This window comes from Anoplopoma fimbria, chromosome 7, assembly GCF_027596085.1.
Source record: "Anoplopoma fimbria isolate UVic2021 breed Golden Eagle Sablefish chromosome 7, Afim_UVic_2022, whole genome shotgun sequence".
Lineage (NCBI taxonomy): Eukaryota > Metazoa > Chordata > Actinopteri > Perciformes > Anoplopomatidae > Anoplopoma > Anoplopoma fimbria.
Genome location: NC_072455.1, coordinates 1,236,911 through 1,376,828, shown reverse-complemented (window position 1 = coordinate 1,376,828; position 139,918 = coordinate 1,236,911). Strand labels below are relative to the sequence as shown.

The following is a 139,918-nucleotide window of genomic DNA, read 5'->3' as shown; positions in this document are numbered from 1 at the left end:
AACTTTAATGCAAAGACACCTCACTTAGGGATACCAAGACCGGACGCTAATGGCCGTAGCGCATTCTTTAACCATTGCAAACATTGGGACTATTTCAAAGCCTGCGAGAGCAGAAATGTATTACACCTGTTCTTGATCTAAAAAGTTTAGCTCCAGTATTAATGATTTGTTTTCACTTATTTCACTCAACCTTAATCATGACCTTTTACCTTTAAACCAGTTTTGAGTTTGTTTGCACGTGACTTACCTCCACAAAAGTGTATCAGGAGAAGGGAGACAGCAGTGTGACGAAAAACCAAAGTATTGACAGCACCGAGCTGAGATTTAAAGACTCGACCATCCAAGTGGTGAAACATCCCGAAACCTGAAATAAACAATTGTATAATGTAAAAGATTTTTGTGCAAATCACTTGACAGTATAGACAGTCTTATTCAGCTAAAGGCAGTTTGCACAGCTAAAGATCCAGATCTGGATAGCTTTAATTGTTAAAGCTAATCTACAATAAATAAAAGTGATTTTTCATCACTGCAGTGCGAATCATTACCAGAACTAGTCTTTCGTTTGAATACATTTTACTACGTTATGAGAAGAATGCATTGTCACTATGGTGTCATGCGCTAACCTAAGTACTGACATTTAAAATTCATACACTGGGGCAACACATCTTGATATACAAGCTAGATTGTCAAAAACAGGATTTAAATGAATTCCATGAACTAAAGATCATTCATTTAGTCTTAATTTGAAAGTACTGACCGTACAAATTGACTCCAATTATTGCTCACAAAGAAAGGAATTTGTCGATTGATTGTAGTTTTGCTTTTATTCTGTTATTCTGAAAGTATAACAGAAATTGAAATTAGGGTAAATGTTAATAAAATCCGCTGTTAATATTTATTCTTCTGTTTAAAATCGACATACCTGTGTCTCGAAGACTCGCCTACGTTGCAGGACCAAATGTATACTTAGACTTTGACCAACTGTAAGTCTGTGGAGTGTGTGTGTGTGTGTGTGTGTGTGTGTGTGTGTGTGTGTGTGTGTTACTTTATTACTACATTAACTGTTCAAACTGAACTTTGACATGGTAAATCATAAAAGGTATCCGATGACAGGATATAAAACAGCTGAGCATAACTCAACATGTTGCAGGTGAAACAAGGAAGTTGAATCAAACAGCATTCTGTGTGAATACGTGATGTGTGTTTGATTTACTGCAGAGGGAAGAAGAGGCTCTTTATCAAGTGAGAGGAAAAGAGAGGAAGAGTCACTGTGAGGCTGTCCAATACCAATTCTACTACAATATTTAGCATACCATGGGTACATGCCAAGTCTCTTAAATCGCCTCCTCCATTCCCTCACTTGCGTCCTTTCCTTGCGTCTTAGTCCCGCCCACCAGGGATGCATGGAGAGACGCAAGGAAACCAGGCGAGGAGAGAGGAGACGAGGAAGTGTGTTTAAAGAGACACGAGACGTCCTTTCCTCTGAAGCGTCACGTGAAGCCACGTCTGTTTCTGATGACGGCGGATCAGCTGATCACATCTGGATCAGCTGTCAGTCTGCTCTAACAGCTGGAGAGACTTTTGATTTTATGTCTGCACACATGATCACTGTACTAATATTAATAAAGACACAAAGTCATCATCACTGTACTCGGCTAACCTGCTCCAAAAAAGATTGTTGCTAGATCTAGTATTTTTTACAGATTATTTAAATGTGTTTGTTGTTGTTCATTTATGTGAATTAATACTTTAAACCTGTGAGTCCCTGATGCTACGTGAAGCTTAAAAGACCGTTCTCAGATCAGCTCGCTGTCGCACACACAGTCTAACCTTCTCACCTTTCAGTCACCACAAATAAGCCGTGAAGAGGAAGTTGTCACCCAAATGATATTCATCAGTCATTCAGTCTGCAGCCAGACATGATGGAGGTCACGGCTCTCTGCATCGGACTGAGTGAGCACTGAGTCTATCTGTTTCCAAATCTGCTACTTTGAACTACTTTAAGCTGAATCTATACGCCACTAAAATCATTTCCTCTTGTCCTTTGTGTCTCCAGTAGTAAACGTACTGGTGCTTCTGTCTGCGGAGGAATCTGGTAAGTAGACGTTACTAAAATGATGTCCATATCTGCTTAGTTTAACGCAGTCACTTGATTTGCTAACTATAAGTCTGTGAATCATCATAAGAAAAATGACATGTAAAATGAACAATCCTATTCTCTGTGTCTTATTCTCAGATGCAGCTTTTCTTCATGTTGTTCCAAACAGGCTCCAGCTCTTTGAATATGAATCCATCTCCTTTGATTGTGAGGGATTCGATGACTTCACCGACTGGAGGGTGATGAGGAGGATCATGGGAGTCGACACAATATGTGGTGTCGACTTTGAGAAATCACGGGAGCCCTGTGTTATTTCAAATGCCTTGTCCTTGGACAGCGGGGAATACTGGTGTGAAGCTAAAGGAGGAGGCAGAGGAAACTCCGTCAGCATCCATGTCAGTGGTATGTAAAACATCGTCCTGCTCAAAACATTTCAGCGTTTGTTAATATAGTCTGCCACTGAAAAGGTGCTGTAAGAATATTGATATTTGTGGTACATTACATTGGGGTATTAAAAGGGGACTTAATGGAGAAAACAAATGCTAAATTCGAACCTTATATCCTTGTTCTCTTCTGCATGTCAGAAACATCCTATCTGAATTAACAGTGGCTTTAAATAGTTGTTAAAACCCTTGTTGTCAGCTGGTCCTCTGATCCTGGAGAGTCCTGGTCGTCCTGTGACGGAGGGAGACGATGTGACGCTGACCTGCAGAAACAAGATGGCGTCCTCTGGCCTTATAGCTGATTTCTATAAAAATGGCACCCTAAAAGAGACCGGCTATGAGGGAAACATCACCATCCTCAGTGTCTCCAAGTCTGATGAAGGACTCTACAAGTGCGTCATCAGCGGTGTTGGAGAGTCAGCAGAGAGCTGGCTGGCTGTCCGAGGTGAGACACAACAAACACCCTGAACCATGAACCCTTGTTAAGCACAGAAGCACACATTTATAACGCAAAGCTCTTATTTTATCCTCCATCACTTCATGAAGAGACACAACCTTCCCCCCATCACCCCCCGAACCCCTCCCTCCTGTGGATCCTCGTGGTCGTGTTTTCAGTTACTCTGCCGCTGCTGCTGGCCGGATCCTGTCTTTGTGGAAAACGCAGAGGTAATGTATACAGAAACAGAAGAAACTTGTTTTCCATTTTTCCTGATGATGACATTGTGATGGAAGTCTTCTTTTCTGTTCTCCAGCATTTGTCTGCAAGAAGTCAACACCAAGATCAGCCTCAGGGCTCACAATAGAAGGTGAAGAACACAAAGCATGTTTATATTCTTATCATCGAAGAGGAATACAAATACAAATATAATCATTTTCCAAACATTTCACCTCTTCATCAATTGTTAATATCTTGCTGTTCTCAAAGGTAGAGAATGTGATAAATGACAGTAACCTGATGACCTCTACCAAACCCCCTACAAGAGTATACTGCAAGATAATAAGATAATAATCCTTTATTAGTCCCAGAGCTCTTTAAATTCCACCTGGTGTTTCTGTGAGTGTCTGGACTGTTCAACCACAGAGGGTCATGTATTCTCCCACCACTGCAAACACCAGTTACACATGTACTTTACTTTACCCAGACACACCCAGAATGCTGCATATAGCCGCATGTCAAAATAATCTGCTTGTATACGACTTCACCACTCTGCACGTTGCTGCTTCCAGCAGTATTATTTCAATCTATGTTGCTCTGGTTTCACAAGCAGCAAAGGTTGAAAGCCTGGACTAGATAAGATATGTCAAAAGGTCGGTCTTGGGTGTTTCCTTTATATAGCTGCAGGCTTCTCGTACACAGACCATGTGAGAAAAAAAACCACAAACAGAAAAAGGCTGCACCCTCAGTGCGTCAGTGCAGACTGGATCCTTTTAGCCAACACGCATGTTCAAAACAATGCACCGTTTTAGTTCATTTCAAGATGAGACTATAAAGAACAGCTTGAGGTTCATCAGCCTTTACCTCAATCAACCCCCCCTAGCTTTCTGTCTCCTGGATGTTCAGTTTGCATCCACTGAATTATAACGAGATGCTGTATTATGAGTTAAACGTATAAAATAATGAATCTGCCAACAAGCTTTTCCTTTATCTAAACAGCAGAAGGAGGAGCATACAGCTTAAGAAGTACCCGGCAAAGCACAACAGATTACTACTCCTTCTATGAAGTCGTTGATTAGGTGTGTATCAGAGCGAACTGGTCTCAGCGCTCAGCTCGTCTTTTTAAAGCACTTGTGTTCGATAGTAAAACCGTTAATAACAATGTAAGCATATAAACACAATGCATTGATGTGCACTGATATAGCTGATTGACAACAGTACAGTTTGAAACCGGAGGAAGACTTCTTGTACTAGAAATTACAATAATAACAATGTTAATTCTTGAAACAAGTAATCTACATAAAGCTCACAATAATTACTTTGTATAATTCAAGAAAAGAAAAAGCTGCAAAGCGTGGACATGTTTTGCAGTAGATCCTTTTCTGTTATGGATCATCATTCATGTTGATCCTGTGTGTCTTCCAGGTCGCTGCGAGCAGAGACGTCTGACTGAAGGAGAGACGCTGTTTATGGCAGCTTGTTTTAGATTCCGTGTGTATTATTTTGATATTGATGTTTTATGTGTTTCATATGAGGACTTCTGTTTCAATGTGATACTGGTGATGACCTCAGTTGGACTGTGGCGAACACGCATTATAACAAATATAACTTGCCACAAGGTCATTAGTGGATTCATTGAGCTGTGTATGTCTCAGAACGGACTGACGTGGTTCTAAGCTGCCTCGCTGCATCAGAGTCTGTTTTTAGGAGTGAGCGGTTTGTTAGAGCGAGACAGTTTAACCACATTGTTCTATCTGCTCACGTCTGAAGACTCCGTTTACACCAACAGAGCTGCTGCAGCTTTTAAATACACTCAACTGTGGTCAGCTGCTGACACCTGAAGCAGCTTGAGTTAACCTCAATGACCTTAATGCAGGTCATTAAACAAGCTACTGACCTGTATTATTGATGGCTTTTTTTGGACCAGCCTCTAGATATGCTGCTATAGGCCGAGACTGCCGGAGGTCTTCCTAGGATACACTGAGCTCCTCTCTCCTCCTCTTTGAGTCTTTGTGCTTGCTCAGAGGTTTTAGTCATGCCTCCTTACCAAAAAGACAATATTTCTGTAAAAATAAAAAAAGACTGCATTATTATCTGACATTATTAATATTTTTGTTATTTTTACAGTATTAAATTATTATTTTGTATTTTTTGTTATCTTTTATGTTTTCTGCCCTTTTATTTATTTACTTTCATATTGTCATTTCTATCATTTCACAATGTTCACATACACACACACACACACACACACACACACACACACACACACACACACACACACACACACACACACACACACACACACACACACACACACACACACACACACACACTGAGATCACTCCATTCTCCCATACACTGACTACATGATTTGAGCTGGCCTGTATTTGCTGTTCTTGTTGTCCTTTTGTTGTTTTGTTTATCTATTTTTATATCTTTCTTGTCTTGCAAAAAAATAAAAAATAATAATAATTATTATTATAGTTATTATTATGAGTCACATTTTACTGTTACAGCTACTATTACTGCTTTTATTACCGTCATTATATAATACCCATGCTGCCGTTATTATTAGTAGAACTCTTAGTAAGTTATGTTTCTGATGTGAGGGTCCGAGGAAAGAGGACGTTGCATGCTGTACAGATGATAAAGTGTGATTTGTGATATTGAGCTATACAAATTAAATTTAAATTAATTATGGCAGAAAAAAATGAGGAAATAAATCACCTCTAAGGCCGGTTAACCTCCTACATACAGAAAACTGTGACTGTTAACTATAAGTATTGCACTTCCATAAATAAACAGATTGTCAAGATTAAAGCAACAGAGGCCAAGGTATCGGAGGCACGCACTGCTGCGTGCTTGGCTGACATCTCGAGGTGGATGGCGACACACCACCTGAAGCTCAACCTGGACAAAACCGAGCTACTGTTCCTCCCGGGGAAGGGCTGCCCGCACCGAGACCTGTCCATCACCATTGATGATGCCGTGGTGACGCCAACTCGGACTGTGAGGAATCTGGGTGTGACCCTGGACGACCAACTGTCGTTCTCAGCAAACATTGCATCGGTCACACGCTCCTGCAGATTCCTCCTCTACAACATCAGGAGGATTCGCCCCTTCCTCCCTGAGGAGACGGTGCAGGTGCTCTACAGGCTCTGGTCATCTCCCGCCTGGACTACTGCAACTCACTACTGGAGCCCCGGCGTCGGCCATCAGACCTCTGGAGCTCGTCCAGAAAGCTGCAGCACGTCTGGTGTTCAATCGCCCCAAGTTCTCCCACACAACTTCCCTTCTCCGTTCTCTACACTGGCTCCCTGTAGGAGCATCCAGTTACAGACTCTGGGCTGCCTACAGGGCAGTGAGAGGAACAGCTCCTTCCTATCTCCAGGCCATGAAGCCCTACACCCCCCCACCACTCCTCTCTGCTGCCTCGGGGTGATTGGTTGCCCCGTCGCTCAGAGGTCCCTGCAGCCGATCCACCCGGTCACAGCTTCTTTCTGTCCTGACCCCTCAGTGGAGGAATGAACTCCCCACTGACCTCAGGACAGCAGAGTCACTGCCCATCTTTAACCTCACCTCTTCATGAAGTACTACCCTGAGCCTTCCTCGTAGCACTTATTGTATTCGTATCAGTTTGTTGCACTTATTGTATTCGTAGTAATTTGCCTCTGCACTATACTTTTGCTCTGGTTTATGCTTTAAGATGCTTGTTTAAGAAAGGAGATGCACTTATGACTTCTGGTGACTAGTAGTTCTCTTGAATACCTATGTTGAATACACTTCCTGTAAGTCGCTTTGGATAAAAGCGTCTGCTAAATGACTGTAATGTAATGTAATGTAATGTAAATGTAATGTATCCTGACTTTTAGTCCCTTGCATATGTCACGATTCATTAATGATTTCATAAAACAGGGATTTAAGAGCAGATATTAACACAGAGCCCATCATGAAGGGGAGGTTCCTGCCTTCATTACATCTCACTGTACTTCAGTCTGATATCAGAAAGTCTGCAGCAACACGACATGGAGGTCACAGCTCTCTGCATCACACTGAGTGAGTACTGAGTCTGTCTTTATGGGACATTTAGCAACAACAAAAAATGAGTAAAAAGGATTTAGTTTACTAACAGGGTATAGAATTATTATTTTTTTTATTTCCTTGTAGACATGTGACTAAACACAAACATCTGTGTCTGGAACTCAGTTCTCTTCCTTCATCTCTGCAGTGATGAACGTTCTGATGCTGCCGGTTGCAAGAGTTCACCTTACTAATGCTCAGGAAAGTTGTATGTAACAGTCAGTCAACTGTCTATAATGAAACAAAAAATATTTACATTTTAATGTCATATATTAATATCATACAATGTCCTTCATTTAATAAAAAGTTAAATCAATCATGTCATTGTAAGTTATATGTTTGTATTGCTAAATGTCAGAAGATCTGTATTGTCCTCCAAAATATAAATATATAAATTAAAGAAGTTAATATTTCCCAATCTGTATTTTTGCCTTAGATGCTCTGATTGTTCCAAGCAAACTGCAGCTCTTTGAATACAGCTCCATCTCTATTAACTGTGAGGGTTTGAACACCAAAGCGGGATGGACTGTTATGAGGAAGACGAAGAAGATAGGAAGAGAGGAGTGCGTGAGTAGCTGGGTGACGACACCAGCCTCCGTCTGCGCCATCAAACACGTTTATTTAACCGACAGTGGAGAATACTGGTGTGAGACCCGAGAGGAGAGAAGCAACGCCATCAACATCACAATCACTGGTAATGGACTCATTGATTAAACATATCTGCAGAGAACTCATCTCAAAAATATGTACCTTTTAATTTTGTAAAATATATGAACAGTAAAGATAAATGCCCTTGTATGTTACAGAAAATGAACAGCAAAACATCATTTCTAGTAAAAGGGCTGAAAGAAGCAACAACAAAATTGCTAATTAAATAGTAAAATATGAAGTAGAAATGCTCACTTTTTATCAGCTAAAGCCAGGTCTGTATGTTCTCTGTGAGGCATTGTCTGATGGTGTGTTAAAAAAAGGCTATAATTCACTTTTTCACAGTGTATTCCTAAACTTTCACAACTCCCCTGCACATTAACTTTCTTGCTGTTCAATGACTTATCACCGAGTTCTATAAAAACCCATATCAAACATATTTTTTCATAAATTTCTTTAGCTGGGGATGTGATCCTGGAGAGTCCTGTGGTCCCGGTGATGGAGGGAGACACTGTGACTCTGATCTGCAGAAGCAAAACGACCTCTTCTGCCCTCAGAGCTGATTTCTACAGAGATGATTTCCCCATCGGCACCGGCTCCACAGGAGAGATGACCATGCTCGCTGTTTCTAAAGCTAACCAAGGACTTTACAGATGCAGCATCTCTGAGTTTGGAGAATCAGTGCAGAGCTGGCTGGCTGTCAGAGGTGAGACATAACAGAGGTTTGAATTATTGTTTGGTTGTTATGCACGATATTAGATTAATAAAAAAATATTAAAAGTCACAGCAAAATGATTAATAACCAAAACAGCTTATCCTGCAGCTATTCTATAAGAGAAAATCTAAATTAGGTTTTAAAGGTCTTTTTAAACAACTGATGTTGTAGTTTTGAATGTACAAAGTGTTTTTTAGATTACAATGTAAAATCTTAACAAACAATTGTAAGAAATACAAATATGTTCAAAGCTGTTTTTTTTCTAGTTGTGTATAGTGTGTACACAACCCTGTTGTACTCCGGCTATTTAAAAAGGATTTAATTACTGAGTAAACAAAAAAGTGTTCTGTAATTCAACATATATCTTGAAAAAAAGCCATATTAATATGTTCACTACTTACATGATTGCTTCTTCTGAAATGGTTTGATCCAAAAGCACATTATTTATGTGAACATGTATTATTAATTACTAACCCTAACAAAGTAATTCATTTCAACAATGAGCAAAACTTTAAACAATCAAACCCAGTATGATATATGATTTTATTTATTGTTCTATATGGTGTTGAAGTTAATGACCTTTCCTTTCTGTTGGAAGAAAATATATGAGTATCATCTGCAAACAAAAGAACAAAACAAAACAGCTGGCAGATAATTTATCTAAACGAACAATGACTGAATCCTTTATTATCATTCTTGCTTTAACAATTGAAGATGCTACTTTCATAACGTTAAAGGAAACATGTTTTAGAAAAAATGGCTTCTTTTGCAGAAGTATTTGCATTACAAGTGACTTTATCAAAGAATTCGTTCTACATTAGAGAAAAACTCAGTTAATTGTAACACCTACTTCTGTGTCTTTGCAGAAGCTCACAGAGAGACTCGTCCCTCCTCAGACCACTCCTGCCATGTGTACCTCGTCTTAAGGACTGTGTTCACCATAGTGATGGTGGCTCTGCTGCTGCTGCTGCTGGGACTCCTTCACTGTGGGAAACTCAGAGTCACACAGAAATAACTGATAGCCACTCATATGTGCAAAACTGAATACAAAAAAAAAAGTACAGAGTTGCAGTCAATGGCTTGAGTACTTGTTATTTGAACGTTTCTTTTGTACATTTCAGTCCAACTTTGAGGAACTAATGTGTCAGCCTTCTTTAGGTTTCACATTTCTGTGTCAGTCTATTTTAGCACACTTTGTCACAAGCAGAAAACAATCTAAACCACAGATAGATGCTTGACCTATTTTGAAAAAGGCGTGCTGTGTATCTTGTTCTGTTTTGTTTTAGAGACTGCAGATGCTGGTGATAATTTAAGCTGCATAGACGCAAACTAAACAAAAAAATGATTAAAGGACCACACGCTCTCTAGCGACAACAACAAATGGTGTGAGTATAGAATCTGAACCTGTTTTTGGGGAGTCATTATTTACATAAATAAAATAAAATGTAGGTGGTTTAACCAGATGAGTTATTCTTCAAGCATTAGCTGGGATGTCCCTCCACAGTCTGTTATATGGAAGACGTTATATCAACACTGCTGGAAAGGTCCATTTTTGTGTCCTCTTCTTTACTGTTTTTGTATCGAATAAAGAAATAAAGATTCAGAAATAAAATTAGGACATTGGTAGAGTAATTTGATATTTGTTTCATAATCATGAAGTTGTACTCATTCAATTCATTACAAACATTGTAAAAAGGCAAGTTGTGACAGCAGAGACACCAAAAGTTAACCTTTTTCACCTACAAAACATAAGCAGCTGCAACTGCAAAAAAGTTTTTTATATGCACTTTTCAGTTATGATCCAATTCTCATTGACCTTTGAAACAACTCATGATGTATAACTGCTCATAATGTAATAAATGCACATAAATAAATGATTTAAATTTAATAAAGGCTCATATTGTAAGAATCAGCAAGTAATAAAACCATGAGAGTGTAAGGTTATAACAATCTTGTGCATACATCTATTACTTCCTTTGAAAATGATTACATAATAAATTAAGTAATTGAGTGTTTTTGTTTGAATTCACATTGTTCAGCACTTGTTCTTTGCTGGTATTGAAGCGTTTTAGTTTTGGTAAGTGACGCCCAGGAGTCTGACCAAGTATCAATATGTTGGACCAACTTATTTTATTTATTTATTATGCTGCAGTATTCATTAATTAAAAAAATATTAAAATAGTTGTATATTTATAACTTTGATGAACATTATATAAAAGCATCCGAACATACAACGACCTGTGGGGAGCTACTGCTTCAATAAATTTGTATGGATTATTTCATCACACAACAAAAATTTTTCAAATATTTCCCCCAAAAAATGTATTTAGAGCTAACACATTCAAGCAGTGGGTTATCGGAGCATTGTTGTATGTATTGCCAAAATAGACTGACAAAGACCAAAATTCACTGTGATCCCATCTTTTTTGGAATAGTCAGGTAGATTTATTAAACCGATGACATGAGACACACTTGGAGTATTAAACTGAATTTCAAGTTCATTCAGCAACCAGGTAAATTACTGAATGATTAGAGATCAAAAATGAACATATACAATATTATAAATGTTCATGCCGTCATCATTGGATGATTTAGGAAATAAATCATTTCCTCTTCTCTCTCAGACTGCTCGGACTGAAGTTTCTTCTCAATCTCCTCTCTCTCTTTCAGTCTCTTTCAGGAGTTTATTTAGTTTTTCCTTATCTCTCTCTAGTTTCCCTTTCCTTTCTGTCATTTTATTAATCATCTCCTCTGTTGACTCCAGTAGTTTCTCTGTGTTCTGTAACAGTTCCTTGTGTTCGTTCTCCCTCTTCTCCAGATTATGTAGGGTTATTTCACGCTTCCTCATTGTGTTGTCTTTGTCTGTTTTTGGGGTTTTCTTCTTCTTGTACTCTTCTATCTTTGTCTTGTTCTCCTGCTGTTGTGAGGTGAGTTTCTCTCTCTGGTTCTTCAGATCTTTCTTCTGGTCCATCAGCGTTGTTATCACCTGTTGTACATGTTGCAGTTCTCCCTCATTGTTCTGTAAGTCCTCTTCAAGTTTTACTTTGGTCTTGTCCAGAAACACAATTTTCTCTCTTTCGGTCCTGGGCTTCTGTCTGTCTTCATCTCCCTCCATCAGAAGCTGAAGTTCTGTGCTGGGGTCCGTGGTTTCTATGTAAATACAAGAGACGCTTGTTAAGTTTGAAGTTAGAGCCTGTTTTGATGAGAAAAAGATTTTTTAAGCAAAGAAAAAGTGCTGTGATGTGAAGTATAGCAGTAAAACTAACTAACTCAACTAAAATACTTCTGCTTCAGATGGCAGGATAATGGAGTCATAAACTATTTAGGGGAGAATTAATCCAGTCAATTTACTTTAATCTGTGTTAACGACTACCATTACAAATAATAATCATCACTAAACCATGAATGTAAAGGAACTGTTTTCTTCTAGCTTTGTGCTATGATTATGTGTGTGGTCACCAACAAAAACCATAAAAAAAGATAAAAAAACCCCTCTAATTTAGGAACAAGCAAGTTTTATTTTTGCATGAAACTTGACGTCCAAATCAACTAATAGTTATAGATGTTAGCTTAGCCTGTGAGTCTGAGGAACTATGGGGGGCCGCCTGGGACAGAATTCATACTTGGTCTTACACACACTATTATAATCTCGCATATACACCACTATACTCATACACACACACTATTAAACTCCTTTTACATGTAAGTATGAGAGTATAGTAGTGTATGTAAGAGAGTATAGTAGTGTATGTAAGAGAGTATAGTAGTGTATGTAAAGAGTATAGTAGTGTAGTAGTAGTGTATGTAAGAGAGTATAGTAGTGTATGTAAGAGAGTATAGTATAGTAGTGTATGTAAGAGAGTATAGTAGTATGTGTAAGAGAGTATAGTAGTGTATGCAAGAGAGTATAGTAGTGTATGTAAGAGAGTATAGTAGTATAGTAGTGTATGTAAGAGAGTATAGTAGTGTATGTAAGAGAGTATAGTAGTGTATGTAAGAGAGTATAGTAGTGTATGTAAGAGAGTTTGAATGAAACGGAAGTAAGTTTGAATGAAACGGACGTGAGTTTGAATGAAACGGAAGTAAGTTTGAATGAAACGGAAGGGAGTTTGATTCCTCAGTTCCTGATTGGCTGACAGAAGAAGCGGCAGCTTCTGTTCTGGCGGTCAAAATACTGCGCCACTTTTGCACTCGCGATGGATAGAGAGAGACTCACAGAAGCTAACTAACAAACGGGTTTATGCGTTCACTGAACAAAGATTATGGAAATAAAAGACCACTTTTCCATCAGAAAAATCATCAGAACCGTTATTACCAACCCATAGACACTAAAGCCAAAACCTTTCTCACATGCACACCCATCGCGAGTGACGGCTATGCGCACACATGCACACCCATCGCGAGTGACGGCTATGCGCACACATGCACACCCATAGCGAGTGACGTAGGACGTAAAGTCCCGCCCAGGTCGAAGTGGCGTCGATTTAGAGAGTCCCGGGAGCGGAGCCGCATATGGACCAATGTGGGCCAGTGCCACTATGATTGACAGGCGGCCCACCCCATCAGGAACCGAGGAATCAAACTCACTTCCGTTTCATTCAAACTCACTTCCGTTTCATTCAAACTCACGTCCGTTTCATTCAAACTCACTTCCGTTTCATTCAAACTCACTTCCGTTTCATTCAAACTCACTTCCGTTTCATTCAAACTATTAAAGTCCTTTTACATGTAAGTATGAGAGTGTATAGTCGTGTATGTGAGAGAGTTTAGTAGTGTATGTGAGAGAGAATAGTAGTGTATGTGAGAGAGTATAGTGGTGTATGTGAGAGAGTATAGTGGTGTATGTGAGAGAGTATATTAGTGTATGTGAGAGAGTATATAAGTGTATGTGAGAGAGTATAATAGTGTATGTGAGAGAGTATATTAGTGTATGTGAGAGAGTATATAAGTGTATGTGAGAGAGTATAATAGTGTATGTGAGAGAGTATAATAGTGTGTGTAAGACCAAGTATGAATTCTGTCCCAGGCGGCCCCTCATAAGGAACAACTGTGCTCCGGACTGATACTTTTAATTTGAAGACGACGAGGGGCCTTGGTATCAGCGGTATAATACCAACAGTTTGTATGTTCAACATTTGCACTGGATGACACAGAGGATCAGATCGCATCAAGTGGTTCTCATCCCTCTTTAGCCCGACACTCTTAACTTAATAAATGTAAAATAACCATGCAAGAGATGTAAAAAAAAAAGGCTTTAAAAGAAGAACAATGAATTCCAAACTTACTTTTGTTTCGTCCCCATTTCCACAGAGCAACTACAACTGCAACAACAGCCACGATGCACACAGCCAAGCAGATGGAAATGCGAATAGCAGAACTAGACTGGGCCTTAAAGAGATCAGCTGAAAATAGAAAACACAAAACATACTGTTAACAGTGTTAAGATAACTAGACTGACTCTTAGTTACAGCCTACAACTGTCTGTAACTAAAAAACTGATGACACCAATGACTCAAAAATATGTATTCTACCTGATAGACTGATGTGTGTCTCTCTGGTCTGGTTGGTGTTCTTCTGTTGGACTCTACAGGTGAAGCTGTTGCTGTGTCTCTTCTCCACAGTCACTCTGCTGCTGACAGTATAGAGGTCATCAGGACCTCTGACTGTCTCTGTAGGTCCAGCAGAGAGGAGGTTTCCCTCAGCGTCCAGCCACAACACCTCCGGCTCTATATACCAGCCATTACATTTACACTCTAACAGAAATCCATTGCTGGCTTTGTAAATATCTATTTCAGGTGAGGAGACAGAACCTAATGGAGAATAGAAATTTCAAAAATTGTTGGAATGTAAAGTTGGCATAAGAATGTTGGCCGGTTTGAGCTAAGCAGTAAAAAGAAATGTTGATGAAAACTTTTTTTAATCATTATATCTACATACTTATACAACATTTCAATAATTATTGTTTTACCCTGAAGTAATGGCCAACAGGCTCAACAATGACAGCCTGACCCAGAAGTTTGCGCAAATGCCCCTTGTGTTGGTCCAATTTCCCCTTTGGTTGGACTAAATATCCTTCTGGTGGGCCAAGATGACCCTTTCGTCACCCCAAGTACTCGTCTGGTCACTCCAAATGTCATTATGGTCACCTCAGTTTGTCTCTTTTACCAAAGTGCCATTCTGCTCAGCTCAAATTCCCCGTAGTTGGCCCAAATGCAAAAATGGCTATGTCCTATGTTCATTCCGGGTGCCCCTATGGTTGTCCCAAGTATCGCTGTTGTTAATCCAGGTGTCAACCTTGTCAGTCTAATCACCCCAGTTTGCCCAATTGCTCCTCTGGTCAGCTGGATTGAAATGCCCCTGTGAGTGATACAGGTACCTCTGTGGTTTCCCAAAGTACCCCTCTAGTCGGCCCCAATGCCTTCTGCTTGGCCCGAGTACAGTACCCTTTTGTCAGGACAAGAATCCTTCTGGTTCGCCCAAATGCTGCTGAGGTTGGCCTAATTTCCCCTGTGGTCAATCCAAACAACCTTCTGGTTTGTCCAAGTACCCCTTTTGTCAGTCCAATGGCCCAACTGGTTAGTTCAAATGCCCTTTTGGTTGACTAAGTACCACTATGGTTGGCAAACGTGCCATTCTGTTGGGCAAAATTGCCACTGTGGGCATCTATTACCCTTTTTGTCAGTCAAGTGCCCATTAGACAGGTGAGGACCAATCTCGGAGTATACATAATTGTTGTTGAAAAATATGTAACAGATATTTTTGAATGCTCATCCTTATAGATAAAGGATCGATGATGATACAGTTGCCTACATGCTTTTAATTCCATGGAAATAGCTCTGCAGTGTTCTAAGGAGACCGGCTGGTTTGCAGCCGATGACAGAACGCTCGTTACAACCATAAGACACTTAAGTTGGACTTGCAAGAGATGACATGTGAGCATCTCTGCCTTGACCACAACATTTGTCATTTAATCTAGTGAAAGTGACAGTCAGCATCGCCTAAAACTAAGAAGACGGTCGCTCAATGTTTCCCTACTCACTACTGGCCCCTCTCAGGAGATACAGTGTGGGGTTAACCTCTCTGTGGATGAATAGATGTACAAATTAAATGCCCACTTACCAAAGACAAGCTCAACAGTAGAGTCTTTATTCAACATGGGAACAAAGCACCTGTATGTTCCCTTATCAGACTGTTTCACTTTGGAGAGTTGTAGTGAAATGTCTCCTGACTTCAGTTTGTTGGTGAACAGTGAAGTTCTTCCCTTGTACAATGGATGCTGATCATCTAGAAGTTCTTGACCAGAACGCCACACATGGACAAATCTGGGTTTCAGGTCAGGTCTCGTCCACTCCACAGTCGTGAAAGCAACATCCATGGCAGGTTTGATGTGACATGGCAAAATGATGTCATCACCAGCTACTGCTACTATTGGCAGACGTGGGCTGATTACCTGAGACTGACCTGAGGAAGAAATGATGGTATTTTATAACTAAACTTAGTCTCATCTGCTTTATAATGTAATTCATACAAGTTTGTGTGTGTGATTTGTGTTTCCCCAAAACAAGCTGCGACAACACTAACCCTTACCATGATTGACAGGCAGCCTTTAAACTTTAATCACAAAATGAATGAAGATGTAAGTTACCTTTACAGCAGTTTATCAGCAGAAGCAGGACAGCAGCGTGATGGAAAACCAAAACACTGAAGGTCAAGGGTCGACGTTTTGGGGATTGTTCATCCTTCAGATTAAACATCATGGAGCTCTGAAATTGGTACAATTTGTCAATCTACCTTTTCAAATTGTCTTTTTTACAGGCCTGCCTGTAATACTTCATTAATTTAAACACGATAAACGCTGATGACGTTACTCTTTGAGGTCTCTATCGGGAACAATCATTTTGTACAAGCGGGTTTGGTGCTTTCTTCACTCCCTTGCTGATCATCCTTCACTTTCGTGTTCGTACAGATTAAAATTTGTGAAGTTGTCTGTGCTTACACTTTAAATCATCAAAGTCAGACCAATTGGCAAATTTACAGTGAATAAAATATGTCAGCTTCTTTTCACTGATTTGTAGATTGCCGTCTTTCTTCTCCAGAAAAAAAAAACATGGCATCAGCACTTTGTTAAAAAGGCTTTAAAGAAACTATGTTCACATTATTTAAAGTTCCCGAGCTTTTAAAAGTTGTTTCCATTCTATTCCTTTGTTTTAGTTGAAATGTAGGTAAACTTTAATTTTAAAGCATAGAAGATATTAACCGTATTCATAAAATATCTCATACCTGCAGGAGTCAGTATGTTATCTCAGCACAGAAGACGGACGGCTGAATGATAGTTTATTATAAAATCATGGACTTTAATCCCAGATGGTAGGAAGGGCTCATTGACGCCAATCTTAGAAAGCTGTCATTGGAAACCGTTGGGAAAAGGGCAGGCCCTTTCACAAAGATACACCCAGGTGATTGGATGAACCATCTGTCAGTCAAACTCTTACTGAAGAGAGTCAGGAGAAGAGAGAACATGTTTTATTGGGAGAAAAAACTTTCAGTGTCATTCTTTGCTTTTCTTTCAATGAACATATACTCTCAAGTTCTGATGGAACTGATGCTACTGTAGCATCTATGCTAACCTCTTTAGGAGCCCTCGATGTCGTCTCGCACACACCTAAGCCCCGCCCCTAGCTGCCTGTAGCTCCTCACAGGAAGCTGATTGGTCAGTGCTCTGGCTTACCGGACAAAAAACGCATTATTTGAAGCCTGACAAAATTGATTAATTATGTGATATTTAATCCCACATATTGCAAGAATCCATCTGCGGTGCAAGGCAAAGGAAGGTCATGATGACTGTTCTGTTTCATGGTCAGTCTGCTGCAGCACTTTGTGAAAATCTCAATTCCCATTTTAAATCAGATTAATTGATGTGATATTTCCACCAAATGATGACATGATCTATTAGTGTTTTGCTGGACTGATTCCCTGTATTTCTAGATCGAATCGCTTGTTTGAAAACAGTGATATGACCTCATGCAGCTGGACAATTTTAGTTCCGTAATCAGAGTGCCAATCTGAATACTTTAAGTGTAATTGCAACACACTAAATACACAAAAGATGCACGTTAGCACAGACTATTATGCAATCAAACAACCAATTAGATTTCTAAAAGCACATATAACACATTGACACATTGTCTCATGCCGACACTTTGTGACTGAACAAAAGACAAGAGTAAATGAGGATACTCAGTACAGAGTTAATGAATGACTTTGTTCACTTAGATAATAAAGTAGTAAATGTGTCTTCATGCCTTGCAGCATTTGGCATCCCTCCAGTAGTTTATATGATACGGTAGCAAAGATCATAAGCTCATGTAAATGTCCTTTATGTTAGGACCGGATTCATATTTATTCTGATACTTCTATCTCTCCATCCTGTATGAGCACATTAGCAAAGTACAATTAAGAATCAGTCATTGCTGTGGTGTTATTACTCATAGCCTTTTTTGGAGTTTAACTATGTATTGCTTCAGCTGAAAGGATAAGTCTAATATTCAACTTGTTCCATTGTTGCAGAGTGTTAATCGTATCGAAATCAGTCCAACTCTGAGCAACACAGACAAACATGGCAGCCTTCATTAGATTAAAGAGCTAGAGAAGATTTCACAGTTATGAGATCGTCTTGTCAAAGAAAATATAAGTTTTACACAGTAGTCATAATAAAGGTTTATTCAATAGTTTCTTTAAAAATAGAACAGTTATTATATAAACACACAAAAAAAAAAAAAAAATCAGTATTTCTCAACTATAAAACATCAGTAACTAAGACTAAAAAAATGTTTTTTTGGAAAGCAGATCATCAGATGTCTGTGAGCTGATCTCATGGCCAGAGAGCAGAGTTAACTCTGATCTCAGTAAGTGCTGACATAATGAACCTTAAATGATACTTGATTATTTAATCACACATAATATACAAAGTATTGTTTATGTCAGGGAAGTACAGCTTCATAGAATTGACAACGAATAAAGAAAAGGATAATTATAATATAATTATAATTATAGCACAATGTATTTAAAACAAGCAAACACCATGCAACACAATGGTGAGATAAAAGTTCTATAGAATGAACACACTTGGAGCTTTAAACTGAATTTCAAGTTCATTCAGCAACCAGGTAAATTACTGAATGACTAGAGATCAAAAATGAACATATACAATATTATAAATGTTCATGCCGTCATCATTGGATGATTTATTTCCTCTTCTCTCTCAGACTGCTCGGACTGAAGTTTCTTCTCAATCTCCTCTCTCTCTCTTTCAGTCTCTTTCAGGAGTTTATTTAGTTTTTCCTTATCTCTCTCTAGTTTCCCTTTCCTTTCTGTCATTTTATTAATCATCTCCTCTGTTGACTCCAGTAGTTTCTCTGTGTTCTGTAACAGTTCCTTGTGTTCGTTCTCCCTCTTCTCCAGATTATGTAGGGTTATTTCACGCTTCCTCATTTTGTTGTCTTTGTCTGTTTTTGGGGTTTTCTTCTTCTTGTACTCTTCTATCTTTGTCTTGTTCTCCTGCTGTTGTGAGGTGAGTTTCTCTCTCTGGTTCTTCAGATCTTTCTTCTGGTCCATCAGCGTTGTTATCACCTGTTGTACATGTTGCAGTTCTCCCTCATTGTTCTGTAAGTCCTCTTCAAGTTTTACTTTGGTCTTGTCCAGAAACACAATTTTCTCTCTTTCGGTCCTGGGCTTCTGTCTGTCTTCATCTCCCTCCATCAGAAGCTGAAGTTCTGTGCTGGGGTCCGTGGTTTCTATGTAAATACAAGAGACGCTTGTTAAGTTTGAAGTTAGAGCCTGTTTTACGTTTTAAGCAGAAAAAGTGCTGTGATGTGAAGTATAGCAGTAAAACTAACTAACTCAACTAAAATACTTCTGCTTCAGATGGCAGGATAATGGAGTCATAAACTATTTAGGGGAGAATTAATCCAGTCAATTTACTTTAATCTGTGTTAACGACTACCATTACAAATAATAATCATCACTAAACCATGAATGTAAAGGAACTGTTTTCTTCTAGCTTTGTGCTATGATTATGTGTGTGGCCTTGGTATCAGCGGTATAATACCAACAGTTTGTATGTTCAACATTTGCACTGGATGACACAGAGGATCAGATCGCATCAAGTGGTTCTCATCCCTCTTTAGCCCGACACTCTTAACATAATAAATGTAAAATAACCATGCAAGAGATGTAAAAAAAAGGCTTTAAAAGAAGAACAATGAATTCCAAACTTACTTTTGTTTCGTCCCCATTTCCACAGAGCAACTACAACTGCAACAACAGCCACGATGCACACAGCCAAGCAGATGGAAATGCGAATAGCAGAACTAGACTGGGCCTTAAAGAGATCAGCTGAAAATAGAAAACACAAAACATACTGTTAACAGTGTTAAGATAACTAGACTGACTCTTAGTTACAGCCTACAACTGTCTGTAACTAAAAAACTGATGACACCAATGACTCAAAAATATGTATTCTACCTGATAGACTGATGTGTGTCTCTCTGGTCTGGTTGGTGTTCTTCTGTTGGACTCTACAGGTGAAGCTGTTGCTGTGTCTCTTCTCCACAGTCACTCTGCTGCTGACAGTATAGAGGTCATCAGGACCTCTGACTGTCTCTGTAGGTCCAGCAGAGAGGAGGTTTCCCTCAGCGTCCAGCCACAACACCTCAGGCTCTGGATACCAGCCATTACATTTACACTCTAACAGAAATCCATTGCTGGCTTTGTAAATGTCTATTTCAGGTGAGGAGACAGAACCTAATGGAGAATAGAAATTTCAAAAAATTGTTGGAATGTAAAGTTGGCACAAGAATGTTGGCCGGTTTGAGCTAAGCAGTAAAAAAAAATGTTGATGAAAACTTTTTTTAATCATTATATCTACATACTTATACAACATTTCAATAATTATTGTTTTACCCTGAAGTAATGGCCAACAGGCTCAACAATGACAGCCTGACCCAGAAGTTTGCGCAAATGCCCCTTGTGTTGGTCCAATTTCCCCTTTGGTTGGACTAAATATCCTTCTGGTGGGCCAAGATGACCCTTTCGTCACCCCAAGTACTCGTCTGGTCACTCCAAATGTCATTATGGTCACCTCAGTTTGTCTCTTTTACCAAAGTGCCATTCTGCTCAGCTCAAATTCCCCGTAGTTGGCCCAAATGCAAAAATGGCTATGTCCTATGTTCATTCCGGGTGCCCCTATGGTTGTCCCAAGTATCGCTGTTGTTAATCCAAGTGTCAACCTTGTCAGTCTAATCACCCCAGTTTGCCCAATTGCTCCTCTGGTCAGCTGGATTGAAATGCCCCTGTGAGTGATACAGGTACCTCTGTGGTTTCCCAAAGTACCCCTCTAGTCGGCCCCAATGCCTTCTGCTTGGCCCGAGTACAGTACCCTTTTTGTCAGGACAAGAATCCTTCTGGTTCGCCCAAATGCTGCTGAGGTTGGCCTAATTTCCCCTGTGGTCAATCCAAACAACCTTCTGGTTTGTCCAAGTACCCCTTTTGTCAGTCCAATGGCCCAACTGGTTAGTTCAAATACCCTTTTGGTTGACTAAGTACCACTATGGTTGGCAAACGTGCCATTCTGTTGGGCAAAATTGCCACTGTGGGCATCTATTACCCTTTTTGTCAGTCAAGTGCCCATTAGACAGGTGAGGACCAATCTCGGAGTATACATAATTGTTGTTGAAAAATATGTAACAGATATTTTTGAATGCTCATCCTTATAGATAAAGGATCGATGATGATACAGTTGCCTACATGCTTTTAATTCCATGGAAATAGCTCTGCAGTGTTCTAAGGAGACCGGCTGGTTTGCAGCCGATGACAGAACGCTCGTTACAACCATAAGACACTTAAGTTGGACTTGCAAGAGATGACATGTGAGCATCTCTGCCTTGACCACAACATTTGTCATTTAATCTAGTGAAAGTGACAGTCAGCATCGCCTAAAACTAAGAAGACGGTCGCTCAATGTTTCCCTACTCACTACTGGCCCCTCTCAGGAGATACAGTGTGGGGTTAACCTCTCTGTGGATGAATAGATGTACAAATTAAATGCCCACTTACCAAAGACAAGCTCAACAGTAGAGTCTTTATTCAACATGGGAACAAAGCACCTGTATGTTCCCTTATCAGACTGTTTCACTTTGGAGAGTTGTAGTGAAATGTCTCCTGACTTCAGTTTGTTGGTGAACAGTGAAGTTCTTCCCTTGTACAATGGATGCTGATCATCTAGAAGTTCTTGACCAGAACGCCACACATGGACAAATCTGGGTTTCAGGTCAGGTCTCGTCCACTCCACAGTCGTGAAAGCAACATCCATGGCAGGTTTGATGTGACATGGCAAAATGATGTCATCACCAGCTACTGCTACTATTGGCAGACGTGGGCTGATTACCTGAGACTGACCTGAGGAAGAAATGATGGTATTTTATAACTAAACTTAGTCTCATCTGCTTTATAATGTAATTCAACAACAAGCTGCGACAACACTAACCCTTACCATGATTGACAGGCAGCCTTTAAACTTTAATCACAAAATGAATGAAGATGTAAGTTACCTTTACAGCAGTTTATCAGCAGAAGCAGGACAGCAGCGTGATGGAAAACCAAAACACTGAAGGTCAAGGGTCGACGTTTTGGGGATTGTTCATCCTTCAGATTAAACATCATGGAGCTCTGAAATTGGTACAATTTGTCAATCTACCTTTTCAAATTGTCTTTTTTACAGGCCTGCCTGTAATACTTCATTAATTTAAACACGATAAACGCTGATGACGTTACTCTTTGAGGTCTCTATCGGGAACAATCATTTTGTACAAGCGGGTTTGGTGCTTTCTTCACTCCCTTGCTGATCATCCTTCACTTTCGTGTTCGTACAGATTAAAATTTGTGAAGTTGTCTGTGCTTACACTTTAAATCATCAAAGTCAGACCAATTGGCAAATTTACAGTGAATAAAATATGTCAGCTTCTTTTCACTGATTTGTAGATTGCCGTCTTTCTTCTCCAGAAAAAAAAAACATGGCATCAGCACTTTGTTAAAAAGGCTTTAAAGAAACTATGTTCACATTATTTAAAGTTCCCGAGCTTTTAAAAGTTGTTTCCATTCTATTCCTTTGTTTTAGTTGAAATGTAGGTAAACTTTAATTTTAAAGCATAGAAGATATTAACCGTATTCATAAAATATCTCATACCTGCAGGAGTCAGTATGTTATCTCAGCACAGAAGACGGACGGCTGAATGATAGTTTATTATAAAATCATGGACTTTAATCCCAGATGGTAGGAAGGGCTCATTGACGCCAATCTTAGAAAGCTGTCATTGGAAACCGTTGGGAAAAGGGCAGGCCCTTTCACAAAGATACACCCAGGTGATTGGATGAACCATCTGTCAGTCAAACTCTTACTGAAGAGAGTCAGGAGAAGAGAGAACATGTTTTATTGGGAGAAAAAACTTTCAGTGTCATTCTTTGCTTTTCTTTCAATGAACATATACTCTCAAGTTCTGATGGAACTGATGCTACTGTAGCATCTATGCTAACCTCTTTAGGAGCCCTCGATGTCGTCTCACACACACCTAAGCCCCGCCCCTAGCTGCCTGTAGCTCCTCACAGGAAGCTGATTGGTCAGTGCTCTGGCTTACCGGACAAAAAACGCATTATTTGAAGCCTGACAAAATTGATTAATTATGTGATATTTAATCCCACATATTGCAAGAATCCATCTGCGGTGCAAGGCAAAGGAAGGTCATGATGACTGTTCTGTTTCATGGTCAGTCTGCTGCAGCACTTTGTGAAAATCTCAATTCCCATTTTAAATCAGATTAATTGATGTGATATTTCCACCAAATGATGACATGATCTATTAGTGTTTTGCTGGACTGATTCCCTGTATTTCTAGATCGAATCGCTTGTTTGAAAACAGTGATATGACCTCATGCAGCTGGACAATTTTAGTTCCGTAATCAGAGTGCCAATCTGAATACTTTAAGTGTAATTGCAACACACTAAATACACAAAAGATGCACGTTAGCACAGACTATTATGCAATCAAACAACCAATTAGATTTCTAAAAGCACATATAACACATTGACACATTGTCTCATGCCGACACTTTGTGACTGAACAAAAGACAAGAGTAAATGAGGATACTCAGTACAGAGTTAATGAATGACTTTGTTCACTTAGATAATAAAGTAGTAAATGTGTCTTCATGCCTTGCAGCATTTGGCATCCCTCCAGTAGTTTATATGATACGGTAGCAAAGATCATAAGCTCATGTAAATGTCCTTTATGTTAGGACCGGATTCATATTTATTCTGATACTTCTATCTCTCCATCCTGTATGAGCACATTAGCAAAGTACAATTAAGAATCAGTCATTGCTGTGGTGTTATTACTCATAGCCTTTTTTGGAGTTTAACTATGTATTGCTTCAGCTGAAAGGATAAGTCTAATATTCAACTTGTTCCATTGTTGCAGAGTGTTAATCGTATCGAAATCAGTCCAACTCTGAGCAACACAGACAAACATGGCAGCCTTCATTAGATTAAAGAGCTAGAGAAGATTTCACAGTTATGAGATCGTCTTGTCAAAGAAAATATAAGTTTTACACAGTAGTCATAATAAAGGTTTATTCAATAGTTTCTTTAAAAATAGAACAGTTATTATATAAACACACAAAAAAAAAAATCAGTATTTCTCAACTATAAAACATCAGTAACTAAGACTAAAAAAATGTTTTTTTGGAAAGCAGATCATCAGATGTCTGTGAGCTGATCTCATGGCCAGAGAGCAGAGTTAACTCTGATCTCAGTAAGTGCTGACATAATGAACCTTAAATGATACTTGATTATTTAATCACACATAATATACAAAGTATTGTTTATGTCAGGGAAGTACAGCTTCATAGAATTGACAACGAATAAAGAAAAGGATAATTATAGCACAATGTATTTAAAACAAGCAAACACCATGCAACACAATGGTGAGATAAAAGTTCTATAGAATGAACACACTTGGAGCTTTAAACTGAATTTCAAGTTCATTCAGCAACCAGGTAAATTACTGAATGACTAGAGATCAAAAATGAACATATACAATATTATAAATGTTCATGCCGTCATCATTGGATGATTTATTTCCTCTTCTCTCTCAGACTGCTCGGACTGAAGTTTCTTCTCAATCTCCTCTCTCTCTCTTTCAGTCTCTTTCAGGAGTTTATTTAGTTTTTCCTTATCTCTCTCTAGTTTCCCTTTCCTTTCTGTCATTTTATTAATCATCTCCTCTGTTGACTCCAGTAGTTTCTCTGTGTTCTGTAACAGTTCCTTGTGTTCGTTCTCCCTCTTCTCCAGATTATGTAGGGTTATTTCACGCTTCCTCATTTTGTTGTCTTTGTCTGTTTTTGGGGTTTTCTTCTTCTTGTACTCTTCTATCTTTGTCTTGTTCTCCTGCTGTTGTGAGGTGAGTTTCTCTCTCTGGTTCTTCAGATCTTTCTTCTGGTCCATCAGCGTTGTTATCACCTGTTGTACATGTTGCAGTTCTCCCTCATTGTTCTGTAAGTCCTCTTCAAGTTTTACTTTGGTCTTGTCCAGAAACACAATTTTCTCTCTTTCGGTCCTGGGCTTCTGTCTGTCTTCATCTCCCTCCATCAGAAGCTGAAGTTCTGTGCTGGGGTCCGTGGTTTCTATGTAAATACAAGAGACGCTTGTTAAGTTTGAAGTTAGAGCCTGTTTTACGTTTTAAGCAGAAAAAGTGCTGTGATGTGAAGTATAGCAGTAAAACTAACTAACTCAACTAAAATACTTCTGCTTCAGATGGCAGGATAATGGAGTCATAAACTATTTAGGGGGGAATTAATCCAGTCAACTGACTTTAATCTGTGTTAACGACTACCATAAGAAATAATAATCATCACTAAACCATGAATGTAACGGAACTGTTTTCTTCTAGCTTTGTGCTATGATTATGTGTGTGGTCACCAACAAAAACCATAAAAAAAGATAAAAAAACCCTCTAATTTAGGAACAAGCAAGTTTTATTTTTGCATGAAACTTGACGTCCAAATCAACTAATAGTTATAGATGTTAGCTTAGCCTGTGAGTCTGAGGAACAACTGTGCTCCGGACTGATACTTTTAATTTGAAGACGACGAGGGGCCTTGGTATCAGCGGTATAATACCAACAGTTTGTATGTTCAACATTTGCACTGGATGACACAGAGGATCAGATCGCATCAAGTGGTTCTCATCCCTCTTTAGCCCGACACTCTTAACATAATAAATGTAAAATAACCATGCAAGAGATGAAAAAAAAGGCTTTAAAAGAAGAACAATGAATTCCAAACTTACTTTTGTTTTGTCCCCATTTCCACAGAGCAACTACAACTGCAACAACAGCCACGATGCACACAGCCAAGCAGATGGAAATGCGAATAGCAGAACTAGACTGGGCCTTAAAGAGATCAGCTGAAAATAGAAAACACATAACATACTGTTAACAGTGTTAAGATAACTAGACTGACTCTTAGTTACAGCCTACAACTGTCTGTAACTAAAAAACTGATGACACCAATGACTCAAAAATATGTATTCTACCTGATAGACTGATGTGTGTCTCTCTGGTCTGGTTGGTGTTCTTCTGTTGGACTCTACAGGTGAAGCTGTTGCTGTGTCTCTTCTCCACAGTCACTCTGCTGCTGACAGTATAGAGGTCATCAGGACCTCTGACTGTCTCTGTAGGTCCAGCAGAGAGGAGGTTTCCCTCAGCGTCCAGCCACAACACCTCCGGCTCTGGATACCAGCCATTACATTTACACTCTAACAGAAATCCATTGCTGGCTTTGTAAATATCTATTTCAGGTGAGGAGACAGAACCTAACAAAGAGAAGAATTTCAAAAACAGTTTGAATGTAAAGTTACCACAAGAATGGAAATACAGCACTGTCAATGTGGGTGGAAAAATACGTCTTAGTGAGGATACATATTTGCCCTTTTGAGTTTTTTCTTAAAATTCCCTTTTTGAAAATGTTTGAACCACGTTTATACCCTATTGAGACACTTATTTATATATATGTAAATATATTTATTTCCAAAAGAAGAAGTCAGAGTGCTTCCCCATGGCACTCTGACATAAAGTAGACCCAAAAGTGCCTTTGGTCAATGCCCTCCTGGTGGGCCAAAATGGGTCTATCATCATCCCAAGAACTTCTCTTTTGTTAGTCAAAATGTCCGTCTAGTCACCTCTGTTGTCGACAAGTGCCATTCTGCTCAGATCAAGTGTCCACTGGTTTGCCTAAATGCCCTCAAGTGGGCCAAAAGCCCCTCTGGGCATTATTATTAGGGTCCTTGTGGTTTGTCCATCCAAGTGTCCAACTGGTAATTCCAGTCATGCCTTTCTAATCACCCCAGATGGCAAAAGTGCTCTTCTGGTCAGCCATTCTGTTTTGCCGAAACCCCTCTTGTTGGTCCAAGAGCTGGACTGGTTGGGTCAAATGCCCCTCCAGTCAACCTAGTTGGCCCAAGTGCCACACTGGATGGATAAATGCAGTCATGTGGGAAACTCTGCCCCTGTGGTCAACAAAGGAACTCTTCTTGGCAATCAAGGCCCATTAGGTCTGTTCAAAAGTTCCTTTAGTCACCTCCTGGCCCAAATACTCTGGACAGCTTAAGTGTCATTCTGGTTGGCCAACAGTTTTTTTGTTCACATTTCAGTAGTACATTATAATCCCTGACTGTCATAACTGTCACTTATGTCAACGTAATGCATTTTATACATTTCCTGGACGATTATTGTTTTTTAAATGCTCAATGGATTCAACTTACCTACAATTAGCTCAACGAAAGATTCTGTACCAGATTCAGGAACAAAGCATCTGTAAGTTCCCGCGTCAGAGAGTTTTACTTCAGAGAGTGTCATTGAAATGTCTCCACGCTTCAGTTTGTTGGTGGACAGTGATTTTCTCCCCACGTACAATGGATTATCCTCGTGCTGAATCAGCACACCGTCTCTTCTCAAAAGGACAAATCTGGGTTCCAGGTCAGGTCTCGCCCACTCCACGGTCAGGACAGTGGCATCCACAGCAGTTTCCAGGTAACATGGCAGAATGATGTCATCACCAACCATTGCCACTATTGGCTGACCAATCACCTGAGGCTGACCTGAAGGTGAAAAAACCACATTGATATATTATCAAAGCAACCATAGCATATTTTCTGCTTTAACACCACTATGTTCAAGTTAGACTTCAAGTATATATCAGAATTTTGGTGAACAGTGGCCACTGTAGCAACATTTAGAAATTACAGCACCATTGAATTTTCCGTTATTTAAAACCACTAAATGTATTGAACTGAGCTAAAGCATGTTCTTTTGGCTTGTAAAAAGTATTGTATAGGGTATGTTTGTAGTTCTCTGGACTCACATGAGCATTATGTTACAATATGTTTTGTTTTTTTAATGAAACTATATCTAAACTCTAAGCTGCGTGTGTAATGTACCTCCACAACAGTGTACTAGAAGAAGGAGTACAACACAGCGATGCATGGCCAGAGCACGGAAGTGACTGAGCTGAGGTTCCAAGAGTAGTCTGTCCTGGATGTGAATCATCCTCAAGTTCTGAAAATGAAAAAAAGTTCCACTGTTAAACTTGAGACCAATTAAGTCTAAAATATCTGAGATAGTGAGAGGTCTTATGAGGCAAATAATGTAGACTTTAAGGGACCACACTGGGGTTTTGCTGTTTTAACGATCCTATTAAAGGAGGGCTGGTAATTCTCATTACATCCCGGCAGCGATCAATGAATAAAATGCTCTGACAAAAAAACAAAAATCAAATATATATCTGTGGATGTAATACTGTAATATGCTATTTGTAGTATACTGTAATAAATCAATGTGAATTCATATTCTATTTGTTCCTCAAATATTACAGGCGGTTTAACATGACACTTATCAGAGGTTAGCTTGGACCAAATGGATTTTGAAGCGGTTAAATAAGTGGAAACACCAACCACTCACTAAAAAACAGATTTTACATTAAAATCCTTCTTTAGTCTTTGTTTTTTAAATACATTTTTTCCTTTATTCTTATCTACACTTTGGCTCAGTGTATTAAGCCATGCATTTTTTTTTTTTTTTTTTTTATGCAGTCATTCGTTCATTTTCTTTTTTTGTAAATCACTTTTGCTTTTCAAAATGCAGTTTCATATTAACATACATATTAACAACAACAGACGCCAACCTCATTTTAAGTTATGAGCAACGTAGACATGTATTAGAAAAGATTGCAGAAGATGTTTGCTCTTTGACTTACAATCTAGAAACAGGCTGTAAATTAATACAATAATGGCATGGTGAAAAATGTCACGAGAATAATTTATTAAAACACAAGTGTTTAATATAAAATCCTGCTTACCCGTTGCGTGTGTGTTAGAGAGTCGCCTCACCTAAGTAAAAGTAAACTGTACGGTCATAGTTCAGCATAAAATCGATTAAACCAATCGACTTTCACCCCACCCCCTCTGTAAATAGATAACATGAGTTATGACTTTATTACTCCTTTCCATTAAACTCAAATGAACGTTTTTAGAGTTTTAGACTGCATGCACAATGTTCTACATCTGCAGCTATGTGCATTTAAGCCTAAAACTGTTATATATGACATATATTAAATTAGTTTTTGTATTGATAAATAATATCAGGGTCACTGTAGGGTAAACAAAATGTACTTGGGAGAGAAACATGCACACAGATGTCAGCATTATGTTTGTAAAAGAACAGAGAAAGAACATGCTCTGTTCTTTATTTGTATCTTTATTTTTCAGAGGCCACTTAATCCTAAACACTGCTCCATTAAGTAAAATCAAGCCAATCAAAGCAGCTTCTCCAATACTTTGAGAATAAACTTCTGTGTCCTTTTATTGCACTTTTGCTTTCACTCTGACTGTTTATTTATGACCTGTTGCAACAGTTCAAACTGAACTCTGGACCTGCTACCTGCTGTAAAAATAATACATCACCCATTAGTAGGTGAACCAAGGAAACTGTGTCTGTAGACAATGTGTATAATGACAATAGGAGTCTTTGTCAAAGTGGCTGCTTGTCTCAAATAGACATGTGCATATGGTGTGATATACCTAGCTGCTGTTTTAAAATGTGTCAGTGGTATCAACTGTTGGATGGCACAACTTTTTCTTCAACTCAATAACTCAAAATCAGGAAACAACATAATTTAGTCCTCCAAACCTTCTCAGTCCCATTGAAAGTGCCCTGGTCCCCTGTCTGTTAACATAAAGTCCACAGCCATACATTTAGGAATACTTTGTTTCAGATTAAACCCTCAAACCTTATATCACAAAAGCTGTCCAGTCCTGCTTCCTTCATATCAAAACCGTTTCCAAAATCAAACCAATCCTCTCTCACACTGACCTGGAAAGAAATCCTTTGTGTTTTTGCCATCAGCGCCCCTCAGCTTTGGAAAAACCTGCCTGAGGAAATAATACTCGCAGAATCAGTTATCTCTTTTAAATCACTTCTTAAAACCCATTATTATAGACTGGCTTCATCTGATGCTATTGCTTTACTTCTCTAATTTATTATTTATATATTATTTATTTTACAAAATTGTTTTATTATATGAATTGTATTCATTTATTGTATGTATTTTATTTCTTAGTTTATTTTTGATCGTATTAATTGTTTTTATGTTTCATCTATTGAGCTGTTTCATGACGGTTTAGCGCTTACCTTAGTTTTCCTTTGTTTGGCCTCGTTGCTTAGCTTACGGTTATTTTATTGCTTTGCTTTTGCTGCTTTGTCTGCAAAGTACTTTGTAAACTCTGTTTTTAAAGGTGCTATAGAAATACAGTTATTATTATTATGATTATGACATGAGACTGATTCTCTGCAGAGGACAGAGTGAGTCAATAGTGTGTGGTGATGAGAAAATGAGAGGAGAAGAAATATGTTATCCTGAGGATATCTTATAATGAAGGTTATTGCTATGGCTTATTATTAGTGTTATTTATTTTTATGATTTTTGCTTTTCACTACAGTGCTAAGAAAATCCCAAAGTCCAATGAAAACATCCTGATAGTGTTTGTAGGAGGTGAAGTTTAACATTACAATAAATGTAACAGTTTGTTTCCTGTTGTCTTTAAACATCAGGTCCTCTGTCGCCACCTGATGGGGTTGTACTTCATCTCTTCTTGTTTTAAACTCCCAGCAGCTCCGTCTGCCAGAAACCTGAACCTGCTGTTTCCTCACCAGCAGAGAAACAGGAAGAGGAGGAGGTTCTTACTTACATGATATTTAAATGCAGTCTGATGCTCAGACAGTCAGCAGCAAGACAACATGGAGGTCACAGCTCTCTGCATCAGACTGAGTGAGTACATGTCTAATGTTCACATGAATCTATTGAGGCAGTCATGGTGAAATAAACACAAGAACTGTTGTAATCTCACTGATGATGGAGAAACCTGACAGACATTTACATGTTACAGTTATGTAATATATGTATTTAACATCAGTTCTCTCGTCTCTCCAGTGAGGACTGGGATGTTGCTGCTGGTCGCACAAGCTGCCTTCAGTTATTCCCAAAAAGCTGGTAAGTAGCAGACAAACTTCACAAAGTCATCTGTATTTCCTTTCATTTCTATATTTTGTATCCCAAGTGGTAATACCTAAATACTAGTATGTATGAAGATAGCATACCGGTAATAAAGCAAAGGACAAAGCCAAAAAAACCCATTTAAGGATGTGTTACAAAACATTTGAAGAGTGTAATGATCGTCCAAATTAAACCCTGTTAGAAAAACGAGAAGATCTTTAGTTTTGATGTAATTTATGTCAATTTTAAATAAAGTTGTTGTAATAGCAGACATGTCATTCTTTGTGTCTCTGTGTTAGATGCAGCTTTTCCTCAGGTTGTTCCAAACAGACAGCAGCACTTTGAATATGATCCTCTTGTTATCAGCTGTGAGGGACTGGAGGGATGGAAGCTGATCAGGAGAATCAAAGGAGTAGTTAAATCATGTTCTACTTCCTGGTCAACATCTGGACCCTGTGAAATTAAATCTACCATTTCAGCAGTTGACAGTGGAGAGTACTGGTGTGAAATGGGAGTAAAGACCAGTTACACTGTCAACATCACTGTCACTGGTATGTAAATACGTGTTTTTGTTTTAGAGCATCTTAGTTTGAAGATCAGTTGATTCAATTGTTATGTGTCGATGCATTCATGTGTTCAATAAAACATAACCTAGTACACTATTAAAACACAGGAATCATCTGCCAGCTTTGTTCCATGACGGTTTCAAACTGTGTAATTAAGATATGCTTTTAAAAACGTGATGTTCAGGTGGTCCAGTGATCCTGGAGAGTCCTGTCCTTCCTGTGATGGAGGGAGAAGCTGCCACTCTGAGCTGCAGAGATAAGCAGGAATCCCCCAACCTCACAGCTGAATTCTTTAAGGATGGCCACTTGATGGAGAGAAGCTCTACGGTAAACATGACCATCCACAGAGTGACCAAGTCTTATGAAGGAGTCTACAAGTGCAGGATCTCTAATGGAGGAGAATCACCAGAGAGCTGGCTGACGGTCAGAGGTGAGACAAACCAGTGTTTTAAAATAAATCCATTAATGCTCTGAATCATAACTATGTCATGTTTCATGTTTAAAGCTTGGTAGAAGTATTACAAGTTGAAGTTGAACAAGTGTTTGACGGGTGTTTGAGAACTGATGGTCTCAGGATGTCCTAAACTTTACATTATGGAATTAATTGAGCAAAATCAGATATTTCATGTCGATATAAAAAGCATTTATTTCACAGCATTAAGATCAGGTCTCATCTGCTGCACATCCCATTGTCTCTCCAGCAGCCGGTGAAGAGCCTCATCACGGCCTTGATCTCCTTCGGCTGCTCTGCATTGGTGTCGGTGTTTTCTTGGTGGCTCTGCTGCTGTTGCTGGGATTACTGAAATGTTGTAAACGTCCAACAGTCACCAGAGGTACAGAGAATGGACACCACTTCATTACTGATGTACAGTTTGCTTTAAGTGGGATCTTCGTTGTGAGAAAACACAACTTAGCTCTACGTTTGTCAGGAATTGTAGCGTGGATTCTAAACCACGCTACAATTCCTGATGGTTCCTGATGGCCAATCACAATGTTCTCACTCTTTTTGTTTTGGTGTTTTTATTTCCTTCAAACAGATACCCCGACCTCTCCTTCCTCCTTCCAGTCTTCCTCTTCTCCTCAAACAGGTGAGGAAGACCGACCTCCATTCATATCAACACAGCTATATACTGTATATGCGTGTTTTGTCACTATGCAAATGACCCAAGGTAGAAAGGTGGGTGGGGCTAATTACCCCAGCTTTCCATGTATCTTACAATCTTTGCAGTCCTAACATATTTTATAGATATAGAAATTAAACTTTCTGTTAGAAAAAGCCTAAGAGGACTTCCACTCATCCACACCCAGTAAGAGGGACATGTAAAGTAAGGCCCTATTGAAACATTGCCAAGTTTGACCCTTTTTGACCTGTAAAAACAATTAATTCATGCCTTTTAAACAGATTAGATTACTTTATTGCATTATCCACAGGCCGTCCAAAACACCATGTTGATGGACTTATCAAGGAAAAAAGAGAGGTGTATCAGTCTAGCTCCAGCCAGCCAGCGAGAATTTTTGGCATAATTCTACTTATATGTAAGGCTCTTAATAACTAGGGAACACAGTATTCTGTGAATTCTTTATCATTCTAGACCCCACTGTCATTCTGACATAGTTGTATATTATTCTGGGGCATATTCTGTCATAGCCCAGTGATGTAGGCAGAGACACAAGTCATTTTGTCATAAACATTATGTAATGTCATGTGTGTGTTTCATGCATGCACATTACACATATGCACATGTGTCTACACTTCCAGATTTATAGAATGTATGTAAATAAGCTTATTTGCTTTGGCATAACTCTCTGTTACTCATGAGGTGTTGTATTTTTACTAAATTGCAGTGAATGAAGAGGCCAGTGTAGCTGCTCCGATAGAGACAACATATGCTGTCGTCACAAGGGTTGACAAAGGTAATTAACTCGACACTGAGAAACAAAGACTTTAACCTGTAAAACGTTAAGTTGACCTTTCTTAAGACTTAAGTTTGCATCAGTGACATCACTTTCGTGTCACATTAAAAAATGGTGTCTATATCTAATCTGACATTTTTAGAATACTTTTGAAGGTTGGTTCATTTTTAAAGTGTATTAGACTGTGTCTGCTACAGGAGTTTCAGACCCTAGTGATACTCAGAGCTTCCTTTCTAGTCACCGAGACATAAACCACACGAGAAACCCACTGACAAAAAAAGGTAGACGGGCCCCTCAGTTCACTGTGTAGCCGTTCTTGAGTTGGCTGATCTTAGAGTCATAAGGGAGGCTGTTTTAGTGAAGAAGCCACCCTGAAAATAATACACCACAATGCATGCATCAGATTTATTTTTACCTGGACTACAAGTGCTTTAAGCCATCCGGCAGCCTCATGTGTTGTGTGAGAAAGTGAATGGGGGGGTCAGTATTTTATACATTGGGGCCAGTAATCAGAAGACTCATACATCGCAGTAAATTTGGACCCTTATTTTCTCACAAATACACTGTTTATCTGTATACAGTAAATAACACAGAAGGACACTAAATGTATCAATCCAAACTGTGAACAGAGGGCATAGGGCAAAAATGTGTAAAATATTATTACTTTAAAATAGAAATAATAATAAAATTGGACTAAATAAAGTCTAATGAAGTATTTAACATAGATAATAAGTTGGGTATCATCTGCATAATAATGATTTAAAGACATGATCAAAGCTTTAGAAAAAAGTAATGTGCCAGTAACTGAGCCTTGTGGTAACCCACATTGAAGCATTAGCCTGGTTCTGACGTCTGTGTGTGCGGTTGGGTGTATTTAGATAATCATTCAATCTTGTATTTTTGTATGTCTCAGGCTCTCTTAAAAAAATCCTCTCTCTGTCAGATAATGATGAGTCCTTTTCGTTTAATCCTGTTTACCATACCTTAAGCCTGGGGAAGGCTTGACAAACAATTAAGTCCACAATGAAAAGGTAATACTGAGTTGGACCCGTGAAGAAAACACTTTTACTCACTGCCACTTGATCATTTTAAGACTTTAAGATGTATAACTGTTTTGTCTTATTGTGTATGTAGTGTTGTGAATAGTGTGTTTTGTCATAAATGCAAGTGCCTAAGTCAAATTTCAATATTTAAAATCTTCCCCTGTGGTCCACAATTTCTGACTAGTGTTACATTTCTATCAAGAGACTTCAACGTCATTCATGGTTGTATAGATTTCAGCTTTCAGGTAAATGAAAAATTCATAATTTGAAACTGCAATTTGTCCTTAAAACAGAACCAGGAGGATCCAGCCACTGCACCAGAATTGCAGGTACCAACCCACTTTTAACAGAAGAGGATCCCTTCTATTGTACGATTGATTAGGCAAGACTGACGTCGCTCTATTTTATGTCTAGAAATAGGGTGTAAAAAGGGTAACTTGTCCGATTGATGAGGGGGCTGAATGCATCTTAATTGGTCCGAATTTCTAAAATGAAGATTTTCAAAGTTTTATTACATCAGCATAAACATGAGTTTTAATGTTCTAACTATACTGACTGCTATATTCTTTGCCCCTTGTGTGTCTTGCAGGTTACTGACAGCAGAGACTCCTGACTGAAGAAGGAAGAGATTTAAAACTGTGTTATATGTGCCGGTCCTACAACCACACAGAGCTATTGAATTAATGTATTTTGTAATATGTCAACCAAACTATTTTGATCTGTTACATTTCCAATCATCCACATTGCAGAATAAAAGTTTTATCATTTTTTTCTCTAAACACAACTGTTCTCAAATTGTTCTACGTGTTTAAGAGGGTCAGTTGTGAGATTTGTGTTTGTTCATTATAAAAGACAATATGTCTGTGCTTAAAACATTATAGATATTGCAGGGCATGTACATTTGCACTGGTAGAAAATAGGAAAGAAACAGTGATCCCTGAAGTCAAAAGTTCCCTGACTTCCTCCCTGTGAAGCTTTGTGGCAATCACGTGACACTACTTTCACATGTTCTCCAGGCAGACTACAGTCATACATCACATGGCCACTAGAGGTCCCTGTCAGCTAAATTTAAACACTCCAAAAACACAAATGCCCTCCTTCTTCTGATGACGACAGTAATAATGATAGTGATAATCAGTCCTGGGTTAGCAATTGAAAAAAAACTGAATTACCAGAACTCTGAGTCTATTGTTACCTGCAACATGTTCCTTTTCATCTTTATTAATTATAACATATAATACAGACTGAATTTACAGTTTGCCTGCAGGTAGATGCAGCTTTATTTTCATGAATATCTAACAATCCACTTTGACCATAACTGGGACAGAGTGACCACAGCGTCTCCTGCACCTATATGAACATATTTGGATTGTGAATGTGCCATGTATATATGCCTTAAAACATCAAGTCTCACTTACAAAACTGTAAAAAATGAATAATAATAATTGACCATATTGGGATTTGGATGAAAAAGGAAATTAAACTATTAAAATAACATTATTCAATGCTTCAATACCAGTAAAAGGCCAATATGTAGGTATGTAACGCTACTTTTCAAATTGAAAATGTAAGTATACATAATCAATTTGTTTTTGGGAACAAATGTTTTTGATGTACTGTGATGATGAACAGCAGGGGGCAGACAAAAACTTGCATCCAATATTTGTTAGTGTGTGCGTGTGTGTGTGTGTGTGTGTGTGTGTGTGTGTGTGTGTGTGTGTGTGTGTGTGTGTGTGTGTGTGTGTGTGTGTGTGTGTGTGTATGTGTGTGTGTGGTTGAGTGTTTGTGAGACCAGAAAGAAATGAAGGAAGGGTAAAGAGAAACCCATGCTTTTTTTAATCCAAACTACAATCTTTTCTAAAAACAAAACAAGGTACTTTTGTTGCCTAACCCTAAGTATTCACATTCTTTTCCTACACATAACTATGTAGTTTTGTTGCCTAAACTCCAGTATTTCACAATATTTTCTAAATCTTGTAGTTTTGTTGCATTAACCCAACTCAGTTGTTTGATGTGAACTTTATTTTGAAAATAATGTGTGCATTAAACAAATGGAAATCAACATGTTGTCGGAAAATGCACAAAGAAATCCCTTTTTATAAGATGTCTTACAAACGGGAGAGGATATGTTGTGCAGTTATACAACTTCACATGTTATTGCACCATTAAAGTTCAAACAGAATATAATGAGAGAAAAGAGGTCATGTATTAAGAGAACCAAAGGTTTTTCTTATACACATGACAATGCAGGAGACCAGTGAAACATCTATAAATATGATAAGTATCACATTCTATGATTGGTATGGTTGAAGTACAAGGTTAGAGAGTTTTATCTGGCTTACAACATGACCACTTGCTGACAAAATGCTGTACTTTAAAAAATTAATGTCACTCCTTAATTTAATTATATACTATACATATTTTGGACTCACTTTTCTGTTTATAAAATAAACTTTCCTTCTCATATGTGAGTCTTTGTTCTTTGGCTCCACCCACTGACATGAACTCAACCCCTGAGGCTATTTCCACCTCGACAGCAGCTCTGTGTCTGAAACAAGGTTTTTTATACTTAGCACAAAGTTAGTGCTTCATCAACAGCAGAAAAAAGCCTCACAGGAAGAGACCACTTCTCACTTTTGAACTGACTTTCACAGTCTGATGTTCAGACAGTCAGCAGCGAGACAACATGGAGGTCACAGCTCTCTGCATCCGACTGTGTGAGTACTGACTCTGTCTCCAGTTAATAAGAACTGAATGATCAAGAGCACGTTTGAACTGTTAAATTATTTGATCTCTTGGTGCAAAATGTGTTTTTGTCCGTACCAGTTATGATATTGTACAGACTTCCAGAGCAGCTGTAGTCTCTGCAGGGATCCATAAAGCATGTGGATGCTATAAACACATCTCAGTGATGTTTAGCTCTTTTTCTTTGTCTCTCCAGCAATGAATGTGTTGTTCCTGCTGTGTGCACTTGATCAGAAAGTAGGTAAGTACCGGTTGGTTGCTCATCTATAAGACGGGAAGAGGGAGATATGTTCTGATGTGATATTGGTTATTTTGGTTCCATTATTTAAGATCTATATTCCAATAGTTTAAAAATCAAAATCCAAACAAATCTCCTTCACCTTCTTTGTTTCAGGTTCAGTGTTTCTTCGCGTCGTCGCAAACAGACTTCAGTTCTTTGAGTATGAGAATGTAACTGTCCATTGTGAAGGACTCAAAGAGGAAGAACTGTTGTGTAGAACTTCTAGTAAACTGGAATCAACAGGTTCTTCCTGCATCGTTAACCATGCTTTTCCAGAAGACAGTGGACAATACTGGTGTGAGACTAGAGCGGTGAAGAGCAGCAACAGCGTCAACATCACTGTCACTGGTATGTTTGCATTAATAGAATACAATGTTAAATCATCATGACTTTAACTTGACATTCATATCAAATGTTTTTCAGATGGCTCAGTGATCCTGGAGAGTCCTGTCCATCCTGTAGAGGAGGGAGACTCTGTTACTCTACGATGCAGAAACATGACGACCTCCTCTACCATCACAGCTGATTTCTATAAAGACGGCCTCCTCATCAGGAGCAGCTCTACAGGACACATCACCATCCCCAATGTTTCTAAGTCTGATGAAGGACTCTACAAGTGCAGAATCTCTGATGGAGGAGAGTCAGCAGAGAGCTGGCTGACTGTCAGAGGTAAAACATAGCAATGACTCGGAATAATATCTTAACATTTATGTGATTTATTAGGTTTAATCACTCTGTTCCTGTTTTCACTGAAGAGGCTAGTTCTACCTCCTCCAGTTCTACCACCTCCAGTCCTACATCCTCCAGTTCTACCTCCTCCAGTCCTACCTCCTCCAGTTCTGTCCTATGGATCGTTGTCACTGTTTTGTTGGTGGTTCTTCTGTCGGCGGTCGGACTGCTTCACTTTGGCAATGTTTTTTGCCACAGAGGTACTTTCACTAAAATAAATTTCAGTAACAACTTTGCTGATAAGAAGCGCTAATAGCTACTGCTGACTTGTAGTCCAAGAGATCACCTGTCAATCAGTCTGTAGTCGATTGTGTTGGTAATGTTTAGTGTCTGCAGATGGTGCTGTCTTATATGAACCAAGCAAACGTTCAGGCAACAAAACCACATAGCGAGGTTTAGGAAATCCATCACGGATGTTAAGGTTAGGTCAGAAAACCATAAAAACACCGTGCAACACATGGTTGAAAGTCCAATTATACATCCAGACCTTTAACCAGGTAATCATGCAAGCTAGCAAATTTGCTGAGTTTATTGCATTTAGCATATACACAATATGATGTCATCTGCATAATAAGACACACAAAAATCTTACTAATAAGAAACAATACAATAGGAGAACAGCGAAAGCAAAATGAGACCCAGAATTGCAGATTTTTAACTTGCGAGGTTAGTCTAGCTTTCCCTCCTGCTTACAGAATGATTTGCTACGCTAAGCCCCTTGCTGGTTCCAGCTCCTTCCTTAACTAAAGATGTAAGAGTGGTATTGATCTTCAAATCTAACTCTTACAGTTAATAGGTGCATAACCCCAAATGTTTAAAGATAAAGCATTCAAGTGAACAAACAGATTTTCTAACTTAACTTTAGTTGTTCCAGAGCATTATTACTGATGTTGATATATTTACCTATCAGCTGACTAACAATGTGTTTCCTTCAGATGAGGATCAATTTCTCTCCAGAGCACTTTACTACACCTTGGGCCCCGGTGACACTCAACACCTGGGTAAGACTTTAGTTTATTTATTTTATTTTATTTGCACAATTGAAAAATATAAAAACATAACATAGATAAATAATATTACAGTGCAGGAAGAGGCAGAAAGCCCACTGGGCTTATTTGAAGCCTCCACCTATATAATTCACAATACTATAACGAATACAAAAAGAATATACATATGGTATGAAAAATTGTTGAAATAAGCATTTTTACTTGTTGTGATTAAAAGCAAATTGAATGGTAACTGATTTTTTGAATAACCAACATTAGAGACCAATTTTCTGATAAAAAAAGTGAAATTAGTGTTCTTAGTCAATATGTTGGCAACGCACTGACATAATTTCTTCTATTTTCAAAGCAGAGCCCTCAGCAAGTAGGAACCCATCTTCTAAAGAGAATGCCTTATATCCTTATTATCCCGAAGGTAAGACTGAGCTCAAAACTGTCTTTTATGCCGCATACATGTCACATTGGAGGGATAGTAGAGATTGGAAAGATTCCTATATTTACTACTCAAGACGGATGTATGATTTGGTGGTATGAGGGTTGAAAAATACTGTTAATTGACTATTTAAAAGTACATATTACTATCGGTTTAATTTTCTTCTTTTAAATCTAACCTTGACTGACATAGACGTCCATGTGTGTTTGGGCACTTCCCTCCATAAGTGTCAAGTTGGATGTATCAGAGCTTTCAGCGTTCCTGAAACATAATTCTGACTCCTTTGAAAACCTATATATATGGGATGACTCCGATTTGACTTGATTTTGGCACCACTTCCAACAGCATTTCCCTTTGGTCTTTTGTCACATCTTTGTTTCTAATGCTTTTCAAATTAAGAAAACTAATATCAAAAAGGTTTGACACCAATTTGGGAATTTTGGTTTGAAGTCAGTATCCCATATGTAATGTTATTGTCATTATCATTTAGGATTTTAAAATGGTTCATGTTTAGTTTGGAATAAGCAGTGTGGTAACATTTGTTAATCAATAAATCAATCAGTCAACCACTTAAAATTCCACTTCAGTTTTATTCTTAACACAAAAACAATTGGTTTTAGTTTTAGTTTTGGGGGTAAAACATTGTATCAGGCTATAACTTAAAATACTTGCACGGATAGGTTCCCTTGACATACTTCTTCTATGTTTTATAATATTTACTTTTTCTTATCTTTTCATCTAATGTGTCTTACAGATCAACAAGTGACAGCTGACTGAAGGAGGAGCTTTAAAAGACGTGACAACAATTAATCACACAGTAAATAAGCAAAGCCATCTGAGTGACATGAGGAAGTACAATAGCCCATGTGTTATGTACTAAAAGCAATTTCGGTACAAAATGTATGAGTATAATAATAATGGAATAACAAATTGAGCACAACATGTGTACATTGTGAATATTCATATTAAATAATGGTGTATATTGTGAGCTGGACTGACTTGGTTGTGAGATCATATGAAGTTTTGAAGCACTTTAAAATGGACTAATGTCTTCATGCAGCCTTCATCTGAATTCTTTGATGAACTTAAGTATCTGTTTCTATTTTTAATAAGTATCAGTTTATTATGGTCTAACGGTTAAAGTGTTGTTCCATCTCTGTCTGTTCACATGTGTGAGAACACCGGCACAGAGCTGCCTCCGCTTTTAAATACATTGTGGTCAACTTCTAACTTAATAGAAATACATCGCTGTTATCTGAAGCGGACACACTTAGTTCTTTGTTAACACTGTATTATGTTTGCTATGAAAATAGCACATATCTCATGAAAGTGCAAAGGTTTCTGATGAGAAAATGTGGAGTTAAAAAACTGCTATTACAGTGTAGAAAAAGGTCAAGTTGCACCTGTCAATCTGTGATGTTCTGTGATACAAAACATCACTTTTTTTAGGGTCCTTGTCATTTTTATCAGGCTGATAGTTCTTGTTTTAACACAGACTCTGGCCTTGCTTTCATAAATGATGTTTCTAAACAGTGTGTGACATGATTAAAAGGTCATTGATTTGCAAATAGGCATTTATTCGCTTACCTGACATAACCCCACATTATTTTAGAAGAGCATGGATTAATGAGTAATGGTAACTTGTGGCAGTAAGTCATAAATTAGTATGGCGAAAACGTACACAATTTGAATTACAATGGCAGAGTGGCCCTCTTCCTGAAGGCTATCTGCTCTTGTTCATTGAACCTGGGGTAGTGGAGAAGGTCTATTGGAAAGTTATCTAGCTTTCATGTAGCGTTAGCATGCTTCATCCAGGATCCAGCAGCAAAAGTGAACTCCAGTCAATGAGCCACGATGTGCCCTCTGCAGTCGATAAGCCTGACTGGATGGGAGGGAGGAGGGGGGGTAATATTCTGAGAAAAAACTCTGCAAGATTGAAAATTGCAAATTTACAAGAAAAAGATCCCTGAAACATAGGGTGACACCATAAGGGCACAAATATTCTGAGCAGTTAGTCATAGGTTTGATTCTCTTGGCTGTACAGTTTGCTGCATACCATTCCCCTACTGCTTTTCAAACATTCCCTGTCTCTCTCCACTCTCTCTTTCAAATAAAGGCATAAAGTGCCCAAAAAGCTCTTTAAAAAAAGTAAGGAAAATTGTCTTTTTTGTTGTTGTTAAGAAACCTCATCGCTTCACTTTGCATGGTTGGATCAACCTCATCACACCAGAAGCCATAGCTTGCAGTGACTTATGTCTGTAGTGGACGACCTCATTTATTATACTCTGCAGTTGGATATAGCACTAAGGTAATACTCGTGATTTTTCACCATATTATCATAAGCATCCGGACTTTGAAGAGACATTGCAGTGAATTGGGCCTATTCAGAACAAAACATATAAAACATATAAACATATTGATTTGGATGAACAAGCCATGTTCCACACGGTTGTATGGAACACTAACCTGTGCTGGGAAATCCCTTTTAACCAGTGGCGCCATGGTGTGATGAGTTTGATCAAAAATTGCAAAGTGAAACGATGTGGTTCCTTTAAAAAAGAAGCAAGGAACCACATTAACCATATGATTTACAAAACAGAGTCTATGTGTCATTTATCATTAGGTTAGAAGTCGACCACAGTGAGTGTGTTTAAAAGCGGAGGCAGCTCTGTGCCGGTGTTCTCACACATGTGAACAGACAGAGATGGAACAACACTTTAACCGTTAGACCATAATAAACTGATACTTCTTTAAAAAAGACACAGATACTTAAGTTCACCAAAGAACTCAGATGAAGGCTGAATGATGACATTGGTCCATTTTAGAGTGTTTTACAAACTTCCCATGACCTTACAATCAAGTCAGTCCAGCTCATTATATACACCGTTATTTAATATGAATATTCACAATGTTGTAGTTTTACTATCTAACTAAAAGTACACAATATACACATTAATGCTCAACTTGTTCTACCATTATTATACATCATTTTTTGTAAAAAACTGAATATGTCTTGTCATACAGTACACATGGGCTGTTGAACTTCCTTATTTCACTCATATGGCTTTGCTAATTGAGCTACACTGTGTGAAACTGTGATCATTTAACGCTTGTCCTTCAGTCAGCTGGTGCTCAGTAACCTGTAAGACACATGAGATAAGAACTTAAAATAAAGACCTCCAGGCTTGACATTATTAAACATGTTTGTGTGTTAAAAAAATGTATCTGAAGTGGAAGTTTGGATTGGTTGACTAATTTATTGATTTAACAAATGTTACCACATAGCTTATTCCAAACTAAACATGGTACAGAAATGCCCAAATAGACATGGATGTCTACTGTATGTCAGTAAAGGTTAGTTTTTTTAATATATTAAACCCAAATTCATATCTTGTTTTATATAGTCAATTAACAGTATTGTGAAACCCTCATACACCAAATCATACATCCGTCTTGAGTGTTTCCAATCACTATGATCAATCCAATATGACATGTATGCTGCATGAAAGCCAGTTTTGACCTCAGTCTTACCTAAGGGACTGTAGAGTATAAGACATTCTCTATTGAAGATGAGGGCTCTGCTTTGAAAAAGAAGGAATTTAGTTAGTGTGTGCCAAAATATTGACTGAAGATAAGATAAGATAAGATAATCCTTTATTAGTCCCACAGCGGGGAAATTTGCAGGCTTACAGCAGCATAGGGTAAAGTGCACACAAGAGACATAGTAAAAGAAAGACAAGATAAAAATAAAAATGAAAAAAAATGAGCATTATAAATAAGCAATAAAAAACAGTAGAAAATCAACAATAACTGAAATATTATATTTACAGACAGAAAAAAGACTTAGAACACTAATTTCACTTACTTTATCACAAAACTGGTCTCTGATGTCAGTTATTACCCAAATCAGTTACTATTCAATTGGCTTTTTAATCACAACACTTACCCAGGTGTTGAGTGTCAACCGGACCCAACGTGTAGTAAAGAGGCCCAGACGGCAATTCATCCTTAACTGAAGGAGACACAGTGTTAGTCAGATGATAGGTAAATATATCAACATCAGTATCTGTTTGTTCACTTGAATGCTTTATCTTTAAACATTTGGGGTTATGCACCTATGAACTGTAAGAGTTAGATTTGAAGATCAATACCACTCTTACATCTTTAGTTAAGTAAGGAGCCGGAGACAGAAAAGGGCTTAGCGTAGCATGAAGTCTGTGAGCAGGGTGAAAAGCTGGCCTAACCTCCAAAGTTAAAAATATTCAATTCTGGTTATCATTTTCATTTTTTCACTCTCCTAGCATCCGTATTTTTTCTTATTAGTAATATTTTTGTATTCCTTACTATGCAGATGACATCATATTGTATATATCCTGAATGCAATAAGCTCACCAAATGTTTGAGCTTGTATAATTACTTGGTTAAAGGTTTGCATAAACCCAGTGGTTGAATAAGGACAATACTTACTACTACTACTCTCCTATTATCTGAGATGAAATATATAGGTCAATTCTCAGGCTTTTTCCCTCAAATCTGAATTCCTCCTTTTTCCCATTCAACAAGCTCCCACCATTCAGCGGCAACATGACAATGAAACCCACCTGACCTTAATAAACTCATGTTTGCACTATGTTTTATGTTTGTGTTATGGCTTTGATTCTTGGGATTATCAAGAATAATGTTAACTTTTCCAAACTTTACACATCCCAAAGTTTCAGCAAAAAAAGGTGTGTTGGATCAGCTCATCAGGAACAGTTACTCTACAACAGAAACAAACTTAAAATCAAATGCATGTCTCAAGTTATAGGCATGTAGGTAGGTAGGTTACCCCTTTGTTCTGTATAAAGTCAACTCTTAACCTCTACTCTACATACACTGGATAGCCCTTCAACCTTGTTTCCTCTGTGTTTCTTCGGTGGTTCGAGACCAGTAAGCGGTAAGGAAATTTTTTGAGAAAGTATAAAGTAGAAAAACTACGTAAAAGTAAAATAAAAGCAAAAGTAACAATGTCAATTGAAGTACCTTTCTTCTTCCTGTTTTTTGTTACGACATCATACGTCACTTTGTCTGCATCAGCCGCATCGGCCTCTACAGAGACTGAAAAAAACATTGTATCAATTAAAAATATATATTTGTGTTTCTTATTGTTTTCATAAGACAACTGGTTCAACAATTAGCAACAGTGATTACACAAGACAGGAAGATTTCAGGCTTTTCAAACTCACAATGTAGTTTGGCATGAGGATTTTATATCATTTTTTTAAGTGCTCTAAAGCTCCAAATAGATAAATATAATATCCAATGATTCACTGATGCATGGTTTGTGTACTCACCTGCTGGATCCTCAGCTGAGCCTGGTCCAAGTGTTAGTGTGGACAGGTAGAGCAATGCTGCAGTACAAAAAAGGTGTTTGCATTAGTTCTGTGCTTCATGTTGTAACAGTAAATATTACATGAATGGATTCATTTATAAAAGGGCTAGAAATAGACTATTGTTTACAAAATTAGAATATAAAAAGATTGTTATGTCCTTCAATGTGTTTGCATGTTGAAGTCCTTACCCACACTGTTATCAAAGTTGCAGTAAAACACTGCTTCAATAAAAATATTTTCTGGTTGAGATCTGTGTTGTATGCCTTATTCAATCGTATAAGGGATGCATTCATTAGCTTTGCTTTGTGACCACATTGTTGTTGACTATCTCATTCATTTCTTGACACATTTACATGTTTTTAGAGTCAAAGCACTTAACATGTGCACAGAATGTGAGCTTTTGTAAAAGCAGTTTGAAAGCAGAACTGAGTAATCCACGGTTTAACTGGCATACAAGAAAGCACTATCCACAGACGGTAAAACAGAACCAGCACAAAGTCAAACTCATCACTGTACCACCGACAGACTGGAGTTCAAGTCAGCAGGAGCTATTAGCAGCAATATTGTGAGTGAAAGGTATCTGTACCTCTGTGCCAATAACCTTTGCCAAAGTGAAACAGTCCAACAGCCAACAGCAGAACCATCAACAACACAGTGACAACGATCCATGAGGTAGAACTGGAGGAGGTAGAACTGGAGGATGTAGGACTGGAGGAGGTAGAACTGGAGGAGGTAGAACTAGCCTCTTCAGTGAAAATAGGAACAGAGTGATTAAACTTAATGAATCACATAAATGTTAAGATATTATTCCGAGTCATTGCTATGTTTTACCTCTGACAGTCAGCCAGCTCTCTGCTGACTCTCCTCCATCAGAGATTCTGCACTTGTAGAGTCCTTCATCATACTTAGAAACATTGGGGATGGTGATGTGTCCTGTAGAGCTGCTCCTGATGAGGAGGCCGTCTTTATAGAAATCAGCTGTGATGGTAGAGGAGGTCGTCTTGTTTCTGCATCGTAGAGTAACAGAGTCTCCCTCCTCTACAGGATGGACAGGACTCTCCAGGATCACTGAGCCAGCTGAAAAACATTTGATATGAATGTCAAGTTAAAGTGATGATGATTTTATGACAACATTGTATTCTATTAATGCAAACATACCAGTGACAGTGATGTTGATGGTGTTGCTGCTCTTCACCGCTCTAGTCTCACACCAGTATTGTCCACTGTCTTCTGGAAAAGCATGGTTAACGAAGCAAATGGAACCCGTTGATTCCAGTTTACTAGAAGTTCTACACAACAGTTCTTCCTCTTTGAGTCCTTCACAATGGAAAGTTACATTCTCATACTCAAAGAACTGAAGTCTGTTTGGGACGACGCGAATAAACACTGAACCTGAAACAAAGAAGGTGAAGGAGATTTGTGTTGTTTGTTGATTTGTAAACTGTTGGAATATAGATCTTAAATAATGGAACCAAAATAACCAATATCACATCAGAACATATCTCCCTCTTCCCGTCTTATAGATGAGCAACCAACCGGTACTTACCTACTTTCTGATCAAGTGCACACAGCAGGAACAACACATTCATTGCTGGAGAGACAAAGAAAAAGAGCTAAACATCACTGAGAGGTGTTTATAGCATCCACATGCTTTATGGATCCCTGCAGAGACTACAGCTGCTCTGGAAGTCTGTACAATATCATAACTGGTACGGACAAAAACACATTTTGCACCAAGAGATCAAATAATTTAACAGTTCAAACGTGCTCTTGATCATTCAGTTCTTATTAACTGGAGACAGAGTCAGTACTCACACAGTCGGATGCAGAGAGCTGTGACCTCCATGTTGTCTCGCTGCTGACTGTCTGAACATCAGACTGTGAAAGTCAGTTCAAAAGTGAGAAGTGGTCTCTTCCTGTGAGGCTTTTTTTCTGCTGTTGATGAAGCACTAACTTTGTGCTAAGTATAAAAAACCTTGTTTCAGACACAGAGCTGCTGTCGAGGTGGAAATAGCCTCAGGGGTTGAGTTCATGTCAGTGGGTGGAGCCAAAGAACAAAGACTCACATATGAGAAGGAAAGTTTCTTTTACAAACAGAAAAGTGAGTCCAAAATATGTATAGTATATAATTAAATTAAGGAGTGACATTCTGAATTAGTTTTTAAAGTACAGCATTTTGTCAGCAAGTGGTCATGTTGTAAGCCAGATAAAACTCTCTAACCTTGTACTTCAACCATACCAATCATAGAATGTGATACTTATCAGGTGTTTATAGATGTTTCACTGGTCTCCTGCATTGTCATGTGTATAAGAAAAACCTTTGGTTCTCTTAATACATGACCTCTTTTCACTCAGTATATTAATTTTTTAACTGTAATGGTGCAATTAGATGTAAATCTGTCCAGAACTGAAGTTGCATAACTGCACAACAACCACACACACACACACACACACACACACACACACACACACACACACACACACACACACACACACACACACACACACATTGGATGCAGAAGTCCTTGTCTGCCCCCTGCAGCTCATTATCAAAGTGCATCAAAAACATTTTGTCCCACAAACAAATTACTCATATAAAATTACATTTAAAAAGCATAGTTACAAACCTACTTATTGGCTTTTATCTGGTCCTGCAGTGTTTAATCATACAATGATCATGTTCTAATCAATCACAATATGGTCATGATAATTATATAAGTGTTTTTTTCTTAATACTATTTTAGAAATTAGAAAACCGAAGCAGAAAGTGAGGTGTGTTTGAATGTACATCATTTCATGGCACATTCACAATCCAAATGTGTTCATCGATGTTTAGAGATGCTGTGGTCACTCTGCAGAGGTTTTGTGACACTTATGGTCAAAGTGGATTACTAAATATTCCTAAATATAAAGCTGCACTTTACAGACTGTTTTCCTTTGACTTCTGAGAGTCTTTAGTCATGATAGAGTCACATGACACACCAGCTTCTAGACCAAGTGGTAAGAACACATACCATAAGGGCGTAAACACTCTGAGCAGCAGAGCACGGGTTTGATTCTCTTGGCCGGACATTTTGTTTCATGTCATTTCACTTCTGTCTTTCACATATTCCGTCTTTCTCCTCTCTTTCACATTCAGGCATGAAGTGCCCAAAAATGATCTTTAAAAAAGAAAGGAAAATGGTCTTTGTCTTAGTTAACTTGCTAGGTTGGATCAACCTCGACACACAATCGCTTACAGTGGTTGACTTAATCAGATTATACTTTGCGGTTGGATAAAGCATATGTGGTGTGATGAGGAGGATCAAATATTCCAAAGTGAAGACATGTGGTTCCTTACAGAAAAAAACTTGGAACCACATGAAACCACGTGATTTCAATACAGATATATTTTTTTGCTATTTTAATCTCAGTTTTTAAGTAAAGTACTAAGAAAATTCTCAAAATCGTATTAAATTTATGAGAAAAAAATGTAAATGTACGTTTTTTTATTCATGTATTTATTTTTATTTTTTACCTACAATGGCCCTAATATGACGTCTTGGATGTATCCTTGATACGTATTAAATAAATTTAAAAAATCTCAAATTGTATCGATTACATTACATATGTATTCAATAACACTTGGTTTGGATGTAAGCATGTCTCCTTCTACACAGCAGAAGTATTGGAGGTGCTTCCTCTGGCAAATACTGGAAAAATAACAGTGTGTGAATGTGTTCATCCAAGATGACACAATAGTGAATTTTTTTGTTTTTATTTCCTCCTTTCAGTTCATGTTATGGGCAGAGTTCCAATGAAATGAGATGACAAATATACACAATAATGATGATGTTGGGATAATGCCTTTCTGATCATGAGACCCACTGGCCTGCCCTCTACGGATCCGGTGTGTCAGCCCTGATGTCCAGGGTGTAACCTGCCCCCCCCATGTAAGTAGTTACAGATAATGAAGGACGGATGATTTTTCTAGATCACCTGATTCTGATGGGCTGGTGTATAATAAGTACAAGAACCAAACTCTTTCATGATTTCAGGTTACTCTCAAAGCAGATGGTGACATTTAAGCTCCTAAAAGGGTAAGAATCTGTTGTGTATATATTAATTCTTAATATATATTATTAACAGTGAACATTTTAAATAAAGTCTTTTATTAGGATTAGAATTTACAAAAATGCGTAAAATTGTATCAAAACTTGGTGACTTACTTACTTGAACCACATGATTTTATTTGTTTTAAGAATTCCTCATATCTGGTTTTCTGTTGAAGAATTTATCCTGTTTTTAATTGTTTTAATTCAATTTGATTGTAAATTTATACGTGAAAGTCATTGACCGACTGAGCCACAGTCAGACAGAGAAGTCAGGACTTTCTAGGATTCAAACAAGTTGTCTACATTTTATTTTCTCTTCCTCTTCATCCTCTTCATGTCTCCAAAAAGGAAAAGAAACACTTAATAACTGAGATGGATCTGCATGAGGCAAAATGGAAATCAGGCGAGTATTTTTAATTTTTTTTCAAGCAAAAGTAAAATCAAATACTTTTTTGGGGGGGGGTTTGGTGTCTGTATGAATGAAGCGGAGTATAACATGTGCTGGAATCTCACATTTTCTCTGCTTAGTTCCGTGATTAAATCCCAGTGATTCAGACCCATTGAAGATATCACTGCTGTACTTCTGCTCTTTCATAACGAGGTTGACACTGCTCACTGTATGATAAAAGAAGGAGAGGCACATTTTTGCTGGACTTGCATTTAACACAGTGTCAAAAGAAATTAGACTTAGGCAAAATAAACTCCTGCCTGAACAGAAACTTTATCGACTGTTGGACTCATTCTGAGTCTCTCTCACGACGGCCTCAGATGAGTGTTTGTTTATACAATGCAAACAGTAAAGTGTCTGACATCTAGTTGCTTTTGCCCTCTGAAACTCTTTCTCTTTTCTTTTTCTTTTTCTGATTAAATTTCCCTATTTGGATGTGCTTGTCACTGTCTCTCTCTCTGTGTTTCCAGCTGCTGTCAGTGTGCTGCTGCTGCTCACACTCTACCCCATCACCACTGCAGCTGCTGTCAGCCTGAAGGAACATCTGGCTGACTGTCTGGAGGACAAAGACTACGATGAGCTGCTGCACACCGTGAAGACAGGACTACCTCACATAAAAACATCTCATCATGTCGTGATCGTCGGAGCTGGCGTGGCTGGACTGACGGCTGCCAAACTCCTGCAGGACGCAGGACACCAGGTACATGCCACAGGATGACACTTTAAAGCTGCTTTGATTGTTTCGTCGGCAACCAGGGGTCAGAAAAACAACATTTCAACAAGCCGACAGATGTGACGCCACAAAACACAGGCTGACCAGCTCACGGGCAATGTTATGGAAATTTCAAGTCGGTCATCCAAATAAATTTTTGTTAAAAGTTACTGCAGCAATCTATACTTTATACAATACTTCATTGTTTTTGACAAGGTGACCATAATAGAGGCGAGTGGTCGTGTCGGAGGACGAGTGGAGACCTACAGGAATGAAGAAGAAGGCTGGTATGCTGAACTGGGAGCCATGAGGATCCCAAGTTCTCACCGGTGAGTGAAACTGAATTAAATGTGCAACACAACAGTGTTTGAACCTGAAGCCGGTTAAAAATGTTCTTTGTTGGGTACGTAGCATGGGCATCAAAACCCCACTAAGAGAAACTTGAGCAGTTAGTGCACAGTGCGAAAGTGCTACGGTCATTTTCCTAACTCAAATCTCTACAATTGGAATCGAAATGCTACATGCCAGCGTCAAGTGTCTCATCTCTTCACAGCATCGTCCGCTGGTTCGCTAAAAAACTGGAAGTCAAGCTGAATGAGTTCATCATTGAGGACATCAACACCTATTACCTGGTCCACGGGCGGCTGAAGAGGACGTACGCAGTGAAAGCCAATCCTGACATCCTGAAGTATAAACTTCCCAAAAGAGAGAGGGGGAAGTCAGCCGACCAACTGCTACAGCAGGCTCTGCAGAAGGTACTTAATGTTATACTTTATGCAAAAAGGAGTGATACAGTGCATGCTGTATTCTTTGGGAAACCTGATTCCAGTACGAGCTGAACAATATTGTTCTAAATAGATGTTTATTAACATGTTTGCACTTTTGACTCAAATGATATCCCCTTAAATGTCTGATTTCGTAGCCCCCCAACCTTCTGTTTCTCCTGGATTTTTAGGAACTGAATGCGATTTGTGTTGTTTTGCTTTTATAGATTATTAAAACAAAGCAGAAAGTCAAGTTCCCATTAAGCATTGATTTGATTTAATGGAGCTCAAAGTATGTTTATTGGATAAAACTGAAACATTTGGCTGAATATTGACAATTTGTAAGATGCCTAGGCTAAAGGACATACAGGGCGAACATTTAAAACATTTCCTCTAAATATATTGAAATGTTATCATTGGAATGCTCTAGAAACAGTAAAATGTAACGTAGTCGTGTGTGTTAACACAGAGATGCTTAAAGAGTTGTATCATTTCCTGCATTGCCCTGAAGCATCTGTGTGCTGAGGCAACACTGTAAACAACAGCTGGATCTTTTCTCCAGGTGAAAGATGAAGTGGAGGCTCATGGCTGCAGAGCTGCTCTGAGGAAGTACGACCACTATTCTGTAAAGGTAAAGCACAACTTGATATCATGAAATTCTACAAAATGAGCACCGAGTGTGACACACAAGACTGTGTGCTGCAGGAACGAATGATGTGGATGTTATGTTCCCCCAATGAAAATTAGAAAAGGGTATGGGTCAATATGATATTCTCAGCTGATCTGATTTTCAAAAGGTCACCTGAGAGACAGATGCTGAGTTAATAAGATCATTTAAGATTATGTTTCATGAAAGCTTGAACACGTAATGTAGAAAACATTTGGGTGTTGTTTCACAGGAGTATCTGAAAGAAGAAGGAGGTCTGAGTTCAGAAGCAGTGAGGATGATTGGCGACCTGCTTAATGAGCAGAGCCTCATGTACACGGCACTGACTGAGATGATCTATGACCAGGCTGACATCAATGATGACGTGAAGTGAGAACCGACATCCAACACTGTCAGCTATTCAAAATGTGAAAACCATGTTTGCACAGTAGAGCTCAATAATATTAAACCACTAGTCAGAAATAGTAACAAAAATCAAAGAGTTGTCATGAAAGGTGGTGGAATATGAAGTTATACACCTCTTTGCAGATGACACAGTTTCATACATTTTTGTATTCAAAGTTTTGTTTTCCACTTAATCCATTCATCCACACATTAGCATTCATTCGGTTGTTTATCTGGCCACGCAAAGAAAATACATCCAATGTTAGTTTCCTTAGCTATTTCACCAAATGATCCAGCTCTTTTGACACTACCGGCTCCAATGTGTTCACCAGCAAGTAGCTACTTTGTTGGAACTGGGCAGGATACCGAAGGTTTACCAAACCAGAAAATGTAAACAACACTGTGTCTGATGGAGATAACATTAGTTTGTTTTAGATTTTTGATGTAATAGTGGTTTGAAACCAACCTTGACTCTGATGTTGGCAGCCTGGACCCTAATGTCAAAAAGAAACGAATGACTGGGGATTGCTCTCCTAGTCTGCATCATAATCTATATATACTACTACTACTACTACTACTACTACCGGAAGGCATTCCTTAAAAGTATCTTTTTGTCTTCTGTTTTTAAGGTATGCAGAAGTGACTGGTGGGTCGGACCTTCTCCCCAAAGCTTTTCTTAATGTCCTCAATGTCACTATTCTCCTCAACTCCAAGGTCAAACGCATCAGACAGTCAGATAAAGGTGTAACTGTATCGTATCAGACGGGCCAACAGTCCTCTTTGATAGATCTTTCTGCCGACATCATTCTGGTCACAACCACAACCAAAGCAGCCCTTTTCATGGACTTTGATCCACCTCTCTCCATCAGAAAGATGGAGGCACTGAGGGCAGCCCACTACGACAGCTCCACTAAAATCCTCCTCACCTTTCGCAAGAAGTTCTGGGAGGAGGACGGCATCCGAGGAGGAAAGAGCATCACTGACGGGCCCTTGCGTTACATCTACTACCCCAGCCACAGTTTTCCGACAAATAAGACCATCGGCGTCCTCCTGGCTTCCTACACCTGGTCTGATGACTCCCTCCTCTTCTTAGGTGCGAGCGATGAAGACCTGAAAGAGCTGGCTCTGAGAGATTTGGCAAAGATCCATGGAGAGCAAGTCTGGTCTCTCTGCACAGGGGTGGTGGTGAAGAAGTGGAGCATGGATCCTCACAGCTTGGGTGCTTTCGCTCTCTTCACGCCCTATCAGCATTTAGAGTACTCAAAGGAGCTCTTCAGAAGTGAAGGCAGGGTGCACTTTGCTGGAGAACACACAGCCTTCCCTCACGCTTGGATCGAGACATCCATGAAATCTGCAATCAGGGCTGCTACCAACATTAACAAAGAATCAGCTAGAACTCAGCATGACGAGCTCTAGGGCTGCCACAAATATTAACAAAGTGGTGCTCTTGAATTCGAAAAACGCTAAATATTCAACACGAGATGATCTGCGGGTTCTGGACTATCGAGTCTAAGCAACTGTGTGTTATGGTTTAAATAAAAAGATTACAAAAAGATGCATCATATGTAGCTAATTCCACAGAAATGTACTACATGTTGAAATGTGTCTTTCATTTAGAGTCAGCAACTAGCTTGTGTGCCTTTAGACTCTGGGAACACACCCATTTTTTTTCCTACCCAAACACTTCTGTTTTATACATAATGGATCAGGGACACATGTATGTTTGTGAAATTCTGCATATGTTTGTTGTGGCTATAATTCACAGAAATAAAACTACAACTTAAACAAATGGCTGCCATTGTCAAATGGTTCTTTATTTTTATTTTCTAATTATGAATGCACCCGTCACATTCCAGATGTGATCATTTCAACTGATTTCCACTGACAAAGTGGCTATTATTGCAGTAATATTTTCATATAATTGAACAATTTAAGGTTCCTTTGATCAAGTCTGTGTCACTACCTCAGTTGTTTCTACTTGGCTGATCCCTGTCTTCGCCCAGGAACCATTCATTTCTTGGACTTTCCAGAGCTGCCATTCCCCATCCATCCACCAGATGCCCCTCAGACTTCCCCACCTGGTCACTGTCATGTGACACTTAGAGCCAACTGCTCACCTGATCCTTGTTCCCTAATTACCCCCCACATCATTTATACCAGCCAATCTCCACCTGTGCTTGGCCACATTCCCAACATTCCCCTTTGCTTCCAGTCCCTTTCCTGTTACCCTGTGGAATCTCCCCTCACCTGTAAGCTTATGTATCATGATTTTACCAATAAATCACTTAACTGCTGCTGCATTTGAGTCCTTTTCCTTGATGCCTACCTGACCGTTAGCATTCCTAGTACTACCACCTTTAGTGGCAGAAGCTGGAGCTTCCAACCATTACTTTTAGCGGACATTTTACCTGTTTATAACTTGTGATGGTTTATTTCAAAAGTTTTCTTTTCCTAGGTTAGGGTAACTGCTAATACTACTTATACATGTATACAATTATTTTAGATTATTGTGATGTAATACCTTGATTTGGATCAGATATATAAAGTACTCTATACTTCCTTAAAGAGTAGACCTGTTTAAAATGCCATGTTGCTGTGAGAATCACAAATGTGGTTAGCAAATAAAATGTAAGATGAATGGCTCTCAGATTTTCTTTGTTGCACTTCCTCATGCTGTTGCTTCTCTGGCAAAGTTCCCATAAGATAACACACGGCCTCCTTGATGATGATGTTGAGTAATGATTGCAAGAGTTGATTAAACATGAAACTGAATAAAAAAAACCCTGACAATAAAAACCAAGACAGACAGACCCATGACCTTTGTGGTCAGCCTGGTCAGATGACAGGAAAATTCCAGCCTTGAGTCAAATTACGGTTTATAAGAGATTCTATCTTCACATCAGGTCACTGGAACATCAGCTTTTGTTGTTTAAGCGCCATCAAAGGTAGGAACCCTTTCATCTTAACAAAACCTTTATTTAAATCTCACCATGAATATATCAGCATAAGAAATGATCAGGGTTTTTATTTTCTTCTTAAAAAAAGTTTATTTCAGTCTAATTTACAAAACATTGCACTGACCCTGAATACAAATTTACATCACAGCAACAGCTACTTCTAATACAATGGAAATAAAAGATTAAAAGAAATATCAAAACATAAAACAGTGCAAATTAAAATAAATGTGAGTACAAATATGTTAAAGAAAACATAATACAGCAACAGCACAAAGGAATAATTCATGTAAAACAGAAATATACATAAACATTTTGTATTACCCTAAGGTAGGGATGGCTACCAGACCTAAACATCAGAGTATTAATAAGTTCTGACATTACTGGTGTTTTTTTATTAGTGCTTTTGAATGTTTTAGTGTAATTTAATATCACGCTGCAGCACTGAGCTCCTTCAACGACACACACATAGGCTGAAGCACAAGCACAGACACGTGAAACAGGTTTCTACTGTTTAATTTAGCAATACATCTGATCAAAAGATGCATGAACCATTACCGTGGAAACGAAAGTGAAACCTAATTCAGTGGTCTTTGTCTGTCCCTTCTCAATCGGCTAAAAGCGTTTTTTCCTAGTCTCTCTGTAGTGTCACTGTTTAGCGTAGTTTGTCCCTATAAACTTCTCTGCACCCCCTACCAAACTCCTCCACAGTTTGGAAAGGGAGGGGTGAGCAGATATTGTTTGCTTGAGATCTGCAACCTCACCACTAGAGGCCACTAAATCTCACTGTTTCTTTAAACATTTGGTCTCCTTTATGTTTCTGTTTCTGTTTCTTTGTCATCAAGACAGAAAGGAGACAGGCTTCCAAACTGAGATGGATCCACATGTGATGAAATGGAGATCATGTGAGTGTTTTTAAAGCAATATTGTGTTTTCTTTCATTCAGACAAAGTATTGTCTCAATAAATGGTAAATAGTATTATATTTTACAGACTGGTGAATTCTGTTTGAATGTTATAGCCATTAGTCCCACTTTCAAATATGTGACCTATGTGACATCAGTTCCTTGATCTGTTACCTCTTCCTTAGTTTTTGTCTGAGTAGATCTTCTTAAGAACTGTTAGGTTTCATTTTTGCTGAATGAGGAATGAGGAGATTCTTCACTGGACTTTACAGGAATATTCTATGAGTCACAGGCTGAGTAGATCAGCTGACATGAAACCCACTGGATTTTGACTGCGTTTACTTTTGAGAACTGAAAATAGTTATTCCATATTTCATCATATCATAGAGGTTTCCAGACAGAGTAGTATATGCCTGATCATAATAAGTTAGCCCATGAAACTAAATAAAACCATGTGATGGCCATAAACAAAAGAATATACTGAAATGTAGGGAAAGAGGTTTATTTTCAGTTGCACTAGCAGTACTGGTCAAGAAATATATATTTATTTTTTTTAAGTGTAAGATCCGTTTATTTGAATGTGAAGTATTCAGTTCAGTGATATAAAAGATTCTTTGTAGGAAACTATATTTCCTCTATTCTAAAAGAAAATGTATTTTTTTCTTTCCAATAAAATTTAAAAACTTACACAGAACTTAATTAGAATTAAGAACTGTCATTTGTCTACACAGAATCACACAGTTTAAGACATATGGAGAATGAATAAGGAATAAATCTTCTTGGGTTTAAATGGAGCTTTTCTTTCCAAAAACTTCCTATATTCCATACAAATAATAACTAATTCAAAGTTAAACTATACCAAATAAATCTCCATTGTTCCCATTGAATATTATAGGCAATACTTTCATCACAGCACTAAAATACAAGTTAGAGTTTCAAATAGAGAGAGGGAGACCAGAACTTTGGGTTTCTTTTCAAGAAGTAGAAAAATGTCATTCAAAATCCCATTGACATTTGTAATAACTGAAATTCTGCCTTTGAACAGAACTATACTCAACAATAAACATGTGTAGATGGGTGTGATCTTTTATTGTTGTTCATTCAGTATTTCTTTCCATGTAGATTTAACTTGAGCCACAAGTTTAACTTCAAAGCTTCACAAAAGAGCGAGGACTGCTTCACAAGCAGCAGGACGGAGAGAACTGAACCATGTAGAAGAGATAACAGCTAAAGAGTCGAACATATGCAGGACACACAGCTACGATGATGGCACATCAGATACATTTTCATGGGAGCTGGAGTTCAAAGTACAATTACAGAGTTCAACAACGATGAAGTGGCGAGTCTTTAGTTACTGTTAGCAGGTGATTAAATGGAGCCAGTTGATCTTGGAATATGGAAATTAAAACCTATATTTATAACTGATTTTTTTAATCCTGAATTAAAAATCCCAGGATCAGGCATGGTTAATACTATTTTGATTTATTCTCTATTGGAGTTAAGTGGTGGCTTTTCTCTGTGTTTCCAGCTGCTGTCAGTGTGCTGCTGCTGCTCACACTCTACCCCATCACCACTGCAGCTGCTGTCAGCCTGAAGGAACATCTGGCTGACTGTCTGGAGGACAAAGACTACGATGAGCTGCTGCACACCGTGAAGACAGGACTACCTCACATAAAAACATCTCATCATGTCGTGATCGTCGGAGCTGGCGTGGCTGGACTGACGGCTGCCAAACTCCTGCAGGACGCAGGACACCAGGTACATGCCACAGGATGACACTTTAAAGCTGCTTTGATTGTTTCGTCGGCAACCAGGGGTCAGAAAAACAACATTTCAACAAGCCGACAGATGTGACGCCACAAAACACAGGCTGACCAGCTCACGGGCAATGTTATGGAAATTTCAAGTCGGTCATCCAAATAACTTTTTGTTAAAAGTTACTGCATTATCTTAAGATTCACTTAATACATTTCTTAATTAGATGGTGTAGTGATTATTAATAACTACCTTAAAATGTAAATATTGCTTACGTTAAAACTTGCGGGGCACCACCTCTGAATAGAGGAAAATAATACAAATACAATCAATAATTTGGCAACAAATGATCCAGTCTCAATATCTCAGGCGTAAGTCCTGATTTCAGTGACTTCATAGTTCCCACTTTGAATTAATATGACAGACAACGACTTGTTGATACATGGGTAATTTATGTCTAAAGGGATTAAATGAATGGATGACAAGATTAATAATTAAACATGAATACAAATCATGAATTTATTGATTTCAAATAAAACAGGCAATATCATATCTGATAGTGAAGAAAAGTTGTAAGCTCCTCACACTCCTATCACTACTCTACCCGGTCAATCTAAATTATCATTACTCAGAGCTGTTATATATCTGACACCGACTCTGGATCATCTTCAGGTTGATACTTTCCTACTGTGAGCCGAGGGGTCCAGAGGCCTTTTGCGGGTCTCTGCAGTTGCTTCAGAGGTCCTAGTAGTCTCAGCTCTGCCAGCGGACTTTTGGTTCCGTCGGAAGCAAAGAATGCAGGGTAATGGGTCGAGGACCGGTGGCTCTCCGCTGTCTTCGGAATTCTTTGTGTCTTGCTTCAAGGCGGGTGTTGGATCCAGTTGGGTGTTTGGAGAGGAGATATTGCTCTGGATAGTTTGATAACTCAGGCTACTCGTTGATATACTCGAACTAATCTCGTTTGGCCTAAACGATAATAATTAAAGTTGATATCTCATGAGGTCAACAGACGTACACTAAAACAAAAATAAGGCTTGCTTAAAAGAATAATTATAAGATGCTCAAAGGAGTTTTGAGGAGAAAAATTGACAAAATAAAATTCGAAAATAAAAATAACGGGAGCGTGTATAAGCTCCTTAACACTTCACAAGACAGACAACCAACACGGATGAAAAGGAAAAGGATAAGAGAGCGAGACAAAGGAAAGTTCCCCAGTTTTGTCCAAACAAGATAGGTGTCACATCGCAAGGAGGGGCCTGTTTATGGCTTTGTTTGGCAAATATTTCGGATTCCTTTGTCTCCTAGTGTTGGAGTGTCCTTGTTTAGTAAATTACCTAATATAACATTTTAAACAAATAAACCACATACTTTTCTTCATTATGATATTAATAAACCTTCCACACTTGTATGGATACAGAAATGGAATTCAGTTACATACACTTAATACACAGGATTTAACACAGATAATGCAGATCAGAAATGTGCGTCGGTCACGTGACTTAATCGCACCACAACATCTCGTCACTTTGACACGTATCTGTGTTATCACCACTTGACCACTAGATGGCAGAATGGTCACATGTCTCTGCGAAAGTGTATTGAAACCTCCTCTGTAGAGATGAAATACCAGAGAGGGTGGGAATGTTTCGGGGAAAGAACAAAGGTCTCCAGCTGTTAGTCACATCAGGCCTCTCCAACCTCGCTATAATGGTAAAACATACACAGAGTTGAAATAAATGCACATTTTGTTCCAGCTTCTTGATTATCCTTTCTTCTACAAAAAGGAAACAGGAATTGTTTAATAAACTATAAAACAGTGTAAATGAGCCATTTTTAACCAGTTTTTTTTAAGTTGGGTTATATAAGGTGCTTCTCCATGGTGTTTGGAGAAACAGACAGGAGAACCAGCACAGGAGCATAGCTTGTTCCGCCGTGGATGTATTTTAAAAAACCTAAAATAATCAATATATATATTTAGAATGTTTTCACCTCTTTACCTTGCTGTCAGACAGCCCTTTATGACGGGTAACTGAGATTACATGTATGCTCTCTTCAAAGACACAAGACTACATTGCCAAAAACAATCTTTTGACCTCTGTGAAGTTACTGGTCTACTGCTGCGTCTTTTGTTAAGTTTGTGGTATTATGTGACTTTTTTGAATCATAACTAACCCTGAAAACACCAAATTAACACAATAACACAAACTTAATGAAGGATGCAGCGCTGGCTTCTTGATTTCAAATCAGGAATCAGACACCTATGGTTAAGCACTGAATTGTTTTTGACAAGGTGACCATAATAGAGGCGAGTGGTCGTGTCGGAGGACGAGTGGAGACCTACAGGAATGAAAAAGAAGGCTGGTATGCTGAACTGGGAGCCATGAGGATCCCACGTTCTCACCGGTGAGTGAAACTGAATTAAATGTGCAACACAACAGTGTTTGAACCTGAAGCCAGTTAAAAATGTTCTTTGTTGGGTACGTAGCTACCCAACAATGGTACATGTTGCTACATGCCAGCGTCAAGTGTCTCATCTCTTCACAGCATCGTCGGCTGGTTCGCTAAAAAACTGGAAGTCAAGCTGAATGAGTTCATCATGGAGGACATCAACACCTATTACCTGGTCCACGGGCGGCTGAAGAGGACGTACGCAGTGAAAGCCAATCCTGACATCCTGAAGTATAAACTTCCCAAAAGAGAGAGGAGGAAGTCAGCCGACCAACTGCTACAGCAGGCTCTGCAGAAGGTACTTAATGTTATACTTTATGCAAAAAGGAGTGATACAGTGCATGCTGTATTCTATGGGAAACCTGATTCCAGTACGAGCTGAACAATATTGTTCTAAATAGATGTTTATTAACATGTTTGCACTTTTGACTCAAATGATATCCCCTTAAATGTCTGATTTCGTAGCCCCCAACCTTCTGTTTCTCCTGGATTTTTAGGAACTGAATGCGATTTGTGTTGTTTTGCTTTTATAGATTATTAAAACAAAGCATAAAGTCAAGTTCCCATTAAGCATTGATTTGATTTAATGGAGCTCAAAGTATGTTTATTGGATAAAACTGAAACATTTGGCTGAATATTGACAATTTTTAAGATGCCTAGGCTAAAGGACATACAGGGCGAACATTTAAAACATTTCCTCTAAATATATTGAAATGTTATCATTGGAATGCTCTAGAAACAGTAAAATGTAACGTAGTCGTGTGTGTTAACACAGAGATGCTTAAAGAGTTGTATTATTTCCTGCATTGCCCTGAAGCATCTGTGTGCTGAGGCAACACTGTAAACAACAGCTGGATCTTTTCTCCAGGTGAAAGATGAAGTGGAGGCTCATGGCTGCAGAGCTGCTCTGAGGAAGTACGACCACTATTCTGTAAAGGTAAAGCACAACTTGATATCATGAAATTCTACAAAATGAGCACCGAGTGTGACACACAAGTGTGTCACAGATGATGTGGATGTTATGTTCCACCAATGAAAATTAGAAAAGGGTATGGGTCAATATTGTCACGGGTGTGGTGTGGACCCAGAAGCAGTGCGGCAGGACACGGAGTAGAATGCTGCAGCTTTATTGAAAGCGGGACATACAGCAGACAAACAGGCAGGGTCAGACAAAGAGGCAGGGTCAGACAAACAGGCAGGGTCAGACAAACAGGCAGGGTCAGACAAACAGGCAGGGTCAGACTCACGTTGTGAATTCCTATAAGGAAACGCCAAGCCGTCAGGGAAACAGGCAGGGGATCAGGCAAACGGAAACCAGAGGAAGCGGAGGCTATACTCGTCGTCGGGGACAGAAGGCTGAGTCGTTGACCGGGGCAGAGGCAAGGCAGGGAAGTCCAGACAGGCAGAGTCGGCAACGGGAAGTCAGTTCAAGGGAAATTGCTGGAAGGTCTGGCATGAATGCGGCGAACCATCTGGCAGTGAGTGTGTGTGAGACTGGGGTATTCATACTGAGGTGAGTAGTGCAGCAGAGTGAGCAGGTGCACTGAGTAATACTGATTAGGTGAGGGATGGTGTGGTGAGAGAGAAGGGGCTGGGCTGTGAGCTGGAAGTGGAACTGGGAGTGGCCGGAGTGAACTGAGAGACAGAGTGACAGGCAGGTGAACAGCTAATGACAGGAGTGTATGGAAGTAAAACTGTGACTAATATGATATATTCTCAGCTGATCTGATTTTCAAAAGGTCACCTGAGAGACAGATGCTGAGTTAATAAGATAATTTAAGATTGTCTTTCATGAAAGCTTGAACACGTAATGTAGAATACATGTGGGTGTTGTTTCACAGGAGTATCTGAAAGAAGAAGGTGGTCTGAGTCCAGAAGCAGTGAGGATGATCGGAGACTTACTCAATGAACAGAGCCTCATGCACCTGGCTCTGACTGAGATGATCTACATCGAGAGCGACGTCAGCGACAGCACCAAGTACGATTGGTTCATTTAACACATTTGTGCATTTACATTCGTCCCGAAAGATGTTATGTTTTAGCTATAGCCCGGGTATAGTGTTTATAAAAGAGGAATAATGCAATGATTCGCTCAAGTGGGAAGACGAGAGCTACATTTCGGACAGTTTTTCCTTGAAGGTATTCAGTATACTGGAGTCTTAAAACCAAAAGGATCTCACTCGCATTTTGGTTGGTGGGATACGGACGCAACACGCTTTCAACTCCAATGTTAACCCACCAGCATCATTATAAGACGGTCTGAGCAAAATGAAGGTTGAATATCCTGTTAACAATTGATTTGGCTGCAAAATATTTACTCAAATTTAAACTTTTTGAACACCTCTTGCTTCTAAAGCATCTAAAAATGAATTATCCTTCTTTCTATAACTGCGGCAAGTTTCAAACCTTCAGATGTGCACAACCGAGAATCGCTACCACTTGCAGGTTACGTCATTTTTGGCGCGCACCTACTTCACTAAGGGCAGTATAAACTACGCTTAAATGCTGACATTTTATCACGCCAGTTTTTTAGTAATGTGAGTCTTTAGTCATCTGACTCATGTGAGGCGCTTGTCATGCGACTCGTTGGTTACCCAAGAGTTACTGGAATCATTGGTCACTGGTTTTGTTGCATAAACCTATCTTACAGAGCCAAGACACTGTGCATTTGGAAACTGAAGTTAGAAGCTTAGGGCTTAGTGTCGGTATTTGAAGTTTGGAGAGAGAATGTTGTTGTTGTTGTGAGAGCAGTTAAAATCTTGCCTACTTTACATACTTAAGGTTTTGACCAATACAAAGGAACTAAAATCTTTCCTTTTGTTTTGAAGGTACGACGAAGTGACTGGTGGGTCAGATCTCCTAACCAAAGCTTTTCTTCCTGTCCTTGATGTCCCCATCCTCCTCAACTCCAAGGTCAAACGTATCAGCCAATCAGATGAGGGTGTAATTGTATCCTATCAGACGGGCCACCAGACCTCTTTGACAGACCTTTCTGCTGACACTGTTTTGGTAACAACCACAGCCAAAGCAGCCCTCTTCATGGACTTTGACCCACCTCTCTCCATCAGAAAGATGGAAGTCCTGAGAGGGGTCCATTATGAAAGCTCCACTAAAATCCTCCTCACCTTTCGCGAGAAGTTCTGGGAGGAGGACGGCATCCGAGGAGGAAAGAGCATCACTGACGGGCCCTTGCGTTACATCTACTACCCCAGCCACAGTTTTCCGACAAATAAGACCATCGGCGTCCTCCTGGCTTCCTACACCTGGTCTGATGACTCCCTCCTCTTCTTAGGTGCGAGCGATGAAGACCTGAAAGAGCTGGCTCTGAGAGATTTGGCAAAGATCCATGGAGAGCAAGTCTGGTCTCTCTGCACAGGGGTGGTGGTGAAGAAGTGGAGCATGGATCCTCACAGCTTGGGTGCTTTCGCTCTCTTCACGCCCTATCAGCATTTAGAGTACTCAAAGGAGCTCTTCAGAAGTGAAGGCAGGGTGCACTTTGCTGGAGAACACACAGCCTTCCCTCACGCTTGGATCGAGACATCCATGAAATCTGCAATCAGGGCTGCTACCAACATTAACAAAGAATCAGCTAGAACTCAGCATGACGAGCTCTAGGGTTTTAAATCTAACACTTTTACTTGGTTGCTTTAGCAGTCAGGCCCATCGGGTTTGTCCTCACACCATGCAGCTCCAAATTAAACTGCTGGATTTTCTGTACTGAAAATGGTTTGATGTTACCAGGTGAAGGTATAATCAGATGTAACTCACTTGCAATCAATAGTATGCACACCACTAATGTCACTCCAGGCTTGATGTTTCTGTCGTCGTCATTTATGTCTGTGTAATCAAATAGGTGCTAAATAAGAAGAACCACAACTATCTTTCTCTTCTACTTTACACATTGTTCAAGACATGGTGCTCAGAATTCTCCATGATATTTATCGACCTCAACTGATGACTTGTGGGCATTACAGTAACATTAAATACAACTGTATCATTTTCAAACCTGATCTTCATAACTTATTACACTTAATTGTCAGGAACTGTTGTCAGTTTAGTCAGGACTAAATACTGACAAAACTAATATTTAAAAACCAAACCAAAGCAAATGGCTCCCATTAGGATACTATTTATTTTGTTAATTGCAGATAATAATAGGCACTCCATCAGAATATGGCAACAGCATTGACAAATGGTCATACAGAGAAAGATACAGCAAGCAAGTGACACTGTAATACACTGAAGAGTTGCATTCCAGGACACAACTAAAAGGCTTAGCACATGTTACGAGTATCAGTCAAATTCGTTCATACATATTTGTAATTTGTAACCTGGGATAGGGTATTTTGTGCTCTCATATTAGTTACTTTGTACACTCTAAATTTTTCTTTTGTGCTCTTAAATGTAATAGTTTGTTGGAGCGTCTGAGGGAGTATGTGCATAGCATTATGTTAGCTAGCTAGCTATGGTAGTCTCCTCAGCAAAATCGTATTCAATCACAATGCTAGCAACAGAGCTTAAGTGGATAAACAGGTAACTGTATAAATAAAAGAAAACATAAGAAATATGTAATTACAAGGTTTCCACCGCACAGTGACAATACGGTTTTGTTATATGAGCGAAATGTGTGGATATACTCAAAACATGACATTTTAAAGAATGTTGTTTTAAAAACCATTGTGGGAAGTGTAAGTCATTACATTGATGGCTGAATTATAACGTTTATAATTTGTGTGCACAAATTAATGAACCAAGAAAAATAAATTGTCTGCATCGATGAAAATCAAATGTAACCTCTTAATTCACATTACAGATTGAATTATTGCAAATCCAGGAATCCTGGGCCACTATAATCACAATTAAAACCTGGAGGGACTACTGTATGTGCAGAAAATATAATAGTATGCAGATGATATAACTTTATATGTAGATGATATTACCAGCTCTATTTCCTTTGCTTTATCGAATAATATAAAATCTAAACCTCTATGGTACAATTTATTGTCTGAAATGATGTTACTAATTTATTATCAAATCCCCTCTGATCGTCTCCAGTTGTTGTCTTTTCTCTTTGCATTGACAGCAACAGATCAGTTTTCCTGCTCTATGTAGAAACAGCATAGGTAAAACCAAACTGCTGGGCAAGCACCCATCCCTGTAGCCAAGCAGCTGTGATTTGTTGACATTGAGGCAAATATCACCTTCATTGCAAAGATGATTAAAGTGATTTAAAACTACAACACATTGTGAGCTATCTTGTTTACCATCTTATAACTGTGACACATTTGGGGTTAATTTTATGTGATTCATCAAGTGTATTTTTACTTTCATGGAAGTAACTTTCCAAATTCTATCCAATGTGTAATGAAAGAGCAATTGCAAAACTTATTTCGAACTAAGTCACTTCTGCAGGTTAATGTTCATAACAAGCACATCAAATATGTATTTTTTGCAATAGAAATGATTTTATTTTAATATTGTTTTCTGAACCAGCATATTAAAAAAAGCTTTTACAGAATTGATTTCAATGTCTTTGACTATTTGACAGACATTATTTTTTATATTTTGTCTGGTGAACTTCAAAAGACTCCACCATGAATACAGTTAATAGGAAAAAAATTGAACACAAAGCAGGTATTTGATACCATTAACTGAAAATCATTGTGTAATAAAGACACCCACCTTGTTAGCAGTGTTTTGTTTCCAAACTCACTGACTGCTGTTCTCTAGTACCGGATCCTTACATGTGTTAATGCTTCTGGGTGTGATTGTATTCTCAGCCCCCATTTGTTGAAGGCAGACAGACAGACGGACTGTGTTTTTTTTTTTTTTTTTTTTTGCATGTTGTCAAACAAATGATCACATTGGTTGGTGTCACCGAACACGAGAAAGTACGGCAAGCAAATTTTGTTTTCACATTATTCCTGCAGTGAAGTCCGAGCGTAGGGTCAGCTGCTGATGAGCATCGTTGGTAGTGACCTCGTGTCTTGAGGGTCTTTTTAGTAACTTGAAATTAAATAAATGGTTAGATTTCTGGGTTTTTGAGTTAAATTAGACTCAATACAATTCAATACATTTTTTATAGCCCAAAATTACAAATCTGTCTTAATGCAGGAGATGGAAGTTAACATTTGTCTTTTTATGTAATATGAAACTCCAAACATAAAAACATAAAGCATTTAAATCTAGGTATTTCCTATCATTTATTTGATCTGTTATTCAAGTGTGACAGGATTCAAGTGACTTGCAAACAAAGACAGGTGTTCATTCGAATTAAATGTTGTTGTGCAGAAAAGAAGCCTTTTTGTTTAGACAGCTGTTTGGTTCCCATTACACACATGGGATGTTTTCATCTACCACTATTTTTCCTCTTTTCAGTGACATTAACGTCATATGTTTGTCATAATTTAGTAGTTTTGTCCATTTTAATGCATGTGGTGACTGTTTTTTTATCTGTACACCAACCATGTGTTGGTGGTGGGTTGAGAGGAAACCAGAGCACCCTTCCCAAAGTCTCAGTTGTTGCCTTTCTTTACTTTCAACGTTTGCAGCTGCATTTGTCTAGATGATCGTTTTGCTGTCATTCAGTGTTTCTTAAGAATTAAGATCTAAGATATTGCTCAACGCCTAGTGAAACTTCTACTAACAACTAAAGAAGTTAGTGCAAGCCAGAATTTCCCTTTGCCCCCGACTGAAAATCATTGTTGTAAACATCGCAAGTGTGTTTAGGTGCTATCCATAAAATTCTAACTGCCTTAAATATACTTATTGTGACGTAAAAGGTTGCCTATCAATCATCCACCGTTTCTTAAGAAATACTTTAAACTGATGCTCCAAGTTGTGTTCTGTCAATCATTTTTGCACCCACAGTATGCCCTTTTTGTTTGCACTGATAATTTATGTGGTCACCAGCCTAGACGTGTAAAACTCTACTTACTTGGATAAAAGAATCCTTATCTTGACTTTGAACTTGATTAAACAAAACCAGTAAACTAGTTTCACTAGTTTGTGCAAGAACAAAAACACATTTATTTGAATATAGAACGTTTTCCCACCACCATAGATCCTCTACAATTGGGTAAGGATATGTTGAGAAACAATTGCCTAATTGCACATCCAGCTGTCACAGATCCACATTAGCATTCATTTGTTCTTGTGTTTCTGGCCACCCAACAAATATACATCCAATAGTAATCACCTTTGCTCTACTTTGATTTTCACCAAAATATCCAGCGCTTTTGAAGGCTGGACATGAATGCTCGATAGTGTTCATTAAGTCATTATCTTCGTTGGAGCTGGGTAAGGAAGTGTAAAAAAGTTAAACCATCCATGAAATCTGCAATCAGGGCTGCTACCAACATCAACAAAGAATCAGCTAGAACTCAGCATGACAATCTCTAAGGTTTTATATATACTTTCTAGGGTAAATCAGTTAAATAGCAGTAATGAAATGTTCGGGTCAAATCTTAGTGTAGTACAGAATGTAAAGATGAACTTTGCCAGAAAATATTGCACATCTGCTTGGTTTTTGTATCCTTAGGAGTGAGTCTCATCACAAGTATCTTTAAAATAAAATAACGCATTTCACAGCTGACCTTCATAAGTTATTCTACAATTAACATAACTTTATGTGCTGCATATGAAAGGATTTTTAACATTTTCAGAAGTAATTCAAGTCAGGATACAAAAACTGGCAAAACACATTCAAATAATTCAAATAAACATAATCTTCAAAACACAAAACACAACAATCTTTCATTTTGGTGATTGAATATGCAATGGTGACAATAAACAGCATTGTTAAATAGTAAATAAAGAGAGAAAAAGAGCAGAGTCTAAGAAACTGGTCAGTAATACAATATAACTAAAAAGCTCAGCTCATGTAACAACAAACAGTCACATTTGTAATTGTGAACAGGTTAATTTGTGCTCTCATATAAGTTAAACTTCGTGCATTCAAAATTTGTAATTTGTGCTTGCGTATATGATATTTGGTAGGCCCAAATCTGTTGTTGATGCTCTAAATGACTTATTTCACATTCTTAAATTAGACAATTCAGATTAACAAACTAGTAGGTTCAGCTCTCGTATGAGTTTATTCTAAAATGTCCTCTCAAGTTACTGATTTGTAAACTGACATTAGTAGTCTTTGCTCATCAGTCACTTCATTCATGCACAGAAATGAGTTACTGTTATCCTTGTCTTCTTAATACGCTTTTCTGCACGTTCACCAATTTTGTCCAGCTTTGGTTGCTATCAGTTGGATGCAAATATAAATGTTAAGTCGTCAGGCAATTGATTTAATTCAGCTAAATCTGTTTAAGATAATAAATGTGTTAAGAGCAATTATTTGGGAGCATGAGTCATTAAACTAAACGGTTGAATTGATTTTGCACACTAGTTCAATAGTGTACACCACTCAATATTACTAATTTGTGTGCATGAGTGAAAATCAAATGTAGCTCCTTTGTTTGAGTTACATACATTTTTTGAGGGACACTGCTTTAAACTCAGTAATTCTGGGCCACAATGATCACAATAAAACTGCTTTATATGCAGATGATATAACTGTTTATACAGGCAATATATCTGTATAAGCATATGGTATACCTGTATATGCAGACAATATAACTTGCTCTATTATCTTTGTTTTATCCAATGATATCAAATCTAAACTTCTATGCTCCACTTCATTGCCTGATGATTCGTTTCAATTAAACTTAATCTTAATAATTTAAAGCAAGTCCCCTCTGATCCTGACCAGTTAGTGTCTTTACACATTGCTTTAACAGCAACAGATCAGTTTTCGTGTTCTGTGTAGGAACAGCATAGGTAAAACCAAACTGCTGGGCAGACTAAACGCGAAGCCAGAATTCAGCACCAAGCACCCGACACTGTAGCTAAGCAGCTGTGAATTCTCTAAAGCAAGACAGACAAGGTACCCTGCAAACCACAACCACAGAACTGCCAGTATGGCATTGATTGTAAGGAAAGCTCTCTGCTTTGGTTGATCAACTCGCTCTCTTTCCCCGCCCTCTTTCCCTGGCCCTGGACGAATCAGAACACAGAGAACACGAAGGCTGCAGTACGTTATGACAATTAAAGAGAAGACCAATAGGCAGAAAAATGGGATGACGGGAAGATCAGGGAAGAACAGAATCGTTAAACCGCCCCATCCAAAGCACAGCAGCCAAACACATACAATGCTGATATTTCGTATCCGGACCCCACCGGACTGTCTCAGCCCCAGATAGGTGACGGGATGAGCAACAGCCAGGTATCGTTCCACACAGGTCAGGATGTGAAAGCCCATCTGTCCTGGGAAAACCATAGAAGCCACAAAGCTCCCCACTGAAGTCACCTCTGAGAGATCAGTAAAAATGCCAGAAAAGGTGACTGCAGCCCCAAACACGTAGATCAGCTCCAAAGCAGCCATGTGGAAGGTGAAGGCGTCAGCGTGCCTCATTGTTGCAGCGGAGCGCTGCCGTCGCCATTGTTGGTAGCCCAGGTAGAGGATGAGGATGGAGGGGGGGACGATGAACAATAACTTAGTGATGTTGAAGGCAATGGCAAGGAATAATCCAGTTCTTATGTCTGAGCAGTGGTAAAGGGTGGAGGAAGAAGAGTTGACTGACATATCGGTTCGAATGGTTTTGCTTTTATGGAGAAAAGTCAGAAAGAAGGAACAGAAATGAATTAACTGACACAATGAGACAACACCTTTGTTTCAAAGGTGATTAAAGCAATTAAAAACATTCACTGTACAGTTATTTTGTATATGAAGCGGCATATGTATTTTCTATAATATTTCAGATTTCATAACGACTATGGAAGTCTGCTAAGGATAACCTTCACTAGCATTCCAACAACCAATCATATTTTAGGATTTTTTGAGTAAAAGTATGACAGCATTGCTAAGTGTGTCTTTAAAATGAGAAAAATAAAAAAAGTTATTTGAAAAAGGGTTAGTTGATATAGAAGTGTCTTTTTATTAAAACATATTGACATACATAATAGCAAGAAAAGTATTATTGTTTTCAATTAGAGTTGTTAAAGTTTGTGCACAAACTATTTGCTGTTATAACATGAAGGATTTTTGTTAAAAACTAATAATTTGGTCATGAAGGTTTAACGAAAAATATGTTACAATAACATAAAAAATAACTTACTCAGTTTCATAAGAAAGATGACAAAATAATTGCTATAGTAATTGCTATTGAAAATGTTCCTCTTTTGGGACAGATTTTGTCTTACTATCTCATAATTTTGACTTAAAAGTCAAGTCTTAGACTTTGACAAATATCTTCATTATTTCATCGGTGGTAACTTTTCATTACTTTTGGTGCCAGACATGGGCTTCCGGAACATTTTGCTACATTTTTACAAAACTTTTTTTAAAGAAAATATCTTATTAACTTCTGTCCCTTCTTCATATTAATGATTCAAAACATTCTAATTTAATATTCGTATCAGATATTATATATAAATAGTTGTGTATTAAAGGGCACCCACCTCGTCAGCTGGGCTTGTTTCTGATCAGCACGTCCAAACTCTGTGACTGCTTTTCTCCAGTAGCTTGCATATATCAATGCTTTTGAGTGTGAGTGTAGTAATGGCACCAATTTGTCAAAATGACAGACACCATTATTTCTGTGTTGTTTTTTTTTGCATGTTTTCAAACTAATGATTGATTTGATGTCACTCTAAGGTAAATTGTGGGAGGCAAATTTCTCTTCGCAATCTTCTACAGTGAGGTCAGGGCAAAGGGTCAGCTGCTGATGACCATCGATGGTAGGGATCTAGTGTCTAAGTATATTTCATTCATTTCAAATGGAATAACTGGTTAGATTTGTAGGTTTGTAAGGTTTTGTTTTAAGATCTATCTTAATGCCGGAGATGTACATTTACAATTAATATCTTTTTGTTTTAGATAAATCTTTAAACATAAAGCATTTGAATCACTTGTGGTGTTAATATTTCCTATTATTCATTTTGTTTGTCCATCAAGTTTGACAGCATTCAAATAACCTGCAACCAAAGACTGGCATTAATTCAATTTACATAGCATCATGCAGACTGGAAGCCACTGTGTATACAGACAGCAGGTGATTTATAATGACCATTAAAACAAACAATTATTATAATTTCAGTCAGTGTGGCCGTGGCCAGGTCTGACATAACCATCATCAATATCCGCTCTATTAGTTAAATGAGTCACCACTGGCACACCTGAAAACAGTGGTTAAAATGCACTGAGACCTGAGTCATGGGTTTCAGGCTAGATCATTTTTTTTTATCTATTATGTTTTGTAAGCTAGCTGTAGGCTATTTAAGCTATTTGCACTGTTTCAACAGATGTCTGACAATACGTTTATTTGCACTTTGCGATACATTTTATTCTGAAGAAATCATAAGGGACAAGCCACATCATCCATGTAAGAAGCAAGTCAGTGTAAAGGACGTCAAATCCTGCCAGTCACACATTAAGGGTACCTTTTGGCCTCTTTCTTCAAAAGTTATGTTTATATTCAGGGTGTCCAACCAAAATCCATGTTGTGTTTCATTTAGGCATTATAAACTTATCAAATTAATTTCCTTCCTCATAAAACATTTACATAGTCAATTTTCTAAGTATTTGAGTTTGAATTGTCAACATGTTCTCACTACAAACACGTCAAATTCTTATGTTTGTTAGCTAGTCTTCTTGTTCAAAGCTTTGCTGTTGCATTCTTTATGCATTACTAGCCATTCAGCAGAATAAAAAGTAGGGTAAAGGATGTGTAGTACATCGCCTGCATGCATGTGCATCCTCAGAAGAACATTGACAATCTCATGAAATCATTGCACTATAGTGCTACTAGCATGGATGTATAAACAGAACTGGATACAGTGTTGGAGGCGGGATCCCGTTCATTCCTAAGAAAGTTGCTCAGCTGTGCATGAATTCAATATCGCTCGGCAATCGAACATTTAAAATAATTCCTTTGATCGAATGTTTGGTAAGTTTGTGTCCATTTATCTATTGCAAACCTTATGTCCTTTTAGAAACATAATTTGATCCAGGAGAAAAGCTTCATCAGTAGGATGCAGGCCTGGTTTTATTGAAGGAGACTTAATCAAATCAATAAGACTAAGTCAATCTACATTTATTGTATATTTATAGTACTTACAGCATATATCTGCTTTTATATTGGAAGCAGAATGCACAAACCATTTATACACAACCTCATTTATATAACACACTGAGGTAATACAAATTGAGCATCATTATGTATGCATCCATTCTGGTTTTGGACAACAGTTTAATGTGGAAGACACAATTTTGTAGATTACAATATTTAAAAATGATCACAATTTAATGCAGAACATGATGTCACATACATAGTGTGATGTCCATTGATGACGTCTGCAAGTGTTCGTCAGCATTATCTCATAAAAAATAACTGGGCCTTGATACATATTTTATTATTGGTTATATGAGGAAACATGACCAAAATGGCTAGGAAGCTGGAAGGACGCAGGAGCAATACACTTTTTATTAAATTCCAAAAAGTGTTCTATTTATAAAAGTGGCACCATGCTACATGTATAACCAAAAACATATATATATAAACAAAAATAAGTCAAACAAAGTTAAATGGTTCTAACTGAATAAATCTCAACTTTTGATAATGTAACTTAAAATAGCGCAAACAAAACCATCTTCTTAAATATACCCGTTCATCAGAAAGTGACATCCCATAACCGAAGTTACCCAATACTTCAACAGATAGAAGGAAGAGATTAAGTTTTTCATTACTACAAACTTTCTAGTGGAAAACACATTCACACAGCTTAACAAAAAAAGACATTTGCAACCCCCCATTCAAATCAACATAGCAGGAAGGTCAGACTGTGTACTGTATAACTGTAATAACCTAATGCTTCATCCACACACACGGAAATTGCTATTGCCAGATGAGTGAAACCTTGTTCAGCATATTTACTGTGACCATTGTAGCATTAAACCATGGTGGAATTAACAAGCTAGCTAGCTAACTAGCCAGCCATCTTTCTCCGGAACTGCATCCGCTGTCTTCCTGGCAAGGTGCAACAACACTCTACCGCCCCACTGATGTGTAGTAACTAACAATAACACCTATTTTCTTTTGTAGAAGCAAATAACCACGGAAAACATTTCAATGTTCATTCTACTCCTATTATATTTCTGTGGTTGTTCCCTTTTAATAGTAACTACCATATATTAGTTAGTTTTGTATCATATTTTCTGATTCCACACAGTCTAATTTGGTCCAGTCCTCATCCTGATTTAATGTTGTGTTTACAGCCTGGAAGCGTTCCTGCTCTGTGTAGAAAGAGCAGAGGTAACATCAGACTGCTGGGCAGGTTGCACCACCCTGTAGATGCTGTCGCCACACACTTAGCATTGTCGCTCACTGTTGATGACAGGCCCAACAAATTGCAAACCAGATTCCCTGCGAACCTTATGTGCAGCACTCCCATTATAATGATGATGGTGTGGAAAGCCCTCTTCTTTGATGGGTCAACCCTGTCCCCGCTCGCCTTTCCTGGTGGGGGGCGAATCAGAACGCGGAGGACAGAAAGGCTGCAGAAAGTCACGGCAGTTAAAAAAAATACCATTTGACAGAGGCTTGCTATAAAGCTGAATTTAGGATTTTCCATCAAAAATAACATAATACCCAACCCTGCAAAGCACTGAAGCCAAACGTACACGGTGCTGATATTTCTGAAGCGGGCTCCGTTCGTCTGTTTCAGTCTCAAATAGGTGATGGGGTGAACAACAGCCAGGTAGCGCTCCAAACTAGTCAGGATGGGGAAGAGCATCTGCCCATTCCAGGGGAAAACCCTAACATACACCCCCAACCAATTCATCACAGGGAGTTGGATGAAGGCACCGACAAAAGAGAAAGTGTTCCCTAATACTCCAATCAGCTCCATGGCAGACATGTTGTAGGTGACAAAGTCAGAGAGACTCATGACTGCTGCTGAGGAAACAGAACGCTGTTGTTTCCACCGCTGGAATCCCAGATAGAGGACGGAGACGGAGAGAGGGACAAGGAGGATGATGCTGGTCAAGTCTAAGGCAACCTGCATGTACCGAATAACGACGGAGGTAAAGCAAAGACCGGGGTAGAAGGAGGAGAACGGAGAGGGAGTGGAGTCATTAGTGGATGATGAGTTAATGACTGACATTTTCAAATTGTAGACGCCTGAGGAGGAGAAAACAGAGATGGAGGGAGGATTAGATTTACAGAAATTGAAAGAAACGCATGCTCACATGCCCACAGTATAGCTGAGGCTGAGGAGAATGGCGAAAGTTCTGCAGGTATTTAGTCATGAAAAGAATAAGACAAATCAAAATGTTGACCTGATTAGGTTGCTATGGAAATTCAGTGGATCACCAAAGTTATAGAAAATCATCCGGAGGGGGGTATAAATGTGAGGACAAAATAGTTTGGTAATCTTTAAAACAGTCGGAGTGGTTATGGACCAACCGACGGGCGTTTCTGTCTTTAAGGACCTGGTCTGTCTTTAAGGACCTGGTCTGTCTTTAAGGACCTGGTCTGTCTTTAAGGACCTGGTCTGTCTTTAAGGACCTGGTCTGTCTTTAAGGCTGCCTCAAATCCAGTAACTATGGTCCAATCATGCATAACAGGCTAAAAGAAATATCACAATAAGTGCTACAAACGGCATTAAAATTACAAATGTTAAATGTTATCACACTGCTTCCAGTGGGCGTGGCTTATGACATTTTAGTTTTTAACTCTGTTTGTGAGTTGACTTTTGCTATGAAACCTTTGCTTATGTCTGACATTTTATTCAAATTCCCATTAAATTACCTATGAATCCATCAGCGTAAGCCTAAACAGCATTTACATTTAATAAATGTAGTTCCTGTGGGCAACACTATTTTAGTTATTCACTTGCCTTGTCATTGGACTATCTATGCTACATAGTAAAGTCCAACTGAAATCACAGTCATCCCTTTTTGTTATGAAAAATAATGTGAACTTGTTTTTTTGCACTTCCCACAAGATTTGCTACTCTCGAATAATAAAACATTGATAACTAAACCCACAATATGACAATAACAAAACTCCCATCTCACCAAAAGTGTTGGTTCCTAAACTTCCTTCTTTTGTGTCTCCAAAGTCATTGACTGCTGTGTGGAGGTTTGTAGTCCATACATACATATATATGTAATCTTCAATAAATAGACACCTCCGTCGTCACTTAGTCGTCTATTTTTTTTTCATATAAAGCCAGCAATGTCATTATTTTGCATCTTCTTTAGGGCACAAACATGCTAATTATTCTCTGCCAGTGTTCACTACGCTGTTTGGATTTTATGCAAAGGTTAGGTAGACCTTCACACGCTGCACACCTGTTTGCATTTAATCTCATTGGGAAGCAAATAAAGGAGATATTCCAACAAACTGCTCTATGAACACGCAGCCTGCCTGACAGTTCATTTGAATGAACTCCTGTCTTTTCTCGCAGGTCATTTGAATCCTGTCAAACGTGATGGACTGAAGCATAGCCACTGATATGTAAATGTAAAAATCAAACTATGTCTAAAAGAATGCTTAATTGACTTAAAACTGACTGAATTATTCATTTATTTATTTTTTACTGTACTAGACGGCAGCAAGTCAACGAGTTAGGACTATCAGAAAAACTATCGACAAGCTGAGAGTTCTTTAATCTTTAATCTTTAAAAACACCAGCTGTCATGTTGCAGACATCGCTTAGTGTGTTAGTTAAATGGTTCCTACTTACTCAAACTTTGATTCAATGACACCTCTCCACGTGTGCTAGAAGATTGACACAGAATCAATACCTTGAAAATCTGATGCATAAACCTGCATCCTATCGTTTCAAAATATGGTCCAGAAAGTGTAATTTGGGTGTTTAGTTTTGTTTTTTTGTTACCTTCAGTACCTTGGATATGTCTTTGAAAGGTATTCTTGTTATGAGAAGTTGCAGGTTGACGTGTTTCGAGAGAAAACAAGCCAGTAATGGATTAGACACTTTGATAATCAATTACATTGCACTGTGATTTGTTCCCAAATACAACAAAATTGAAATAATATAAATGTGTGTCCATGAGTAACCTAGCTAGTAATCCATTGCTTAATTATCTTGTCAACTCCTATGTTTTTGATCTATCAATCAATAAAAGAAAACTTTCAAATGGGAAAATACTTCCACTTTGTACCTCTATGGTAACTTTACAGCAACTTATTTTTCTCGTTATTCTTTTCCTCATTAGGCCAACAGCTATATACAGCAAAAAACACAATCCAGGATCAGAAAGATCAGCTTTAGGTGTGTTTTGCTCCTGAGCTTTAGTTTGATTATATGGTATATTATATAATATTTAATGTGGTTTGAGTGGGTGTGAGGGGGTAAATAGGTGTCACCTGGTTTGAGTGATGTCACGTTTGTTTTTAGGTGGTTGCCTGAGGCTTTCTGTGTGGTTTCTGTAGAACTTCTAGAAATTTTCCGAGGTATTTTGCTGGGGTCTATTTGCTAGATCGTAGATGCCACCGATCACTCAATGGCTGAATATTCAGTAGATATTATATGGCTGCAGCAGTTCAGCACTAATAGTGGACTGTGAAGGGACCCTTGTGTAGACACTAACTCCTTTTAAAGTTATATTTCAAATATTTCTTTTAAAATCATAGACTACAACTGTCAGTCATTTGAATCTCTGAGCAACAAAAGCTAACCAAAAACCCTGAATTCTCAAATCAAAGTTTGTATAAGTAGTAGTCATCACTCAATCTTTATTTCTCACACGCATGTATGTCTTACTGCACTTGTGAGGACCTTCACTGAAACAATGCATTCCCTAGTCCTTAACAATAACCATCACATCTAAATGCCTAACCCCAAAATTAAACCTAACCTGAACCTGAATAAAAGGTTAACCTTAAACCAAAGTATTAACCTTCAAACAAACCCATTCAGTGGTGGAGAAATGCCAAAATGTCCTCGCAATGCAGGTGTCCTTACTACAAAGTGATTTTAACTGGTCCTCACAAAGATAGCAATACAAGCATCACACACACATAGCAAACAGGTGCTGTCATGGCTAAATGACGCCATTAGATTTAAAGACACACCTCTTTGTCTATGGGTCATCTGAATTCTGTTAAATATCAATCTTGATGATTGATTGATGTCTTGTTAATGTTTAAATTGTATATATTACTGTTTATGTCTTTCTACAAAAGCAACTGTAGACGAGCTAACACAGTGAGGCAACTGATACGATTATGGACATAAGCACACCTCACAATTGTTTAAAGAAAAAAATGAAAGAGACAACACATTGAGTTCGGAATTTGCACAAAACCATACCACAACAAATGGCTGCCATTAAGGAATCGATGCTTTATTTTATTGTTGAGTGTGTGTGAATATTTAAGAGACGGTCCATAACAGTGAACAGACATGACAGATAGTAAATACAGAAAGAGAGAAGTAGCAGGCAAGTGGCACTGCAAGAAATCGGTACTTTAAGAGCTGTGTTCCAAAACACTGCATATCTATTGAGGAAAAAAAACTAAATTGATGAACAATGTTGTTGATTTCACACCCAAGCCACATGTGCGAATATTTATAATGAGAAATGTAGTATTTTTCTATTGTGTTGATTAATTGTTGAAATTTCAGAAGTCCCTTCAAATGGATGTGTAGCCTACAAATGACCTATTTGTTTGACATGGTTATTAACTATCTCTTACTTATGCTCGCAATAAATTACAAATCAAGATTACTGAGAAGGCAATTCCATCAAACCACATTCATATTACTGACATTAAGGCTGAATCTCCAGCAAACAAGGCCCAAATCACTTTAAGAAACAGCCTGATTTTGTTGAAACAATCAATAGAGCCAACAAATCCAGAAATCTGAGCAAAATTGAAGATTTAATAGCACTATTTGATGCTTTAATAAAGTCAGAGAATGTATTCTTAACAAACTGACAATCGGCACAATAAGGGAAACAACTTGAACTCCTTTTTGGGACTCTGACAGCTTTCATTTTAATGTATTATTTTTAATTGAACATGCACTTATACTGTTTTTGTCTTGGCTATCTGTAAAAGAGAGCACTGTCAGCATACAGCATTGAAACCAACGGCTAAAAACAGCCAAGAGTTAGCTATTAACTGCAGTAGTTGCACCGTGTTACAAAATAGACAGTATTAGCATTTCAAAATGAACCACCTTACTTTGATAGCTCAATGTTTGTAGGCTCGGTCATTGTCCATTGGTTTTGGTCAGAAATGCAATGCTAACAATCTGTTTTTGCTAACTGGCTAGCTTGATTATTTTCCCTCCACAGCATGACGACTTTCATTTATCAAAAAAAAAATGTAAAACAAAACTTGAAATGTAGATTCTTCCACTCACAACAGTCAGTATAAAATGTATCAAATACCAACAATCATATTTTGATTCAACATAACAGACAAAATGTACAAAAAGAAGAAATATAATGGGCACTTAAGAACTTCAATGCACACGGTGGAACACAATCAAATGGCAAGTTACAAAGATTAAAACATGACAAAATAGATAAATAAATAAATAAATAAATAGAAGAATAACTTACATGAAGTTTACTATTTGATCAAGTGTGACCTTGATAGGACACCAAAAGCCTCTGTTAGCCAAAGATGTTTTCTAACAAGGACGTTTAATCGCTGAATGTGAGTAACTTAAATGCTTTTCTTGCCTATTAAAATGCGTTGTATTACTTTTATTACTATCAGGAAGCACTTTTCCAAAAGTGCTTTTTAAATGCTTTGCAATGTAACATTTGTCTCGAGTCCTTCACTGTACTTCACATTACCGTAAATCTTCTTAGGTGTCTGTGAACTGTTTTGTGAAACGGGAGCTTACAGTTGAGAACCTGTAGTGGTGAGTTTGATGTCAACAATCACATAACACAGAGGCATGCTTGATTTTATGAGTGATGGCAGAACATGTGGAATCGTACAAGCACTTCTCGGAATTCTCAAAACATTCTAGAACCCTTGGCAATGTTGAAAAATGAATGGAAACATTCTAGAATGTCGTCGTCCCCCGACCTCATGTTTTTACTGAGACGAGTTTGTAAAATTGTTACTGATTCCAACATTTTACATGATATTATTAAAGGTATTCTCACAAATATATAGGATAGATTTATAGACCTTTTTTTTCCTCCTTGCAACAGATTTCTCAGGAAAAATATATGACACACTCAAACCGAGCATAGATAAGATGATGCTGCTTGTCAATGTCAATCAACCAATTAAATCATCCATCCAGACAATCAGAGTCAAGCAATCATTTCTAATGTTTAATCTATTGCCTAAGACCTAAATATCACTAGCATATGGCAAGAAACTAAATAAACATTCCTTAATCAGACAAGGGACAAACAATGGACACCAGGCTAAAAGTGGCCTATGTCTTAGTCTAATAATATTTTAATACCTCTACTGCAAGAACAGTTTAAAGTTAAGTGCATTGCTCAAGGGCGACCTGACAACCTCTAAAACGTGTTAGCTAATGTTAGCTTCCACGCTTCAGAGTTGGTGCACAAATTTGATCTATGGTTAAAAAGACATATTGGAAAATGTGTGGTAATGACCTGGAGTAAGAGATTATTTCAAACTAAGACGTAGACCTCTTTTAGCTCAGTGGCCATTATGACATACAACATGAGAAGGCAAAACATTACAAAAATGTTATCTCCCATTCCATTCTCTCCAAAACATCAGCCTTTATTCATACACTCATGTCTTTGATCCTTCTTTAATGCCTTTATCCATCATTCACTCCATTGTGGGTTTAGGAAGCAGTGGTTTCCAAAGACGTTTTCGTCATCTTCTTTTGCAAACTTTATTTGCTCTTCCTTTCTTTTTTAAAGCCTTTTTTTTTCATCCACTCCTCCGATTTAAGATAATGCCAAGCTGGGAGGAAGAGGAACGTCCAGAGTTTGACATCAAGAATTAGTCTTTGCATAATTGTTTTTACTCCAGCCTTGCGTCACTCCTGGGTCCCATTCTGCGATATTTCTCTAATTTGCGTGAAGTCCAGCGAACTCTTGAAGCGACCATCGTTCTATCATCCCTTATCTGCTAATATTCTCGTCCCTCTTTAGACTTTAAGGGAATGTAGTTCAAAGGCCAATCTTTGTCCAACCATTGTCTTTTTTTTTACGTTTACTATGACGTTTACTATGACGTTTGCTATGACGATTACTATGATGATACTTTGTCCAAAAGATGTCGTTTCATTATGGTCTAATGATGTAATGATGGCTAATCCTTCTTCTTTGCTTCCACCTCTTTCCTCTCCATCCCTCCTTCCATGGTTGCAGGTAGAGGTTCATGCAATAATTCCTAGAATTTGACATCGTGCACCATATCTCTCTGCTCCAACAACTGCTCATTCCATCTTTCTTCCCTTCCTCCACTTCGCTTCTCCGTCCAAGCCTCCATCATTGCAGGTAGCGGTAGACTTTGAAGCAGTGGTTGCCAGAGTCGGCCACTACCACATGTCCGTCTGAGGTCAGAGCCAGACCTTGGGGTCCGTACAGAGGGTCCGCTGACGTGTTGATGTATGAGAGGAAGGAGCCACTGCCGTCAAACACCTGGAAGTGTTTCAACAAAGAGAGAACATGTGTTTTTAACACTGCAAACACTCCCAACACTCCCTTGAAGGGCTTCTTGTCATTACAAGCTGGATGTACCTGTATTCTACTGTTGCCCCAGTCAGCTACGATGATGTTCCCATTAACGTCCACAGCTACACCAGTGGGAGCGTTGAACTGGCCGTTTCCCTCACCGTTGGAGCCAAATTTCAACACCAGCTCTCCCTCAGGGGTGAAAACCTGTCAGGGACAAAGTAAGTGTAGTATATCATGGTTCCATGGTGACAAGTCCTGTTGAAGTGTCCTTGAGCCACAAATTAGATATCTACCTGTTTGCCGTGATGACACAAGCATAAAGGTATCATCTCAATACAAACAGGTCAAGGGAGAATGTAATAAGGTCATATTCAGTCAGCAAGGCCTTACCTTGACAGAGTGGTTGTGGAAGTCAGTCACGATGATCTCATTGTTATTGTTCACTGCTGCAAAGTGTGGACCTTCAGGACAGCAGCAGAGAAACGACAAAAACAGGTAGTTATAAATACACTGGTCTTAGTAAAGTTATAATGTAACCTCATGTGACTGTAGTCTTGGTAGTATGTGTGATTTAAGCATGGTTGTCAGCCTTTTGTCTTGAATCTTTCTGATTCATTTCCAGAGAGTCTGTCTCATTGAACAAGCACTACCTGCAAATTGCTTGTCCCCGTTGCCTCGACTACCAAACTTGGCGATGAGCTTGCCGGTCAGCTGGAAGATGAAGACAGTGCACGCCTTGTTGTCCACCACGATCACATGACCGTTCTGGTCCACAGATACGCCCTTTGGCCCCATGAGTCTGCCAGAGCCAAGCTTCGCCTGATGGATGCCACATATGACCAACGAGAAGGAAGAACCATTCAACAAAACACAATACATGTGAGTTTGAACAATTTGTTTTTCATGTATCAGGAAAGCATTAAAATGTCCTTGAACAATAAAATATGATTTGTATTTCTGTACTGAAGCTCAATTAAATGCCACATCTGTGTACCTACCTTGTACTTGCCCTCGCTGGTGAAGATGCTGACCCACTTGTTGTCATAGTCGGCGATGATGATGTCACCAGTGGGGTGCACAGCCACGCCGGTGGGACGCTGCAGTTGCCCTGGTGACCGCCCCCGCAACCCAAAACGACTCTTGAATTCCCCTTCGTTGGAGAATATCTGCAGTGGGAAGACACGTGTGAGGACATTATGGATTCCCTTGACTTATAAACGGACAGCCATTTGGAAAGTGATGACCATAGGAAAAGTACTTTACCTGGACGCACTGATTGTTGCTGTCAGCAATTATTATCCTGCCACTGGATGAGGCTGCGACTCCCTGAAGGTTGGTGAACTCTCCTTTGTTCCTCCCCTTCGTTCCTGAAGAGAGCAGGGTCAAACACAAAATTGATCATATGGCAGCCAGCAGTTAACCCAAATTCATGAATGTTATAGCTTTAATAATAGCTTAAGCCTCCAAAGCTATGATGTCGCACCAATCCGGAAGATGAGGTCGTCCTCAATGGGGTTCTGGGTCTTGCGTCGTGGGGTTCCCAGGGCGCTGCTGGCCCTCTTGGAGCCCTTTTTCTTCTGGCCGGGGGACTTCCCTCGTCTCTTTGCCCCCTCAGAGGAGCCCGTGGACGGGGTGGCGTAGGCTGCTGAGTTGGTTGCTGTGGTGGTGGAGGGGGACACCTGGAGATGGTGGTATGAATTGTAGGTGTTTAGTTCATGTTAACCAGAAAACCTACAAACTTTGCAAAAAAAAAATCGTTTTTGGTTCAAGTTCTCTAGTTTGCATTAAATCAAAGTATTTTAAACAGCTGGTTCAACAAACTACTGCACCACCATGAATGCCTTCGAGGAAAGATTGTGCAAACGTGTGCACTGTTATCACTGCAATAACTGCATCTTGCCTTTCTTTACAGTTCAGTCTTTTCAGCCTTCCTTCCAGTGTGGCAGCTATGAACACCTTTTCCTTCGGACGAAGTTGGATGTCACTTCGTACGAACTAGTTTGCTTCAAGCAAACCTTGGCCTTAACTGGACATTTCAGAGTATGACAGAAGATGGGTCAGTGGTTCTCCAGCTGTAGTTGGATAATGAAGACAAAGCTACCCTCCACCCACCTCTACTTCTGCTTCTAAGACCCTGTTGATGGTCAGTTTGAAGGGGCTTCCTTTGATGTGTTGGTCGTACAGACGGAGAGCCAGCGAGAAGTCGCCCTCCTTCGGCACCGTGTACACAAACTCATAAGTCCCATTCTTGTGGTCCACTATTTCCCCGTCCACTATGCTTCCATCGGGGGTGAAGACCTGGTTCAACACATGAGGAACATTCTGTTATTTCCTGTTGAAGTGTCCAAAGTTTTGGGCTACATTTTGTTTGAGTGTGGACGTAAAAACCAACCTCAGCTGACAGGATTGCGTTGCCACTCTTGCAGGCTCCTCCTGACTTGTCTCTTGTCACTATGGTAACCGAGGCAGGATGTCCCACAACGCACTGCTCCAGGCCAGCACCCATGGCTTCGCTCTGGCTCGCCACCGCACTGAGGTAGAAGAGGAAGACAAGGACGGTCAAACGGTGTCAAATGTAAAAAGAAAAATGCTTTTATAGCTCCGGCCTGGATATTAGTTGTCTCGCCTGGTTGTGACGATGGTCCCCAGGTTGTGTATGGACTTCCTCAGCCCGTCTGTCTCCAGCAGCAGATCCAGCTGGTCGTTCTCCTCCGGCTGGCACGGCAGCCCGAGTCCGGCCAGCTCCCCCAGCCTCTCCCGCAGCTCCTGCTCCGCCTGCAGGCTCGCCACACACGCCTCCCCAGCCAGAGCCTCCTCCGTCTGGGTGCAGGAAGCCTCGATGTCCCCCTCTCCCCGGACGAGGCTGTCCACTTGAGCCTGGAGGACCTGGAAACAGATATATATTTTTTTATTTTGTGAAGTAGCCTCGTGGAAGGAGAGGCAGTGCTTTCACAAACATTAATCACCAGAATCACCTTCTGTTTGAGTCCATACGTGACCTCCAGCTCCATCAGCAGAACACTCTTCCGGACATCCAGCTGCTTGTGCAGATCCTCAAAGCTCGACTGGATGTCCTCCTCGATGGAAGCTCTCTGATTGGTCAGCTGTTGGAGGATCTCCTTAACGAAGGACAGGGCGTCTGAAATCTGAGGGAGTCTGCCGGGATAAATATAGAAAGAAGAGGGGGATTGTCACTTCTGCCGTCGTTGTGTCCTTGTTGCTCCATTGTCCTGCATTTACCTGCGTGTCCACCAGATGTCAGATATGTCAGCTTCTCCATTTCACCACATCAAATGCCTCATTAGTTATTTATGTCTTTATAGTCCCTGTGTGTATTAAAAGGGGTTGGATATGCAATTACAAGGACACTTTGAGGTATTTGTACTTTTTTTAGTACTCTACAACATCTCAGAGGGGAATACTGCACTTTGTACTTTTGAAATTTATTGCACAGCTTTTGCTGATTTGCAAATTGAGATTTTTGATCTTTAAAATGTAATGCATCGAAACTAACCAACAACATACAATGGCTGGCCCTTCAACAGCTAAAAAGAAATGCTGCTCAGACATTAATGCAACCGTAAACATAATCATATCATCAAATATATAATAATATGACACTTACACGGGCCATTTTCTCTGCATAATGTGTATTTTTACTTGAGGGACTTTAAGTTCTGAATAAGTTTGATCCTCACATTGACACTTTATCATGTATCACAAACATGTATATTGGATTTTTAAATTGGAATTCTGTGTCCTAATGAATGTTAATAGAAGTTTTTTGGGATCAGAAGCCCCTATATGTACCAATTAAACACAAATTGAATTATTCAACCGAGAATAGTGACATTACAGTTATTATAAATTAAGTTCAATTATAAAACAGCGAAATTTTAACCACATCCACTGAGTCTTCCACCTGTTCTGGACGCCCCCCAGCCTCTCCTGCAGGCTGCTGCGGTGCTGCTCCAGGGCCTGGCTGAGGGCCACCTGCGGGTGCTCCTCATGGTCCGGCACACAGTCCTCACACAGCGCACACTCGCAGGCCGAACAGAACAGCTCTGCCACCTGCAGGGGAAACGGTGAGCGATGGTGGAAGAGACAAAGAGATGGAGGTACAGTTAGAGGGAGATTTGGATAAAATGTAGTACAAGTACAGTTAAGTTCACCACACTGAGTGCTCCGGTTACACTAATGAATATTGGTCTACCTGTGCTTTTTTAACAGTAAGATTTTCTCTTACTTTGTCTAACTTCTGCAACCTTACATGTCATGTTTGTTACAGTAAACCCTAGTAAAATATAACTAGGGTTTTGTATCAAAGATTTTGCAGCACCAGTCATGTACTGGTAGGTGGATTTTGTAAACTTTCGACAGAGCCAAGCAAGATGTTCCCTCCTGATTTCAGTCTTTATGCTAAGCTAAGCTAACCCTCTTTTGGCTGTAGCTTCCTATTTAGTGTACAAACGTGAGAGTGGTATCAAATTTCTCTTCTATTGCTTGGAAAGAAAGCAAATAACTCACATTCATAAAAAAAAGAGATGCAAGGTTGTCGTAGAGTTCTGCTTCGCCAGATCGCGTTGAGTTTTGGATTTGTTTTGGTTGTGTAAAGTTTCGACCTTTAGCAAGGTTCGAATTTGGTTATTTTCATATGAAATTTCAAATGTCTCTCTCCCTCTGACTGACTCTACATCCACGCTTGTCAAGTGTTGCAAGAGGATATTGTATCCCCAGTGGGAAGAGTGTAGTCAGTATGTGTAGCTTAAAGTCAGTAATGGACGAAATAACGCATAAATATAAATATATGTCTCGAATAGGTCGGGTTCAGGTTCAGTCGTGGGTTTTGTTCTCAGTTTCAGTCTTGTGCAGAAAGCAAAGTTTTGGGCAAACTTCAGGTAGCAAACAATCAAATGTTTGTGCTTTCTCAAATGTCAGAAGTTTTTTTGCATGTGACACAAAATAAGATCAATCTGGTGGTAGAAACAGCAGTACTTGAGTCGTTTACAGCCGATATAAAGTTGCCAGATTATACACACGTTATGCACATGCCGAGCCCATATGAGCCCATAATGTGTTGCATCCCTACCTTCCCTGCATGCTGCAGGCAGGCGTTTTTTCCGGGCGGAGCCTCCAGGACGGTGCACTCCTCACTGCTGCTATCTGGGGAGTGTTGGTGCGCCTCCATCTGCGGGCGGCCGCCTGGTGAACCTCCGAACACACCCCTTATCCCACACTGCAGCCAGGGGAAAGGGGCCGGACGCTCAGATACAAGGTTCTGCTTCTGTTTAGACCGTCTGCTTATGGAAACGCCTCGTCTCACACTTTATTCCATCGTGCATGCATTCAAATGAACTCCTTATGATCTTTGCACATGCTGGATTTTAGGAAAAGCATGACTTTTGCTGCCAAAGATAAATGATCTCAGCCAAGAAGAGAGGCTATGTTCATGTCTCCAAACAGCACCAAGAAAAGAGTTCCAGGAAATCAGATGTAGGTTTAGTTTTTGGGTAATTTTAGCGCACAATCATCCACTTTTGTCGGAGCTTGCTGCAAAGAGTCAAAGGGGGCTTCAACTTTCAGTGATTATTCCATTTCATCCAAAACTCCACAAATGTTCCACATAAAACGAACCTCTGCCTCCATGTGTTGTCTTATCCCAGAACAAAAAAAAGTCCCTTGAAACGCCAAAAAGCAGGGAGAATTAAAGTGAGACAGTCACAGTCTAATCCTCTTTGGGTCTCATTCTGGGGGGAAAGCAGCAGACCTGGTTGGTCTAAATCACAGAGGGGTTCAAACAGAGGACAGCCTGGAGAGAAAAGAGAGTGGATGATGATTAAAAACGTGGATGAACACTTTGGCTCTTAACTCATGGTGCACTGTGAACTTTCCTTTCATGCTGGGTGATCAGATTTAGGATTTAAGAGAGTTACACATCCATAGACAAAAGGACAAGACAAGGTGATGTATCTAACAAGGTTTCAGGTTTTGGATGTAAGTTTCACTATGAGACAGGGTCAGTTTGAGACTAAAGCTCTGACTGCATTAAGGTGAATGGGAAAACCCCAACTGCACCAACAACAACTGGGCGTAAAGGTGGAGTCTAGGATGGTCACGTGGTCCTAATTGTCATTCCGTGCATTAGTCTTTATGTCAGGAAGTTGTTTGCATCCCAGATGTTGCATTGGACAGACTGATCAACATTAAACAAGCAAACTGTGACTCTAATTTTATGCTAATTTTCTACATACTATCTTGCAGAATTACGGGTAAATAAAACATGGCCACCAGAGGCAGTAATGAGTTCTGAGCGAGTAAGTGGACCTGCAACATGGAGACCTTTCTCTATCCAGTCTGACTCGGCTTTCTTAAAGGAACAGTGTGTAGCATTTAGGGGGAACTATTGGTCGAAAGGAGTAAAATATTTTTAGTTTTGAAAAGCGTTTCAGTTGGCTGCAATCTGCAACCTCACCACTAGATGTTGCCAGATCCTACAAACTGGCCCTTTAAGAAATACACTTAAAGAATACTTTGGGCCCATAATCACACCGTTCGTCTTGCCGGTTTCAGACTGGTATAAAAGTTTAAATATTTGTAACTTTTCTTGTCAATGTCACACTTGACCGAGTCAGCCAATCAAATCGAGCAAGAGGCGGGATTTACTACTTTACCACTGACTTCCTGTTTTGATGCCGGTAGATGTGGTAGGAACGGAAAAGGGAGAGTAAAGTGGATATTAGCGAGTTTTAATAACGATGAATTACATAATTCTTCCCCTCCTCCTTATTTAAAGTCAGAGCAACAAAAAACAAAAGATAAGCTGTGGAATTATTTCCTAAAATCTTTGTTTTTGGTTCAACCTTTACAAACTGTCCATGACTTTCTCTTTCACTTTCCCCTCCTTGTTAAAATTCCTGTTTTCATGTCAGAATGTTCCTCGTCTTTCCCGACTACAATGAGTGACGGCCAGTGCTACAGAACTACAACCCCAGTTATATTAAACCTGTATCTTAGCTCGTGTGCTAATACAGGTGTGTCATCGATAAAGAGAGTAATATTGAGCAGAAACTGGTCACATAGTGTCACTTATCAAACAGAATTATGGAATAAACACAAACATTCCCAGTTTGTGTTTCCCACTAACGTCCGTATGTTCATCCCAGGTTGTGCATCAGATCACTGCACCCCCTAATTATCTCCCAGATGGTACGTTCCATAGTGAGGAATGTGTGCAGCAGGTCCGTGAACAGATGGTACGATCCACAGACGGGGGGGTGGAGGAGAATGGAGGACCAAAACAGCTGGAATTGAATGACGAGGGAGAGACCGATGAAGAGGAGCGGTAATGTAGGTCACGGAAAATGTCTTCAAAGTGATGGAAAGAGAGAGAGAGAGAGAGAGAAGGGAGTGAGGCTGCGGTTTCCATGGTAACAGACTGCATAAGGGAGGAGTGGGGGGGGGAGCAGTCGTTGGCTCTTTAATCCTAAAATCCCAAATTGAACAGAGTGTGTGCTTTGTTCACCCTGATGAAGAGTTCAATGAGAACATAAAAAAAAGAATATCTCATCTGGAACACGTCCGACTTCTAGACACGTGAACAAGATGAAATAGAAACAGTAAACTAGATTAATCAAACCTCACAGGTTCAAAATATTGTCTGATACAAACGTGGGAGGATAAATAAATATAACCATGTCTTGTTTTTGACAAAGTTATGGATAAAGTTGAGTTAGACAGAAAGGAAATAAATTGAAACTCATTTCAACCTGATCAGAAGCTGTTTATGTCAAAACAAACTATAACACCACCATTCAAAAACATATTGTATATCATTGTATAATATTGCATTTTAAGTTTTTTAAAATAGATTAAAGTCATGAAATATTCATTTGGGAAAATAATATTATAGTAAAGTAGCTTACCTTCTTATTTTTGACTTTTGTTTTAAATCCAATCCAATTATAAATTCTCCCTTTATTCTCTTATATTCTGGCTTTAATTTGAATATATATCTCTACTCTGCTCTCCATCTTATCCTTTTTCCTTTGTGATGTTCTGGTTTTCTGTTAAATGTCTCCCTGCCAGACTGCCTGTCTCTAGATATATATATTTATATATTTTTTTAACCACGTCTGTGTGTGAAAATATGAGCTCCATATTCTCATGAATAGTTCATAAAGGGGAGGGATTATGGAAATGAGAGGCCTGTGATCTTGTAAATAATCCTGTTAAAACACCTCCTCCCTCTGGATTCTGCTCAGAATACACAACCTCATGACGGGAAAGTAGCCTCACACACACTTTAACGTCTGTCTGACACACACACACACACACACACACACACACACACACACACACACACACACACACACACACACACACACACACACACACACACACACACACACACACACACACACTTCCTTTCCCTGACAATTTCTGTTTTAAACACTAAGTCTACGGCTACACCCACCCTTTCCATTCAAGGATGCTCTGCAGTGCAATGCTGCAAAGGATTATGGGGCGACAGTGAGGCTGTGAGGCTGTGTGTGTGTGTGTGTGTGTGTGTGTGTGTGTGTGTGTGTGTGTGTGTGTGTGTGTGTGTGTGTGTGTGTGTGTGTGTGTGTCTCGGCCTCATGACACTGTGGTGGCTGTTTGTAGCTGTCACTTACAGAACCAGAGACAAGTGAACCCTTCATTCTTTCATTCTTTCTCTTTTTCTTTCTTTCTCTACAGTTTCACAGAAAATAAATTCACCCGTATTTTGAATGTGTGTTCATGTCATGTGGATTCCCAGATGTGTGTGTGTGTGTGTGTGTGTGTGTGTGTGTGTGTGTGTGTGTGTGTGTGTGTGTGTGTGTGTGTGTGTGTGTGTGTGTTCTTGTACTTTGGCACAGTTAAAGCTATAATCCTTGACATTTTCATGAGATGGTTCTATGTAAAATCAGGCAGCAACGTCCAGTTCTGCCGAGTGAAGTATGTTAAAGCTGCATTCTCTCTGCTGTCCACCAGGGGGCGACTCCTCTGGTTGTATAGAAGTCTATGAGAAAATGACTCTACTTCTCTCTTGATTTATTCCCTCAGTAAACATTGTAAACATGAGTTTATGGTCTCAATCTCTAGTTTCAAGTCTTCTTCAATACAGCATGATGTTCATTTAGTAAATGATGCTCCATTTAGAGTCAAACAGACCATAAAGCAGGGGATGCTTTAGGGCGGGGCTACACACTGATTGACATACGGCGTCTCTACCTCACTCCTCCTCAGTCCATATATGGTCACTTCCTGTTCACTGCTTGCACAAAACCAAGATGATTCATTTGCTGACTTGATTTGAGACGAGGGATCTTACAACCAAAAACATATTAATAAGATCTTATTTCAGTATCTGCATCACGTCACGCTGATCGAAGAAGACACACACACACACACACACACACACACACACACACACACACACACACACACACACACACACACACACACACACACACACACACACACACATTGGTAACCTGATCTCTTTCTCTTTAAACATATTCCCATGGGGAAGTTCATGGTGTTTCTGCAGGTCTCTCACCCACCCTCTCTCTCTCTCTCTCTCTCTCTCTCTCTCTCTCTCTCTCTCTCTCTCTCTCTCATTGACAAATATGTCAAAGTTGATGCGGGTAACATTATGACAGTTTTCTCCAGATTTTGAAGATTATTGGTTCTGGTGAGAATCTCAGAAAGAAACCCGGACTGATGAACTGTCAGTAACGTTTTTTTCTTGGTCATTTTCAATCTCTTTGTAGTCGTTTTGAGTGACTTTGCAACTATTTTGCAGCCATTTTGCATGTCCATGTGGCCTTTTTCCGTCTCTTTGTGGTCATTTTGCATCATATTGCAGTCATTTTGAGTCCCTTTGAAGCTATTTTGCAAATCTTTGCAGATTTCTTTTCCATTTTGCGTCCCTTTGTGGTTATTCTGAGTCTCTTTCTGATAATATTGTGTCTCTTTGTTGGTATTTTATAGCTCTTTGTAGCCAATGCTGCATCACTTCATAGCTGTTTCTCTCTGAGGCCATTTTGCCCTTCTGTGTAGTCATTTTGCATCACTTTGTGGTGGTTTTCTGTCCATTTGTGGTCATTTTGCATCTTATTGTAGTGATTTTGCATCACTTTGTAGCCCTTTTCCAAATCTTTGTGATAGTTTTGTGCCTTTTGTGGTCATTTTATGTCTCTTTTTGGTGTTTTATGTGTCTTTGTGATTATTGAGTCTCTTTCTGTGAATATTGTGTCTCTTTGTTGGTATTTTACAGCTCTTTGATCATTTTGTTTCTCTCTGTGTAGTCATTTTGCATCACTTTGTGGTGGTTTTGTGTCTCTCTAGTACTCATTAGATTGTCTTTCCATTAATAAATATTAACTCTTCCCACAGAGGCTCTGGTCTTTGGGCCCCCGTCTCCCTTCGGGCCCCTCAGTAATAAACCTGCTCAGTAATCCATCCATATGTTCAACATTCAGAGATGATCTGCCCGGTTTCTGTTCACAGAAGTGACGTACCTCCTGTTACACTGCTAGCACCCAGGATGCTAACATGCAGTGCATACGGGCCTGACAGCGCACACACACACACACACACACACACACACACACACACACACACACACACACACACACACACACACACACACACACACACACTCCCACTTTCATTTGCTGTAATGCCGGGTTGGATCAGTCTGAGCCTGCTTTTCACTCATTCCCTCTCTACACTCGTTTATCCCGCAATCTGTCCATCCTCATTTCCTCCCTCCCTCCCTCCCTCCTTTCCTTCCTCCCTCATCCCTCTCTCTCAGGAAAGCACACCATGCTACAGATGCTACTGTCATGCCCAAACATTCCTCCGCCCATCCACCCATCCACCCATCCACCCATCCACCCATCCATCCATCTCTCCTCTCACCCCCCCAAAATATGAATCCATCTCTCACCCTGTTTTCCTCAGACGTGTGAGTGTGTTTTCCAGCCTGCAGCCATGGCGTCATGATAGCGTCTTGTTTGCTCCCCTCTCCTCTGTACTGTGTGTGTGTGTGTGTGTTTTATGTGTGTGTGTCAGAGAGAGAGAGAGAGAGAGTGTGTGTGGGAGGGGGGGAGGATATCATCGTCACGGCAACACCAGCAGCTTGCAGCAAGCAGCAGCAGCACCAGGCTGAGGGGGGGGAGGAGGAGGAGGAGAGGGGAGGGGGGGGAGAGCTGGGCATCGATCGGGCCTCGCTGCAGCATCAACCAATGAGGAGCCAGAGGAGGGAGAGACGGAGGAAGGTGATTGGTCGATCCGTCAGTCGGTTATCTGGAGGTGTGGGCGTGATTCTCTCTCTCTCTGTATCACCTCAAAATAATTATTAAATGTATAAGCATTGACTTAAGTTTGTGAAATAATGATTTTTATTGTTATAATTAAATTATTTTTGCACCTCCTCATATTTCTAACTCTTTAATATTATTACAATTAATTACCAGCAATTACTATTAATATTGTCAGCTTTAATATAATTATTATGTCTTTTTTTGTCATTTTAAAAAGTGAATTGTGCTTCTTTCATAAGCTGTGGCACATAAATGAAATAGTGTATTATTAATATGGTTAATGTTCATATCATCCAAACATTAAATATAATTAAAATTCTCTTTTTTTATGAATATGAATAAATAATACATATTATTTGACAAATGTATTATCGATAATATTTAAATAATTTCATTAATATTTTCTTTATTGAGTGAAATACGAATATATTTAGTAGTATTATTATGATTAAACACTAATCTGTAGCTTAAAATAACTTAATATTTCAAAATATTTTTTATCAGTTAATTAAATCAGTTTATTAAAAAATATATATTCTAAAATGATGTATTTTCTTGCTCAATCCATGTTTTTTTGGTCAATGTATATAACAATTACCAATAGGGTAATCATATATTAAAAAAATAACTCTAAATATTGTTATTTACTTGCATATGTCATTGTGAAAAATAAAAATAAATTAATAAAAATATTACTAAACATTTTTCATTTTTATGTAGCTTGTTGTAGATTTGAAATATGTAAAAACATATGTACTAATATATACTTGTTTATATTTATTTTTCCCCTAATAATTTTTCAAATGTCATCTCACTATTTATTCATCTCATTATTTTCTTTATATTATTGTTTTATAATATTTTATTATTTTATTATAGCATTTCTTGGTCAATGCATGTTTTTATGTCAATTTATATAACACTTACCAAATAGGGTAATCATATATTTAAAAAATGTACTCACATATGTCATTGTGGAAAATACAAATACATTTAGAAATTATATATTATTATTTTTTATTATAAAATAGTACTGAACATTTTTCATTTTGATGTAGCTTGTTGTAGATTTGAAATATGTAAAAACATGTAATAATATATACTTAATAATATATAATATATATTTTTCACCTCTTAATTTTTCAAATGTCATCTCACTATTTATTCATCTCAGTATTTCTTTATGATCATTATATTTTTTTAATTTATAATGTATATACACAACTCATTATTCTTAAATACAATCAGGTTAAACAGAAGAAATATATAAATTAGAAATGATTATTATAATATATAATATATTTCTGATTAATTAGTACTCATAGCTTGACTATATTGCTTCACCTCACCTCAAAAAATGCATCTAAGATAATGCAAAATATGCATATTAATGATTAACAGCAATGGTTGCCTCTGTGGTCTGTTGCAGAAATTGACAGTTTGCAGTAACTACCGCTTTTACTGGGTATGTTGGGAGAAAATGTAGTTTATAGAAACATACATTTACATATTTTTATTAAACTAATGAAGTATAATTATGCAGGAATTCTGCATTAATGTTTATTTTTTATTTTTTATAACCCCTTGCAGTACTCCAAAGTACTAGTACCCTGAAAACACTGATTTATTGTCTCGGATTTAATAATTTAATAATTATTTTGTTGTATAGTATGTGTATTTATTGTCTGTGTAGTTGTATAGTATGTGTATTTATTGTCTGTGTAGTTGTATAGTATGTGTATTTATTGTCTGTGTAGTTGTATAGTATGTGTATTTATTGTCTGTGTAGTTGTATAGTATGTGTATTTATTGTCTGTGTAGTTGTATAGTATGTGTATTTATTGTCTGTGTAGTTGTATAGTATGTGTATTTATTGTCTGTGTAGTTGTATAGTATGTGTATTTATTGTCTGTGTAGTTGTATAGTATGTGTATTTATTGTCTGTGTAGTTGTATAGTATGTGTATTTATTGTCTGTGTAGTTGTATAGTATGTGTATTTATTGTCTGTGTAGTTGTATAGTATGTGTATTTATTGTCTGTGTAGTTGTATAGTATGTGTATTTATTGTCTGTGTAGTTGTATAGTATGTGTATTTATTGTCTGTGTAGTTGTATAGTATGTGTATTTATTGTCTGTGTAGTTGTCTGTGTAGTTGAGTTGCTGCAACACTTAAATTTCCCCCATGGGGATCAATAAAGGAATATAATAATAATAATAATAATAATAATAATAATAATAATAATAATAATAATAATAATAATAATAATAATAATAATAATAATAATAATAATTCCCAGTTCAGCCTCCGGTCCACCAGGTGGCGGTAATGCGCAATGAGGCGGTTTACGAGCCGCCAGAACGGAACAAAAAGACGCGGAAACTGCACCGGACTCATTTCAAGGGGACACCTCCGAGCTGCAGTCATGCTGGAGAGCAGACTCCTGACTCCTGAAGGTAAATATCTCTTTAAATTCATACTTTTAACCTTTAAATAGTACATTTTATGTGTTTAACAGACTATGTAGAAGTATAATAAGTCGACATTTCTTATAGATTATGAGTTTATTTAACGGATGGTTGTAGATTAGATCAACACGTTTTTAACTGAATTATGAAATATGCTGGTTTTTGTCTGTTTTTATCTTCTGAGTCAGTGTTAAATATTATTATGGTGCTTTTAAAAGTGCAATTAAAAAAAGGTAACTTATTATAAACTACAGTGTTTCACTTCCTGTAGTTCCCAGCAGGAGACCACGTGGTTAACTCATCAGAACTTTAGTCACTAACAGAAAGCAGCACATGTACTTTTAATTATGCATTATGCATTAACTAATGCACATAAAACAAATGTAGAAGTACAGCTGGAAAATAAAAGCTGCAGGTTTCTCACATGTGCAGATTCTTATAATAAAGATAATCAATAGTAAATAATTCAGAATATGCTTCAGTTCAACCAACTACAACAGTAAAACCCTGCTTTTACATTAATGCACAAGTAATATTATTAATAATTAATTCCATATTATATTTATTTATATTTATATATATATTAACTGCTAGAAAAAGTTTTACATGTTCATGATTAAACCTGCACTTAAATAAAGGAACATTTTCAAAAAGGGACCTTTACTTGTACCAGAGTGAGGTATTAGTACTTTTCTTTGTGGTATTAGTACCTTTGCTGCAACAGAGTATTCATTTAATGTGGTTATAGTACTTTTACACTAACAGAATATTCTTATGGATTGGTTAAAATATCTCTACTTGTAAAGGAGTATTTCTAAAGTGTTATTGGTACTTTTACTGCATTAAAGGCTCTGGATACTTCCTCCATTGTGTTCTATACAGTCAGATATTCATGATCTGAGAACCGATTCAAAAATCCTTAGTTTCATGATAATTATATTAAATTTAAGATTCATCTGTGAAATAATTAACATTTTACTGAATTTCTTTTTTCCTCCTTTCAGATTTTGAGTTTGTTCGTCTCCTCGGCTGACGATGTTTCATCCTCTGAACCGTTGCCTGCAGTCCTCTCAAGGTGAGACTGTTCACATTTATATTGTTTTTATATTTACGTTACGTTCTAGCCGTCCTCGCTGTGATGACATTTCTTCCTGCCATTCGTAGTTTCCACCAGAGGTCTAACGACCAAAGATGGCCCAATCCTTCCTTGGATGTCTGAGCGTTTATTACACAATAAAGCATTATGTGTCTTTATTATAATTATTCTTAACAGCCTGTGATTAGAATAATCTAACGTCATAAATGTCCTCACAGCGTTCCATGAGCCGGCAGACACAATGACCTTCAGGGCCACCGTACCGGATCCTTCAAGAGCACGAGGCAGAAAGACGTGGACTCCACTGAACCTGGAGACCGGTGAGTTCCTTCTGTCCCGTTGTCCTGTGTTCACATTGTCCTGCTCCTCTACGGACACAGACGCTACTAGAAGTAGAGAGAACTCAAACATGTCTTTAGTGCAGAATAACACAATTATAATGACATAAATCATTAAAAAGATGAAAAAAAACTATTTGAATTTCTTTGATAATTTATTTAACCAAAACTGGAAAAAACAATGTTGGAAAAGATTAATATTCTACATGCAAAATATATTAAACTATTCACGTTTTTTTTATAGCTTCTGTCTGGAATAAACTGTAGTTTTGGTGATTTATTTAAAGAAAACGTGCTTTTACATCCTTGTTGCTTTTTGGGGTTCAGATGGTTAATTACAGCTGTTGATATTTAGCTGATTTAAGCTGTTTGGTGACTTTAAAAATGAGCGAGAACTCTGTAGACGGGAGTTCTGAACAGCAATTAAATGATAGTACTGCCCAGGAGGAGATTGTTGAAAAGAAGGGTCTTTTTTTTTTTTTTTCAAAAGATGACTAAAATATGACAATATTGGATTATTATTATAGGGTATATAAGGTCAGATAGACCAACATTTTCAGGTTTTTAGTTGATTTTTGAAAACTAAATTCAAGATATCTTAATAAAATCAACTATTTAGATTTCTTTTCGCTGTGATGAAGATTCTTCCTGCCATTCGTAGTTTCCTCCAGAGGTCTAACGACCAATGACGGTCCAATCCTTCCTTGGATGTCTGAGCGAACAGAAAGTATTTTAAAGTGTCTCAGCGTGTCTCTGCTCTCTGAACTAACCTGACCTCCGTCTGTCCTCCAGGATGAACGTCTCGCTGACGGACAAACGTCCACCGGAGTTAAACTCAACGGAGATGGTGACGACCAATCGGAGCCTCTGAAGCAGGTGTGTGTTTTTACAATTACAACATTATGTTTTTACCTCCTCGCTGTGATGAAGATTCTTCCTGCCATTCGTAGTTTCCTCCAGAGGTCTAACGACCGAAGACGGTCCAATCCTTCCTTGGATGTCTGAGCGAATCTGAACCGGTGACTGTAATGATGGTTTGTCTTTAGCTTAGCCGCTAACGTGTCCTCCCGTGTCTCCTTCAGGGTGACGGTCTCTGCTGGACGTCCAGACTCCGCTGATGTTCATCAGCTGGTACGTAACGGTTTCCATATCAACGATGTGTTTGTGAGGCTTCGCTGTGATGAAGATTCTTCCTGCCATTCGTAGTTTCCTCCAGAGGTCTAACGACCAATGACGGTCCAATCCTTCCTTGGATGTCTGAGCGAATCTGAAGGAACTGTTTTCATTTAATCTCTTTAATATTCGTCTGAACTAAATGGATCTTCTTTCACTTTCAGGCTCTATGTGAAGGAGACGTCTGGATCTCTGAAGGGCCTCACCTGTGAAGTGATTAAAGCAGGTGTGTTTTTATGTTATTTATTCAGGTTAAAGGCTCAATGAGGTTAAAATCATTATGCAAAAGTCTTGAAACATAAAGTAAAATGTTTTTTTAATATTCTGACATTTTATGCAATAAAGAATTCAGTGATTTCATGTAGAAAATGCATAAAAGACTTCATAAATTTACTCTTAAATTAATAGAAAATAGGTCTACAGTAATTACTTTACTGGCCATTTAACAGGAAATAAAATGGTGAACTACTTATATGATCAATTGTTTTAATATTTAAAGTAAAAGAGCCAAACATTAGCTCGTTCATGAATGTTTCATTTGATGGTTTTTAGTGTGTTGGCTTTAAAAATAAGAGATGTCATAACAGACATGTCTTTATATTCTGCTAATTTAATGATAAAACCATTGAACAAGAAAATAAGTTAATTTGTAATAATTCTCTGCTCAGAATAAATGCAGCTTACCTATTTTCTTTAACTGGTCTTGAATTGGTTTAATGTACCATAGATACTTAAGCATTATTCTTTACTTAAGATAAAAATCATTATGCAAAAGTCTGGGAAAATTTAAATAAATGTTTCTTTACTATTCTGACATTTTATGCACCAAAGAATTCACAGATTTAATGTAAATAAAATCATAAACAAATAATTAATTTAGTCTTTAATTAAGACAAAAGGGCTAAATCATTACTTTACTGGTTAATTAACAGGAAATAAATTGGCAAATACTTATATGATCAGTTGTTTTAATATTTGAAGTAAAGCTTTCAAACATTAGCTTGTTCATGAATGTTTTCATTGGATAAATAAATAAAAAAGCGAGATGTATAAATCTCATAACAGACAAAACCAATGAACAAGAATAGAAATAATAATTAATTTGTAATAAATGTAGCTTTTACTTTTTTCTTTAACTGGTCTTAAATTTAGTTATTATGCCATAAATATAATTCTGCATTATTCCTCAGAACCTGTAGATGCACAAACGCTTAACTCTATTTCATATACGAGGTCGTTCTGCTTCATTTAAAGCTCTACTGACAGAATGTATTCGCTGTGATGAAGATTCTTCCTGCCATTCGTAGTTTCCTCCAGAGGTCTAACGACCGAAGACGGTCCAATCCTTCCTTGGATGTCTGAGCGAATCTGAACCGGTGACTGTAATGATGGTTTGTCTTTAGCTTAGCCGCTAACGTGTCCTCCCGTGTCTCCTTCAGGGTGACGGTCTCTGCTGGACGTCCAGGCTCCGCTGATGTTCATCAGCTGGTACGTAACCGTTTCCATATCAACGATGTGTTTGTGAGGCTTCGCTGTGATGAAGATTCTTCCTGCCATTCGTAGTTTCCTCCAGAGGTCTAACGACCAAAGACGGTCCAATCCTTCCTTGGATGTCTGAGCGAACAGAAAGTCTTTTAAAGCGTCTCAGCGTGTCTCTGCTCTCTGAACTAACCTGACCTCCGTCTGTCCTCCAGGATGAACGTCTCGCTGACGGACAAACGTCCACTGGAGTTAAACTCAACGGAGATGGTGACGACCAATCAGAGCCTCTGAAGCAGGTGTGTGTTTTTACAATTACAACATTATGTTTTTACCTCCTCGCTGTGATGAAGATTCTTCCTGCCATTCGTAGTTTCCTCCAGAGGTCTAACGACCGAAGACGGTCCAATCCTTCCTTGGATGTCTGAGCGAAGTCCGTTCTCGTTGTGACCGACCGTTTAAAGTTTATTCCGTTAGCTGACGTGTCTTTCTGTCCCGCAGGTCGGACGGAGGAAACCAGGAGCTGCAGTGAAACGGTTTCTCTTCTGAGGACTCGTCCATCAAATGTTTACAAAAAGAAATAAAGATCCAATTGTTAAAAAAAAAAAAAGCTGAAGTTCAATTTTTTATTTTTGTCACAAAGTGTTTTCATGTTGTTCTGAAATGTTTCATTAGTTTAAATATTTAAGGTTCTAAAAATGTCATGTAGTGGCTGTTTACAAGTCATATTATAGATCTATATATTTACTTCTATATATTATATTTAAATAGTAAAATATGAATATATATTTTAAAAAAACTGTTGTATGCACATTATTAAAGTTGATGTGCTACTATAAAACTTGTCAACTATATATCTGTAAGTGTCACATTCTAAGTGAACACAGTACCACATATAAGTATGGTAACTGGCCTGGGGATTTTTATTTATATGTACAGGTACATGTATTACATTTTTGACAAATTTGCCAAAAAAAAAACCATAAAAAGGGCTGTCCCTCTCAGAAAATAGGACATTAGGATTTTGCTAATTACTTTCTTTAATCAATCTGTAAAACAGTTTATCCACAAAGAATCACACAAAAGTGTCCTTAAAATAAAAAGTTAAACGTGTGTTTATTGGAAATGTGTCATCCAGCATGAAAAAGCACAAATATAACAACAAATGGAGAAAATACATCTTTTGTCTTTTAAAATCTAAATAATCAGTCGACTTAATGCAAAAGAGGGCAGCCCTGTTCATAAATGATGACTTATGCAGATATAAATGGATGCAAACAACATGGATTTATATTTGTTAAGGGATAAGGTCCCCACATTAACACACACACACAGTTTATCTCCCTGCAGGTGGATTGTAGGAGCTATAAATATATACGTGTTCGCTATTCGCTCCCAGTGTTTTGACCCTCCCGGCCCTCCGTTCTGTCGTCACCGGGGAGGCTGCTGTCAGAGCTAGCCGTGCTAGCTGCTGTGTACCGGTTAGCCTGCACCGGGGGAGGACCAACCACACAAACCATGGCGGGAGTTCACCCGCAGGTGAGTCAGCCGCAGGTCCGCACACACACACACACGGACAGGTGAGGGGTTGAAGGGGTAGAGGAGCGGAAACAGGAGCTAACGGGAGCTAACGGGAGCTAACAGGAGCTAACGGGAGCTAACGGGAGCTAACAGGAGCTAACAGGAGCTAACGGGAGCTAACAGGAGCTAACAGGAGCTAACAGGAGCTAACAGGAGCTAACGGGAGCTAACAGGAGCTAACAGGAGCTAACAGGAGCTAACATTGTAGCTCAGAACAGCTGCTGGGACGTGGCAACAAAGAGGCCTCATTATAAACACATAACCATAATAATCATAATAACCATCATGCATAATGAGATAAATATAATAATCATCATTATGCATGATGATTATTATATTTATCTCATTATGCATGATGGTTATTATGATTATTATATTTATCTCATTATGCATGATGATTATTATATTTATCTCATTATGCATGATTATTATATTTATTATGTTTATGTCATGCATGATGATTATTATGATTATTATGATTATGTCATTATGCATGATGTTTATTATATTTATCTCATTATGCATGATGTTTATTATATTTATCTCATTATGCATAATGACATAATCATAATAATCATCATTATGCATGATGATTATTATATTTATCTCATTATGCATGATTATTATATTATGTTTATGTCATGCATGATGATTATTATGATTATTATATTTATCTCATTATGCATGATGATTATTATGATTATTATATTTATCTCATTATGCATGATGTTTATTATATTTATCTCATTATGCATGATGTTTATTATGTTTATCTCATTATGCATGATGATTATTATATTTATTATGTTTGTCATTATGTATGATGATTATTATATTTATTATGATTATGTCATTATGCATGATGTTTATTATATTTATCTCATTATGCATGATGATTATTATATTTATTATGTTTATGTCATTATGCATGATGATTATTATGTTTATGTCATTATGCATGATGATTATTATGTTTATTATATTTATCTCATTATGCATGATGATTATTATGATTATTATATTCATCTCATTATGCATGATGATTATTATATTTATCTCATTATGCATGATGATTATTATATTTATCTCATTATGCATGATGATTATTATGTTTGTGTCATTATGCATGATGATTATTATGGTTATTATATTTATCTCATTATGCATGATGATTATTATGATTATCATATTTATCTCATTATGCATGATGTTTATTATATTTATCTCATTATGCATGATGTTTATTATATTTATGTCATTATGCATGATGATTATTATGATTATGTCATTATGCATGATGATTATTATGATTATTATATTTATCTCATTATGCATGATGTTTATTATATTTATCTCATTATGCATGATGATTATTATGATTATTATATTTATCTCATTATGCATGATGATTATTATATTTATCTCATTATGCATGATGATTATTATATTTATCTCATTATGCATGATGATTATTATGATTATTATATTAATCTCATTATGCATGATGATTATTATGATTATTATATTTATCTCATTATGCATGATGATTATTATATTTATCTCATTATGCATGATGATTATTATGTTTATGTCATTATGCATGATGTTTATTATATTTATCTCATTATGCATGATGATTATTATGATTATTATATTTATCTCATTATGCATGATGATTATTATGATTATCATATTTATATGTTTATCATATTTATCTCATTATGCATGATGATTATTATGATTATCATATTTATCTCATTATGCATGATGTTTATTATATTTATCTCATTATGCATGATGTTTATTATATTTATCTCATTATGCATGATGTTTATTATATTTATCTCATTATGCATGATGTTTATTATATTTATCTATGCATGATGCATGCATGTTTATTATATTTATCTCATTATGCATGATGTTTATTATATTTATCTCATTATGCATGATGTTTATTATATTTATCTCATTATGCATGATGTTTATTATATTTATCTCATTATGCATGATGTTTATTATATTTATCTCATTATGCATGATGATTATTATATTTATCTCATTATGCATGATGTTTATCATATTTATCTCATTATGCATGGTGTTTATTATATTTATCTCATTATGCATGGTGTTTATTATATTTATCTCATTATGCATGGTGTTTATTATATTTATCTCATGATGCATGGTGTTTATTATATTTATCTCATTATGCATGGTGTTTATTATATTTATCTCATGATGCATGGTGTTTTATTAACCTGGTATATTACAGCTCTGTTTCTGTCCCTCTTCCTTGTTCCAGGACGACCTGCTGAAGATGACACACAGAGAAAACTGGAAGTGAGCAGCAGTGTTATTTCCCATCATGCACCTAGAAAATGCACATTTCAGTCATAAACTATATGAGTATTTCATGCACTGTGACTCCCCTTTGTGTGGTCACATCCAGGGTGCAGCACGAGCGTCTGCACGTGAAGCACCGGGGTCACGAGGCCATGCATGCAGAGATGGTGATGATCCTCATCGCCACGCTGGTGGTGGCTCAGATAGTCCTGGTGCAGTGGAAGCAGCGGCACCACCGCTCCTACAACGTGAGTGGAGGTGGATGAGGAGGTGGAGGAGGTGGAGGAGACTGTGGATACAAAGTTTGATATTCGGTGTAGTAAACCGCCCGTCTCCTCCTCAGCTGGTGACCCTCATCCAGATGTGGGTGGTGCCTCTCTACTTCACCATCAAGCTCTACTGGTGGAGGTTCCTGTCCATGTGGGGCATGTTCTCCGTCGTCACCAGCTACGTCATCTTCAGAGCCACTCGCAAGCCGCTGTCCTGCAGGACGCCGAGAGGAGGACGGTCGAGACATCAGGGTTTATGTCTTTAAACGCCCTGAACGCCATCAATGGGTTCTCCGTGAAGACGCCGTGTATATATCTATCTATATATATATATATATATATATATATATATATATATATATATATATATATATATATATATATATATATATATATATATATATATATATATATATATATATATATATATATATGTGTGTGTTTCCGTCTTTTGATTTAAGAACATTGGACACACATAAACCTGGTGCAGAGTTTAGTTTAATGTTTAGATTTTAAGAGTTCTAAATTCTGCTTATCAACAGGTTTTTAGTAAATACTGATAGACATACAAGGCAAACGTTTGAGCAAAAAAAAGAAACCACAATCCTTTTCTTTCAGTAGCTTTCATTTCTTATAAACCAAAGGTTGTTTTATAACAAAAAGGTAAAACCCAGCAGTGTCTACTAGTCACCCTTTTCCACAGTTTGCATTATTTCTTGCTATTTGAATAGTTTCTATATTTCTGTGTTTCATATTATCTTTCTTGTTAATCATCTTGAGACTCCTCAGATTTACCCAGCTGGGTCACAAACTCCCCTTTAGATGGAGAACCATCAAGTAAAGTTCATGTATTTTAATCTAGATTAACATTCAGTGGCTCAACAGTTTCCATAAATAGGAACATAAGACTCTCTTTCATGGCTTCCACTGTGGAAAACAATGTTAATACGAGGCTCGAGCAAATCCCAATAATCCTAATAAATCCTAACACCTGAATAAAGTATAATAATCTTACCAAATCAATACTTGTAACTGTTATTTTTCTGATATGACAGGGAACTTAATATCTTTGAACATGAATGTATTATTATGACTTGATTAAGTTTGTTTGTTTGCCAAAATAAAACATTTAAATATGCTTTTATCATTATTTTATAGTCCAAAATATTGAGAAAATAAGTGACACGTTAACTGATAATGAAGGTGATCGTTATTTGCAACCCTGATTGTTGTGTATGTGACGTTTTGTGACAGAAAATGAATCATTAACCACCTCAATAATAGTTTTATTTGTGTTGTTTCAGGATGGTGTACAAGTGGTTCCTGCTGATCTACAAGCTGAGCTACGCGGTCGGCGTCCTCGGCTACATGGCCATCATGTTCACCATGTTCGGCTTCAACGTCTTCTTCAGGTGAGTCGCCGCTGACGAGGAGGAGATCAAACATCTGGAGCGTTCCCAAAATGTTTGATCTTTTGCTTTAACCAGATTGAAGATTTCTCCTTGAAAAATACGCAAAGTTTTCTGTCGTTAATCTAAACAATTGATGTATTAAAACAGGGAAACACTGTGAAGGTTCAGTGCAGATAAAACCTGCTTTAAATATGAATAATATATTGTTGTTACAGCCTGATCTCTGCACCTTCTAGCAGTTAAACAGCAGATCTCTGTCTTTATTATGAAGCCTAATAAAGAGACCGGTCTCTCCTCCGTCTATTTAAACGTCTCTCTGTTCTGCTAAGCACCACGTACATGAGCTCTATTAGAAACACAATAGTCATGACTTCTTTGTGTCCGTCGTTGTGCAGGATCAAGGCGGAGGACTCGATGGACGTCGGGGTGATCATGCTGTTTTACGGGCTTTACTACGGCGTCATGGGCAGAGACTTTGCTGAAATCTGCTCCGACTACATGGCTTCTACAATCGGGGTGGGTCTTTTTTTTAAAATTATTATCTATTCAAACTCAACTCTGAACACACAACGCATAGTTTTAGATTCAGTGTGAGCTACACTTTCGGAGGATATCATGATCTCTGAGTCCAAGGTCCAAAAACCCACCTAGAAACGAAAGAAAAAAATGAAGCTCCAACTGCAGAACTTGCTTGAAAATCATCATGATTCAAACTTTTCTACAGTATCACAGTAATCCAGTGACAGCTGTATAAACAATAACGGGTTCACTGCAAACAGGAACAGCTAACAGATAATTCAGCATCATTTTAAAGGTGCTTAATCGACAATGTAAACAAATACAAGATTTTAAAAAGACTGGAAAAAACATTATCCAGTTATCCTTCTTCCTTCAGAACTCAAAGGTATAAACACTTGACTGGTACTGTACTGGTTTTTGCCATGAGGGTAAATAAAGCTCGCGGAATCAATAATTTATTTTTAATCACTTCTTAAAACCCATTTTACACATTTGATTTAACGTGATTTTTTCTTTTTTTATCATCTATTATTGTTTTTTTTTGTTTTATCTATTTTTCAGTTTTCTCATTCTCTCGTTATATTACCTCGTTTCCTGCTTTTGCTCTGTCAAAGCTTCTTTTTAAAGGAGCTATGTAAATAATATTATGATTATTATATTTCCTCTTTACTGCTCCTATATTACTTATGTTTAATTAATAATTATTCAAGATTAGTGATGGTTATTGTTAGTTTTTTATCAATACTAGTTCTCTTATCGATACTGATTATCGGTCCGGTTCCTTATCAATACTGTTATTGGTTCTTTTTGATTATTTTGACAATAATTAAGAAAAGAATCAACATTTTTTTATTATTCTTGTATGTGAAGCAATATTCTTTCTTGAGCAGAAATACAAGATGTTCTAAAATATCAAAAACACATTCTCAGCACATCAATTATCTCAGCGATGATCTTTCATTGATGACCCTGTTCTTCTGATCAGACTAACGTTCCCTGCAGTGGACGAGGATGGACGGCTGCATTCCAAACCGTAGAACACTGATCATTTCTGCATGTTGTCCAGATGTTGTGATAAACTGCTGCTGTTTCCTCCCTTAACTTGTGAGGTGTGTGTGTGTGTGTGTGTGTGTGTGTGTGTGTGTGTGTGTGTGTGTGTGTGTGTGTGTGTGTGTGTGTGTGTGTGTGTGTGTGTGTGTGTGTGTGTGTGTGTCACTGTCCGAGTAAAGACAAAGACAGAGAGAGTACGTTTGAGACGAGGACATCTCACTCCAAAACTTCTAAAGTACCGCTAGCAGAACCGTTAACTCCAGACCGCTTCAGCTCTCCGGGCATTCACTAGTTTAGAAGCAGGTTTACTTTTCTTCCAGATGTTTTCCCTGTGTCGGACACACCTCTGCTTTCTGTGTGTGTTCTCAGTACTACAACAAAGGCGGCATGCCCAGCAGGAGTCTGACCGACGACATCTGTGCCGTGTGCGGTCAGAGGATCCTGGTGGACGTGGAGGAGGAAGGAATTATAGAAGACACCTACCAGCTGTCCTGTGGACACATGTATCCCGAAACTATTATCCTTCTGTCGTGAGGGAGGTCAGAGGTCAAAAAGAGAGAGACGGTGGAGGAGGTGAATCCAGGTGGCTGTTAAGGGAGGATGCTGTCGTTACCAAGCTGCCTTGAGTTCATGAGGATGCTTTCAGGGGATTGGTCACCATGACAACCCGTCTTTAAAACTCCAGAGGCCCATTGAGCTCCGTCTCTAAATACAGAGCTCTCTCATTCAGCGTAGATGTGAACTTTCCCCAAGGGAACTTTTTCCTGCCGTCCACTTTTATCTTTGTTATACTCGAGCGATTATGCTTTATGTTGCATTATTATTCAACTAACAAACAACATGAACTGTGAAAAAGCAAGATGACAATGAGAGTAATTGGTAAAACGGCATAAACCAACCTCCACAATGCCGATAATTATCTGAAAACTCATATCTCATATCCATAGACGACTTTATTGCCTTTAGAGAAGCCCTCAAAGGTTAAATATCCTGTAAAATATATGATTTGGCTGCAAAATATGTAATTAAAGCTTTCGGGCATCTTAAAAATGAATTAGCCTTCTTTGTAAAATCCTCAGACATGTAAATAGAGCTTTAATCAGTGGACTATTTGTGACAGTCGAGTCTGAAAAGCTCTGATCGCTCGCACCAAATTCATCTTTTCTACGGCGAGTATAAACCTGACCTTAGTTACGGTTGCTACAAGTGGTAAACTTTCTGTTGTCTTCAGGGAAAAATGCAGTTTACAATGAAAACGGTTGGAGATTTACCATCAAAAGTCATCTTATTTTGTCGAATGGGTCCTTCATTTCAGACAAAAGCTGCTCTTTTCATTTCCATGTTGCTGACACTTCCTTTTACCAGCTGTTAAGGATTACTGTTGTTGTTTTGTACACTAATTAAACACAGAAGTCCAAAGTGTTGCATGCTGAAACTGTTTCATTTGTTTTGCTACAAAACAAGGACATTACTAACCCTGTTTACCAAACAAATCACTGCCAAATTATTTTAATACTCGTAGGAAAATAGTGTTTCCACGAGCCGATAGTTTACTTTCATATAAGACAAAGAAAAGCAGATCTTACTCCAATAATTAGTCCTTTATCAAATGAACTGTCTGTCAGTTTCTATTCCATTGATGCCAGACTTCATCGTACATCGCTCTTGTTATCGGCTGTGTAACTTTTCTTTCAGTACTTTTTCCTTAACCTGCTCCATCACTCCAGCTTCCACGAGTTCTGCATCCGCGGCTGGTGCATCGTGGGTAAGAAGCAGACGTGTCCGTACTGCAACGAGAAGGTGGACATGAAGAAGTTGATGAACAACCCGTATCCTTTGCTAACCCCGAGTGATGGGTTGTATTGTGGCATTTTTGTTTTTGATAGTTATTGATAATATCGTGAACATTGAGTGCATCACATGAAGTGGAAATCAATGATGAAAGATGCCGGTTTCTCCTTGGAAAGAGACCGTAAAACCCATGTTCTTTTTCTGGTTTGTGTTCTAGGCATTATGGTTAGAGCGTAAGAACTTACTTAAAAATAAAAGCAACCTTCCTGTGAAAGTGATTGAAGACAAAAAGTCAGTCAGTAATAAATAAATAAAACCAAAATGGAAAAAAAAGATAATTAACAAAAACAATCTTCTTCCCGCTAACTGTATTTCAGAGAAAAAATAAATAATTGTGTGAATAATTATTCAAACTTTATGATAAAGAAATCCATATTCTGACTTCAAAATGTGCCACTTCAGAGTGTGTGATTGAGAAACTTCTTGTGTTCACAGATCTCTTCAATATAGCAGACCTCATAGAGTCACTCCGACAAAATCCAGGCATTCTGTAGGGGAAATTTCAAAATAAAAGCCCTCTTAAACGCCATATACGAGCTGTGTTGCTCAAATGATCACACAGGTATGACCATTGCTGCAAAGAGTTAAATCACACTGATAAATTGTTAAATGTGTGTGTGTATATATATATATATATATATCGGAGTATAGCCTGAAAATATAAAGACATTACTTAGAAGCATCCTCTCTCGTCTACTCGTTCACTCTCCTTAATTCCTTCATGTGCTGCCAGCTGGGAGAAGACACACGTCCTGTACGGGCAGCTGCTCGACTGGCTCCGGTACCTGGTTGCCTGGCAACCCATCATCATCGGTATCGTCCACGGGATCAACTTCACCCTGGGCCTCGAGTAGAGCCCTGAGGAACACCGGTCTGCACCACGGGATGACGAGGGGGGTAAAAATAGTTCCAACAGGTTTGGTATCAAACTGTCAAAGTGTCGACGGCTTTGAGGACCTGATTGAAGCCGCCTCTGAAGTATTTTGTTTCCTCCCTACATGTTGTTTGACCGAACGCTTGCACCGTTTCTTTTACGGCAGACCGGTCCCGGCGGTCTGGGTCTCCGTGTGCTAGAAGGACACCGTGATGCCAAAAAAACACTGCTGCCAACTTGAACAAAAATATGGAAAGCACAGATCCAGTATTTGATTACTTCAGTACGTTTGACGTGTGTCGAGGAAATGTTGCCGTCACGCACGTTGTTTTTTGTTTTTATAAGTCATGGCTTTACTTTGTACTGTATCATAAAAGAATGCCTTTTTAAACGGTTTCATCCAGACGGCTGACTCCGCTAACACGACGGTTCTTTGAAAAGACTCGATGACAGAAAGGACGATTCTGTCCAAATTGTTACGTAACATAACCTGTTTACATTTCGTGCAACTTTGTTTGTTACAAAAGTTTTATTTGGGATTGTCTGTTCTGTTATGTTTGAAGCTAAAGTTGATGCTAAATGCTCGATTGTTGTAGCAGTTGTGAGTCAGAATGTCACAATTACGTTTCTAAAAGCGACTTGTTATCACTGCTGCTGTATGGACGAGACTCAAACTTCCAATCGGGAATATATATAATATATATTATATATATATATATTCCAACAACAAACATTCAGTAACAGGAGTTTGGATTCATTCAAATCCATGAATTTTCTGAATCTTTTTTTGCCAAATCAAAAATGACATCGCCTTTTGTTATCAAGACTGCTGCTGATATTAACTTTGTATTTATTAAATATATATAAAAAACTTCATCAGTGTGTCAGGAATAGTCTTTGAGATACATTACGAGGTGCTATTATTATAATTTTTTTATTGGACAAGGTCTGGTATTGTGCTTAAACCTTCCAAGAATCTCCCGGTTACTCAGATATTAAACAATATGTTTAATTATCAAAACTTAAGTCACCTTGGATTACTTCTTCACCCACCTGCACACAGGACTAACCCTAACCCACAGTTTACCGTTAACCATCACAGTGTGAAATACAGTTTTACTGAAGATCCTTAGCAGCCGATAATCAGTAAAGTGAGATCATGACTTCATTTATGTTTTTCTAGTCTCTGATCTCTGATAATGTTACATTGTAAACAACCAATCTGTGTTTTAAACCAGCAGGAGGAGAGATAGTAACGTTAGCAGCACCGCTAATGGTTAACAGGAGGAGAGCTAGTAACGTTAGCAGCACCGCTAATGGTTAACAGGAGGAGAGCTAGTAACGGTAGCAGCACCTCTAACGAACAGAGGTTCCATTCGGTTACATTATGATGCGTTCAGGCTCTGTTCAGTGTAAATGAGTATTGGTTGAAGGTAAATTATAACGTTATCATGATGTGTTCACATGTAATCTGTAAAATGTAGTGTTGGTGATGAACTAGAATAAATCCAGTAGTTTGAAGGAGATGTTTTCACATTAATATAAAATAGATATTAAAGATGAATTATGATGTTTAACTTCCTAACACTAGCTCTAAGATTAGTATACATCATTAAAACTAATAATGACTAGATTTGTTTTAATCCATAAAAATACAATATTTTATTTCGTTATTATTTGAATTGTGTTTTTTTATGTTTAGTAATGATCACTTAAACAGTATGTTAAAGTATAATGTTTATTATTTTTGATGGTTTACTGACTTCAGAGCAGTTTCATTTTTTTTTTTGACAAACAACAAAGGGATCTGTATCTGAAAAATATGGATCATCAATGATCATCAATTAGTATCGGCAGCAAAAAAGTGTGACCGGCTCATCTCTAAAAGCTATGTATTTTTTATGACACGGCTGTAAACGGCTTCATTGTGTCAACAAATTAAAATGGTGTGTTATAAACAGTGGTAGAGTGTTTGGCCATCTAACAAAATCTCATTTGCATAGTTTTACCTCAAAATGCCCTCACCTTAATTCACCTGGCCTGGTTTGCGTGTGGAGAATCGGGTGTTTGGCAGTCAAAGCAGTCGTGGAACTGAACAAAGACGTCTGTGCTTTTAATATGTTTGGTTTACACACCAGAGCTTTTCCACAACATGTGGCATTGAAGTCACCAACACTACTGGGACGGTGCCGCAAGAGCCACAAAATGATGTTTGTATTTAATTATCTGTAAACTCATATCTCATACTAATGGACGACTCTATTACCTTCGTACAAGCCCTGTAAAGTCAACTATTAAATGAATTTTAAAGAAACGAAGGTTGAATATCCTGTAAACAATTTGATATGGCTGTAAAATATTTGTAAAATATGTAGATTTTTAAGACATCCTGTTTCTAAAGCATCTAAACACAAATTGGCCCAATCCATAGACATGTAAATAGTGCTTTTATGTTATTAAGTTTAAGCTTGAGACACTAACAGAGATAATATGATAATTATATATCATAAAACTCACGGAATCGGATCAGTACAAAAGAAAAAAGGGAGAAAATATCACATTTAGATGATCCCTGATCACGTTTATTAGCTAGATTTCCTGATCTCATATTTTACCGAATATTATCGGATTGTGATCGTCAGTAAAACTTTATTCACACTGGGATGGTTAACCCTAATATATTCATAAAAATAAGAAAATGTCCTAGTTTATAGCACAGATTTGTCAAATAGAGACCAGTTTGGTAGTGAAGTGAACTGATGAGGATACGTTGAGAACTTTGATCTTTATTGTTCCACACCTTTCAACTCGACATCTTTGCTCTTTCTTGCCCAGGACTTGGAATCTGATCTTCTTCATGTAGTCACTTCTTCACTCTCAGGCTTTTTCCTAACATGCCCTGAAAACTGCGTTATTAAGTCGCTCTTAAAAAAATAAGTACAATCTGCGTTTTGTTTCAGTTTATGGGGGATCTGATGTCATATCTCATAATATATAGAATAAATCACTTCTTACAACCCATTTTTACAGACTGGCTTTCATGTGACTTTGGTGCTTTACTGCTTTATTTTATGATTTACATTATTTTTATTTTACTGAATAATTGACTTTATTTCTTAGTTTGTTCTTATCGTATCGATTGGTTTTATGTTTCATCTATTGTTATGTTTTATCAGGGTTTCATTTTTGCTGTGTTGGGCCTCACTGTTGAGCTTCCTGTTGTTTTATTGCTTTGCTTTGTCTGTCCTTTGTAAACTCTGTTTTTCTTTGCTTTGTCTGTCCTTTGTAAACTCTGTTTTTAAAGCTGCTATACAAATAAGGTTATAATAATAATAATTATTATAATAATCTCACCACAGCTGGCCTGGTCTGGCTTTGTGTGTGGTGAAGGTGGTGATCTGTGCAGTCAAAGCAGTCAGTGAACTGGAACCGAGCAGAGACGTCCGTGTTTGTTTACACACTGCTGATAAGGCAGTAAGTTTGGGTTCTGCTCTTTCAACAGGTGATGAATTGCTCCTGTTTCCTCTCTTAATGGTGATTTTGTTTCACTTATGGACAACAAGCTGAGTCATTGATGTCTCATGTAAAATAGATTCAAAGTCTGTAAATATTCAAAGTGTGTGTGTGTGTGTGTGTGTGTGTGTGTGTGTGTGTGTGTGTGTGTGTGTGTGTGTGTGTGTGTGTGTGTGTGTGTGTGTGTGTGTATGGAACTAAGCCCCGCCCAAAGTTCAACCTTGGGGTTTATCCATAGACTGTATATAAGAAGTGGACGTAGTCATCGTTAGTCGTAGTTGCAGCTTATAGGTTAATGTTAATGATTGTTTTGTGGACTGACGTTCTGAAGCCTCAAGTTTCGGTGATTTTATCCGTCGCCATTTGGTTTTTTTTTTACAACCGGTGAACGTAAGTTACCAGCATCCCCTGCTTTATGGTCTGTTTGACTGTAAATGGAGCATCATTTACTAAATGAACATCATGCTGTATTGAAGAAGACTTGAAACTAGAGATTGAGACCATAAACTCATGTTTACAATGTTTACTGAGGGAATAAATCAAGAGAGAAGTAGAGTCATTTTCTCATAGACTTCTATACAACCAGAGGAGTCGCCCCCTGGTGGACAGGAGAGAGAATGCAAGTATTAAGACACATCCGGATTGGCTTCGCTTGGCAGAGGTTGCCGCCTGTGGTCAGCATAGAGTCCGCCTTTTCCTATTTATGTTCAGTTCAGCGTTCCGTCTTTCAGACCCAGTTGACTAACGCTAAGGTAAGACTTCCAGATTGTTTCCCTACAGTATGGTCTTATTATTTTCTTTTTCTTTTTTTTTTATTACATATACGTATATATTTACATTTATATGTTTCTGTGTGTATACTATATTTACATTTCAGGTGTAGGATGTTAGTTTGCTAATTTCAGTTGATTGTTCAAAGATGTCATACTAACATCAACAAACTGTATTATTGTAATTTTAGGTTAAAATGCCTCCCAAAAAGCAAGAAACGGGGAACATCAGGTCCTATTGCAAGATAATTGTAAGTAAAAGCTCAGCGACAGTTCTCTGTGAACAACACTTAACAACCATTTATAATTTGTGACTGAATCTGTATGTAATGCAGCCTCAATGTTTGGTAAACCACAACCGGCTCAAAATACAACCATAACCCACCTGAAATTGATTTGGACCGTCACAAATTTAAAATTCTTGTTTTTCTACATAAAACATCAAAAGTAATGTGTCGTTCATACATTTAGAATTATTTAAAACAGTTTTTTGTTTTTTTTATAAATAGTTTTTTTTATTGGTTTGTCATGTACAATTTGCATGTTTTATTCTTTTTATTTTGATGATTTTATATTATTCTGATTTCGACACCCAAAACTTCCTGTTTTAAACAGAATACAATTAGTCAATGAAAAAACATGTTTTTAACATTACCAATGCAGATAATTTAAATAAAATAAAAAAAATGACGTGTAAAAACAAGCAAGTTGGTCAAGACTTTGTATAGGGCCCCAAAGAAGCTAAAACTGGCCGCGCTAGCTGGTGCGTCTTAAAGTTGGAGTAGCTGCAGGACAAGATTCCCTTGTCATGGTAAGACGTCAAGCATGTTGGGACAACATGCGATGAAGAGATCTCATTGCAACCTTATTAGGCAAGTAAGTAAGTAAACAAGTGGTTAAAATGAGTAATAATTTGAGCTGTTGCAGAGTTTATAGTTGACGTAACACTGTCTTCAGCTCAATCGCTGTAAAGGAAAACGCTGCTGACTGGTTAGCTCGCGTTAACGTTTCATTAGCCAACATGTAACATTTGTTCCAGGAAGCTTACCTCATTCAATTCAATTCAGTTTATTTTGTATAGCCCAAAATCACAAATTACAAATTTGCCTCAGAGGGCTTTACAATCTGTACACATGCGACATCCTCTGTCCTTCCCTCACATCGTCCTTCCCTCACATCGGCACAGGAAAAACTCCCCTAAAAAACCCCTTTAACAGGGAGAAAAAAGGAAGAAACCTCTGGGAGAACGACAGAGGAGGGATCCTTCTCCCAGGATGGACAGAATGCAATAGATGTCATGTGTACAGAATGAGCAGCATAACAGAGATACAACACATTCAATGTATATGACATAAATGATTCATATAATAAGAGTAGTAAGCAGAGTAACGAAGGAAAAAAATAAGACTACTTATAATAAAAGCAGCAATGACTATAGTAGAATTATAATAAGGATATAGGGAATAGTAATAGTAATTTGACTAATAATAATAATAGAAGTAGCAGCGGGTTTCAGCCGGGTCACAGCAGGAGTCACGACCATGGTCCAGGTACTATTATTATTATTATATTCCTTTATTGATCCCCATGGGGGAAATTCGAGTGTTGCAGCAGCTCAACTACACAGACAATAAATACACATATTATACAACAAAATAAAGATAGAACAAAAATAAGAAATAAGAATAAAAATAAAAATGTACAGTATATCCACATGGGGGGGGGGGGGGGGGCTGGTCAGCATAATGACAGACTGTGGTCTCCGCTGTTGTTGTACAGTCTGATGGCAGTGGGCACAAATGAGCGTCTGAAGCTCCGTCCTGCTCTTTGGCAGAATCAGCCGATGGCTGAAAGAGCTGCCCAGCTGCCACAGTTCCTCATGGAGAGGGTGAGAGGGATTGTCCAGGATGGCTCCGAGTTTGGCCTTCATCCTCCTCTCACCCACTGACTCCAGACTGTCCAGCTCCAGACCACCACAGAGCTGGCTCTCCTCACCAGCTTATTAAGTTTGTTGGCATCTCCAGTCCTGATGCCACCACCCCAGCACGCTACAGCGAAGAAGAGGGCGCTGGCTACCACAGACTGGTAGAAGAAGAAGAGGGCTCTGGCTACCACAGACTGGTAGAAGAAGAGGGCGCTGGTTACCACAGACTGGTAGAATGCCTTGAGCAGTTTATTGCACACATTGAAGGACCTCAGCCTCCTCAGGAAGAACAGCCTGCTCTGTCCTTTCCTGTAGAGGGCGTCAGTGTTGTGTGTCCAGTCCAGTTTATTGTTGATCTGCACCCCAAGGTACTTGTAGGACTCAACCCTCTCCACTTCCCCTCCCTGAATGAAAACAGGGACAGGGGGGCTTCTGTTCCTCTGGTAGTCCACCACAAGCTCCTTGGTCTTGCTGATGTTGAGCTTCAGGTGGTTGTTGCTGCACCATGTGATGAAGCTCTCAATCAGTCCTCTGTACTCCTCCTCGTTGTCCCTGGTGATACATCCAACAATGGAGGAGTCATCGGAAAACTTTTGGAGGTGGCAGGAACCAGAGTTGAAGCGGAAGTCCGAGGTGTAGAGAGTGAAGAGGAACGGTGCCAGTACAGTTCCTTGGGGTGCGCCGGTGTTGCTGATCACAGACTCAGAGACACAGCCATCCACCCTGACGTACTGTGGCTGGCCTGTGAGGTAGTCTGTGATCCAGGAAGTGGTGTCGGGGTGCAGGTTCATCTCCAGCAGCTTCTCTCTCAGTAGGGAGGGCTGGATGGTGTTGAAAGCACTGGAGAAGTCAAAGAATATGACTCTCACAGTGCTTCCCAGCTTCTCCAGGTGCGTCAGGTAGATGATGGATGGAAACCTGCGAGGCGAGAAAGCACAAAGACTCCAGTGTAGAAGCAAAGCCAATAAGCGTAATGATACAGGGAATAGTAATAGTTATGTGACTAACAAAGCTAATGGTGGTAGCAGTGGGTGTCAGCTGGGTCACGGCAGGAGGCACGACCACGGTCAAGGTACAGCCACGATTCATGGATACCTGCGAGGCGAGAAAGCAAAGAGACTCCAGGGTAGAAGCAAAGCCAATAAGCGTAATTGGGTTGAATTATCTGTCAACACACCATCTGTGTTCAATAATTGGGGTATCCTGCTCACAACGCCAAGAAAGAGAGTGTCAGAAAGTAGACATTACTTAGGTTACACTGTCACCAACTGTTGAAAACCATCAGTAGGACTTTGTATCGCGTCAACCATCTTTACGCGCATGTGTGCCTTCTTGTGCATGAGCGCTAGATACGAATATAACTGGGTGGTCCAAAACTCCACAGGGTAACATTTTAGGTAAAATCTTTGTAACAGTGAATCTAAATCCCATTCTCAATCTGCAGACTGTTTGTGGACAATTGAGAGCAAGGGAGGGGGAGGATGGTGACTCCACGGTGAGTAGACTGTGATGTACTGCATGCACAAAAAGTCTGCATTTGTATTTCATTAACAAGGACATGTAACTTTTATTTTCTCACTGTTTCCTGCAGGATGGACATCCACATCGTTTCAGCGTCAAATTCAGTCGTACCGACCTTGAGGAATACACTATTAATTGTGCTCAACCTCGCACAGCGCTGGAGGCGATACAATCAAGTGAAAAATATAAGAAGCTGAAGTTTACAGATGAAAACATTGTGATTCAGTTGGGTAAAGAGGATCGGGCATTTACTGTTGCAACACATTTCCCTTGTTCTTGTATCAGTGATGATGAGTATCTGATCTTATCACTCAAAAATGAAAAGGTTGAAGTGGCCAAAGACCAACATTACAAAACGGTGCATTCAAGAGACAAGTATTCTGTCTTCTACATTGACACAGTAGGAGGACAAAACACCAAAACAAAGAAGCTTTTCATAAGCAATGAGCTCAAACAGTTCAAGTATCTTTGTGTCTATGGGGAGAAGGGGATGACTGTGGAAGAGGCTCTGAAAAGAGACGGTCGCTTCATTGATCTTACCAACTTCACTCTGTCTGACAATAAGAATCCAGATGTGATCACTGAATGCACACAAAGTGTTGACAACCTAGATGGAAAAAAGTTCAAGATATGTCTTCCTAAAAACAAGGGATCAAATAAAAACCTAAAGGAAACTCCGGGTTCATCAGATAATTCACACCAGAGGAGTGAGCGTGACACAAAGCCTCTCTTAGATGAAGCACAGCAGAGAGGAACCAGTGTCACAGCAGCATTCAAAAATAAAGACAGAAACATTGAGGAAATTTGTGAAAAACTGCGTGAGCAGTGCCCAAAACTGAAAGAACTGATGGAGAGTAGATTCCCTGGTGATACTTATCAGAAAGCACTGGGGCTGAGGAGGGAAGACTTTAGAAAGATCCAACAATCATTCAGTGAAGTTCACAGAGTCATTAAACCTAGAAAGAATTGTATCAAGATGGCGCGTTGCGGTGCTCTGCAAGTCATGCTTTACCTTTATATCCACTTCTTGCTGTCTTTGATTTTTCCATCTGTGCGGCATGTTAGGGACAGAATGAAGTATGACAGGGCGACCTTATTGCAGGTAGGGGAGCTTAGCAAAAAGGGATTCTTCAATCCTATCGAGCTCGGTAGTGTACCAGAGATACTTCGTCATGGTGGAGTTACACCGAGACGGGCCGGAGCCTGGGGCTCCTCCGTCAACCAGAGGCCGCTACTTAAACTCGTTAGGCGGAGAAGCATCCAGCAGAGACTCTGGCTCCTGGTTCGCAGAGGAAGGCTAACCCTCCCGGTCATACTTTTTGCTAACGTACAGTCTTTAGTAAACAAGATGGAGGAGCTCCTGTCTCGAATAGCTACAGAAGGGTATGTTCAGGACTGCTCTGTGTTGTGTTTCTGTGAAACATGGCTCAGAGAGACGACTCCTGACGGGGCCATAACACTGAGGGGATACAAAGCCTTTAGAGCCGACCGCAAAGCCTCGGACTGCGGCAAAACCCGCGGCGGAGGAACCGTGATCTTCATCAAACAGTCCTGGTGTACCGACACGAAGGTAATATCCCAGTCCTGCTCCGAGGATGTGGAATATATTACAATAAGGTGCAGGCCATTTCATCTGCCAAAAGAAGTGCAGAGCATCATTTTGAGTGTTGTGTATATCCAACCCAAAGCCAATGAGGAAATCGCACTCAGGGAATTACACGATATGATCAGCGGACATGAGAAGGCGTATCCGGTGGCAGCTGTCGTTGTTATGGGGGATTTCAATCGTTGCAGTCTCAATAAAAAAATGCCTAAACTCAACCAGTTTGTGAATTTCCCCACAAGAGGTAAAAACACTTTAGACCACTGCTACAGTAACATAAAGGAGGCATATGCTGCTGTCCCCAAACCCCCTTTTGGCAAGTCTGACCACCAGGCCATCCTGTTACAGCCCACCTATATCAACGGGCTAACCCAGTCACTGTGTGACTGTGAAGATGTGGAATGACTGTGTGCTTGCAGACCTGCAGGGTTGCCTTGTTGCAACAGACATGAACATCTTTAAAAAAAGGCCACTAAAAACATCCATGAGCACACAGAGATTGTTAGTTGCTATGTTGACTGGATCACCTCCATCTGTGTTCCCAACCAAAAGCCCTGTTTTAATGCAGATGTTCGTATGAAGATCAGGATACGCTGTGCAGCTTTCAAGTCTGGGGACATGGTGGAGTACAGACGGGCCCAATATGAGCTACAAAAATCCATTAAAGTGGCAGAAAGGGCATGCTCCCAAATATTTGTGGCAGGGAATCCAATTTACCACAAACTACCAGAGAGGAACGACTGGCACAGAGGCCCGAGACACCCGCCTTCCAGACAAACTCAAGAGCTTTTATGCCAGATTTGAAAAACTGAATGGGGTTTCCCCCTCAAAATCCCACCATAATCCTGTTGAGACTGTACTACAGGTGACACTCACACACTCATGTCCTGAGGGCTCTGAAGCAGGTGAAACCACACAAGGCTGCTGGACCTGATGGAGTGCCACCGAACGTCCTGAGGACCTGTGCTGAACAGTGGGCAGGCATAGTCCCAAGCACAGGAAATAGTCCCAAGGTCCATGAGGTCCTCTCTTATAATACCAGTCCCAAAGAAACCGCACACACACAGATTGAACGACTTCAGGCCAGTGGCACTTACCTCAGTTGCTATGAAGGGCCTTGAAAAGCTGGTTCTTCAATCCATAAACTCTGTTGTTCCAGACTATGGACCCCTTTCAGTTTGCCTACATCACAGACAGATCGGTGGATGATACTCTGGCCAAGAAACTCTGCTCCACACTTGAAAAATTTGGATATTAGCAGAACCTATGTCCTCAGCAAACTCCCAGGTGGAAAACATCCACCTGCAACTAGATTTTGGACTACAAATATCCGCCGAACTCACAGTTAGCACAGGAACTCCTCAGGGATGTTGCCTCAGCCCTAAACTTTACGCACTGTACACCCATGACTGTGTTTCCACTGAAAATATCACCGTCATTATCAAGTATGCAGATGACACAACCCTCTTTTGGCCTGATCAAGCGTGGGGACTGATCAGCCTACAGGGAACAAGTCGACAAAATCATTGCCTATGGAGAGGACACCGACCTTGTTCTCAACATGGGGAATTCATTCTGGACTTCAGGAAAAGATCCACCCTTTGCATCCTCTAACCACCAAGGAGACAGAGGTGGAGCGGGCTGATGGTTTTCATTTCCTCGGGCTACATTCTGCATTTCATCGGGCTGCTGAAGATGGCTCTATAAGAAATTAACTTTGCAGGAGGCAGGGTTGGTACTCTTGGGTGTATTTCTGTGACCTACACTGGGTGGCAATATCTTTTTTTATTTATTATTGTTGCCATTCTATAATAATAACCATCTGCTTTAAACTTGTTTGTGGAGGTGATAGTTCTGCAGAGTTGAGCAGCCATTTGATTTCATCCTTTTTGCATTGTATTAAAACTTTTAGTTCTCCTCAAAATCTGTTTTCTGTCATTCATTTTTGCATTATGTGAGGGTTATGTTATTGTTCCCACTATTCTTTCACTCCTCAGTTGAAACAGAGTGTTTTTAAAAACTAAGTTGTATTCGTAGTGTTGCAATAACAACAGAGCAGCTTTATCTTGTCTTTGCTGCAGGTAAAATAAATCTTTAAAGGGACAGTCACACTACGTTTCCATTTTACAGAATTGTCCCGGTGCTTGGCCCGAAATAGGACGTGATGTTACGGTAGTGTGGATTTTAATAAATGTTGATCAGAGCAGCAACAAATAGTTTAATATATAGCGTTTGAGAGCGATGCTACGGTTTGTGTCTGGTGATGTGGTAATGCACTAAATATGGTGATGAAACATGTTAGAATATAAACTTCTCTATTTCCAAAGCATTTAACCTCAGGACTTTACACGAGGCAAACTTTGTTACAAACTGAAATTTAGTAGAATAATTCGAAATTGTACTTAATGTATCAGATTACTGCAGATTTTATCAGCTGCTTCAATCAGAAACTCTGTTCACACTGCTTAATGTTTCCAGAATCAGTTTCACGTCCACTGACATCGTCCTTAGGTTGTGGCAGAAATCACAATCCTACAGCTTCCCCAAGTGGCCATTTTACCAGACTACCAGCAAATGAAGCTGCAGTACATCTTCTTCACTTGTAACACATGCTGAAAGTCTATCACAACTTTGACCAGCAGTTGTGTCACATTATAGAGTGAGACTCTCAGACCTTAAAGACCGTACTGGTTGTTTTGCACACTTTTGCCTATTAGCAGCTAACTGTGTTACTTTGTTGCTATGTTTTTTCCAAGCATACCATAAGTTTTATATACTTACTCTCATACAACAGTGGGATTTCTGTATGCTGAGAATATAAGACTTAAAATGGCCTTGAAAAAACCCCTTTGGTGCGTTTAAGGAAACTTCGAGGTTTTCAGAGGGACCTATTCAAAAGAATTGCATTCACACGTCACAAGAATTTGATGGTTATTTATTAAAAAGGTTGCAGTAAACTCTCAGACCTCAGGTTTCAGAGCTTCCTTTTTAAAACGGCACCTACTTGTAACTAAAGAAAGACTGATACTCAAATGAATGCATATTTTAACAGTATGACTGAGAGAGAGCCTCTTTGTTTTAGCTTCCTCTTCACACATGTAACAGTCTCACTTTGTTCCCCAGATGCAGAGAATATGTAAATCAGTCTGTCTATGTTGTGCTCATCAGCTGAATCCCTCCTCTGTGATGAAACCACCACAAGGGGAAATGTATTTGATCAGGTATGTCCATCACCACATGGGCAAAAACAAAAACCTGTGTTTGAGAGGTAAACTTAGTACGCTGAAGGTTGTTTTATTCTACAAATACTCTTCACTTCTCTTCTAAAATAGACTGGAGTATGTGTTATAAGAACTGTCTGTTTGTTGTTTTATGAATACAGTTGCTTTGTCCAGTGTTTGTTCATAAACAGCTTGTGTTTGTGTGTTTTGTTGCAGTTCCATAAACATTTCAAAGAGCTGTTGGGGGACAGTATTGTCTGGAAACTCGAGAAGCAGGAAACTGAAAGCAAAGGAGCAATAGATGCATAATTGTTTATTTTTATTATTATTCATGTTTGATTGCTTCAATCAGAAACTCTGTTCACACTGCTTAATGTTTCCAGAATCAGTTTCACGTCCACTGACATCGTCCTTAGGTTGTGGCAGAAATCACAATCCTACAGCTTCCCCAAGTGGCCATTTTACCAGACTACCAGCAAATGAAGCTGCAGTACATCTTCTTCACTTGTAACACATGCTGAAAGTCTATCACCACTTTGACATTTCTTACTAACAAAGGAAGAAAATATGATTAATATTATCACAAAGGATGATTGATGACTAAAAACCTTCAAATGCTACCTAAATGGGAATATATACAAATACATAGGAATATAGTTTGACAACTGACAGTCATTTAACCACAAAATAAAACAAATTTTGGTTTGATTTGGTTTAATTATAATCATCTGAATACCAGATTTAACATTAAACATGTAATCCAACCCTCATCCTGATTCAGGGTCTTGTTAACAGCATCCTAGTTTTCGTCCCCGTAGAAACAGCAGAGGTAAAACCAGACAGCTGGGCACATCGAACCAGAACGCAGACATCACCAACACACACCAGTTACAGGAGCTCAACGATGGTGAAATGATTATGGCTAAGCAAATTAGATTCCCCACAAACTTAAACAACAACACTCCCGTTATGGCCAGGATGGTGTGGAAGGCCCTCTGCTTTGATTGGTCGACCCGCTCCCTGTTCCCGCCCGCTTCCCCCGGACCCGGACGCTTGAGAGCGCAGAGAACAGAAATGCTGCAAAACGTGACGACAATTATGAAGAAACCCCTCACGCAGAACAACATGATTAACATTTCCGACCTGGAGCTGAGTACATACGATAGTGCTATCAATCCAAAGGACAGCAGCCAAACACATCCGACGCTGATGTTCCTGACCCTGAGCCCACCCACCGTTGTCAGCCGCAGGTAGGTGAAGGGGTGAACCACAGCCAGGTAGCGCTCCACACAGGTGAGCAGGTGGAACAGAGCTTGTCCGAGGGAGGCGACAAACGAGACGATAAACCCGGCGAGCCACATATGTTGGTGCACGATGTAGCCGCCGCAAAACATGCAGACGAGCCCCAATAATTCATTCAGCTGCATGGCGATGGAGTGATAGGTGAAGATGTCAGAGTGACTTGTTGCGGTCATGCCAACCGAGCCCTGTTTCCTCCATTGCTGATAACCCAGGTAGAGGACGTGGATGAAGAGAGGGAGGGGGAGGATGTAGGTGAAGGAGATGAAGGAGAAGATGTAGATGCTCAGTTTGGACCTAAAACAATTGCCCATGATGGGATCGGAGGTGGAGCTGGAGGGGAGGTAATCAGAAGAAAAGCAGTTGACGGATATGTTTATATACATGGAGGCCTGAAGAGGAGAAGGGAGAGGAAGAGAGAATGTTAAAATAATATTGAGACAGAGAAAACAATCTCTAAGTTATCATCAAAAGAGGAAATTTCAAATATCATGGAGAACTCCCAAACTCGATCTAAGGTCTTTTGTCAAAGCTGCAACTTCAAAGTTACATTTTTTGTGTTTTTCCAGAGATCAGCTGTGGTGAACACACACTGATTGGGGAGAACGAGGTTCAACAAGCAACAAGAAGGCGTGGCCTCTTGGAAGGTTAAGCACTCAGACGTCTACGTTTGGCGTAGCATTAAGTTGGACATTGCTGCAAGGAAAAGGTAGATGAGGACTTTATCTTTTATCACTCCAAGCAAGACACGTTTCAAAATCCAAGTTAACCAGAGAGACCAATCAGTGCACGGCCACCACAGGTGACTTATCTGAAAGAGCATCAACGTCTGCGGCCCCAGTGGGGTCCAAACAAGGACTGGGGGAACCTTCTGATCCGAACCCACAAAACATTAATGTGTTTCAGGTCAATCCTGACTCTTACATCTATATTTAGTCTGTTTAAATCGACAGTTTACTCTTCAATAGCAGCTGATGTGTTTAGTTAATGAATTAACAAACGTTATTTAAGGGTAGATCTTAAAAAGTGATGAGAAATAGTTCTTCAAGAATAAGTTCTTAAAGGAATTCCACAAAAATGTAATTCACTTGAATTAAGGGATTCCCAAGTAATGCCAATTTAACAAATACAATATAAAAACCTGTAAAATAATCAATATCCATTTAAATGTGTGAGAACCTTGAATAAAAAAAGTTTAATACCTTTGCAGCAAACAAATCACAAACAATATCAATAAAAAATCACCCTGGTAATTCTGTTTACCACGAAGATTCAATTTATAAAATATCATCAGTTTACTTTACGGTGAATACACATTAATAACTAAATATCTAAATAACTAAATGTTTAACATATCAGTGTCTAAAGATCACCCACCTCTGCTTAGTTTCTCTCTGATCGTCCTTCTCATGCGTCTCCAAACTCTCTGTCTGCTGCTCACTGGAATCTGATCCAAATATATATTAATACGTGTTTAATGTGCGTCAAAAACAGGTGAGAGGACATGCAAATACATTTTTTTACATTGTTGTGACTGGGAGGTGAGACGCCAGAGACAGCAGCACCAATATTTGAATATCATCAGTTTGTCATCCGTGCTATAGATAGTATTCTTGAACACTAACAATATGTAAATAAAAGCCTAAGAAAAGCAGTCATCAAAAGCTGTATTTAAATTGGTTCCAACAACACAGACATCTGTAACTGTGGTTGAGAGAAATATAACATTTATTCTTCATATGAATGCAGTAATGGTGTCATAACATTATGGTACATTGTTTTAGATTCAAACACACTAAAAGGTAACTATCATCATCTTAAGCATTCCTAAAGGGCTACAATCTGTTGTTCAATCAGTCCAGAGCAACACACACAAGGAGTCCAACAAAAACCACAACCACAACACCCCCATCATGTCCATGACTGTGTGGAAAGTCCTCTGCTTTTGATTGGTCGACTCGCTCCTGATTCCCGCCCACTTCCCCCGGACGAATCAGAACACAGAGAACATAAAGGCTGCTAAAAAGATATGACAATTACAAAATATGACACAACATGTGATAAAATGGGACGATTGGAAAAATGTCTCGTTGTCATTGTGGAGCGCTGGCTTCTCCATCGTTGGTGAGAAAGGTTGAAGATGAGGATGGAGAACCAAAAAAAGCTGGAGTCAAAGCAGAAGTAGAAGAACAGAAGCTGAAGAAAGGAGTTGGAGAAATGAACCAAGATATCTGTTTGGATGAGAGAAATGAATAAATCATTTAGACAAAGAGAAAACACTTTTGTCAAACTCAAAGTTGAAACATGAAACTTTAACAAACCTGATGGATTATCTTAAATTAACGTCAAGGAAATTTAAAAGGATTCATGGTTCACAGTTTGGCCAATCATTCCAATCGACGTGGAGCTATTTCACACGATAAATACAAACTTTGATCTGCTGATAAAACAAGAAAAAGGTCAAGGAATCATAAATGTTGGTAGGATGTGATAGTACTCCTCCGAGGCCACAGAGTCCGGATCTTCAGTCGGGTGGGTGGAGGGGGTCTGGAGGAAGGGTTCCTCAGCCCTGGATGACGAGGCCTCACTGTCTGACTCGGGGACCTCCTGGATGTGTCTGGCCGGGGTCTTTGTCCTGGAGGGCTGGTCCGGGTGCTGTCGATGGAAGGCAGCGATGAGACGAGGGTCATAGATGCGCCGAGTTGGAACCCACGACCTCTCCTCAGGACCGTATCACTCCCAGTCCATCAGGTATTGGAGACCCCGACCCCAGCGGCGAGAGCGAAGCAGGCGATGAATGGTGTAGACAGGACATCGTTCGATGAGGAGAGGAGGCCGAGGAAGGGGAACCGCAGGCACAGAGGCACTCTCCCAAACCGGTTTCACCCTGGAGACATGGAACGTGGGGTGGATGCACATGGATCTGGGGAGCTTGAGCCTCACTGCCGCCGGGTTGATGAGGAAGGGGAACTTGGGACCCAGCTTCTTGGCACCCGAGGTCCCGGGGCACCTTCTGCCCCACTTGGTAGACGGGGGCTGGGGTGCGGTGTCGATTGGCGGCAGTAGAATAGCGATCGGCGGACCGGAGCAGGGCTGCTCGGGCCGTCGTCCAGGTCTGGCGGCAGCGGCGGATGAAGATCTGGACAGAAGGGCTGGAAACCTCGTTCTCTAATGCAGGAAACAGAGGAGGCTGGAAGCCATATGCGCACTGGAAGGGGGACAAACCTGTGGCAGAGCTGGTCAGGGTGTTGTGGGCGTATTCCACCCACATCAGCTGGGGGGACCAGGAGGCAGGATTCCGGGAAACCAGGCAGCAGAGGGCGGTCTCCATCTCCTGGTTCTTCCTTTCTGTTTGACCGTTGGATTGAGGATGGAAACCGGAGGACAGACTGACGGTGGCCCCCAACAGCGTGCAGAATTCCCTCCAGAAGATGGAGGTGAACTGGGGCCCCCGGTTGGAGACAACATCGACCGGAATCCCATGTCGACGGAAGACGTGTAGCGAGATGAGTTCAGCTGTCTCTTTAGCAGACGGGAGTTTGGGCAGAGGAATGAAGTGAGCCAACTTGCCGAACCTGTCGACCACTGTCAGGATGGCGGTGTTGTCCTCCGATGGAGGCAACCCGGTGACAAAGTCCAGGGAGATGTGGGACCTTGGACGATGTGGCACTGGGAGAGGGTGCAGGAGACCAGCCGGAGCCTGGTGAGAGGGCTTGTGTTGGTTGCAGGTCGGGGAGGCGTTGAAGAACTCCCTGGTGTCCTCGAGGAGTGTGGCCCACCAGAAGCGCTGTCGCAGAACGTCTTGGGTTCTTTGGATGCCTGGGTGACAGGTGAGTTTTGAGGAGTGAGCCCACTGGAGGACGTCGGACCGAAGAGCCTGAGAGATGAACAGGCGGTTCGGAGGACAGGCGCTGGGGCCGGCTTGACCCTCAGTCGCGACCCTCACTGATTCCTCAATCTCCCAGGTGAGGGCCGCGACTAGGCAGGAGTCCGGAAGGATGGAGAAGGAGCCTGAGGTAGGTTCCTCCTCCCCCTGGAACTGACGGGAGAGAGCATCAGTCTTGACGTTGCGGGACCCGGGGCGATAAGAGAGGGTGAAATTGAATCGTGTGAAGAAGAGGGACCACCTGGCCTGTCGGGAATTGAGCCTCTTGGCGGTGCGGATGTATTCCAAGTTTTTGTGGTCGGTCCAAACCAGGAATGGAAGTTTGGTCCCCTCCAGCCAGTGACGCCATTCCTCCAGGGCCAGTTTCACTGCTAACAATTCCCGGTTCCCGATGTCGTAGTTCCTCTCGCGCAGGAGAGATCCACCTCTACCACAAACTGCCGGTCTGGGTCAGGAACTTGGAGGATGGGTGCCGAGGTGAATCTGGTTTTGAGGGTTTGGAAGGCCTCCCCGGCGGCAGTAGTCCAGAGGAAGGGAATCTTGGAGGATGTGAGGGCGGTAAGAGGGGAAGCGACCGAGCTGTAGCTTCTGATGAACCTTCCAGGTATTCAGCCGGGACCCCCGTGAGCTCAGGCATGGAGTTGATGAGGGCAGGACCTTGTGGTGCGGCGGCTTGCTTCAGGCAGACGAGATGACAGGAGGGACTCCAGCCCCAGAAAGCCCCCGTAGCCCAGTCAATATGGGGATTGTGTCGTTGTAACCATGGATACCCCAGAATGAGGGGAATACGGGGAGATTGCAAAATGTGAAAACTAATGGTTTCATGATGGTTGCCAGACAGAAGCATGTGGACTGGGACGGTTTGATGCGTGACGGTCCCCAGGAGATAGCCTCCTCCATGGATACGAACCGAGCCAGTGGCGAGGTGTCGTGTGCTGGATCCATGTTATGGCCAGATCGTACTGTCACGGGTGTGGTGTGGACCCAAATGCAGTACGACCAGGAGACAGAGTAAAGTTCAAGGGCTTTATTTAAAGCGGAACACACAGCAGACAGACAGGCAGGAGAAGACTCACGGTGTATATTCCTATCAGGAGAGCACCAAGCTGTCAGGGAAGCAGGCAGACAGAACCCAGAGGAAGCGGAGGATAATCTCGTGGTCGGGGACAGAAGGCTGAGTTATTATTATTATTATTAATAATAATAATAATAATAACAATAATTATTATTATCATATTTGGCTGATAATAATAATTATTACTATCAGCCAAATATGATAATAATAATAATAATAATAATAATAATAATAATTATTATTATTATTATTATTATTATTATTATTATTATTATTATAATAATAATAATTATTATTACCATAATACATAAGGTTATTTATCTGTAAATAAAGATATTTATTGAGAAAGCCTAATTCAGAGAACTGGAGTGGCAGTCCATAGATTAATAGTCTATGTCACTGATGGAAGCATCAGGTAGTCTATAAAACCTATTAAAGGAGAGAACTACTAGTCACTGATGGACATACATAGTCTATAAACCAGGTAGTCTATAAACAGGTAGTCTATAAACTACAGGTAGTCTATAAACTACAGGTAGTCTATAAACTACAGGTAGTCTATAAACTAGTCTATAAACTACAGGTAGTCTATAAACTACAGGTAGTCTATAAACTACAGGTAGTCTATAAACTACAGGTAGTCTATAAACTACAGGTAGTCTATAACTACAGGTAGTACAGGTAGTCTATAAACTACAGGTAGTCTATAAAACTACAGGTAGTCTATAAACTACAGGTAGTCTATAAACTACAGGTAGTCTATAAACTACAGGTAGTCTATAAACTACAGGTAGTCTATAAACTACAGGTAGTCTATAAACTACAGGTAGTCTATAAACTATAGTCTATAAACTACAGGTAGTCTATAAACTACAGGTAGCCTATAAACAGGTAGTCTATAAACTACAGGTAGTCTATAAGATACAGGTAGTGAACAGGATTTAAACATTTCCATGACTTCCTGTGTTTTCATTGAAGGCTGAAAACTGTCCGACTTGATCACAGTTTTATTTAACGCCCCCTGATGATGCTGCTGCTCTCGTCTCTCTAGAGGCACAGTTCAACTCAAACGAACCTAATAGTGACGTGTAATCTACCCTAACCCTGATCGGGCGTGGCTTCAGAGCCTCCAGCGTTTCAGAGCTGTGAGTACTGCTTATTTTCTTAGGATATTGAAACATAATTTACTTGGGTTTTTTTTTAATTAGTCAAATTTGGCTGTAGTGGTTATTGATGTGGTTTTCTGTGCTGTGACAAACTTTATTTTCGCTCTACCCGGACCTTAATGTCCTGTTATTCAATGCTTGTGAGCTGTCGGATATTATCAAACAACAATAGCTCTCTCTTACCAACCACTCACCAAGGTTTCCGTTGAAGAACCGCCAGAACCTGTTTGTGTAGTTAATGCCAAGGTCAGTCAGCCTTTGGATCTAAAAATATGAATTATACAATAACAACTCAGATGAAAGACACGCCCATGTCCTCTAAATACTACGACCTATAAGTGCGTGACGTCCTATCATTCAAAGAGTGCATCAGGTAAAAGACCCAGATTCTGTTTTTAATATACATGTTGGCCTTATTTATATAAATATATTTCATTATAATTGATGGAATGGTAGGAACGTTGTACGTCTGTAGGTACCTGCTGTTAAGACATAATATGGATGCTGACAGAGAGTTTGTCATTTCCTGGTTCATAACAGATCTACCAACTTAATTCAATCCTAATTAATTAGATTACTGCTTGTGTGACCTAAGGAGTTCATTTCATTATCAGTCATTCATTGTATTCTAACTCATCTCTTTGGGATATGTCGAGAACTTTTTATCTTTATTGATCCATATCTGTTGTAGGCAGTCATCATATCAGCTCTTTCCTGCTGCTGGTCCCTGCATTCAACCACGCCCAAGTTTCAGTTGATGAACCGCAAGAACCTGTTTGTGTAGTTAATGCCAAGGTGAGTCAGTCTTTACCCTATTGTTCTGCTGACTTGTCCTGCGAGTGAACCCTGTCAAATGAACCCTGTCCATGTTGCCAACCCAGTGACAGTTGGCTCCAGAAACTGAGAATTAACTGGATTTTAAATATATCATTTTGAAAGTGGATGGATGGATAAACGACCTTGTCCAACTGATTTCTGGTTGTTTTTGCCTTTGCATCATTTCTTCAGGTCATTCCAGCCAGAAGCAGCTGGATCGCCATGGAGACACCGCCGGGTGGAGCAGCTGGACCTCAGGTGAGCTCTTAATTTGAAAGGGTGGGCTGCAGGTTCATGAGCTGACTGAAAGATAAATACATTTGGAAGTTTATGATAATTTTGAGTATTGTTTTTGAATTGTTTTGTTATTGGCTTTTTAATTTATACGTCATTTTATCTTATTTAAATATTCTAGCAGCTTATACATTTTTTTCCAGCTGTGTGTCTGAAACCGTTGCCTTACTTCACACACACTAGAAACCGAGCAAAGTTGGTTCTCTCCTTTCACCACACGACCAAACTGAGTCCAATATTCCAGACCAGTCGCCAGAAGAGAAATGTGTGCACTGTACGTTCCTGCAAACCAAGGATACGTTGAATGTGTACATCGCTTCTCTTTGCATTCGTAGAAGGTGACGTAGTACAGCGAGTGACGCGCCAACCTTTTAGCGGTCCAATCAAATGCAAATTGATTTAAATCCCTCCAAATACAATATTGTGATTCTCTGGGGAATGGTCACAGTCCAGAAGATAAAGACACACTAACTTCCGTCGCACTCGGACTTTAAATCAACTTTCTTGCTGCCTCTGGTGGAGTGCAGCATTCACACTGAGCAGTGTTTTGACCACAGTGAAGATGTTTATTAGTTAATGAACTTAAAGGCAACAAATATGGATTGAAGCAGAATACTTTGTTCAATGAAAACATTTTCAACAATTTTGTAAATGATAGCATCTTTTTCTTTCACTAAATGTTGACTTTTGGACTCAACAACAATCTGGAGTTATTTGAAATGTTTGGACCCAAAGAGTCAGAAGTAATCCTAAAAATCCTAAATCCTCTTCTCATTCTGCAGACCGTTGACAGCCAAGTGAGAGTGAAGGAGGAGAACAGTGGTGACTCCACGGTGAGTAGACTGTGATGTACTGCATGCACAAGAAGTCTGCATTTGTATTTCATCAACAAGGACATGTAACTTTTATTTTCTCACTGTTTCCTGCAGGATGGACATTCACATAGTTTCAGAGTGAAATTCAAGCGTACCGACCTTGAGGAATACAATATTAATTGTGCTCAACCTCGCACAGCGCTGGAGGCGATAAAATCAAGTAAAAAATATAAGAAGCTGAAGTTTACAGATGAAAACATTGTGATTCAGTTGGGTAAAGAGGATCGGGCATTTACTGTTGCAACACATTACCCTTGTTCTTGTATCAGTGATGATGAGTATCTGATCTTATCACTGAAAAATGAAAAGGTTGAAGTGATCATAGACCAACATTACAAAACGGTGCATTCAAGAGACAAGTATTCTGTCTTCTACATTGACACAGTAGGAGGAGAAAAAACCAAAACAAAGAAGCTTTTTATAAGCAATGAGCTCAAACAGTTCAAGTATCTTTGTGTCTATGGGGAGAAGGGGATGACTGTGGAAGAGGCTCTGAAAAGAGACGGTCGCTTCATTGATCTTACCAACTTCACTCTGTCTGACAATGAGAATCCAAACGTGATCACTGAATGCACACAAAGTGTTGACAACCTAGATGGAAAAAAGTTCAAGATATGTAAAAACCTAAAGGAAACTCCGGGTTCATCAGATAATTCACACCAGAGGAGTGAGCGTGACACAAAGCCTCTCTTAGATGTAGCACAGCAGAGAGGAACCAGTGTCACAGCAGCATTAGAAAATAAAGACAAAAACATTGAGGAGATTTATAAAATACTGCGTGAGCAGTGCCCAAAACTGAAAGAACTGATGGAGAGTAGATTCCCTGGTGATACTTATCAGAAAGCACTGGAGCTGAGGAAGGAAGACTTTGGAAAGATCCAACAATCATTCAGTGAAGTTCACAGAGTCAGGGAGCTGATTAAACTGGGAGAATCGGTTTGCAAAGTGGTTGTTGGGAATGTTTGTGAGGGAACAGGCTTTGTGCTGTTTGACAACTTCATCCTGACTAACGCACACATCTTGAAAGATCATGTAGAAGGAGGAAAGATAAAGGATGGTATAGAGGTGTATGTTTTATTTAACTATGAAGCTCCTGAGTCGCACACAGTGTGCTACTGCTTTAAGCTGGCTCAACACATCTGCTACAGTGAGGATGAGCTTGATTATGCCATACTTGAGATCAATCCTGAGTGTCACAAATCCAACCAGACAACACCAACAGAGCAGATCGAGTTGCCACCAGGGCTCCTCAAGAAATTTGGTCCAATACCACTGAATGGTGAAGCCTGTATCATTGGTCACCCGGCAGGAGGAGTGAAAAAAATGGATCCAACATGTATCATTGAGAAAGAGAAGAGGGGAGAGGCTGTCGATGATTATCTAAATCCACACAGGGACTATACTTTTACCCTCTGCTCAATTACTCACCTGATCAGAGAGCAAGGCATTGAGAACATCATGATGGGTGGATGCAACGCAGACAAAGTAGTGACTTACAACACTTCCATGTATCACGGCTCTTCTGGCTCTCCAGTGTTTGATGCTCATGGTCAAGTGTTTGGTTTGCACACCGCAGGTTATGTCTATGGGTTTCCAAAGAATGAAAAGAGTGTTATAGAGTTCGCCCAACCTCTGCTTACCATATTTGATCACTTTGTGAGTGAGCTGAAGAAAAGAGGAGAGAAGAAGCTGTTGAAGAGAGTTAAGAAGGAAGCAAAGGGAAACTCATACCTAGAAAAGCTCCTTGTGTTTAGGCTGAATGAAAGCGGATGTGAGGAGCAGAGGAGCATTGAGGGAGTCAAGACTGAGCCGGCAGACCCTGATGAGCACTCAGGCACCAATGAGTCAATGGTCACTGATTAAGTATAAGAACAGACATTCCCATTCAAATCAATGTAGCTGGATGGTAAGAGCGGTGGCCATTTTTATATGTATTTATGTATTGCTGCCATTGTGTCAGACTCACTGAGGTGAAGCAGTAACCACTGAAACAAACAGTGGAGCAGTAACATTAAGAAGAGTAAATGAGTAGAAATTAACAACTTAATCCAAACGCTCTTTTTGCAGCGTAGGGAAGCACTTTTCTATCACCAGATTAAAAAGTTTGTGCCGATCTAGCTGGCTAGTTAGCTAGCTTGTTGATTCCACCATGCTTTAATGCTGCACTGGTTACAGAGAAAGAAATGATATTTCTATGGCTGCATAGGTTATCTTCTAAAATAATTCATAAAACTATTATTTTCCCAGTGACGACTCACTAAATCTTTTGTTTCTCACCACAACACACGTTAAGGCTTTACTTCCTCATTTCTTTTAAGTGTATTGTCCAATACAGGGAACTGGATGACAACGTGTTTATTTGAATCAGCTAATGTAAACATAATCTTCAAGAAGTACTACCCTGAGCCTTCCTCTGAGCACTTATTTATTGTAGTTTGTTCACTTATTGTATTATTAGTTTGTTGCACTGTACTTTTGCTCTGGTTTATGCTTTTAGATGCTTGTTTAAGAAAGGAGATGCACTTATGACTTCTGGTGACTAGTAGTTCTCTTGAATACCTATGTTGAATACACTTATTGTAAGTCGCTTTGGATAGAAGCATCTGCTAAATGACTGTAATGTAATGTAATGTAATGTAATAACCATTTGATGTTGTGGGCCAGGGAGTTTTGTATTGTAACTTTTTTAACTTTCGTTTTTTTTCTTTTATAACATTGTTTCTGTAAACTAGCCTTACTTGCTGTCTGACATATTGTTATTAGAAGCCTCTACTGTTGACCTGTCTGTGTGAGTCTAAATCTCATATTCGTACTTAAGTATTGTAACTTTTCTGGTGTAGTTTATTTTTGTGTTGGTTAAAATTAGATTTTTCTTTCTTGGTATTTTTGACTTCTTTACCCATGTGACTTTCAGCCTCCCAGTGTATTCTGTTTGCATTATATTAAATGTCACTTGTTTGATTCTCTTCCAAATCGGTTTTCTGTCATTCATTATGATTATTGTTGTTCTTAAACAATAACGTTGTTACTTTTCCTGATTTTATTTAAAAAATGCAGCTGCTTAATGTTTCCAGAATCACTTTCACTTTCACTTTCACTGACAACATCCTCAGGTCATAGCAGCAATCACAAACCAACAGCTCCCCCAAGTGGCCATCTCACCACATTACCAGCAAATGAACCTGCAATACATATTCTTTACTTTTAATGCAGGTTGAAAGTCTATTGGAGAATATACATATTAAATTCATTACATGGTTTAAAGGATTTTATTAGTTAAAAGAACGTATGACTAAAAAGAAGACAAGATCACGTATGCTGTAAATCCACTCCAACTATGATGTTAATTATCATGAGTACTTTTAACTGTAGACTCGCCTGTTTTGGAGATGTTTCTGCCCGTCTCCTAAAAACTACACTCTATACTAATCATAATATAATAATTCAATTCAATTCAGTTTATTTTGTATAGCCCAAAATCACTAATTACAAATTTGCCTCAGAGGGCTTTAAATCTGAACACATGCGACATCCTCACTGAAAGCTGCGACCGTAACATGTGTTTCCCCTTGAAACGGAAGTGAGATTGCACTTTAATTGTATGAAAAAATGATTTTGCAGGAGGCTGTGATGATCTGTTCAGTCTGTTTTCTTTTCTTGTCACAGTTGTTGTGTATGGTGTCTAGTTGTACTTCCTTTAGGTTTCCCCACACACCTGTACCTTGTTTGTAATTAAGCCTGCCCTATATAAACCCTGTGTTCACCCTCTGCCGGATTGCCTTCGTCTCCTTAGTGTGCACATGCGTTCCTGTCTTAGTTTCCGTGTGTTGACTTGCTTGGTTTTGGACTCTGCCTGGATTTCGTATTTTGTGTTTTTCCCCGACTGGACTTGGTCGTTTTCGTTGACTTCCTTCCCAGCTATGACCTCTGGAGTTTAAGTAAAGTTTTGTTTTGAACTGCATTTTTGTCTCCGTTGCGTCCTTCTGCGTCAGAGTCCCAGTTCTGTACAGAAGCGTTGCAGGACAATCTGGCCATGACAGACTCAGCAGGGGGAGACGCTATTCTCTCGGCTCTCTGTGCCCGAGGGAAGAAGCTTCCCGTCGTGAGCAGCAGCTGTCCTCTCTTGTCACTTTTCAGACTTCTTTGACAGACCAGTTTCTAGACCTTTCCACTCAGGTGCAACAGCTGCTCGCCCTCCTGAAACCCACTGCTTCCACTCCTGACCCGTCGGCGCCCCGGCCGACTCCTGACCGCCAGAGCCCCGGTCTCCAGAGCCCCAGGTCCGAGGCCCCGGTCTCCAGAGCCCCGGTCTCCAGAGCCCCGGGTCCGAGAGCCCCGGTCTCCAGAGCCCCGGGTCCGAGAGCCCCGGTCTCCAGAGCCCCGGTCTCCAGAGCCCCGGTCTCCAGAGCCCCACACACGCGTCACAAGAATTTGATGGTTATTTATTAAAAAGGTTGCAGTAAACTCTCAGACCTCAGGTTTCAGAGCTTCCTTTTTAAAACAGCACCTACTTGTAACTAAAGAAAGACTGATACTCAAATGTATAGGCCAACATTCAGCAGATATTTGTTTTTGGATAAAACAAACGACACAAAATGTGCAAGAAAAACACCTGGTGACCTGGAGAAGAGTTGTGACGTGTTGGGCATGATGTATTTTTCCAAATGCATATTTTTACAGTATGACTGAGAGAGAGCCTCTTTGTTTTAGCTTCCTCTTCACACATGTAACAGTCTCGCTTTGTTCCCCAGATGCAGAGAATATGTAAATCAGTCTGTCTATGTTGTGCTCATCAGCTGAATCCCTCCTCTGTGATGAAACCACCACAAGGGGAAATGTATTTGATCAGGTATGTCCATCACCACATGGGCAAAAACAAAAACCTGTGTTTGAGAGGTAAACTTAGTACGCTGAAGGTTGTTTTATTCTACAAATACTCTTCACTTCTCTTCTAAAATAGACTGGAGTATGTGTTATAAGAACTGTCTGTTTGTTGTTTTATGAATACAGTTGCTTTGTCCAGTGTTTGTTCATAAACAGCTTGTGTTTGTGTGTTTTGTTGCAGTTCCATAAACATTTCAAAGAGCTGTTGAGGGACAGTATTGTCTGGAAACTCGAGAAGCAGGAAACTGAAAGCAAAGGAGCAATAGATGCATAATTGTTTATTTTTATTATTATTCATGTTTGATTGCTTCAATCAGAAACTCTGTTCACACTGCTTAATGTTTCCAGAATCAGTTTCACGTCCACTGACAGCGTCCTTAGGTTGTGGCAGAAATCATTCTGCATTTCATCGGGCTGCTGAAGATGGCTCTATAAGAAATGAAATGGTAATGGACTGTACTTGTATAGCGCTTTTCTAGTCTTCCGACCACTCAAAGCGCTTTTACATTACTAATCATTCACCCATTCATACACCGATGGCACAGCCTTCAGGAGCAACTCAGGGTTAAGGGTCTTGCCCAAGGACACATCGACATGGACTGCCAGAGCCAGGGATCGAACCGCCGATCCTCTGATTGGAGGACGACCCTGCTCTCCACTGAGCCACAGCCGATTTCATCCTTCTTTATTTCTTCTGTTGATTTTTCTTCCATTGTATTCTTTTTGCATTGTATTAAAACTTTTAGTTCTCCTCAAAATCTGTTTTCTGTCATTCATTTTTGCATTATGTGAGGGTTATGTTATTGTTCCCACTATTCTTTCACTCCTCAGTTTTGTTTTTAAAAACTAAGTTGTATATCAGCTGCTTCAATCAGAAACTCTGTTCACACTGCTTAATGTTTCCAACATTAAGCCACTTGAATGCGCAAAGCATGGACGGAAAACAACAGAAACAAGTCGGCGTAATTTTAAATTGTATTTTATTTTATTTATAGAATTAATCAGATATGCATTAATCAGCATATCTAGGGGCTGGACCAAGGCGAACCTGAGCCAGCCCTAACTATAAGCACAACTTTTGCCTAATGGCGTACACTCATAATAAAACAGTATTCGGTAATGGTCCGATGAGAGAGGGTTCGTCCCCTTGCCTGACCTTGTTGTGGCAGAAAATCAATGAAGAGACGAAGTTTTTGGAGTTTGCAAACAGAAGAGATATTTTATTGCAGACGAGTTTACAACAACATTCAACACGTTAGTCCTTCCATGATCTCTTATATACCCTTAGTCTCGCCCCCCTTACATCACTTTCAGCCAATCACATCTTGCGGTTGGACCATGACAAAGCACATCTGGCCTTTCACTCACGCTCTGTTTTCCTTCATTCAAAGTCAGGTCATGTCAACCTAACTGACATGACTAATGTCACTCTCACCTCCCCACCCGTCCCCACCCCTCCTGGCACGACTTTGGCACTTGTTTTTGGGAATCGCTTATCTCCCTCATTCCCACAGATGATCTTATCAAACAAGTTATTGGGGTTCAACATAACACATTATATAAAGTTGTCTAAGATTTTACTCAACAACCTACAGAGATAAGCCATCAGCCCGGTCGTCCGCGGGTTAGCTCTTAGCCCGTTGATATAGGTGGGCTGTAACAGGATGGCCTGGTGGTCAGACTTGCCAAAAGGGGGTTTGGGGACAGCAGCATATGCCTCCTTTATGTTACTGTAGCAGTGGTCTAAAGTGTTTTTACCTCTTGTGGGGAAATTCACAAACTGGTAGAGTTCAGGCATTTTTTTATTGAGACTGCAACGATTGAAATCCCCCATAACAACGACAGCTGCCACCGGATACGTCTTCTCATGTCCGCTGATCATATCGTGTAATTCCCTGAGTGCATTTTCCTTTTTGGCTTTGGGTTGGATATACACAACACTCAAAATGATGCTCTGCACTTCTTTTGGCAGATGAAATGGCCTGCACCTTATTGTAATATATTCCACATCCTCGGAGCAGGACTGGGATATTACCTTCGTGTCGGTACACCAGGACTGTTTGATGAAGATCACGGTTCCTCCGCCGCGGGTTTTGCCGCAGTCCGAGGCTTTGCGGTCGGCTCTAAAGGCTTTGTATCCCCTCAGTGTTATGGCCCCGTCAGGAGTCGTCTCTCTGAGCCATGTTTCACAGAAACACAACACAGAGCAGTCCTGAACATACCTTCTTTTCTTTATTCGGGATCGAAGCTCCTCCATCTTGTTTCCTAGAGACCATACGTTAGCAAAAAGTATGACCGGGAGGGTTAGCCTTCCTCTGCGAACCAGGTGCCGGAGTCTCTGCTGGATGCTTCTCCCCCTAACGCGTTTAAGTGGCGGCCTCTGGTTGTCAATAAATAATGAAAGAAATACGGGACAGCCCTAGTTAGCACTTCTTCGTGTGTGGAGAGATATTGATCTCAGAGTTCTGAAGCTAACAACTAAGTGGAAATCTTCAGCACCAAGGACAGCGATCACGCTATGGTTAATTGTAACCTCTGTATGGTTTGCACTAGGCTGTTACACCACGGATTACGTGTGAGGCCAGTATAGTGGTTGGTTGTTACAATGATGCTGACTGGCAATGCTAAAAGCAAAGTGAATATTCAACCCAGTCACCAGAAAAAAATGTTTTTTCATTGTTTGTTTCTGCAAACCAGGGGATGTGTTTCTGAACCAAAAAAACATTTCTTGAGTAAGTTGCATGTCGGCCTCGTATCACGCTGGCTGAAACTTGCACAATGCCACGTAGCTAACTCTGTGGAACAATCGGTTAGGGTTTAAAAGAGAAGCGATGTACACATTCAACGTATCCTTGGTTTGCAGGAACGTACAGTGCACACATTTCTCTTCTGGCGACTGGTCTGGAATATTGGACTCAGTTTGGTCGTGTGGTGAAAGGAGAGAACCAACTTTGCTCGGTTTCTAGTGTGTGTGAAGTAAGGCAACGGTTTCAGACACACAGCTGGAAAAAAATGTATAAGCTGCTAGAATATTTAAATAAGATAAAATGACGTATAAATTAAAAAGCCAATAACAATACAATTCAAAAACAATACTCAAAATTATGAAAAACTTCCAAATGTATTTATCTTTCAGTCAGCTCATGAACCTGCAGCCCACCCTTTCAAATTAAGAGCTCACCTGAGGTCCAGCTGCTCCACCCGGCGGTGTCTCCATGGCGATCCAGCTGCTTCTGGCTGGAATGACCTGAAGAAATGATGCAAAGGCAAAAACAACCAGAAATCAGTTGGACAAGGTCGTTTATGTGACGCAATAAACTACAAAATGATATATTTGCAAAATGAATAATTCTGTTTCTGTGCCAACTGACACTGATTTGGCAACATGCAGTATATTTGACACTCCTCGCAGGACAAGTCAGCAGAACAATAGGGTAAAGGCTGACTCACCTTGGCATTAACTACACAAACAGGTTCTTGCGGTTCATCAACTGAAACTTGGGCGTGGTTGAATGCAGGGACGGGCAGGAAAGAGCTGATATGATGACTGCCTACAACAGATATGAATCAATAAAGATAAAAAGTTCTCGACATATCCCAAAGAGATGAGTTAGAATACAATGAATGACTGATAATGAAATGAACTCCTTAGGTCACACAAGCAGTAATCTAATTAATTAGGATTGAATTAAGTTGGTAGATCTGTTATGAACCAGGAAATGACAAACGCTCTGTCAGCATCCATATTATGTCTTAACAGCAGGTACCTACAGACGTACAACGTTCCTACCATTCCATCAAGTATAATGAAATGTCTGATATTTATATAAATAAGGCAAACATGTATATTAAAAAAAGAATCTGGGTCTCTTACCTGGACTCTGAATGGCCGACTCTGCGAGATGATGCACTGCGTTTGAGTATTTAGAGGAAATGGCACAGTTATAGGAAGTGGCGCACTTACTCTACGCTGGGCGTGTCTTTCATCTGAGTTATTATATAATTAATATTTTTAGATCCAAAGGCTGACTCA

At 39.2% G+C, this 139,918-nt stretch overlaps 13 protein-coding genes, 1 long non-coding RNA gene and 6 other non-coding genes across 29 annotated transcripts; 15 read left to right on the top strand and 5 right to left on the bottom strand.

Annotated features, from left to right (window-relative positions):
- The first annotated feature begins 1,922 nt into the window (after window positions 1-1,922).
- LOC129093814 (high affinity immunoglobulin gamma Fc receptor I-like) lies at window positions 1,923-3,486 on the top strand. Its single transcript, XM_054601937.1, has 7 exons — window positions 1,923-1,953; window positions 2,057-2,095; window positions 2,237-2,500; window positions 2,741-2,986; window positions 3,157-3,207; window positions 3,294-3,347; window positions 3,467-3,486. Exons 1-7 carry the CDS (start codon window positions 1,923-1,925, stop codon window positions 3,484-3,486), a joined length of 705 nt encoding a protein of 234 aa, XP_054457912.1.
- Window positions 3,487-7,221: 3,735 nt separating this feature from the next.
- Window positions 7,222-9,654, top strand: LOC129093813 (Fc receptor-like protein 5). Its single transcript, XM_054601936.1, has 5 exons — window positions 7,222-7,252; window positions 7,425-7,484; window positions 7,713-7,970; window positions 8,385-8,630; window positions 9,506-9,654. The coding sequence occupies exons 1-5, from the start codon at window positions 7,222-7,224 to the stop codon at window positions 9,652-9,654; spliced, it is 744 nt and encodes a 247-aa protein (XP_054457911.1).
- Window positions 9,655-10,113: 459 nt separating this feature from the next.
- LOC129093812 (butyrophilin subfamily 3 member A2-like) lies at window positions 10,114-16,396 on the bottom strand. Its single transcript, XM_054601935.1, has 6 exons — window positions 16,285-16,396; window positions 15,759-16,100; window positions 14,171-14,449; window positions 13,925-14,041; window positions 11,399-11,789; window positions 10,114-10,144 (listed from the first exon to the last, which is right to left on the bottom strand). The coding sequence occupies exons 1-6, from the start codon at window positions 16,394-16,396 to the stop codon at window positions 10,114-10,116; spliced, it is 1,272 nt and encodes a 423-aa protein (XP_054457910.1).
- Window positions 16,397-18,428: 2,032 nt separating this feature from the next.
- LOC129093709 (butyrophilin subfamily 3 member A2-like) lies at window positions 18,429-22,903 on the bottom strand. The gene is made up of 6 exons (XM_054601802.1): window positions 22,882-22,903; window positions 22,247-22,364; window positions 21,753-22,094; window positions 20,163-20,441; window positions 19,917-20,033; window positions 18,429-19,432 (listed from the first exon to the last, which is right to left on the bottom strand). Exons 2-6 carry the CDS (start codon window positions 22,356-22,358, stop codon window positions 18,861-18,863), a joined length of 1,422 nt encoding a protein of 473 aa, XP_054457777.1. The 5' UTR covers window positions 22,359-22,364; window positions 22,882-22,903; the 3' UTR covers window positions 18,429-18,860.
- A 1,489-nt stretch (window positions 22,904-24,392) lies between these two features.
- LOC129093694 (butyrophilin subfamily 3 member A2-like) lies at window positions 24,393-29,123 on the bottom strand. The gene is made up of 6 exons (XM_054601784.1): window positions 29,102-29,123; window positions 28,185-28,302; window positions 27,510-27,845; window positions 26,283-26,561; window positions 26,037-26,153; window positions 24,393-25,372 (listed from the first exon to the last, which is right to left on the bottom strand). Exons 2-6 carry the CDS (start codon window positions 28,291-28,293, stop codon window positions 24,801-24,803), a joined length of 1,413 nt encoding a protein of 470 aa, XP_054457759.1. The 5' UTR covers window positions 28,294-28,302; window positions 29,102-29,123; the 3' UTR covers window positions 24,393-24,800.
- Window positions 29,124-30,976: 1,853 nt separating this feature from the next.
- Window positions 30,977-35,551, top strand: LOC129093738 (low affinity immunoglobulin gamma Fc region receptor II-c-like). 7 transcript variants are annotated; one of them, XR_008531305.1, is made up of 9 exons: window positions 30,977-31,069; window positions 31,232-31,291; window positions 31,594-31,845; window positions 32,045-32,290; window positions 32,562-32,693; window positions 32,898-32,948; window positions 33,706-33,774; window positions 34,718-35,146; window positions 35,407-35,469. XR_008531305.1 is itself a non-coding variant. In XM_054601853.1 (9 exons), exons 1-9 carry the CDS (start codon window positions 31,039-31,041, stop codon window positions 35,412-35,414), a joined length of 885 nt encoding a protein of 294 aa, XP_054457828.1. In that variant the 5' UTR covers window positions 30,977-31,038; the 3' UTR covers window positions 35,415-35,551. The 7 variants fall into 7 exon arrangements, 6 of the variants coding, with proteins under 6 accessions (XP_054457828.1, XP_054457827.1, XP_054457825.1 ...); XM_054601853.1 differs by having other exon boundaries at window positions 35,111-35,146; window positions 35,407-35,551; XM_054601852.1 differs by lacking the exon at window positions 35,407-35,469 and having other exon boundaries at window positions 34,718-34,805; window positions 35,111-35,146.
- Window positions 35,552-37,501: 1,950 nt separating this feature from the next.
- On the top strand, window positions 37,502-41,090 carry LOC129093757 (low affinity immunoglobulin gamma Fc region receptor III-A-like). Its single transcript, XM_054601871.1, has 8 exons — window positions 37,502-37,534; window positions 37,759-37,803; window positions 37,957-38,190; window positions 38,266-38,518; window positions 38,641-38,771; window positions 39,507-39,572; window positions 39,925-39,990; window positions 40,763-41,090. Exons 1-8 carry the CDS (start codon window positions 37,504-37,506, stop codon window positions 40,783-40,785), a joined length of 849 nt encoding a protein of 282 aa, XP_054457846.1. The 5' UTR covers window positions 37,502-37,503; the 3' UTR covers window positions 40,786-41,090.
- A 5,110-nt stretch (window positions 41,091-46,200) lies between these two features.
- LOC129093811 (Fc receptor-like B) lies at window positions 46,201-47,310 on the bottom strand. The gene is made up of 4 exons (XM_054601934.1): window positions 47,196-47,310; window positions 46,927-46,971; window positions 46,539-46,772; window positions 46,201-46,457 (listed from the first exon to the last, which is right to left on the bottom strand). Exons 1-4 carry the CDS (start codon window positions 47,224-47,226, stop codon window positions 46,201-46,203), a joined length of 567 nt encoding a protein of 188 aa, XP_054457909.1. The 5' UTR covers window positions 47,227-47,310.
- A 1,960-nt stretch (window positions 47,311-49,270) lies between these two features.
- On the top strand, window positions 49,271-54,242 carry LOC129093496 (L-amino-acid oxidase-like). Its single transcript, XM_054601535.1, has 9 exons — window positions 49,271-49,312; window positions 49,418-49,459; window positions 49,823-49,877; window positions 50,393-50,622; window positions 50,851-50,963; window positions 51,188-51,389; window positions 51,961-52,029; window positions 52,298-52,434; window positions 53,079-54,242. The coding sequence occupies exons 3-9, from the start codon at window positions 49,847-49,849 to the stop codon at window positions 53,863-53,865; spliced, it is 1,569 nt and encodes a 522-aa protein (XP_054457510.1). The 5' UTR covers window positions 49,271-49,312; window positions 49,418-49,459; window positions 49,823-49,846; the 3' UTR covers window positions 53,866-54,242.
- A 1,118-nt stretch (window positions 54,243-55,360) lies between these two features.
- LOC129093284 (L-amino-acid oxidase-like) lies at window positions 55,361-66,181 on the top strand. Of its 2 annotated transcripts, none has more exons than XM_054601252.1 (8): window positions 55,361-55,394; window positions 56,249-56,308; window positions 57,836-58,065; window positions 60,353-60,465; window positions 60,607-60,808; window positions 61,379-61,447; window positions 62,352-62,488; window positions 63,339-66,181. In XM_054601252.1, the coding sequence occupies exons 2-8, from the start codon at window positions 56,278-56,280 to the stop codon at window positions 64,123-64,125; spliced, it is 1,569 nt and encodes a 522-aa protein (XP_054457227.1). In that variant the 5' UTR covers window positions 55,361-55,394; window positions 56,249-56,277; the 3' UTR covers window positions 64,126-66,181. The 2 variants fall into 2 exon arrangements, with proteins under 2 accessions (XP_054457227.1, XP_054457228.1); XM_054601253.1 differs by having other exon boundaries at window positions 55,365-55,394; window positions 56,253-56,308.
- Window positions 66,182-81,040: 14,859 nt separating this feature from the next.
- On the bottom strand, window positions 81,041-86,417 carry trim2b (tripartite motif containing 2b). Of its 2 annotated transcripts, none has more exons than XM_054601338.1 (13): window positions 86,319-86,417; window positions 85,152-85,300; window positions 84,205-84,385; window positions 83,856-84,115; window positions 83,622-83,760; window positions 83,342-83,527; window positions 82,713-82,908; window positions 82,493-82,596; window positions 82,228-82,395; window positions 81,880-82,048; window positions 81,620-81,690; window positions 81,293-81,433; window positions 81,041-81,193 (listed from the first exon to the last, which is right to left on the bottom strand). In XM_054601338.1, the coding sequence occupies exons 1-13, from the start codon at window positions 86,415-86,417 to the stop codon at window positions 81,041-81,043; spliced, it is 2,016 nt and encodes a 671-aa protein (XP_054457313.1). The 2 variants fall into 2 exon arrangements, with proteins under 2 accessions (XP_054457313.1, XP_054457314.1); XM_054601339.1 differs by having other exon boundaries at window positions 83,354-83,527.
- An 8,560-nt stretch (window positions 86,418-94,977) lies between these two features.
- LOC129093602 (uncharacterized) lies at window positions 94,978-99,722 on the top strand. Of its 2 annotated transcripts, XR_008531295.1 has the most exons (9): window positions 94,978-95,035; window positions 96,052-96,122; window positions 96,362-96,463; window positions 97,274-97,357; window positions 97,564-97,612; window positions 97,819-97,880; window positions 99,094-99,142; window positions 99,349-99,432; window positions 99,635-99,722. It is a non-coding gene; the product is annotated as an uncharacterized LOC129093602 (long non-coding RNA). The 2 variants fall into 2 exon arrangements; XR_008531296.1 differs by lacking the exon at window positions 97,274-97,357.
- Window positions 97,109-97,201, top strand: LOC129093927 (small nucleolar RNA SNORD14). The gene has a single exon (XR_008531322.1). It is a non-coding gene; the product is annotated as a small nucleolar RNA SNORD14 (small nucleolar RNA).
- Window positions 97,398-97,490, top strand: LOC129093931 (small nucleolar RNA SNORD14). Its single transcript, XR_008531326.1, has one exon. It is a non-coding gene; the product is annotated as a small nucleolar RNA SNORD14 (small nucleolar RNA).
- Window positions 97,654-97,746, top strand: LOC129093926 (small nucleolar RNA SNORD14). Its single transcript, XR_008531321.1, has one exon. It is a non-coding gene; the product is annotated as a small nucleolar RNA SNORD14 (small nucleolar RNA).
- LOC129093930 (small nucleolar RNA SNORD14) lies at window positions 98,928-99,020 on the top strand. The gene has a single exon (XR_008531325.1). It is a non-coding gene; the product is annotated as a small nucleolar RNA SNORD14 (small nucleolar RNA).
- On the top strand, window positions 99,184-99,276 carry LOC129093928 (small nucleolar RNA SNORD14). Its single transcript, XR_008531323.1, has one exon. It is a non-coding gene; the product is annotated as a small nucleolar RNA SNORD14 (small nucleolar RNA).
- LOC129093929 (small nucleolar RNA SNORD14) lies at window positions 99,473-99,565 on the top strand. The gene has a single exon (XR_008531324.1). It is a non-coding gene; the product is annotated as a small nucleolar RNA SNORD14 (small nucleolar RNA).
- An 842-nt stretch (window positions 99,723-100,564) lies between the features above and the next one.
- rnf175 (ring finger protein 175) lies at window positions 100,565-109,955 on the top strand. Its single transcript, XM_054601275.1, has 10 exons — window positions 100,565-100,672; window positions 103,023-103,060; window positions 103,170-103,311; window positions 103,407-103,561; window positions 104,637-104,744; window positions 105,140-105,260; window positions 106,683-106,816; window positions 108,041-108,142; window positions 108,898-109,061; window positions 109,205-109,955. Exons 1-9 carry the CDS (start codon window positions 100,652-100,654, stop codon window positions 109,016-109,018), a joined length of 942 nt encoding a protein of 313 aa, XP_054457250.1. The 5' UTR covers window positions 100,565-100,651; the 3' UTR covers window positions 109,019-109,061; window positions 109,205-109,955.
- A 20,890-nt stretch (window positions 109,956-130,845) lies between these two features.
- LOC129093810 (serine protease FAM111A-like) lies at window positions 130,846-132,933 on the top strand. The gene is made up of 3 exons (XM_054601933.1): window positions 130,846-130,959; window positions 131,056-131,617; window positions 131,651-132,933. The coding sequence occupies exons 1-3, from the start codon at window positions 130,846-130,848 to the stop codon at window positions 132,862-132,864; spliced, it is 1,890 nt and encodes a 629-aa protein (XP_054457908.1). The 3' UTR covers window positions 132,865-132,933.
- The last annotated feature ends 6,985 nt before the right edge of the window (window positions 132,934-139,918 follow it).

Coding starts and splice junctions, on each gene's coding strand:
- LOC129093814 (XM_054601937.1), top strand. CDS start 1,923: ATGGAGGTCACGGCTCTCTGCATCGGACTGA. Junction 2,501..2,740: donor CGTCAGCATCCATGTCAGTG/GTATGTAAAACA, acceptor CCTTGTTGTCAG/CTGGTCCTCTGATCCTGGAG. Junction 3,348..3,466: donor CTCAGGGCTCACAATAGAAG/GTGAAGAACACA, acceptor CTGTTCTCAAAG/GTAGAGAATGTGATAAATGA.
- LOC129093813 (XM_054601936.1), top strand. CDS start 7,222: ATGGAGGTCACAGCTCTCTGCATCACACTGA. Junction 7,485..7,712: donor TACTAATGCTCAGGAAAGTT/GTATGTAACAGT, acceptor TTTTTGCCTTAG/ATGCTCTGATTGTTCCAAGC. Junction 8,631..9,505: donor GAGCTGGCTGGCTGTCAGAG/GTGAGACATAAC, acceptor GTGTCTTTGCAG/AAGCTCACAGAGAGACTCGT.
- LOC129093812 (XM_054601935.1), bottom strand. CDS start 16,396: ATGATGTTTAATCTGAAGGATGAACAATCCCCAAAACGTCGACCCTTG. Junction 14,042..14,170: donor GACACACATCAGTCTATCAG/GTAGAATACATA, acceptor TTCTATTTTCAG/CTGATCTCTTTAAGGCCCAG. Junction 10,145..11,398: donor AACACAGAGAAACTACTGGA/GTCAACAGAGGA, acceptor TCCATATAACAG/ACTGTGGAGGGACATCCCAG.
- LOC129093709 (XM_054601802.1), bottom strand. CDS start 22,358: ATGATGTTTAATCTGAAGGATGAACAATCCCCAAAACGTCGACCCTTG. Junction 22,095..22,246: donor GCTGATAAACTGCTGTAAAG/GTAACTTACATC, acceptor TTTCTTCCTCAG/GTCAGTCTCAGGTAATCAGC. Junction 19,433..19,916: donor GAAATGGGGACGAAACAAAA/GTAAGTTTGGAA, acceptor GTATTTACATAG/AAACCACGGACCCCAGCACA.
- LOC129093694 (XM_054601784.1), bottom strand. CDS start 28,293: ATGATTCACATCCAGGACAGACTACTCTTGGAACCTCAGCTCAGTCAC. Junction 27,846..28,184: donor TCTAGTACACTGTTGTGGAG/GTACATTACACA, acceptor TTTCACCTTCAG/GTCAGCCTCAGGTGATTGGT. Junction 26,154..26,282: donor GACACACATCAGTCTATCAG/GTAGAATACATA, acceptor TTCTATTTTCAG/CTGATCTCTTTAAGGCCCAG.
- LOC129093738 (XM_054601848.1), top strand. CDS start 31,039: ATGGAGGTCACAGCTCTCTGCATCAGACTGA. Junction 31,070..31,231: donor AGCTCTCTGCATCAGACTGA/GTGAGTACATGT, acceptor TCGTCTCTCCAG/TGAGGACTGGGATGTTGCTG. Junction 31,846..32,044: donor TGTCAACATCACTGTCACTG/GTATGTAAATAC, acceptor CGTGATGTTCAG/GTGGTCCAGTGATCCTGGAG.
- LOC129093757 (XM_054601871.1), top strand. CDS start 37,504: ATGGAGGTCACAGCTCTCTGCATCCGACTGT. Junction 38,519..38,640: donor CTGACTGTCAGAGGTAAAAC/ATAGCAATGACT, acceptor CTCCAGTCCTAC/ATCCTCCAGTTCTACCTCCT. Junction 38,772..39,506: donor CAATGTTTTTTGCCACAGAG/GTACTTTCACTA, acceptor TGTTTCCTTCAG/ATGAGGATCAATTTCTCTCC.
- LOC129093811 (XM_054601934.1), bottom strand. CDS start 47,226: ATGGAGGTCACAGCTCTCTGCATCCGACTGT. Junction 46,972..47,195: donor AGCTCTCTGCATCCGACTGT/GTGAGTACTGAC, acceptor TTGTCTCTCCAG/CAATGAATGTGTTGTTCCTG. Junction 46,458..46,538: donor CATCAACATCACTGTCACTG/GTATGTTTGCAT, acceptor AATGTTTTTCAG/CTGGCTCAGTGATCCTGGAG.
- LOC129093496 (XM_054601535.1), top strand. CDS start 49,847: ATGGATCTGCATGAGGCAAAATGGAAATCAG. Junction 49,878..50,392: donor TGAGGCAAAATGGAAATCAG/GCGAGTATTTTT, acceptor CTGTGTTTCCAG/CTGCTGTCAGTGTGCTGCTG. Junction 52,030..52,297: donor ACGACCACTATTCTGTAAAG/GTAAAGCACAAC, acceptor GTTGTTTCACAG/GAGTATCTGAAAGAAGAAGG.
- LOC129093284 (XM_054601252.1), top strand. CDS start 56,278: ATGGATCCACATGTGATGAAATGGAGATCAT. Junction 58,066..60,352: donor TGCAGGACGCAGGACACCAG/GTACATGCCACA, acceptor GTTTTTGACAAG/GTGACCATAATAGAGGCGAG. Junction 60,466..60,606: donor AGGATCCCACGTTCTCACCG/GTGAGTGAAACT, acceptor ATCTCTTCACAG/CATCGTCGGCTGGTTCGCTA.
- trim2b (XM_054601338.1), bottom strand. CDS start 86,417: ATGGAGGCGCACCAACACTCCCCAGATAGCAGCAGTGAGGAGTGCACC. Junction 82,909..83,341: donor TCTTAGAAGCAGAAGTAGAG/GTGGGTGGAGGG, acceptor CACCATCTCCAG/GTGTCCCCCTCCACCACCAC. Junction 81,434..81,619: donor TCCACAACCACTCTGTCAAG/GTAAGGCCTTGC, acceptor TGTCCCTGACAG/GTTTTCACCCCTGAGGGAGA.
- rnf175 (XM_054601275.1), top strand. CDS start 100,652: ATGGCGGGAGTTCACCCGCAG. Junction 100,673..103,022: donor TGGCGGGAGTTCACCCGCAG/GTGAGTCAGCCG, acceptor TCCTTGTTCCAG/GACGACCTGCTGAAGATGAC. Junction 105,261..106,682: donor ACATGGCTTCTACAATCGGG/GTGGGTCTTTTT, acceptor GTGTGTTCTCAG/TACTACAACAAAGGCGGCAT.
- LOC129093810 (XM_054601933.1), top strand. CDS start 130,846: ATGTTTGGACCCAAAGAGTCAGAAGTAATCCTAAAAATCCTAAATCCT. Junction 130,960..131,055: donor AGAACAGTGGTGACTCCACG/GTGAGTAGACTG, acceptor TGTTTCCTGCAG/GATGGACATTCACATAGTTT. Junction 131,618..131,650: donor TGGAAAAAAGTTCAAGATAT/GTAAAAACCTAA, acceptor CGGGTTCATCAG/ATAATTCACACCAGAGGAGT.